The sequence below is a fragment of the Ammodytes marinus genome (assembly GCF_949987685.1).
Source record: "Ammodytes marinus genome assembly, chromosome: 14".
Taxonomy (NCBI): Eukaryota; Metazoa; Chordata; class Actinopteri; order Uranoscopiformes; family Ammodytidae; genus Ammodytes; species Ammodytes marinus.
In genome coordinates, this window is record NC_137218.1 from 22,623,910 (window position 1) to 22,737,654 (window position 113,745).

General features: G+C 41.3%; 9 protein-coding genes across 12 annotated transcripts; 4 read left to right on the forward strand and 5 right to left on the reverse strand.

Moving 5' to 3' along the window:
• Window positions 1–4,589: 4,589 nt before the first annotated feature.
• LOC307261051 (sodium- and chloride-dependent GABA transporter ine) lies at window positions 4,590–13,302 on the forward strand (the record flags this gene model as incomplete). Its single annotated transcript, XM_080041488.1, has 13 exons — window positions 4,590–4,716; window positions 5,818–5,952; window positions 6,064–6,268; window positions 7,682–7,814; window positions 7,922–8,056; window positions 9,689–9,792; window positions 9,904–10,028; window positions 10,755–10,867; window positions 10,988–11,128; window positions 11,203–11,302; window positions 11,818–11,918; window positions 12,921–13,061; window positions 13,150–13,302. The coding sequence occupies 13 exons, from the start codon at window positions 4,590–4,592 to the stop codon at window positions 13,300–13,302; spliced, it is 1,713 nt and encodes a 570-aa protein (XP_079897614.1).
• Window positions 13,303–14,014: 712 nt separating this feature from the next.
• On the reverse strand, window positions 14,015–30,501 carry dhrs11a (dehydrogenase/reductase 11a). The gene is made up of 7 exons (XM_080040717.1): window positions 30,169–30,501; window positions 17,799–18,008; window positions 15,967–16,061; window positions 15,509–15,638; window positions 15,248–15,340; window positions 15,090–15,155; window positions 14,015–14,985 (listed from the first exon to the last, which is right to left on the reverse strand). Exons 1-7 carry the CDS (start codon window positions 30,298–30,300, stop codon window positions 14,944–14,946), a joined length of 768 nt encoding a protein of 255 aa, XP_079896843.1. The 5' UTR covers window positions 30,301–30,501; the 3' UTR covers window positions 14,015–14,943.
• A 404-nt stretch (window positions 30,502–30,905) lies between these two features.
• On the reverse strand, window positions 30,906–37,698 carry ggnbp2 (gametogenetin binding protein 2). Its single transcript, XM_080040487.1, has 14 exons — window positions 37,604–37,698; window positions 36,622–36,743; window positions 35,568–35,648; window positions 35,173–35,426; window positions 34,872–34,970; window positions 34,444–34,557; window positions 34,135–34,344; window positions 33,816–33,990; window positions 33,544–33,726; window positions 32,846–32,978; window positions 32,497–32,622; window positions 32,248–32,396; window positions 31,951–32,160; window positions 30,906–31,626 (listed from the first exon to the last, which is right to left on the reverse strand). Exons 2-14 carry the CDS (start codon window positions 36,712–36,714, stop codon window positions 31,423–31,425), a joined length of 2,031 nt encoding a protein of 676 aa, XP_079896613.1. The 5' UTR covers window positions 36,715–36,743; window positions 37,604–37,698; the 3' UTR covers window positions 30,906–31,422.
• A 709-nt stretch (window positions 37,699–38,407) lies between these two features.
• On the reverse strand, window positions 38,408–42,402 carry pigw (phosphatidylinositol glycan anchor biosynthesis, class W). 3 transcript variants are annotated; one of them, XM_080041286.1, is made up of 3 exons: window positions 42,275–42,402; window positions 42,072–42,118; window positions 38,408–41,353 (listed from the first exon to the last, which is right to left on the reverse strand). In XM_080041286.1, exon 3 carries the CDS (start codon window positions 41,348–41,350, stop codon window positions 39,842–39,844), a length of 1,509 nt encoding a protein of 502 aa, XP_079897412.1. In that variant the 5' UTR covers window positions 41,351–41,353; window positions 42,072–42,118; window positions 42,275–42,402; the 3' UTR covers window positions 38,408–39,841. The 3 variants fall into 3 exon arrangements, with proteins under 3 accessions (XP_079897412.1, XP_079897411.1, XP_079897413.1); XM_080041285.1 differs by lacking the exons at window positions 42,072–42,118; window positions 42,275–42,402 and adding an exon at window positions 41,776–41,898; XM_080041287.1 differs by lacking the exons at window positions 42,072–42,118; window positions 42,275–42,402 and adding an exon at window positions 41,673–41,788.
• Window positions 42,361–59,630, forward strand: myo19 (myosin XIX). The gene is made up of 24 exons (XM_080041284.1): window positions 42,361–42,575; window positions 43,944–44,091; window positions 44,900–45,048; window positions 45,495–45,608; window positions 46,507–46,639; window positions 46,738–46,807; window positions 46,899–47,001; window positions 48,346–48,442; window positions 48,547–48,623; window positions 48,976–49,066; window positions 49,507–49,672; window positions 51,410–51,483; window positions 51,598–51,719; window positions 52,512–52,625; window positions 53,107–53,283; window positions 53,373–53,510; window positions 54,033–54,140; window positions 54,584–54,654; window positions 54,747–54,826; window positions 55,739–55,884; window positions 56,121–56,250; window positions 56,912–56,997; window positions 57,525–57,848; window positions 58,253–59,630. The coding sequence occupies exons 1-24, from the start codon at window positions 42,519–42,521 to the stop codon at window positions 58,364–58,366; spliced, it is 2,889 nt and encodes a 962-aa protein (XP_079897410.1). The 5' UTR covers window positions 42,361–42,518; the 3' UTR covers window positions 58,367–59,630.
• Window positions 59,624–61,606, reverse strand: znhit3 (zinc finger, HIT-type containing 3). The gene is made up of 5 exons (XM_080041288.1): window positions 61,468–61,606; window positions 60,846–60,877; window positions 60,662–60,727; window positions 60,212–60,289; window positions 59,624–60,033 (listed from the first exon to the last, which is right to left on the reverse strand). Exons 1-5 carry the CDS (start codon window positions 61,596–61,598, stop codon window positions 59,870–59,872), a joined length of 471 nt encoding a protein of 156 aa, XP_079897414.1. The 5' UTR covers window positions 61,599–61,606; the 3' UTR covers window positions 59,624–59,869.
• Window positions 61,607–64,387: 2,781 nt separating this feature from the next.
• Window positions 64,388–73,595, forward strand: vkorc1l1 (vitamin K epoxide reductase complex, subunit 1-like 1). Its single transcript, XM_080041666.1, has 3 exons — window positions 64,388–64,600; window positions 67,432–67,541; window positions 69,253–73,595. Exons 1-3 carry the CDS (start codon window positions 64,410–64,412, stop codon window positions 69,477–69,479), a joined length of 528 nt encoding a protein of 175 aa, XP_079897792.1. The 5' UTR covers window positions 64,388–64,409; the 3' UTR covers window positions 69,480–73,595.
• A 1,595-nt stretch (window positions 73,596–75,190) lies between these two features.
• On the reverse strand, window positions 75,191–86,850 carry gusb (glucuronidase, beta). The gene is made up of 12 exons (XM_080040804.1): window positions 86,589–86,850; window positions 85,490–85,675; window positions 85,186–85,367; window positions 84,880–85,022; window positions 84,576–84,763; window positions 83,994–84,137; window positions 83,694–83,872; window positions 82,749–82,895; window positions 80,834–80,918; window positions 77,544–77,720; window positions 76,930–77,065; window positions 75,191–76,080 (listed from the first exon to the last, which is right to left on the reverse strand). Exons 1-12 carry the CDS (start codon window positions 86,793–86,795, stop codon window positions 75,929–75,931), a joined length of 1,926 nt encoding a protein of 641 aa, XP_079896930.1. The 5' UTR covers window positions 86,796–86,850; the 3' UTR covers window positions 75,191–75,928.
• A 1,319-nt stretch (window positions 86,851–88,169) lies between these two features.
• LOC307261249 (uncharacterized protein) lies at window positions 88,170–103,708 on the forward strand. Of its 2 annotated transcripts, XR_013845213.1 has the most exons (4): window positions 88,170–88,595; window positions 99,798–99,927; window positions 100,569–102,589; window positions 102,622–103,708. XR_013845213.1 is itself a non-coding variant. In XM_080041745.1 (3 exons), exons 1-3 carry the CDS (start codon window positions 88,302–88,304, stop codon window positions 102,215–102,217), a joined length of 2,073 nt encoding a protein of 690 aa, XP_079897871.1. In that variant the 5' UTR covers window positions 88,170–88,301; the 3' UTR covers window positions 102,218–103,708. The 2 variants fall into 2 exon arrangements, 1 of the variants encoding a protein (XP_079897871.1); XM_080041745.1 differs by having other exon boundaries at window positions 100,569–103,708.
• The last annotated feature ends 10,037 nt before the right edge of the window (window positions 103,709–113,745 follow it).

A 113,745-nucleotide genomic window follows, 5' to 3' on the forward strand; every position in this document is an offset into this window, starting at 1 on the left:
TATGAAACTCACTTCTTTTCTCCTATTTCTAAATTCTCCATGACAGCAAGCAGCTCTGATTACCCCTAACAAGCCAAAACAGACCAGCACACTGCAGACCAAAGCATTTTATCATTAAGTGAATTTATGGCTATTTAAAAGTAAATTCTACGTATTTAGATTAAATGCAGCAGAGACGTGGCCTGGTGTAGAGGTTGCCATTCATCAACATTGCAATTGCTGTACACATCTAAAGCTAGTGGGAGCCCTGCATGATGACAACCCTTGGACATATCAGTGGGGGTACAATTTAAACTGATGACCCTAGGCCCAATTCAAGGGTGAGGGGCCACAGGGCATATAGATATAATACATAGTTTTCTATATATATCTATGGGTGAGGGTGCTCAAAGCAAAAGTTTGTAATGATCTTTTTAAATATTCTAAATGATTAGGCCCACAGCTCATGTGTGGCTGCTGTCAACTTTGAAAATATCTTTCCCCACTATGACCAAAACGATGCTCACTCAGACAAATCCGTGAGGTGGCACATGATGGTTCTTCTTCTTTGACGTGTCATATTTCCAACTGTTGATGTTATCACAATCAGCATGATATCCTATTCTAGTTCTGGTATGATAGCATTCTTGCTTATACAGTGGGTCGGTCCGAGCCACTTTGGATACATTCCCGTTTACAGAGCCTAGGATGTGTATTAATACCGGATTCTTTTTCCAGTCAAAATCGTGAGGATATATTAACTGATTTTTGAAAACAAGCATTCTCCACAATCTCTGACTCCACCTTTATTTTAATAAAACCTCCTCTCTTCAAAACCAATTTTACCCTTTCAATGGAGTACAGCATTATGTCATTACAGTTACTAAAAAGGGTGCTCTGACTGTCATTAAAATAAGTAAATAAATGTATGTGTGAGTTTTCTGGTGTTTACTTGTATTGCCTACATCAACCATCTTCTTTAAACTCAATCTTTTTTTATCAGATTTCTTATCTTCTTCTTCTTCTTCTTCTTCTTCTTCTTCTTCTTCTTCTTCTTCTTCTTCTTCTTCTTCTTCTTATTATTATTATTATTTGGTATTATGATTTTCAGCAATCAAACAGCTTTACTGGCACTCTCCCAAATACAATGTTAGGGAAACTATTTGGTTAAAAAATGATGAGATCTCTTGTTTGGACTTTTAGATTCAGCTTGCGAAATATAGGGGAGAGTGGCCTAAGTTGTGCCGCTGGGGAAGTTGTGCCACCCCTTGTTTCTAGAAAACCATAGAAGAAATTGGAAATGTGACCACATATTTAAGAAGAGCCATCCATTTAACTCATCCTGTAAAGAAGGGAGAAACATGGAATAAGATATAAGCACATTTAAGCTAAAAAAAAACTGTTTTTTGCCTCTAAAAGTAAAATTTCCATTATCAAGGTTTTTTGATTATTGTGTCTGAACAATTATAGACACGTTTGAAAACATTTGACACATGTTTTAGTGCTTCAGTATGCTACACTTTGTGTCTATATAGTTAGCACGATGTCAGCCCTAAACTGCTGCATCATGCTTATTATCCAAAATTCTGGGGTTGGGGTGATTTGTGCCAGAGGGCCTAGGTGAGTTAAGGCCAGGACACACCAGTCCGACTACCCGAAAATGTAGACTGCCGATTCAGGGTGCTCCAGTCTTCCCGTCGCGTCAGAAAAAGTGCAAAGAACACACCAAAACGACTGCTGACTTTCCGTACGCTCTGCGCTTGCGCAGGACGTAATGTCTCCATAACAGCAGGCGGCGCTAATCTATATTGTGGCCCGAAAAAATACGGAAGCCGGAAATGATGGGACGGCTCTCTAGACCATAAACATAGATAGAAATACGTATTTATATTTATGGACCATAAAGAGCACCATTTTTAGCAGAGAGTGTCGAGCAGTCAACAAGGGTTGATGCATGTGAGTACTCGCTGAACGAAACAAACAAACAAACACATTAAAACGATGGCTAACTGTTGTTAGCTGTTTGTGCTACCCGCCTCACTTCCGGGCTTCACTGATTCGCTAGCCCTCCACAAATCAAATTGCTCCAACTGAAAGACTGCCCGCCGCCGATTGAACATGTTCAATCGGCTCAAAAGAAGCCCGACGACATCTACGACGACCGATTTCACAGCACACACCAAACAGATTTGTGTCCCCGCCCCCTTCCGACTCTACGACGGCGATTATCGGGCCGGTGTGTCCTGGCCTTTATAAGTAAGTAAGTAAGTAAAATGTATTTATAAAAGCACATTTATAACAGTTTGCACTGTCCAAAGTGCTGTACATAGTGTATTCAGTAGGTAAACAATGAAATAACAATAACAAGACATAAAGCCCATACATCCACATATAAACAAAGATAGTAGTGCAGAGGTAAGATAGTTAATGGGGAGGAAAAACCAGGGTGTACAGATGGGTTTTGAGCCTTGATTTAAAGGCAGAAATGTAGGGGGAATCGCATATGCCAGGTGGGAGTTGTTTCTACAAGGGCGGAGCAGCTAGTGCAAAGTACATTTCTGAGAGTTGTGCCATTGGCATGGCTGTTTACGCTGGTCACCAAAAGAAAGTTATTGTCTACAGTAGCTTAGAAGAGACTGACATCTCCATTCCACTTAACGACACCACTGATGAGAGTTCAGATGGCCAGAAAGATGATGATGGTGACTTTGTCATTGTGAGCTTTGCAGGTAAAACCATAAGATCTGCTAGGCCTTGTTTAAGAAAATTGTACTTCAATCTTTGTAAAATATTCACTTTATTTACTTTAAATAAACCTTAAATAAGTGATTGTCTTATGGATTTGTCTTGCATTACAGTTTATGAGATATATATCAATGGCACAATTCACCCCATGGTATTCTCTCCAACGGCACAACTTACACCACACCGGGGGCAAGTTGTGCCACAAGACAACTTTTTTTCCGAAAGCTATATTTCTTCAACAGTTTATTCCAGATCCAAAGTTTTTATTGCCAGGGATGCACAACACCCTGAAATATTTGTACATATTTGAGTTGGAGACTTTACTGTCAAGGCCTCACTTTAAAGTCACTTTGAGTAAAAAGTGGCACAACTTTGGCCACTCTCCCCTACTTGTCCTACAGGACCACAGAGCATTTTCACCCCTGCACAGTTTTTTCCCAGACAAAGCTCCTCTCTCAATGTCTCCCTCACCCAACAGCCCCTAACTCAACTTCTCTCTCTCATGTTTGCCAAACTGTGATGTGCAGCACTACACACTTCTCTATCCTTTGGTTAATATGTATTTTTCCTCTTTCTTTTTTATTTCTATTTTCTCTTATGGAGAATTTTTGTTATGAAAGGGAGGGACATCCCCGGGGGACTCAAAGAGGGAGCATTGAAAAGGAGAGGAGCTACAATGTCTAACTTAGTAGTAACCAAACAAGTGGGATGTGGGTCATCTTCAAGTCAAAGGAACTGTACATCTGGAATGCTTCAAAAAGTGGTGTAGTGGTTAGAGTACCGCCCAATCCACATAGATTTAGTCTTCGTCGCAGCGGACCTGGGTTCGAATCCGGTCACTGAATATAAGTGGCCTCCCTGTTCCCATCTCAACCATCTGACTTCCTATGTATACGTGCCATTCATGTTGTTAGTTGTTTTATATAATGCAGTGTTTTTATTTTGAGGGCGTTCACCTAATAATGTTAATCTTACTGTGAGTGATAAGGGACATTACGAGAAAGTAATAAATATCCAAATGGGAAGTGAGTCCTTAATTGCAGAGACAAGTGCCCACAAATAAAGCTGATAGATAAGAGCCCCTTAAACCTACGGTGTGTTTTTACTTTGCTTTATTGCTCGCTCACATATTATAAGAGCCATTAGCCATATCTCTGCTTATCGTGAAGGTTATGTATGACGGTGTTTGAATGTCATGATGACTCTTTACGTTACATTTGTGTTACAGCACCTCATGTTGCCTTCACTGGGAAGCCTTACATGTCTTGTTGATATAAAGATTTTATAAGTACAGAGGGAAAGAAGTGTTTGTAATATATTAGAATAATCAAAGTGATCATTTATGGTTAGAAGCATGTAAAGTCAATGTCTGTCTTCTCTTTCCAAAGATAATAATAATCATTTCAAACTTATCAAAAGTATTTTGTAATAATTGTGGGGAAAAACATAATCTATTATCATGCAAGATTAAGAAATGATGTCCCTTCCAATACATGTGATATAGTTTGTTTAGTCTAACGTAAAAAAAAAGTATTTTGCCATTCAGTTTGAATTTGTTTATTTTATTTGGCCTTCAACAGTAAGTAATGGTGTCTGTTTTTTTTAAATATACATGTATATTTTTTCAAATACAGACATTTCAAGGTTTTTCAACCCTTGTACATTTTATATACATAATATTATTCAAACCCACAAATGTGTTGATTTTTACGACACATAACGCCTAGGAGTTGCTGTGTGCTTCTGCTAAGCTAATCATTACAGATAATAAAAAGCAAGGTTATATCACCCAGAGTCTTTTAAATTCCGGTCAACCTTTCCAGTTTGGGCCCAGATAAGCGACAGTTGTTACGCGGGGAGCACACATGGAACAGCAGCTCAACAGACCAACATGGAGCAGGCAGATAGAGTTCACTCTGGCGGGCATCGGCTGCGCTGTGGGCCTGGGCAACGTTTGGAGGTTCCCTTATCTCTGCTACAGGAGCGGAGGAGGTGAGAAACACATTTCATCCTCATTAGAATTATAGAACATTGGTCCGCCGGTGTACACATACGCTGGTCCAAAGGTTAACAAACTGTGCTGCTGTAAGTGAGCCCTACTTCAAACACCTTGTTCTGCAATGATATCTGTGTGAATTATTTTTTTTCAATTCTGGAATTCCCTCAGTGTGCATTTGATGTAGGCTACAGTAGGGTTACAAGCTCATGCACTCTACGCTGGTATACAATAATAAATGTGTAACGTTTTATGGGCCGATACTGTAGCTCACGTGATGAGCTATGGCCCTGGATATAGGCTAAGGCAGTGCTTCTCAAATGGTGGGGCGCGCCCCCTGGGGGGCGCCGTGAGTTGTCAGGGGGGGCGCGGGCTGCCTTGATTTCCAACTGACCAAAAACTTTTTTTTTTTTTCTAAGTGCTAGCAAGTGTGATGTGTGCAGTTGTGTATGGTCATATCCGCGCGAAAGGCCGCAATTTGCAGTAAATAAATGTACACGTGTCTCCAAGTGTCTCTGTAGGCTATTTAAAAAGAAATCAAGCAAGTAGAGGCAGCATATATGATAGCGATAACCAATAATTTGAATTATTGTTTATCGCATCACAGAAGGCCTATTGGCCTATAATAATAAAAAAAACACTACCTTAACTATGTTTACAGTTTACATACATTTTTTTAAATGAAATGCAAACCTCAGTGAATCATTTGCTCTTGTTTCTCTGTCCTAAGATTCACACAGACTGAGCAGTCTTGTTTAAATGTTACAAATTGAGCTAATAAACTGCACTTTGAATTGTTTTGCTGCAGAAGGTATCTCAGCTAGTTTTTGTTATCTAATTTGATAATAAGGTGATTATATGCACAATGCTCGTGCCAGAAACTCATACAGTGGTTTTGTACAGATAAATAAATAAATATTAGCAGGTTCTCAATAGTAGGCCTATTTCAATTTAGGGGGGCTAAGGTTGGAAACGCAGGTGCAGGAGGAATTTTGCTTTTAAAGACTGGAAGATGCCATAAAACGATATAGCACAGCTGAAACCTTCTTGGAAGAAACAATGTGTTTGACAGTGGAATTGCCATGGACCCCTGACAGGTGCCTTTCTGGTGCCATACCTGTTCATGTTGGTGGTGTTGGGGATCCCTCTGCTCTACATGGAGCTGATTGTGGGTCAGTACACAAGGAGAGGGCCTGTCCATGCTCTGGCTATTCTCTGCCCGCTGTTAAAAGGTATGCTGGCATGAATGGAACATTTTACATTTTACACTCATTGAAAGACACCCCAAATTGAAACATACACAGTACACACATTAGTCTGACATTTTTTTTTCTGTTGTCAAGGAGTGGGCATGGCATCAGTGGCCATCTCTTTCATCATGTGCATCTACTACAATCTGGTCATCACCTGGGCCCTCTATTACCTGTTCAGCTCCTTCCAGACACCGCTACCATGGCAGAGCTGCAACAACACATGGAACACACCAAACTGCACCAGTCAGGCCACCAATAGCAGCTACACCTCCACAGCAAGCCAGGAGTTCTTCAAGTAGGTTTATTTTTTCCGTTGGGTGGGAGAAACCCACACTAGATAATGATTTGATTGGACACAGGATTACAAAATCCCTGTACTTTGACAAGAGGCTGGGCTGCTGCTTACACAACTCTGACTCGGCTAATTAGGTGTAGCCTATATCACAGGTTAGGAATCACTAATAATGTGATACTCAACTTTAGGTCCAAATGATATCAAACCTTGTCAGAGTCATTTGAGGGATATGAGGAAGTTAAAATGCAGGGTCAGTAATAAGAGTTTAGTAGGAATTTAAGGTAGGAGTTCTAATCTTTAACAGCCGTATTAGATCAAGTGTTTGTATGTAGAAAGAATTGGAGCCTTCTTCTGTGTGTAACAGACTCGGAGAGAAGTATACAGTTGAAACACAGGTTGGTCTTTTGGTTTTGATGTGGAGAGACTTTTTATAAAGAAGATTTCTATTTAAAAATAAAAAAACACACTCACTGTTCAGACAATCAAGTAAAACCTCACATATTCCAACTGGATTACACATTGACAGGAGTTTGTGCTTGCATGTAGCAATTGAATGTGGGTTAAGCCATTGTAAATTTCATGTGCCAAGCAAATGAGTGTTACAAATCAGTGAATTATTTGGTAGTGAATATCACAACTAGAGAATGATTGCTTAGGAAACTCTCATGTCATGTTAAAGGTGGATTCAGTGGTTCTGGAGAATGCTTGTTGTCAAAATCCCTTTTTTTTTTTAAGATAATTTTTTGGCATTTTCAAGCCCCATTAGATAGTACAGAGTTGAAATGGGGAGACAGAGAGAGAGGGGGGATGACCTGCAGTATAGGTCCACGGGTCGGACTCGAACCCGCGACCACTGCAACGAAGCCGGAGCCAATATGGTACGCGCTCTATCCACTACGCCACCGGAGCGCCCGTCAAAATCCCTTTTTGTCAAAATCAGCTAATATCTCCCCACAATCAGCTACCTGTCCGTACTAAAAGGCCCAAAATGGAACCCTGTGGGACACAACATTTAGATGTTTCCATGCCTGCCCATTGTCTATCAGTGCTTAAAGGGATAGTTCAGTATTTTTGAATTTGGGTTGTATGAGATACTTATGCATAGTTAGACTGTTACCTTATGGATATGCTCATGATCAGTGCAGTCGCTTTAAGAAGTGGCAGGGAGACGACGCTGTAGCAGAAGTCCGTCTTGTACCATTGCATGGTGGGCCCCTTTGTTAACATATATCCTTTGTTTACATACCTGTTTACAGAGCCGATGCTGTATATTAACACCATACTTTTTTTAAGCAGGTAGTGGATTGTGAGGAGATATTCATTGATTTTGACAAAAAGTGATTTTGACGACAAGCATGCTCCAGAATCACTGACTCCACCTTTAATTTCTTCTTCTTTGGAATTTCATTTCAGACTTAAGATGCTGGAGCAGACTAGCGGAGTGGAGGAAGCAGGAGAGATCCGGTGGGAGCTTTGCCTTATTCTCCTCCTGGGTTGGACCCTCATTTACTTTTGCATCTTCAAGGGGGTCAAATCAACAGGCAAGGTGAGCGGAACCATAGCAAAAAATAGTGAGACAGACAGATAGATAGATAGATAGATGGATGGACAGACAAGCTAGTAAGAACCTTTGTTTTCATCTGCATTGAACAGGTGGTGTACTTCACGGCACTGTTCCCGTACGTTGTACTGATCGCCCTGCTGATCAACAACGTACAGCTCCCTGGAGCATTAGACGGAATAAAGTTCTTCATCGTGCCGCAGTGGGACAAGCTGCTTTCACTGGAGGTAAGAAAAACAAAACAGAGAAGAGACGAGGAACTGAAAATGGCTTCTGGTTCTTTACGACACAGGAGAGCAGTTAGAGAAGGAAGATAAACTATTTTGTCTAGTATTCCTATATTGGCTTCAGGATTGATTTACAACATATATGTTTTTCAAAAGTATAGGCTACAGGGCCGACGGACTGCGGGGGAAAGTGCGACAGTCACGGGGGGGCCCAAGAAAAAGAAAAAAATATATATATATTTTTTTTTTAAGCTGAATGTGGGGCCCCGATCTTCGAAGGCCCTGAACAATGCCATTCCAAAAAAAGAAATAATTGACTGGCTCATGATAGGCCCCTGACCCTTGCAAGGAGATCAGGGGCCTGCGCATGACTAAGGCATGTGTGCGGGAGAGTAAGCAGGAGCAATCCGACATTGAATTGAGCTGGTGGCGAAAATAAACGCAGCAATGTTTCTATGGGGATATTTAGCTGTACAGATATAAGTGCTGGCAAAGCTAGAACAGTTTAAGACTCCACATCACTGTGGCAACACAACCTATCTATCAGCTCAGAAAGCGCAGAGAAAAGTCTGATAAATACATGAGAGTGATGGCCCCTGCAAGTTTCAGTAAGTTTAAAGAAGTGCCACACTGTTACTGTCTTTGAAATGCATTTAGACATTTTAAGGGGAAAACACATTGTATTTATTATTTCAACTATTGAGTTATTTGTAGAACAGCATGCTAGTGTAGGCCAACAAGATTTATTTTCTGAATTTTCAATGCTGCTTTATTTTTATGTTTTAAATTGGGAAAGACATGTTCCAAAACGACCAATAACCTTTGTATTTAAAAATAAATCAAGCAAGTAGGCTAATAATAACAACCATTAATGAATTATAGGCTATCGCATCACAGTAGGCCTATTGTCCACAATAATCACAGCCCCCCATCCATAAAGGAACTTTAAAAAGTTGAATTTGCACTTGTTGTGCATACACAAGTGTATGGTCTATTATTTGTATTTAGTGTGTCTGCATAGCATTGCACCAAAACAGTAGAAGTTTTCTTTAATTGTGTTTTGTACTGTCCGTAAAATTTTACCTGCACATAGCAAACAAAATTGCACAACTGTAAGGTCAGTGTCTGTTGTATTTTTGTATTCAAATAAACAGTTGTTTATTTCTATAGTGCGCATTGGCATCTTTGAGCAAAATACCCCCAACATTTTCGCCCTATGCGCCGCGCCTCCTGTGACCCTGGCCAGTGACCACCTTGACTAAGACATTTTCTGGGGGAAACACCGGTAAAAGTAATGATTTGGTCATTCCTCAAATAAATGTATTGTGGAGTTGTCTGGCTCAGAGAGCCATGTGTATTGTAAGACCGCCTTTCAGGGGGCCCATCAGGACTTTTTGTATAGGGGCCCAGAATTTGGTGCTATGCCCCTGGCTACAGAAATTAGGAAGGAAATCTCAATCATGTCAATGGTGCTTGTTTTTTTCCTTTAACTTTTTTCCTCAATAGCTTGATTAGAGTAGTATTTTTGTGTTATTTAAAAAAGTTCTGTTTATTTAATTTTTATTAGATTATTCATTATTCTTATTCATATTTATTCCTTGTTTTGGATGAATGTCCCCATCTGTGTTTCAGGTATGGGTGAACGCTGCAGCTCAGATCTTCAACTCCATTGGGATTGGTTTCGGTTCCCTGATGGCCATGTCCAGCTACAACTCCTTCAACAACAACGTTCTCAAGTAATAAGCAGAATCCTCATCCACTCAGTGTTTTTCCCCTGTGACAATACTAATCTCTGGGCGGGAAGGGGAAAAAAAATCATGTTAAAAAACCTCTTCTTCCCCACACAGGGACACCCTGACCATAGCCATCCTCAACTCCCTCACCAGTATCTTGGCAGGTTTTGTCATTTTCTCTGCCCTTGGATACATGTCTTACCTGCAGGGCATTTCTGTCAGCGATCTGGCGGTGGATGGTAAGAAAGCAAAAGCAACTCAAATCTCTAGCCCCAGGGGGATGGGCAATTTCACGCAGTGCAAATTGAATTAGCCCTGTAGGTGCAAAATGCATGCAACAGCTCACCACACACAGATCAACAGATACGAAACACAGTAGATAGGAATAGAAAGAAAAGCACTACTGATCACAAAACAATAGAAAGCTTGGAAATATGTGGAACTGGCAATAGATACATTTAAAAATAACTAGAAATGGGGGCGCCCTTAGCTCACTTGGTAGGGCGTCCCCCCCATGGGCCTCGGCCAGCAGCGGACCCGGGTTCGATTCCAGCCCGCGGTCGTTCTCTGCATGTCACTCCCCTCTCTGCCCCATTTCACCTCTGTCTCTCTGCACTATCAATAAAGCATAAAAATGCCAAAAAAAGATCTTAAAAAAAAAAAAATAGAAATAGAAATACTTAAAAAAAAAGAATGGGAAGGCTATGAGCTTTCAAATCGACCCATTCATTTCACAAACCAATCACATTTTGAGAGATATGTTTCCAACTTTTTCATCTTTTGCTGTCAAGTATCCGCTTATCGTTTGTGCTGATATTGTTGATAATCTCTTCAAATATGACTCTTTCCCTCACAATTTACATTATTTCATGTTGCAGCTTTTCCTTATTTAGTAATTATATTCGTGGTTTTCACTTTTTCAATGAGCAATACCAGTCTGACATTCTATCCCTCTGTGTATGCAGGTCCAGGTCTGGTTTTTATTGTTTACCCACAAGCCTTTTCCAACATGCCAGTGCCTCAGCTCTGGGCTGTGATGTTCTTCTTCATGCTGCTTTGCCTCGGACTGGACAGTGAGGTATTTAATTGGGGAGAACAGGAAAAAAACAATGTATAATTATTTGAACAAATCCCACAGAGCTACAGTATGACATCTTCTTTAATTTCATTTTGTTTTTCTCCTTTTTTTTTATGCCAGTTTGCAATGGTGGAAGTGCTGGTGACCAGTGTCATGGATCAATTCTATCCCAGTGTGATTAAAATTTTCAAGCGGAAGGAGCTGTTTATTCTGGCCATTTGCAGTGTAGCGTTCCTCCTGGGTATTCCCTGTGTCATGCAGGTAAAAGCTATACATTAACATGATGAGTTTCAACCAGTGAGTCTCACTGTACTAAAGAGTGTGTCTCCGTTCAGGTGGGAATCTACATTTTCCAACTGATGGACCATTACACTGCCATAGTGTCCATCATGTTTCTCGCATTCTTTGAGATTATAGCCATCTGCTGGAGTTATGGTGAGAAAAAACTCATTTCTTGTGGACAGTTAATGTAAAAGCACTACCAAAAGCAGACATCTTAAAGCTATAGTGCGTAACATTTTTGTATAAATGAATGTCCATTACATTCCAGCCATTGCCAAATTAGTTGACACAAAGTTGATTAAGCATATCAGCTTCATAGACTCTCTCTGTATTTCTCAGTATGGCAATGTTTGAGAACTTGTGTCACCCCCTGACACTGGCGCAGGAGCTCAAAAAGCGCCCACAAAGTGTTTCAGTTGTGAATTGTACCACAAATAAAACATAAGGACCTAAGAAAATTACTGAAGATCACCAAAGGCTTACGTCATGTAAATGTGCCAACAGTGTTGTTGTAATTTCACACAATTCCTCAGGGGGCGACACAAGTGACGTACTATAGCGTTAACATGTTTCAGGGCTATGTGTATACTGTATATCAGACTTTCATTCTCATTGCTAAGGGCAGTAAAGGTCTCTAAACTCTTACTGAAGTAGCTTTCCGTGTGCAGGAGTAACTCGACTTTCAGACAACCTTGAGGAGATGACTGGGAGAAGACCAAACATCTTCTTCAGGCTGTGTTGGCTCATCATTGGTCCAGTGCTGATCACTGTGAGTCGACATGATTCTGACTGATTATTGTACAAAAAGTTTCCCCGGGTTGAAACAATATACACTCAACAAAAATATAAACGCAACACTTTTGTTTTTGCTCCCATTTTTCACGAGATGGACTTAAAGATCTAAAATTCATTCCAGATACACAATTGTACCATTTCTCTCAAACATTGTTCACAAATCTGTCTAAATGTGTGATAGTGAGCACTTCTGCTTTGCTGAGATAATCCATCCCACCTCACAGGTGTGCCACATCAAGATGCTGATCTGGCATCATGATTAGTGCACAGGTGTGCCTTAGACTGTCCACAATAAAAGGCCACCCTGAAATGTGCAGTTTTGTCTCACAGCAAAATGCCACAGATGCCACAAGCATTGAGGGAGCGTGCAATTGGCATGCTGACAGCAGGAATGTCAACCAGATCTGTTGCTCGTGCATTGAATGTTCATTTCTCCACCATAAGCCGTCTCCAGCAACTTCGCACAGCCATTGAAGAGGAGTGGACCAACATTCCACAGGCCACAATTGACAATCTGATAAACTCTATGCGAAGAAGATGTGTTGCACTGCATGAGGCAAATGGTGGTCACACCAGATACTGACTGGTTCTGAGTCCCCAGACCCCCAATAAAGCAAAAAAATGCACATTTCAGGGTGGCCTTTTATTGTGGACAGTCTAAGGCACACCTGTGCACTAATCATGATGTCAGATCAGCATCTTGATGTGGCACACCTGTGAGGTGGGATGGATTATCTCAGCAAAGCAGAAGTGCTCACTATCACACATTTAGACAGATTTGTGAACAATGTTTGAGAGAAATGGTACAATTGTGTATCTGGAATGAATTTTAGATCTTTAAGTCCATCTCATGAAAAATGGGAGCAAAAACAAAAGTGTTGCGTTTATATTTTTGTTGAGTGTATATATATAAATATATATATATATATATATGTTCTCTTTGCGGCAGGTTATCCTGATTTTCTCCGTGATCCAGTTCAAACCAGCGCGCTATGGGGACTACGTCTTCCCTCCCTGGGCTCAGGGGGTCGGCTGGGTAATCGCCATGGCCTCTATCATCTGGATTCCTTTGGGTGCCATTCACACATTGTGGGTGCTGCCTGGCCCATTCATGCAGGTGACGTACATTTGGTCTTTTTCCTTATTGCATGTGTCTCCATGTCATGTCAAACTGTGTTAATATCATTGGTCCGTTTCCTCTACAGAAAATGAAGCTGTCCATCACACCGTATGCCCTGAAGGAAATCAAGTCAAAAATGCCTTATTATGAGAGGGGAGGAGATGGACTTCCAGACATTGCAGTCATCAGTTCCAACTTCTATCTACCTGAAAAACTCAAAACTCAGACAAACCTCTGATACCTCTGTGCTTTGCACAATGACAATGTTCACCATGCCACTGAGAGCGGCAGATTTTTATATCAGCTCAAGTGAATCACAAATCATTGTTTGCCTTAAGCTTCTAATCGTAAACACACTTCTGGTGAAGAAGTCAAACAGAAGTGTACTACCAGAAATAATTGCACGAGTGTGAAAATGTAATAGATCTGCCATGCAGATCTATTAAATTGGCCATTTTTGTGAGCCTATTTATTAAATTAGATTAGGTTTTGTTGAGCTTCTAACAGCTTTGTTCATTTTTTAAAACTTGATAGGATGTTTTGAAAAGACATCACTTTCAATCTGTTATTGTTGTGTGCATGTTATATGTGACAATACCTCTTTTACGTGTTGCTTTTACTTTGTTAAAGCTTTTGGCTTTTTGCTAGCCTGGAAATCCATACCCTGATATCTTGAACAGCAAATTTAATTTGCCAGCGCCTAGTGGCAGGTCTGGGAATGCCAGGCTAGTTTTTTGCATCATTTCTCTTTAAACCATAAACCACTGTGGACCAACTGATTGCTGCTGACTTGATTAAGTCGAATTCAAGTTCCAGTACGTAGGTCATATCACAGAAAGTGTCATGTCATGTAAGGTGTAATAAAAACCTTGTCACAAAGTCCACCACATGTTTTATTTCAGTCATATGAACATAACACAAACCATGCCTTGCTTCTGAGCAATCCTTTTTATTGATTCATTAAAGGAGAAATTTCCACTGAAAAGGTACACATCTATATGGGTATACATGTGCACAGAGTTAGTTTCTTCCCCTACGTAAGTCGCCAGTTTTTCCTTCTTATGACCTCATCATAAATGAATCCAAAGTGCAGAACAACTGGAATTACACAGGCAAAAAGGTGGATTGTAGAAACCACCATGTGCTTAGCGGAGAATGGCCTCTTTCTATTAGCTTTTTACCATTTCCTGATTCCTTATATGGGTTTAAGAACCTGCATTGTTCCTGACAAGAGTCAAAACAGAACATTGTTTGAGTTAAGGACACAGGATGGAGAGACTGCTAATGGGTTAGTTTCAGTGAGTAGGACATAGTGTTGTCTAGGGTTAGTGAGGATGAGACCACATCTAACTATGATCATGTTAAAATATTTATAAAACAATTCATAAAGAGAGAGAAAAAAAAAAAAAAGCTCATTCTTATAAACAGCAATTACTCTTTCCATTTTAATTTCAAAAAAAGATATGTCATATAACCTACAAAGAAAAAACATGTGCAATCAATGGCATACTCTTCCCTCTGAAGTGATGGTCGTGCAGATGACCACATAGCACAGCAGCTTTTGATGTGTTCCTACTGTAGTTTGGAGTCAGCTCAGCTCAGGTCTGGGCTCAACAATTCACAAAAAAATAAAAAAAATAACAGGTTTCTGCATTCAGTAGTATTTTCGTAGCGGTTGACAATAGTCCACGCCCCAACATTTCCTCGCGCAGCCTCCTTAAGGCTCCAGCTCTCTGCAGATCCAACACAGCTTTAGTTGATTTGTTTTGTTCCCACCCACCCCCCCCCCCCCCTTTTGCCCAGCAGAGGTCGCTAAGGAGTCACCATGGCTGCCGTCTGTCTGTCTGTCTGCTCCTCCCGCAGCTTCCCCGTCTCACTGCTAGCACACCTGCTCCACTGGCCGCATCTGCACATCTCCAATCTGATGACACACAATAGAAGGCAGATCAATACAGAAACCAAACACCAAACAACACTCACATATTTAATGGAATAAAAAGGTAGAGAGAGAAACAAAGAGATAACCTGGACATGAGGAGGGGCTCCGAGGACATATGTGACTGCACTGGCTACGTCTTCTGCTTTCAAACACTGTAAAGTGGGAGGGGGGATTCATTATAAATTCAACAGTATTTTTTGCTGTGAAATACATCGGTTGACTTCAGTTAAATGGGGTTTCTTACTTTAATACTCTCATACACTGCAGCTGCTTTCTCCGGATCACTGTTGTGGTGCCGGAACGCAAACTCAGTCTCCACTATTCCAGGTGATATACACTGCAGGGTGGGAAAAGGCATTGCAAAATGTACAATGTTTAAACACTGATTGATACAGTCAGGACATGCTTTGCCCAAACTCATTTGAACATAGGCATGCTGTATTTTGAATCAATTATGAGGTGTGAGCAAAGGCACTAGCAATTGCAATAGTGCCAACCAACTTACTGTGGCTCTGATGTGGGTGTTTGCTTCTCTGAGTTCTTGCCGTATCCCCTCGGTCAGAGCTGTCACAGCATATTTTGTGGCACAGTAGAAATGCTCATCAGCACTTGGCACCATTCGGTGCCCGCCCATACTGCAACAGGCAGAGAGATGCATGAGCTTAACCATTTTGTAGGTTTATTTGTATGGTTAAATATCATACAGTGTCTCAATTGGCAATAAACATATTCTATTCTATTCTTTTTAATAGATCTAAAAAATTTAACTACATAATTATAATAAATCCAATATTATTATAATGAAAAGGACATAAGTTTAGTATCAGGTCTTCACATTGTTCCAGGTCCAACAGGAACCTTAATGGTTGCAAGATTAAAATCACCTTTAACGAAGTGAGTTATTTTCAGATAAATTCATACATTTGTTCTCAGACTTGAAAGAATGTTATCTACCTAGCTTACCTGTTAATATTGATGATGTGGCCATCGTCCACATTCCTCTCCTTCATTGATTTGTACGCCTCACGGGTGCAAATAGACAAGGCTAAGACATTCACCTGCAGGTGAAAGAGGAGAGAGCCACTTAACCCATGTATTCAACCACTCACATTGTAGAGCAAATGTACACATTACTGACTTTTTAATGACTCATTTTTATTAACTAAAATATGGAGTCAGCAATTCTGGAGAATGCTTGTTGTCAAAACCCTCTTTTTTTCAAAATCAGTGAATATCTCCTAACAATCCGCTACCTGTCTGGACTGAGGGGGTAAAAAAATGCCAGTGTTAATACACAGCCTAGCCTCTGTAAACTGGCATGTTGCTAGTAAGGGTGGACCCCCTTTGTCTACATACCAGTTTACAGAGCCTAGGCTGTGATTAACACCAGATTGTTCTCCAGCTCACACACAGGTAGCGGATCATGAGGAGATATTCACTGATTCTGACAAAAAAATTATTTTGACAACAAGCATTCTCCAGAAGTCCAGAAGTTTATTGCTAAATCCAATTTGAGAAGGCCATATGATGACAATACATCTGTTCTGATGACTGATGGTCAATGGGTCACTGTGTCAAGACCATCAGAACCTGCTGTTCCTGTCCTGCCTGTGGCCTCTAAGCCGCTCCCATAGTGACATTGATAGACGGCAGGTTCAAGCTAACGCTGTAGCAAGATAGGCAGGGCAAGTGACCAAACAAGGTCAGCAGCGTGCAGATTAAACACAGGCTAAAAATACACTGCTGTACACATTCACATGGGCTGCCATGACAACAGATGGACCAGCGTTATGAATGCAGGACTGTGGGGAGACGGTTAACTTTAGAGCAAATGGGGGGGGGGGGGTCTTCAGTGGTCAAGAGCTCCATGAATGAAAAAAGTCCTAACAGGAGAAATAGTGCCGTCTTTCATTAGCGGGCCTCTGCTGTGTCTGCCAGGCCTTCTCCTCAGAACCAATGAAGCAGCCTCTGTGAGGGGAGGGGACGAGTACGTGCATTACGTGTGTGTGTGTGTGTGTGTGTGTGTGTGTGTGTGTGTGTGTGTGTGTGTGTGTGTGTGTGTGTGTAGACCAGTGTTGGGGAGTAGTGAACTACATGTAATGACACTAGTAGTTTAACTACATTTTGAAGTATCTTGTTGGTAGTTCAACTACATTCATATTCGCATAGTTATTCAAGTAGTTCAATTACTTTTTTCCTTTATTTGTGTGAGTAGTTAGCTACTGAAACTACAAACCTATTTGGTCGATTAAAGGAAAGGAATTACATTTTATTTTAACTTGACCATTTCTTATCCAATGTAACCGGTCTCCCATTGATGAGGCCCAGATAATAGAAAAGTCCAGATGGCTTTTTTTTTGCTGGCCTGGGACATTTTTATAAAGTACTTTGAACAATTTCTCCTAGAATTGTATAAGTAAACCAACATAGATTTCTCCCTGGGGTATCTTTGCTGTAGTTCAAATTCTTCCAGTGTGAAGTCATTGGTAGTTGGCATAGTAACACTTTCAAAGTAACTTCCCCAACACTGGTGCAGACCCATGGATCCACATATCGCTGCTTTAACTCTAATTCCATGGACAACACAAGCTCTACAAACACAAGACCTCCATTCACACCCAGCGGCCATTTCAGCTCCTATCCCCTCTGCTTTTCATTGAGAAGAGGGACCATGACCATCAATACAACATCAACATCAATGGGATCATTCTAACCATAACTGTTCTAAGTAAACACTCTCCAGCTCTTGTCAGCCCAGGCTTTAATATATGTGTGTGTGCATAAGATCCACCCACGTCGATCATGTTCCTCCAGCCCTCTGTCTTTCCGCTGAGCAGGGGCTCGTTGTGGGCCAGTCCAGCGTTGTTGATGCACACGTCCACGCCCTTGTGCAGCGTCTTGATCGCCGAAAACATGGACAGGATCTCCTCCTCGTTGGACAGGTCACACTTGTAAGGGATCAGCGTGCCACTGTAGCCTGCACTCTGACATTCGGCTGCCAGCTTCTGAAAAAGCACAATTTGACACAACCGCACAGAATTAGTTAGGATGGGAGAGAATAATGAACAACACTTTTAATTTAAAAAAAAAAAATGTAAGCCCAGAAATTGCCCATATACTTGTCCATAAATGGATTTCCAGGACTGAGACGCTGTTGGGTAAGAGCTAGAAATGATTAACCCACGGCAACGTAATTAAGATAGCGTCCACGGTAAACACACCCTACCCACTCACACACTGGGAAAGCAGCGAGGATGTGCATCCATAAAACCAACACAACCTAAATCAGTGGGACAGATGACCTGGCAGCACCAGTGTGGCTTTAACCACTCCAGTCTCAGTATGGATTCATCCCGATATTAAAATTAAAAAGCATATTAAGCGGAATTTTACATTCTACTAAACAATCTAAATAATGACATCATGAATAACGCATGAAAAGATGAAGCACAGGGCTGTGATTGGATGCTGGACTGAGCAGCCTACAGCCCAACCAGGTCATCTGGCTATGTCCACCACTGTGTGAGCTTTGATACAAACTGACAAGAGATCCCCCTGCCAGGCACAGCTGTACCAGTCACCTGATGTCTGCCTCTGGGTGCCAGTCAGTGTGTGTGTGTGTGTGTGTGTGCGTGCGTGCGTGTGTGTGTGTGTGTGTGTGTGTGTGTTGGGCGGGCCTAGTGGTAGACAGAGATGATGTACTGCACTGTGCGTCACTCGGCTTGCCCAGCGTTAGCGTCTGTGTCGCAAAAAGGATTGAATGTTTAGGAAGTGGAACATGTAGAAAGCCCTAACAGGGAAAATTGACTCAGTCTCTACAGTGCCCTGCAGTAATAATGAGTACATTTGGTGTCGGCATATTATGGTGGGTTGAAAAAATGAACACGAGGTGTTGCATTCGTATATTTCCAGGGCAGCAACAATTGAGTCCCCCCCCCCATCCCCAGGGGTTTAAACCAGAACCTTTTTATTTATTTATTTTACTTTTGGAAATACAGCAGTACCATTTGGAGGGCAAGCACTACTGGTTAGGAATCACTGATCTAAACAATCCACACTAAATCACACTATTGTCCTCAGTCGGACATAGGGTAACAATAAGGGCTTTTTTCTTCTTCAGAATTATGATCACTCAGTAGTTCTCAAGTCACCATGCAAAAATAAACCCATAAAGAGATCTGGTTGGTACAGACATAAACTTTTGCACATGTAACCAGTATCAGAGACAACTTTATTGTCAAGTAGGTTTTAACATTCAAGGTAAATATGGCCTTTGAGGTGTGGCATAACGTTCAAAATAAATGAAAATGTAAGAGAAAGAAGGTACTAGGAGTGAGTAGCCCTTTGGTACATGGATGATGAGTAATACAACTTACCTAACTTACTTACTTTCCACAGCGCGGAGAATATTTTAAAAGATAGTTAAGTACATAGTATAACTCACAATGAGCAATCTTTATTGATGCTTCTAAATCCCTAGAAGAGGAGAGGCAGCATGATCTGATGCTTCACAGGTGCCTCAAATGTCATGACAGCTTACAGCCAATATAGAAATGAAGGAAGCAGCAGCAGAAAGCTGGGGATCATGGTTTGTAGTGGTGTGTGTGGATCAATGTGACTGTGTTGTGAAATTTGTAGTTAAATGACTGACAACTGGTCATAAATCCTTGAGGCGCTCCTTAAGGAAACTAAGTATGCGTGTGAAACCTGCTTTTTTTGTAAATCAGGATGAAATTGGATTGACGGATTCTACTAACTAGACGTGTAATAGTGTGAATGCGGCCTATTTCACGCTGGGGAGTGTGCACATTTTCCTCTAAGCTGTTTAACTGAGATTAATCCAGAGAGATGGCATTCCCCCTTATAGAGCTGTCAAAACGCTAAAAACACTGGAAACGTGTGTCATCTCTAAAACTACAACCAACCAACACTTTTGCTGCGCTGTAGACAGGTGAACCGCTCCTGTGAATTTGTGATGATAACTGCTCTGTTGAGACGACTTTAAAGTTAAGTATCGGAACTGCCTTTCTATAAAAGATCTGCACTTCACAGTGGCCTGAACCCATGTGGGGACAGGCTCTTAAGGCAGGAAGGAGTGGGCAGAGAAGAGGGTCTTCTTTATTCAGTAAGGAGGTTAACGTAAAGGGGAAGCCAGGCCATTCTTTTGTTAGAGGGGAGACTTGGATGTGTTGCTGAGTGTTAAGTGGGAGCAGCAAAGAAAACAGGCTGTGATCATTGTCCAACAACAGGAAGTCCCAGGCTGTGAATCTCTATTTGTGTCTATCTTGAGGAGGGGAGGGGGGGGGGGGGTTGGCATCAGGGTTGGTACTGCCATGGCCAGTACCAACCAACCCTCATACTAGCCACGCCCACAGCAATGGCACTACGCCACACTGTCCCAGGGCCTGAAAGATGCAGCAGCAGCATAGTTGGCAAATGCACTCCACACACAATTCATTCATCCCAATCCAAAAGTGAAACTTGATATCTGCAGGTTAAGTATGTTTGGCGTCACACCTTAAAAGACGGGCCTTCAAAATTTCTAACATATCTCATGACTGACTGGTGCAGCACAGTGCCGTGAAATGAGCCCTGGGGGAACACAGAGTTAAAGTGAAGCTAAAATAGTTTGGGGCTAAGCTGTACTGGAGGTGCACAGGGCACACCCATGTCCACACCCATGTCAATCAAAGTGGCATTCGAATACACAAAAACCTTGACATACTTTGGATTACATTATGTAGTTATTTGTCTCAATGCAGCATTCACCTTTTTAACTACGTGTTCTACCAATTGTATTGATCTATTTTGTTTGTTTTTCATGAGAGGATATTTTACAAAATTCTAAATGTTTTAAATGTGCAATCCTATTTTCATATCACTTACACAAAAGGTACTACTTTAATATATTTCTGTTTTTGGAAGGTTATGGAAAATTGTGCATGCACACAAAGAGCTCCGTTTACCCAAATATAAAACATTGTTTGCTATAACCTAGACAGTCTTGATAAGAACAACACTGAAAGATAAAAATCCTTACAATTCAAGACAAATCATGTTACAACAGGTCATAGCCTTTACACGTACCAGTAATGGGTGTACAGACACCCACGCAGCACTCTCCGACGTGTGTGTGGTGTGCATGCCTACATAGTTACAATCATAACCCTGTAACTCCTGCAGGGCGCTGTTACATAAGGTCTACAATGCAACGAATGTCATTGTCCCACACCATGTACATCACTCATTCACCCACTCATGTGGAACTACTATGAATGAATGTTCCAGCAAAACAACTCACTGGAGAAGGGGAAGGAGATACAAATAATAGAATCAAAAGCACGAGGCAGACAGGCTATAAGTGGTGAGAAAGATCAATAGAGCAGCAGCCATGAGCAGAGAGATCGGGGAAATTACATTTGTCTCAGGTCTCCCAGACAAAATAGGGAACGTGTGAAAGGCTAGGCCATCGTTCCTCCTCTCATTCCCTGAGAAAAAAATTAAATTAAAAATTAAAATAAAAAAATATATAGCTATATATATATATAAATAAATGTCTCATCTAATGCTGCCATAATTCAGCCAGTGACTCCTCCCCTCCTAATACTTTCTGTCCGGTCCCTTAAATACCTGTGAAACGCAAGATAATTTTGCCTGTCATAATGCATTTTCATCCTCATTAAGGAGAATGTTGTCCAGTGATCACAAAATAGTGCAGAAAGAGGGAGGTAGAGAGAGGGGAGGGTGGGTTGGCAGCCAGAACGCGAAACAGAAAAGGAGAGCGAGAAAACCAAACCTAAGCATACTGCATTAAAGCTGATCAAAGTGCAGTATGTTTTGAGATCGCAGGAGAACGGCACAGGACGGAGGGTGCAAGCACAGCTTCAAGGGAGAGAATCCATCCAATAGATGAATCCACATACCACTTATTTAGTGCTAGTATATTGAAAGAGTCATCACTGAATTGGAAGCAACACTCCCCACTAAAGCCGTGAACCAGGACCATAACACTGGCTGCATTCCAATACCCATACTTTCCTGCTATTTAGTATGGTAGAAAAAGATTTAGGATGCTCCAATGCCCCACCTGGACTACCCTACTACATCCAGTCGTGATTTTTAGTGTGGAAATCAGCATGCTTTTTGGGAGATTCTGACCCCCAATCCACTCCGCACTTGAAGTTACGTCACGTCGACAGAGCTTACAAGTTAAAACAACCAGCTATGCGAGGGATATATAAGCAAGAGGCGAGTTCAAGGCGCAATGTTATGATAAAATAAAGGAAAAGTATGTCCCGAATGTATGCCTTCTGCATGGAAACAAACAACATACTTTTTATGGACAGCTTAAGTATGTAGAAAGGGATTGCTATTTGGAATGCAGGGCCTCTTTGGAAATACCAGGAATTTTCACAAGAAGCTACTACTATATGTTATAGATTTCACTTCTGAGAACAAACTAACAGGAAGCTTTCTGAGGAACACATTTAGTAGGAACACTTATATTCTGCTAAACTCTATCATTCATTATCCAGCTGAACTACTATTGTTGGACATAAAAATAGATGCTTTCAAGTTTAGCCTGAGCAAAATCGCAACCCAGTGCGGGGGCAGGCTGTATAATAGGATTGCAGTGGCGTAGATGGGGATGGCAGTGCGATTATCTCCTCTTCACACAGAGACGCTGCCGTCCAAAAGGTCTAAAGGTTGAACAGGGTGGTTTTACAGCACATCCTTCAGGATAGTCTCATCAACACCAAGAGATAAGAACATAATAGTCTCTTTCTTTGTTAGTATCTACACTCATTGACAGACCAAGGCTTTGCCGTGGCCATCAATATCTTAACCCTTTGAGCACCTAGTGTGAATAACTTCAAATCTTAACACAGTGCCTGCCAATGGTTCAATGTGGGTGTCAGTAGAAGAGCATGACAACTGATGTTTGGTATGAGTACCTGCCGTAAAATAGAAAAGGCTTTTATAACCCCGATAGGCAACCAGGTGTTGTGTAACAGACCGGTGCAACCAGTGTGGTGGCATATTTATTAGCTCGAACAAAGAGTAAAAAAGATTAAGAAGCAAGTCTTAATTCTAAATAAGACAGACAATAGTGTGAGGAACCGGATGGCATTTCTGTCAGCCATGCTCCAACACTAATCACTACAGATAGCAGCAGCCTTTACTCGTACATGCACATGGGCATGATGAAACTGGCTCTCCAGTTCTTTTTGTTTGTGGTTGAAACTAGCTGAGGGGTGAAGCTTCCTTCAGGGCGAACCAGCATGCAACACGTGCCTCCTCCATCTCATGTGATGGGCTGCTCCTGCACCTGATGCTGGCCATTGGTGTGACTCAGCCCTCACCACAGGCCCGAGGGCGGCCCTGATGTGAGCTGTGAGCCACATCATTATGCATGCTGAGTTTATGATTACTGAATGCAGAGCAAGCGATGAAAACAGGCAAAGGAGAGTCGCATGAAAACACTGTTGTTGATCGAACGCGTCCAAAGTGGAAAACTTTCAAATTGTGTCTATTCATAAAAGAGCTTAAAGTAGCCATAAAATGTTTCCAAAACCTTACAAACAAACACCCAGCAACCAAAATCCAATTTGGCCACTTTGGAAGCCAAAACTATCTAATTTGGCCTCTGTTCTCGTCAACAACCGCCCCTCTCTCACATATTTAGAAATACTGAACCGGGTGAACTCCAGTTGCCTTTGTGTTGTGGATTCATGCAATCCTTTCACCACAAAGTGCTCTCTTTCTCACTCTGCTCTCTCTCAGCTACAAATGTTAATTCAATATTACAAGTGCTGGCCTGCTGCTGCAGTTGCACTTAAGAGTTTAAATGTCTTCACCCTCCGTCTCACATCAGACCTCCTCGTACAAAAAAACCATACACACTATCTCGCAGAACACTCGACAGGACCGGACAGGACTCGCCCCACCTATGGTAGCAGGAGGCCCGCCGAGGGAAATGTCAGTGCCAGGAAACCTCACACCTTCAGAGATGATAAGCAGAGAGAGGACAGCACGGTGGTGGTGCAGGAGAGTGTGGCTCAAAGGGGTCACTGAGCTGTCCAGACCAATCAGAACGTTGACTGTATTTGAGACCCCAGTGATCCTGTTAAAAAAGCCATTTAAAAAAAAAACAGTCCAACCATATATTATAGATAGTGTTGAGAAGACATTTAAAAAAAATAGTTGTGTTTGTAACCGCATTAAAATAGTAGCAGTAATACTGTGGCTGTATTACAGTAGTACTAACACAGGTCTGAGAAAACCTCTTTGCCAGTAAGCTACGGACAATCAGCAGATTTTAGTTGAGAGGAGGCGTAATAGAATGTGTTAATGTGGATCTTAATATCTGATTCTACCTGCTCTTGAGGGCTCATCAATCCATCAATCTCTTCAAAAGGAAGATTAATAACAATATTTGCTTCCAAAAAAATGTTAAGGTTAAGGGATTAAGGGATTCCAGGTGCTTTAGAGCCATTTTAAGAGTTTTGAATATTGTGAATTCAAATTATTTTGGCCAGGATAATTGTGGCATGACATTTTGGTATCATCCCATGCCTATTCTAAGCTGTAGAGACATCCTGAAATGGTTCTGAGGTTAGCAGTGTTTGTATACTTGCAGACCGTTGCAGAGATGAAACCGACTGATTTCTTATCGGAATGGCTTTCCCTTATTTCATAAATCTGTGTCTACACACCCATATGTCATTGGTATCCTGCAAACAAATCAGGACTGCTGCTTTGGGAAAATTCATATACGAGGGGGTGCCGTAATTAGTTGTCTCTGTGAGTATGTTGCGCTTGGTTCTCTTGGGGGCGGAATCCATGGAAACATGATGCATTATTAGTAAGGCAAAGGTCTTTGTCAGCTCACAGCTCAAGCGGAAAACGTGCAGTCAGTGGAAAAAAAAATAAGCTTTCTGCACAGGTAAGACAAAAACTCGGGAGCAGAGGGAAGCCGAAGGTAACTCGATGAGCTCAGCAGATAATCGGCAATGGAGATAAAACTGCGACTCTTCAGGTGAAGACGGCACTGCTTCGCTATCTTCACACAGCCGATGACACGGCAAAAAAAGCTTAGCCCAATGCTCAAACAGCATGACTGGACTATTCATAGATACTGTAGCTTACACGTATGTAGGCTAAAGTGTTGCAATGCTAGAATGGGTTTGGTAAGTGTTGAGAAACCACCATCTAAAAATCATACTTTTTGCACATCACACATTTCACTACAAAACCATGAGAAGAATCAGAACATGGACTGAAAGAGATGGAAACGGTATGTGAGGCCAAGGGTGTGAGACAATAAGGGTAAAGCTGTCTGACCTGACCCATTTCAATTTCTTTCTGGTTTGAAATCCATTCACTGTGAAATAACAGTGCAGGCACTACCTAAATGAGGTGGGGAGACGGCTCCAGATTTGCAGACGGAGAGACTTTCATTCTGTCACCTCAGCTTTGGAAGCATGACTGAGCACCTTTTGCCTCCTCCAGAATGGGCACCAAATCCAGGCCGGTCAGCCAGGGTCATAAATTAACCTGCTGGCTCGAATGCTAAGGACTTAACGGTTTTAATTTAGAATTCACTTGCTCATATAAAAGATGCTTAGAGTGGTTGAAAAGGTGTAGACTCAGGCCACTGCTTTGTTAAGAGCTGCATGAACAGGCAGCCAATTTAGGAGCCAGTTTGATACAGGCCCAATGGAAAAACAAAACGAAAAAGAGAAAGAAATAGAAAAGAAAGAAAAGGCTTGGCAGCTTTGACAAAGATCAGCAAATGGATAGAGCCAATGTATTTATATGCCATGTTTGTATCTTTCAGAGCCATCAGCGCAGACTGTCCTAGACTGTTTTTTTTTTTTGTAAATCTTTTATGCAAAATCTGTCCCCAAACTCTTGCTCTTTGTGCCAACCAAAGATTTAGCACCAACAAAACCCTTCTATATTAAGTTAACTAAATATATCTGGTCTAAAATTGCAGCAGCCAAAAAGCTTTGAATTTTGACAGATGCTTCTTTGGTGGGTAGCCTCAAAACACCCAGGATATGTCTGTTTCACTTTATCATTTTTAAATGAGTCACAATACTAAAGTGATGTTTTCGTATCTACAAGCAGATGTTCTTCATTTAGCCTTGATTACTAATGTAACTACATGGAGCAAGGATAGAAAAGCAGCACATCTGCCCGCTAACAAGCACATTTGAAATAATATCATTCAGAAACATGCCATATGGATGTGATTATACAGTACAATGTTATTGACCAGTGAATGGGCTTTGGTCAATGTGGATGTATTGTGTTGTTGGATGATGGTGGGATGAAACGCCAGAAGGCTTGGTTTGTTGTTTCTGAATTTGTCCATATATTTCATGTGGGATGGGTCATGTAAATGACAAAAAAAGGAACTATTTATTCATTCATTGATATATGTGCTGTGAATTATTTCAAAACCAGCCCAACAAATTTTTTTCCAATGTTTCTTGTCGGCCTGCATACAGTACAGCCCAACCCATTCTTTCCATTAATAGTTACATGTAGGCGACCAGTGACCTTGATTGATTATGTGACAAACCCCAGAGCTACAGCAGCACTGACCCTAATCTGCTCTACACCAGCCTTGACCTGCAAATAATAGAAAAAATAAAGAAATGCAACTTCTGGTTATTTTATATACAGGGGTATAAGAAAGCACTTAATGACGCTCATACGCATCCAGTTTATGGTAGCTCCAGATTACAATTCAACAAGTTTGATTCATGAAATTTCATTTTTGCTATGGAATAATGGACGCTACTAACTGCCAAATATGGTGAAAGACAACAAATCTAATATCTGCGTTTTAAATGAGGGGTGACATAGTTGTGGTGATTTAGCAAGTGGAGATCATACTCCCATAACCGTGTATTTACTACTGCATCACATTGTGCTAGGCAGGCAGACACAACCCAACATAGGGGCTATGTGGGCATGAGCGCTCTAGTGTTTTAAGAGAAACAGTTTTATTCTGGGATGACTAGGTGTTCTCAGCTTTCTCAGAATCTGATGTGAGCTGAGACTTCAAATCCATCGAATATGGCAGCAATCTCACAAATATGCGTACAGTTTTATGCAATTCCCTAAGAGAATCCTTCCTTTGTTTTATGGCGAACTCACCGCTGAAATCGGACTCTGCAGTGCTCGATTATAATAGGATTGTGCATACATATGGCTCTCAATGGCACACTTTTGGACCGCGTTGTCCTGCGGCCCAGAGGCCACTTTTCAAACCTTTTAGAACCTCAGAAAACACACTGTGTGCACTGAGAAGAGAGGAGATTCATTTTTCTTCTTCCAGCAAAATAAAAGCTTCTTCCATTGGCCGTACACAGGGCAGCTTCACAAGAGTTAATGAGAAGCTGTGTGGCTGCAACTTGGACGTGGCCCCGCTCTGTCGTCCCCATTCCTGCACAGAGCCCATGGTGACCACACGTCTCCTTTCAGCTCGCCGATCCCCCCAAACTGCCTGGCTCTAGTCTCACAGACAACAAAGCAATAGCACAGCCACAACTCTCCACTATGCTTTCCCCCCACATTGTGACATAGAAACCATTAACATCTGAAACATCTTTCACACTTTTTATCCGGTCTACCGCGCGTGAGAATGTTGCCGTCGGAAAATACTGAAGAATAAGAGCTTTTAGTTTCCACAAGTGAAGAAATAAAAACTAGGGAAGTAAAGAACAATTGCTTAGTGATGGACACTTGCGTCCCCCCCCCCCCTCACTTACAGCATTGCCAGGTTTGGCACAACTAGACAAGACCCCGGTTTACAATAGCAGAAAGAGTACAATACTGGCTTTGTCCCCCAACTCACACAGACCACGCTAAAGTCTTGTACAAGTGATGAAATCTTTAATAGAATGAGAGGGATGGAAACCTGTCCCTTACAACCTGATATTGATCTGTAGTTTGGCCAAATATTTACTTTGTTGAATCTGAGCATTGGTTGAACGTGTTGCGACCTACAATCAAAAATAGTAGAGGGCTGGCTCTGCTGTGGTCAGCTCTTTAACGATGACTGACACATTTGTTTAATAAAATCACTGTAAAGATTTGAAATGAAGTGACCTTGTTTCGGTTTTGAACAAGTTGCAGACAGGGGCTGAATCAAGCTGCGGCGGCCGTTAACGATTGACAGCGGGGGCCATGTGACCAGAGTATGAATGGAGAGAGGCCATCTATTGCGCAATTCACACACACACACACACACACACACACACACACACACACACACACTCACTGAATGCATGTAGCTGCATGGGGGTGTGTGTAGTTAGGGTTGGGAGCGTGTGTGTACAAAAAACAAGACCTTACTGAATTATTGATGACTTTATTTTGTTAAAAGTTAAATAAACCGACATTTGAAACTACTTAAAATGTTCGTCAAACTGATGTTCTCGCCAATCTTTACCCACTTAAAATGGTCAAATGTAGCCGCTTCATCTCTTCAGCCAACAGCTCTACCAACATTGTGAAAGAGTTACAAATCACATTAGAATAGTGCTGGCCTATCTACACTATTGGGCGACTAAAAGCTTGAAAAAAGCAATCATAAATATGACAGCTACCATAAAAGGTTACATAGATATAGAGATAGATATATTAGACAGTACAACAACTAAATATTCAAATACGACAGTGTTGTTAACGCATGCTAATCTACAGAATTAACACATTACCGTGGCTGTCTAAAAGGCGGCTAACTGTTGTTGCAGTAGGCCTTCTGCAGTCCAGTTCTGTAAGATAGGACAACTGTGGGGTGAGGAGAGTAGGGAGGCTTAATTATTGGCTGACAAGATAAGAGAGGCGCAGTGCCTTATGGCTTGCAGGAGTGAGCGGGGAGGCGCCAGAATGTGAGTCACACAAGTTGCAACCACTCCATTTAAGTCTAAAATGTTTGCCTCAAATATTATTATTATTTTTTTTTTTTATTAACAGCCATAAACTCACTAGTTTAAGTGAGCATAGATAATTGACATGCAGTTCAAACATAAATCGCCAGCGCCACTAATTACTTCCATAGTCAGGACGAGACCATGACCTTAAACTATGATTCACTCTGGACTTGTCTTTTTACTCTCATAGTGGGTGTGATTTAAAACTCTGTTACTGCTAATTATGAGTCACTGACCTCTATAAAATATGAAATGTATAAAGGGTTATGTTTGTTCTAAACCACATCGTAAATTGATAATGTTGTACAAAGTGTAAGTGGGAGAGTCCATCATTACACCGGTTTGTAATAGCCAACATTAACATGGTTTGGGGTTGTTGTGAATTGACTCTGAATATATTTCAATGCTCATATGGAGGTAGAAAGTTGAGTTCCTTACATTTTTTTTTTAAATTTACACTCTGGATCGTCCAAAGCAATGGTCAGTTGTTAGCAGGTTGCTTAAGTGTCATATGGCAAAACAACATACTAAATCCTGGTCTGCTGCTGCTTCTGACCCTGACCTCTGACCTCAAAGGTCAAGGTGGGCCAAAAATAAAGTGGATTTTCCAGAAAGCATTATTAATAGATATTCCCACAGATAAGATGTGTGTTGGGATATGCAGAGTGCTGATGGCTTAGAGAGCATCACATTTGCCTCATTTGGAGGGTAGGGCAGTGTACCATCACACACTTTCTCAGAGTAGAGTAGAAGACCAGGGTACAATAACATCACTGTAATATTTTTATGGGAAATTAACAATAGCTGGTCTGGATTTAGCTGTGGTTTACACACCTTATGAAAACACTGTTGCTATGCTAAATAACTGTCTTGGATGCACTTTAAGTAAAACATGATACATTTAGTAATATTATAAGATTTAATGAGGCACACTTTCTTAATTGGATGTGGTTACCTAACGTTACCACATGCCTCGACTTGTTCATTTCAACAAACAACGCGTTACCTACATGTTACACACAGTACTGTCCATGTATGTAGCCATTACCGCCGAGGCTAAAGGTTTCTGACTGAAGTTGTAAGGCTAACGTTAGCTAGCAGCAGTTAACGTTAGTTAGCTTAGTTTGTTGCGTATACAGAGCTAGCTTCTCACACAAGCCGGGCGACTTAGTTATATCACAGCTGTTAACAATATTAGATTCAAAGTGCTCACCTCTATTTTGTCGACGGTCCTGGCACAGCCGACGACCCTCATGCCTTGCTGGACCAGTGCCCGGGCTACAGCCGCTCCAATGCCTACCGAGGCTCCGGTCACCAGGGCCACTCTGCCTTTCCACCGCTCCATCTCACCCGCACTGTCTGCACCGGTACTGGACACGAATCAAAGGTGCTGTACCCTACCTCTGTCCGCTCAGTTGGGGCTGTCACTGTCGAGACTGACGGTGTATACTTAGGATATATTCAAAGCAAGGGATGCAGCAGCCTCAGACAGGTTCTCAATCTGTGCACAGCATCCAGGACAGCGGCGGGGGCAGTGTGCCTGAGCTCGGATCCATGCGCTCCTCTGGATGAAATATGAAGAGTCGTGCGTGCCGTGGCGTGTGTAAAATGTTTGTTTCACATCGCCTCCCACATTCTTTTTTTTTTAGCCCTGGGGCCCGAAGTCGCTTATTCCGTGGTTATCTACCGCCGCCTACTGGACAATGTTTAATGTTGCTTGAAAAAGACAGCAGGGATTTTATGCTGTCATGTTATTTATTTCAGATATTCCACTACCAAACGAAACAATAGCATACTACCGAGGTTTTAAAGATTTCTTAAAACAATATGGGAAAACAAATGATTAAAACAGAAACGAATGGCCTTTAAATATAATAATGGTCAGATTTTACCAGATGAATTTCATACATGAACTTATGTAATGCCAAGAAAAACAAAACAACAAAGGTATAATGCATATTAATAAATATTCTTTATTTAGTAAATTTTGCACATTGCATCACACCCAAATCCTTATAACAAATGGATGTTTATTCTCTGTAAAATCTTTATATTTAGAATTTCTGTATACATTTAATGGTACAATCTTTACCACTACACTGACGAGTCACCAAAGAGAAACAATAGAAAAATAAAAACAAAAGAAGACACAAAATAAGACTCCTAGAATTCATCCCCAACGTCACAGCTGATTCCACTGTGCTCTTACAATGACCCTACAGAAGACCAATTACAAATACCTAGGCTTGGTCAAAGAGAACAACTACCGGTGAGAAAGTGGCCAAAATTTGAGATGAAAAAGTGTGTTGTGAAGTGCAAAACAGAGAGAGCAACAGAAATTAAGAATCACATTTACTCTAAAAGATAAATGACTGAACAAGACACCAAATATACTTCAAGAATTCTCTTTTCTGAAGATTTTCGCAGCAGTGGTCACGAGTGTTTTTCCAAGATGTTATTAGTGCAGTTAGTTGACACTGGTGGTGGCAAGCCACTTTCCAAGGACTGGCTGACTCCGCTCAGTGGCACGGCAGTAGTTGGTGAACTTCTCTTTCAGGAGCTGTCGGTATTGGTGGCGGTTGTTGTAGAAGGACTGATTTCTATCTAAAAATGCCTGAATTTCATCTTGTGTCAGACAGTTCTCTTCATCTGAAGTCACTTCTGAATCGTCCTGTAAAAAAACACAAACGGAGTGCAGTAGGTTACATAAGAGAAAGCATCAAACCATTGGGTCAATTCATTCTTAATAAAGAAAAAGTGAAATTTAGTAACAAAGAATAGAAGCTCTCTATTCTAAAGCATGAATTATAGCTCTTTCACAAGGCAGCCATGTTTACGTAGATGTGCCAGTTCCAGGGCCCTGGAATTGTGCCCAGTTAATGACTCATCTGAGCTTTGCTTACTGGCAAAGCTCAGTAGAAAAAGAACTATCAATAATGCTGTTAGTTACAACTGTGCTTGTCTAATGGTCTCCAAAAATACATTTCACACTAACCAGAAGTTCCGCTAGACTTCTGTTTGCCTTAGGAGGGCTCGTCTGAAGCTTCTTTTCATGTCCTGTACACGGTGACCGTAGTGCAATGCTGACAGGCGTATCACCACATAAAGAGGAGAGGATTTCTTTGGTTCGACAAGTGTGTGCTGATGGTGGACTGTGGCCTGCGACTGTGTTCCCAACTGACACACGACCTTCCCCTTTTTGCCCCTGCAGAAAAGGTGCACACACACTTTAATAAATTGTAAACCAGGCTAAAATACAGCATACAGCATGAGTATTCTACAGTCCTCTTACCTGATTGATGCATAAAACCTTGCCCTTCCTTTTCTTCTTTTTACTCTTGCATTGAGCGTTTTCCTCAGAGTGAGTCCAGCAGTCCACACAACTGTCTATTGCATCCTCCTCCTTGTCTTCAGTGCAGTGATGGGCATTTGAGTCATCACCTGCAGAAGGTAAACAAAAGTACACGGTGTGAAAAAAAGACACAAGAAAATGGTTCCTTTTTGTAAATGGTCAGCATGTGAGAGCTACTCAAAACCAGACCTGCTTCGTCATGGTTGCATATTCCCTCGGAGCAGGCGATGTCAGAACCCTCTCGCGATCCAGTCTCACTGCCCTCTAGACTTGAGGAGTAGCCGCAGTCACTACCGGTGCTGTGGGGGGACACATCTGGAGAAACACATCGGATAAAAAAAAGATAATTGTTTTTCCTTTAAAAAGTCTTGTTATTCTAACATGTTAACCTCCATAGATAGGCAGGACTGCAATACTGCTGACCTGATTTGATTTGGTTTACAGTCAATAAGTTTAACAAACAGTTCTGCAGGTCCAGTGGAAGACACTCTGAAAATTCACCTTTACCTTATGCATGCCAAAAATATCAGTATTTTACCTGGTTTGGTGTTGTTTGGGCAGCTACAGGAGGTGCTTCCACTTGCAGCAACTCTCTCATCACATCCGGCCTCCTCCTCCTCATCGTGGCTACCACAGACCTTACAGGGGCCCTCCACAGACTCAAGAGAACCCTGCAACACATCAAATGGACCAGACGTAAATAAAACTAGACAGTCTGCAGGTGAACACAAAAGTGTTAAAGTTGGAGCCAGCTACCTGTCCGTACTGTGTATGTGCTGAAAAAAATTCTAGTGTTAACACACAGCCTAGACATTTTAACAGGTATGTAAACAAGGGCTCCACCGTAATACTATAACTAGTATTATTCAGGCATTGGCCAAGCCTGGGCTCAGCTCTGTCAGGTTCTCATCCACACTCTGGAGACATTGGAGGGCATGTTTGTATACTGCAAGTGTTGTATGCTGATCTCTTATTTTATTTGTTTTTTTTATCTGTATGCATTGGTGTGCTCTTTTGTTGTTATATCTCAACATGCCCATTTACAGAACTTAGGCTGTGTATATTAACAGTGGATTTTTTTCCAGCACAAACACAGTACGGACAGGCAGCAGACCGTGACGAAATATTCTCTGATTTTTTACAACATCCGTTCTCCAGAAACAATGACTCTATCTTTTAACAATGTGTAAGGCAGAGTTTCATGTCAGAGAGCCCTGACTGTTGGTGGAGGGTTACCTCATCCAGGGTTTTCTCCTTGTCCTCTGCCTCCTGTTCAGACATGTCACACTTGTTCTTGCGTCGATTCTTCCGCTTTTGCCTCTTTTTCTCCTGCTTCAGCTCTTTGGCCCTCTCCTCCTCCGACAGCTCCTCCACAAACTGCTCCAGTCGACTGATCCCCTGCATCTTCTCCACTGCCATCTAACGGCACGGGGAAAGAACAATGCATGATCACGTGACCATAATACATTTTGTCATCAGATTTGTCAATTTGAAACAACGTTGTGTACCTCAAAACTTTTGCGTAGTGCGTCGATCCCCAAATGGAACAATATCTGCCAGGTCTGCTCCTCCGCTCGCAGTTTCTGCCAGATCCTGTGCAGCCGCTCGTACAGGTGAATACCCAGACAGGTCAGGACTTCTTCTTGTGCAATGTCGATGGTCTTGGCATGTCTCTCTCTGCGTCTTACGAACAAAAGAAAAAAAATGTCACCACTGAATGTATAAATACACCAAAATGAACATGGCATAATAGAGAAAAGGACTCAAATGAAATTGATTGAATCAATGTTGGCTCTGTAGAATTCACTATTTACACCCTTAACTTACTCATAGCCTCCTGCAAACTCAGGTTCGGCCCGGCCGAGCAGGTGAGCGATGAAGTCAGTCTCGCAGCACACGTGGATGTGGCGTTCGTGGGGGCAGCAGCAGAGTCCCTCATACAAGGCGGCGCAATAGCCCTTCTCTTTAGTGCAGTCCAACTCCCCCACCAGGATGTTGTATGCCCTCAGCACTTTATTCTTACAGTCAGTGCAGAACCTGTGGGAAATAATGTAATATGCAGTTAACCTCCAACACACAACATTTAACAAACAAAAAAACATTAGGAATATAAAGGATATAATGGTCACATATTACCTGTGTTTACGCAAGTATGTCTCCAGCGTCTCTAACAGACAAGTACTGTCGATGAGGACCACCTCATCCCTGCACTCCTGAGACATCAGCTCCCACACGTCCATCCAGCTTCCCCTGCAAGGCAAACACTAAACTGTTACCCACTTATCATCTCTTAATATCCCTTAAACAGACAGATTTCTTTGGGACACTTATTTCTGATGAGTAGCGGAAATAAGCTATACACAAAACCAACAAGCTTTGTAAGCTGATTGGTCAAAATTGTTAACAAAAAGTTCCCTATTTGAGTAATGCCTCATGTTAAATGACAGTGCACTTATCAGACTCTTAAGACAAACATCCTGAATGTTGTTTAGAGAAAACAAACTAAACAAGTGATAGAACAGTTTTATGAGGAAAAGAGATAAAAAAACAAGCATATTACTCACCCCAGAGGTTTAGGTTTATGTGTGTCTAAGGAGTGTAACTGGCAGCGTTTGTTCTTTTTACTCTTTGGAATGGCATCGATCATGTCATTTAACTTTGGCCTGTGAAATAACAAAAAATTATATGTAGCAAAAAGGAAAACTCACTGCTTTATTATAGCAAGAAAAATGAACACCGTATGTCAGTACCTAAGAAAACGCCAAGCCTCAAAAGGACAGATGGAGGATGGTGAGTCAACTAATAAGAACTAATAATTAATTTATTTGAAAAAATGAAAGAAAAACACATTTCTCTGTATCTTACCCATGGACGTAGAGGAGGCCGTAGAGCTTCTTGACGTCTGCTAAACAGGCCTTGGTGACGGAGAGCATGCCCTTGGGTCTGACTGTGAGGGGTTCCAGAGCCGGGTTCCCTGACTCCACTAGATGTGAGAAGAGACGCTCCACACTTCGTCTGCAGCCCACGCATGGCACCAGCTGAGCTAATGCACCGTTCACCTCTCTGGACGTCACCGTCAGGGCCAGATTCAAGTCCTCCTGCTTCAACTTGGAGTGATACTAAAAGTCCAAGGAATTATCTTATGAGTCACATGACCACAGTTCACACTTTCCAGCTCATTTTATGTAAATAGCAATAGGATATAGGCAAAACTTTCCATTTGAACATTTAAATAGGGGGCACTATGTAAAATGACTCACCGCTGCAAATTGTTTCCAATGAGATGTGTTTCTTTCGTGGCTGTCAACATCCATGACGCTATCAGAAAATTCCATCACCATCTGACATCAACAAAAGATAATACAGTTCATGCACCTTGTAGAAATTCTCAGAGGAAAACAATTGTCTAATGCCATAACAATATCTCAGAGTATGTCCCGTGTCCCCTTTTACGCGTATGGCATCAAATCCCCCTTATCAGAGTCAAGATGATCTTTTTGGCTGTTAAAGTAGTCTACATAATAAAAATCATGCAGCTGATTGCAGGGCTTCAGACAAACTTTTTCGTCTAGGTTCGCCTGACCAGCATATATTTTAGCTGCACCCAATTATATGACATTTAATATGACATTATACATTTCAGGTTAACTGGTGCGACCAGTGAAAATATCTAGGCGCACTCCACAGATATTTAGGCGCATGTTCCTTAAAACATGCAAAGTAAACAGACACCTATAACCTGGGTATTTACTATAATAAATCAACCTGCCAGTTTTACTGTATGTTATTGCATCATACTAAGGCTTCAGGGCATTTGTTTACCTTGATAATTCAGAGCGCGCACACACACACACACAAAGCAGTTCCGTATAAGTGGGACAATAAACATTAAGGTATGCATTTGTAGGACTTTTAAATGTCATGTCATAATAATAAAAATACATAATTTTACTTTGTAATTATCAAGATTGCTCCTACATCACGACATGTTCAGATATTAAAAAGTGGTAAACTACTTTTTGACGAGATTGCATCAAATGTGTCATTGTTACAATGCCAAAGGTTACTTATTTGCATAAACCTTTCTTTATTCAGTTCTCAAACTGATTTTGCAACAAGGTTAGCAAAACTGCCAGATGCAAACAGAATCATTGGTAAAAACTATGCCTTTCCACTTCTGAACATTAAATCTGTACGATAGTTGATGTGAAGAATAACTGACCCAAAGATGCTATTGATTAAGTTATCCATTATCCACGACTATGACTATGATATATTCTCCTTGAGCTTGTGTGTACGGGAAAGCTTACTCACCGTGAGGGTATCATCGATGTACAGGGGAATCTGCCTGGCTAGGAACGGGTAGTCCTCTTCCCCTTCCCTGCAAACTGCTACCAGACGAGCCATGTCTCCTTCCAGTTTGGTTGTGGTGGTGCCTGCAGGTTACATTATATTACATTACATTACATTACACACAAAACTGACCACCCCAGACATCAGCCCAGGCTGCAGCAAGCTAATGCTAATAAATCGCAGGTCATTGCGGGCTAACGACACACATCGCCCTGTCAACATAAAACAAATATCTACTACCTGACAATATAACACGGTACCAATTGTCTAACATTTCTTAACGTTGACATTGTCTGATTTAACGTCAATAATACACTGTTGCACTCCCAAACCAGACTTGTCTTGACCCAGATTTCACAAGCTAAGTTAGCAAAATAACCTGATAAACGAGAATTTGAACAGGAAATGGTATGTTTTAGTTTGTAAATTCTATTTTTAACTGCTTTGGCTGAAATACCAAGAGTTGTGAAGACATGTTCATTCACGCTAGCACCTATCTGCTGGGCTTTATAGGTCCATGGACAGGATACAGTAGTAACCCGACGGCTAGCCAGTTATGGTTAGCATTCTGGCTAATTTTATTTGTCAGTACGATTGTAAAATTGAGGAAGCCGGTCAGTGATTTCTATGCGATATATTCTTAAACACTGAACTTTGTAACACCTTAAGTAATAATACATATGTTGCAGTATTTATATAGTGTGTCTACCCCCTGTCGAGGTGAGCAAACTTGGCTGACTTACTAGTAGCAGCGCTGTCCCACAGAGCTAACGTTAGCATGCTTGTACACCGCTAATATAAAGTTAAAGTGGGTGAGTGGCTACTTAGCGTCTGTCACTTTCACCGGCTCATTTTACTGACGTTTAAAAAAATGCAACATTATTGTGTCACCTTCACAAACATAACGCGACATTAGACTTAAACCACTTCTTGTTTTACTTACCCGTCCCTGAAATATCCTCTTAAAAAAAATAAACAAGTGCGACGGTGAGTGAGGCTGCTACGGTGGCGGAATCTTCATTACTGATTTGACCTTTGTCCTCCGCACGCACGAGATGACGTAGTCAAGCGTGTGGCCCACGTGCGGCCGACAGGGGGCGCTTCATGGGTAGGATTTGATGGGGAGGAGATGTCCATTCATAAGTAAAGTTAGTTTGAAATCAATAAAATATACTGTTTGTTCTTTCAGTTTTACAAAAAAAAAAATGTTATGGAGGAAATAAAACTGAGGAGAAAGGAATATATGAAACAACAATCCTCAAACTAATAATCTTCTCCAGGATCATTTTCTTCAGTTTGGCGTTTACTATCTGTACAAAGCTGCAAACATTCTGGGGAGGGCATAATAGTAAGAAGACAAATATTTAACCGAGGCTCGTAGTGGATTCAACTTGGAACTGTTTAGCTGTATACATGTCTGTTGCTGTTTACCTCAGACTGGTGCAGCACTGAAAAGTGTCCCACCAAAAACAAAGAGCAGAAGCCTTTATAATAGGTCCATGGGCAGAACAGTGGGCCATAAGGTTTTACTTCATGGTCTTCATTTTTGATTAGCTCTATCCGTGTATTCATCAATTTTACAGACATATGTTGTATTAGATCTCATCCGTGTAGCTCTTGGTTGAGGGTTCGATGCCTACACTGTATTGTATCGAGTGTTACAGTCGTTGAGATTAGAGCAGAATGCTAAGGATGAGAAACTATCTGAGTAGTAACATGAGCAAAGAAGCAACAAAAGACAAATGACCATTTAATTCAACCTTTATTTATACTCCAGAGATCATTGAGGCTTGACCCTTATTTGCAGTTATATCGAGTTAAAAACAGATTAGGAAAAGACAGTGGATGTGCACACATAAAGATGAACAGTAAAGTAAAAGCTCTATTACTTAAACATTACAGACTATGTTCAATTACTGTATCATTTTAAATGAGGTGTGTTGCTTTTAGGATAAACTCAGACTTTATTTAGTTTTATAAAAGGCATGCATACTTTTGAATATTTGCATAAATAAACGCGTGCAATAGTATTTACAGCAGGGGTGTCAAACATACGGCCCGGATTTGATCAGGCCCGCGACCTGTAGAGCATAAATTTCTGAGTATGTCAAAAAAAAAAGTAAGTCTCTAGCCCATTCCTGTGAGGAGTTATGAATTTTTAAAGAAATAACCGAAATGCTCACTCCTGCCGCTAGGGGGCAGCCTAAATAAAAAAAGCACATTTTAGCAACGTGGGAAATGGTAAATGGCAATCCTGCTTCACCGCTATTAATGTTTCCTCCAGTGCTTTATGGCAAAGTAAAAACCAAAAAAAAAAAAACATTTTTATTTTTAGTACATTTATTTTATTACTTTTTTATAAAAATAAAACTATTTTTATTTTTAGTGCTGAACAATTAATGTACTAGCAAGCGTGGTGTGTCTGCGGCTCTGTGTGCGCAAAACGAGCAGGAGCATGCTAGTGTAGGCCTACAAGATTTATTTCCTAATTTTCAATGCTGCTTTATTTTTATGTTTTAAATTGGGAAAAACGAATTCCAAAACAACCAATAACCTCTGTATTTAAAAATAAATCAAAACAGTAGAAGTTGCACTTTTATTTAATTGTATTTTGTCTGCATGTTTGCACAAAATGTGTCCCTGTACATATAGTAAACAAAATTGGACAACTGTAAGGTCAGTGCCTGTTGTATTTGTGTATTCAAATAAACAGTTGTTTATTTCATTAGTGCACATTGGCATCTTTGAGCAAAATACCCCCAAAATTTTTGCTGCGGCGCTACGCGCCGCACCTCCTATTCCCATGGCCGGCAGCAACCTTTACTAAGACATCTCCTGGGGGGTACAGAGATCCCTTGTGATCCGTGATAATGTAGGTTACAAATGTAGGCTGAGTGATAAAGCATATTACTGAAAAACAAAGTTAGGGATTTGGAGTTATTTTGCCATTATTTTACTAGTCCGGCCCACCTGAGATCAGAGAGGCTGTATGTGGCCCTCGAACCAAAATGAGTTTGACACCCCTGATTTACAGCATTACAGATCGTCTCTTCTTATAACCTTCAATCACCTCAAAGTTTGTATTTGTTCGGCATTGGAATGTGTGTAACTCCAGCCAGCCCCACAGAAAAATCTCCAAAATAACAAAGGAACCTCGTAGGCTCCCGAATTGGCAAAAAGTTTACCAGAATTTGACTGTAATTCCACAAAGATGCAAAACGTATATCACAGTGCTATTCGTGAACATGTACGAAAGCAAAACGCACACTGAAATCAAATCGCTACAACTGAGCGTGTCCACTAAGTAGTTGGTCAATCCTGTCATGAGATTTGCGAGCAAGAAAAACCACAACTGGTTCCTGCTGACAGCTTGGACCAGGCAATGTCGTTCTACTCGACGTGCGTTTTGGTCAGAAGATGAGTCCGATTGTTTCTCACACACATTCCACGATGTAGGAACAGAGTGACAGCCCGACGTCCGTTTGGACCACAGTAAAACCATATCAGCCAGGCCAATGCAGGACATGAAAAACAAGGACTGAGCGGCGGTCCACAGGAAGAAAGATAAATTTGCCATGCTGCGAGACACCGGCTCAAGGAATGTGTGACATATCCACAGGGCAGCATACAGGACCCAGCCTGCCAACAAGAGGTTACGGAGTGCTTTGAGCCACTGTCGAACTTGGGACCTCGGCTTCATCACATAGAGCCCAACCTGAACTCCTGCCATGTAGATCGCTACGTAGCCCGCTATGGAGAAGATGCCCTCTTTGTTAGCATGCAGGAAGTCCTTCTCTCTGTCTTTGTTGTGGATGATGAATTCCTTCAGCCCTGTTGTCTCCAGAACTAGCTGGTACAATCCGCTGATCAGAATGGCAAGGACCCACGACTTACTGGTTGGTATGACGGCCAGAATCAAAGAGGCCACGACCCTGACGATGGCTAGGGTGAAGAAGAAATTCCAGTGGACGCCGTATTCCGCCACGTGCTCCTGGTAGTCGGTCATTTTGAGGCTCACCAGCCTTCCCATACCCAGAGCCAGCAGGGGCCACACGGACAGGAGCTGCTTCTTGAAGTGATTCATCTTGGATCCCGAGATGTTCTTCCCTCGCGCCTCGGGACAGACGAGGGCGTTCGCAAAGACGTACGCTCCCACGCCAAAGTCCATCACCCCCGTGCCGTAGGTCTCCGTTTTAGCATATCGCCTCGGGAAGACGCTGAAGTCCACGGCCAGGATGCTGATGGCTGTTTTCACGTTGACAAACACCCGGAATAGAGTCACAAAGGGGACCTGGTTGGATTGAACGTGACTCTGGAGGAATGTGCTGAAGGTGTTGTGCTGTCGCCGAGCAGCAGAAGAGCGGCCGTTGTTGTTGCTACGATAGATGTAGCACAATATACAAAGTGAGACACAGGTGAGGCCAAAGATGACTTGTTGAAGGACATTGCTAAGGACGGTGCAGGAGAGGACCAGGGGGAGAATCAGAGTGGAGAAGTCCAGGAGCAGGTGAGAGATGAGCGGGCTGGGCAGCAGTGGGAGGAGAGCCCCCCTGGCCTGTTGGCAGAGGATGAGGATCAGGCCTCTGTTGATGAGGCACAGTGGGGCGATGAACGTGCCCAGAGCCACCTCCTGCAGACTGGTCCCATTGAGGTTACTGACAAACGCCTCCTTCAGCTCCCTCTGAGACATGGCCTGCAAAACATTCAAATTCACTTTTTTTAATACATGAAATAAACACCACTGTATAGAGACACATACAGAGAAGAATGCTTAACAGACAGAGTACAATGGGGCAACATTTGGATCACTATAGCAGATCCCTTTGTGACCTTATTATATGGATAGGTATTAGGGAGGCTACCCTCTCTGATTTAGGTGTATAAAATGTGTCACCAGCATCATAATTCAACTCCTGACGAACAGATATCCAGCAATAAGCACTTTCCTTAGTTGGCGTTGGCTTAAGTGAACAAAAGAACATTATAAACTGCATTTGAGGGTTACTTTTTACCTTTCCAGAGAGCAATTAATTCATTATCAGTCACCACTAATCTATACGACGTTTAATAACAATACCAAGGTAGTTAGCAATCTAGTTAGCGGTTGCTACTTACCACGACTTTTTCTTTTCCGCGTGTGAAAAGCGAAGTGACAGAAATACCTGTTTTATAACATACCTACCCTACCCACTATTAACATTTCCCTGCTGCAGCCCCGAGATTCTGCTGTAGATATATCAATAAACACGAGTGGCTTAACACTTGTTTCCGCATTCGGTCTCGTGGCGCATTCATGACAGCTCGGATTTCTGGCAATTCTAACTCGTGTCTTCAGCCGATGGTCTTTGGCTGCTAGCACATTATAGACAGGATTCTGAACCTAAAAAAAATTATCTTATCTTATTTCTTACCTTTGTAGTAGTATCATAAGACGGGGAAAGAGCTCTGATTTCCGTATCTCTTTGGATACAGAAAATAACCTTAATTGTCAATTAAAACAAAAAAGTATTAATGTTAAGTAGGCCTACAGGTAGCATTAAAACATATCCATAACGATCTTATAGTAGGTCCATGATAAGTGGTTCAAAAATAATAGTTTCAGCAGAAAGCCTACCTTTTCCAGCGGCGGACAGCTGGGCACAGGAAACTCCTCCAGGAGGAGGGCGGGAATAACTTTAAGTGTGCGGTTTGTGAGGCAGTGGGACAGGCACGGGGAGTTGACTCGTCCTTGAGGAATTTCTGACAGTATGGGAAAAAAATTGAAGCTCATGGCAGCAGAGCAACACTAACTCAGATTAGTTAGTCTATTCATATTATAGTTCTTTTGGCTGAAGTTTAGGAAGCTAACAGTCAAATCAATGAGTGCCGCCGACCACCGACGTGACGTTGGAGCAACATACAGAAACGGAGGGGGGGTAAGTTAGGACATGGGGAACAAAACCCGTCCACACCTTCTCAACTCATGGTTTTACCGTTTTAATTACTCTAATACTCTTTAATACACTACTAAAATGTGACAGGTAAACTTGTGGTGATTTTATCTACCTGCGCCGGTTCTCACTTGCGATTGGTAGGTTCGTGTTCAAACGGTTCAAACGCGCTGTCAAATGTTTTATGACTCGTACCCATGACCGAATCACCCAAGACGTCTACGCTAGTGTTAGGCCAGGTGAAAATAGTCCCTACATGCGTGACATAAACAATGCTAAAGTTATACATTTGGCTTGCCTTTACGTTATAAACCTGGAAATGTAACATAAATACACACACACAGACTGTTTTTCGGCGAAATTTAAACTTTATTAGCCTTCAGTAGCCTACATCAGATATACTTGGCATACACAAGCTGCTCTGACGTCTTGTATCTATTAGTGGCTGAACTTGTGCCCTATATTGGTGGAGTTGCACGTTTTCCTATACATAACATATAAATGTTACAAATGCAATTAATTGCATGATTTGTTTGGAGTTTTGTTTAAGAAAAGCAAACATGTTCTTTATTATATATATATATATATATATATATATATATATATATATATATATATATATATATATTTGTATTACTACCTACATGAAGCCTATTTATATTATTAGCCACCTACTAACTTCTAAGATCATCAATTAGCATACTGCTATGCATCTTTAGTGTCTAGTGTAGCTTACTGTTTGTGTGCTAGATGTCAAATATACTTTACACTCAGGATTTTATTTCTGTAGCATCTGGTATGGTATTAAATCAGGACTTTAAGACTATTGACATGGTTTAAAATGGCCTCACAGAGTGATGGGATGTTGGCTACCGACCACTGGATTAATTATGTCTGCACAAATGTACTCCAGACCCTTGATGGCAGCCTGGCAAGCCAGGCCCTGTGATCTTAGCATGCAGGACCTTTTGTCAGTCTGAGCAAAGTGATTGTGACTGAAGGAATTACACAAGACATCAAATACATGTAGCAATTGCCCATGTAAAACTATGTACCGTTTTACACCTTTAAAAAAGAGCATGATGTTATTGAAAGTAGCATGTGATGTGAGAAGTAATAATTGATTTACACATGTGTTCTGTATGATGTCGGGCAGCTCTCTAGATTGTGGAACAAAAACAAAACAAATATAAGGTGCATCAAAACATAATCCATCCATGATGTTCAACAATAAGTTATTTTTCAAATGGTCTTTCTTACCACCCATAGGCCTTTTCTTGTCATGTGGTACAGGTGTCAGTCTGTGGGTGCTCACCTCACCTCACCACCTCACACTTTGTCTCCCTCACATAGGTGAAAGGATTGGTCCAGAAAGTCCAGTCTCCTCAACCGTCGCTAGATGATTCACTGGAGGGAGAAGTGAGGGCCTTCCTCACTGATGAAGACCAACTCCACACTTACGATGACCTCACTAAAGTCAACCCAGTCACCCCAACAACAGGTAACAAACAGTGCTCGGGCTTGGTGCTGGTAGCCACATGTTTCAGCCAAGTGGCATTTAAGTAATTTAACATTTTAGGTAGCTTTTATCAGCAGGGTACTCCTTCCACTTAATATGATGGCACACGTCAAGATGTCAGTGAATGTTTGATATGTGGCATAAACATTGTCTCTATTTACAAATACACAGCTGGTGCGTCAGTGTTTTCCAGCCCATTTCACCTTGGATCACAGCATTTGCTGTTTGTCTATTATTCAATCACGTCAAGATAAAATCTGTGGGGGTGAAGAAAAGAAAAAAGAGAGAATGTATGAATGAATGATTGATTGATTGATTGACTGATTGCAGTTTTACCAAATTGCTTCAGTATACAAAATGAAAGGGAACGAGTTTTTCGCCCAAGTTAGCGAACATAGGTCATGCTTTGGCCACAGGTAAATATAAGGTGTAGTATTGTAAAGTGTCTATGTGTTACATTTGTCCTATTGACTCTCCATTGTTTGACTCTCCATTGTTTGTCTTGGCGTAGAAAAGCCAATGGCAAAATGTCATTGGCATTATGTAAGGAAAGGTCATTGATATTTAGTTAGTATTTCAGAATGGTGAGAAAATGTTAACAGTACAGCTTATTAACAGCAGAGGTCAGGGTTACAGCATGGAAGTCCTGTAGGATTTGTTTTTTGTTGTTTTGTCTGGTGCTCTTTTGTTCCGGCCTCTAGTGGTTGTCATCTGTATACTGTACATATTGGCATGCCCTTTGTTTGTTGCCTGCAAATGCCTGATGATATTTACTGTTTTTCTCTGGCAGTGCTGAAATGCCTGCAGGCCAGGTACCGCGTGAAGGTGTTCTATACCCACGCTGGCTGCACCTTGGTGGCTCTTAACCCCTTCCAGCCAGTCCCTGACCTCTACTGTCTGGATGTGATGAGGGAGTACCACTGTGCTCCTCAGCCTCAGGTATTCACACCGTCACAGCTGCTTCTCCATGTGTGAGACTTATGTGTATTCTCTGTATTCTCTGTTCTTTGTTTTCAAAACAACTTTTTGTCAAAATCAGTGAATATCTCCTCATGATCCGCTATTTGTGTCCAGGTGGCCCACTTTAGCTAGCAACATGGCCGTTTACAGAGCCTAGGCTGTGTATAAACTGTTTATTTTTCAGCGCACACACAGTACAGACAGCAGGGAGCAGATTGTGAGGAGGTATTGACTAGTTTTGCGTTCCCCAGAATCTCTCACTACGCCTTTTTTAAATTATACACAAAGGCAGACTTTCACAATCGACCCAACCGGCAGTACAACTGGTCAAGATTATTTTCAAAGTTAAACTCATTGAACTCTGAACGCTCTCTTGTCTCAGGTGTGAGCAGCATCTTAATAAGTCTCTATGTGTTTGTCAACAGGAGTTCAAACCACATATCTTTATAGTGGCGGAGGAAGCCTACAGGAATGTCCAGGGCCAGGTGGAGCCGGTGAACCAGTCGCTGGTGGTCAGCGGGGAGAGCGGAGCAGGAAAGGTAAACCAACAAACGTGTTAAGCCTAAAGAATAGAATAGCTACTACATCAATCAGGGGTTCAAAGTATTGCTTTTTAGCTTACAGTAGAGTGGCACACATTCAGTTTTGCAAGTTGGAGTATTGGCCAGTTTACAGAACAAGGACTAAGTTGGTTAAACATTTGTAAGCTGACTTGTTTTTGTATTTTTTTACATTCTCAATATAATTTTTGTAGTTCAACAAAAAAGTTCAATATTCCTATTTGTTGTTGTTTGCTTAGTACACGGTTGTAAGGGCAGTTTGGATGTGTGCATATGTTAGCACTTCACAGGTTAATGAAATAATGGGCAAACCAGTTAGGTTACAAGAAACAACTACTCTTCTGGCCCATAGAAAGTCATGTGTCTTTCTACCTGTTCAACAGCACGATTGGTTTGTTTTGAAAACACAGAATCTGTGCCAGTTTCAGCTGCTGATATGTGAGAATGTTTTGCATCTCCTCATTGGTCAGACCAAAAAAAGCTATTATTTTCTTCTCTAAAGGCTTATTATGAATTGGTTGGATAATGGAAATTGTAAGAGGCTATTAAGGAAGAGAGCATTAACTCTTCCAAATGGCACCTGGCCACAGAATCTTCAACGAAAACCTAATAACATGGTCAGAGCTTAAAACAATTATTGTATTAATGCTTCTCCAAATATGAGGATTCGCTTCTTTGAACTGAATATCTTTGGGTATTTGTCAACAGGTTAAGAGAAGATTTAAATTGGGGTTTTGGGAACAGTTAATGATAGAGATGAATGGATAAGGAGAATAAGTGTTTAGCCCTAAACGGAGGTGATGTCTGTAACTTTGGCCACAGGATTAGTAGAAAATGATTCTAGTTGATTGGACTTTTTGATTTTCTTTCTTTCTAGACATGGACGTCGCGTTGCCTGATGAAGTACTATGCCACGGTGGCGGCCTCCTCCTCTGTGGTGAAGAGTCAGGACACAGTGGAGAGGATAGAGAGGAGGGTGCTGGACTCCAACCCCATCATGGAAGCTTTTGGTGAGACCAGACCACTGATTGCTACTGTGTCTTTAATATGGGAATAACCTCTGCAGACAGACAGTCATTCAGTCAACCATTTTTTTTCTTCTGTGTAGGCAATGCCTGTACGCTAAGGAACAACAACAGCAGTCGCTTTGGAAAGTACATCCAGCTGCAGCTAGACAGGTACTTTCAGCAGCGAGATATAGCATCAGCTCATGTTCTGAAAGACAATTCCAGTGTGTAAACAGTTCAGCATGTTCTTTCTCACATGAAGGTGCCAGCTGTTGGTGGGAGCGTCTGTGCAAACATACCTTCTAGAGAAGACCAGGGTGGCCTGCCAACCGGACAATGAGAGGAACTTCCACATATTTTACCAGGTAATATCTCCTCCTCACGATCTGCTACCTGTCCTTACAGAGTTTGGCGATTGGAAAACAAAAATCCAGTGTTCATACACAGCCTAGGCTCTGTAAACCGGTACGTAAACGAAGGGGGCATCAATAGCTAGCAACATACCTGGATACAGATCCTAGGCTGTGTAATAACTAGTGGTGGGCCGTTATCGGCGTTAACGTGCTGCGTTAACGCCAGACTCTTATCGGCGATAAAAAAAATATCGCCGTTAATCTCTTATTCCACCTCCTGTTCGGCTCAGGGAGCCAGTCATTTGTACAGTTCAGCTTAGACTCGGCCGTAATGCTGCTGCACACACACACACACACACACACACACACACACACACACACACGCTGCATGTCAGAGACGAGGGGCGAAGCTTCTCTCACACACCCGCCGCTCTCTCTCTCTCCATCACTTGCCCACGACAAAATCGGGTATTGGAACGCAGGGTGGGTGTGTGTGGCCACCGGTCGCCACGTGACTATAAGTTTCCAAGTTTTAAACACTTCTATCTCTTCAACGTCACCGTACCCGAATCCTAAATATCCCCATAGCAGACGCTATATTTCATCGGGGGGAAAACTTTGTTTTGCGCCACAGTTCGACTCGGCCGTAATGCTGCTGCACACACACACACAGACACAGACACAGGCACACACACACGCTGCATGGCAGAGACGAGGGGCGCTACCAAAAAGACGAGAGGAGCGGTTGGAGCAGTTGGAGAGTTTAGAGACACATGCGCGCACATTTATTTACATAAAATCGCAATCGCAGTCACTTGTGCAGTTATGTAAAATGTTTCACTAAGGAAAATGACAGAAAAAGTAACGCACAGTGACTTTGATGAGTAACTTTAATCTGATTACTGGTTTGGAGATAGTAACGCGTTAGATTACTCGTTACTGAAAAAAGAGGTCCGATGCCGGTAACGCGTTACTATGTAACATCTTGTTGAACATTATTTATTTTCATCACCAATTATCATAGTAGAACAGCTTCCTCAAGCAGTTTGTGATGCATGTTGGAAACAGGAGATGAGCCCCTGGTCTGATGCGCCACCTGGCTTGAGAAACACGTTCTCAAAGACTTACTTTGAGTCATTATTTAGGAGCACACACATATTATGAATGAATTCAAATGAGCCATTTTAATCTAGATTAATCTAGATTAATTCCAAAATTAATCTAGATTAATCTAGATTAAAAAAATTAATCTATGCCCACCTCTAGTAATAACACTGGATTTTATGCTCATGTGATGGTTTGGTTTCATACTAAATCACCCAGATGTTAAGGCTGAGATTGTGTTGTTTTTTTCAGATGATGGAAGGGGGCACAGATGAGCAGAGAAAGGAGTGGAAGACGCCACATGGCGAAAGTTTTGCGTGGCTGCCCAATTCAGAAAAAATAGTTGAGGGTGGGTCTTTATTTATTCACGTGTAAATAGGCATTTGTTTTTCTTTTGTACAACTCTCTTTTGTGATTCTGACAAGTCACTGTTCCTTATTTGTTGTTTTCTAGGGGATTGTTTTCAGGAGACTGTGGAGGCGATGGTTCATCTGGGCCTCAATGCAGCACGACAGAGAGAAATATTCAGGGTAATGTATTCCTCATAAACTGCATTTATTATTCAGACTATAATGTAGTTGTAAGAAAATACAAGGACGTTTATATGTGCATTTTAAATGTGTATTAATGTCAGTATTTTTTAAAGCAATTTCACAGGAATAGCTTTAGTTGCCTACATCAATTAACCCTTACATCAGCATACAATTACATTATAGTGTGTTATATGCTGTTGATTGATCATGTATAATCTGCCTATAAATGCTAATGGCGGGGGGGGGTTGTAGTAAAGTATTCATGCATGCAATGCATACTTTTTTAGATAATCTTTCTTTCTCTGCAAGTGTAGCATTACATGTGTTTGTTTGTCTCAACACCTTCCAGATATTAGCTGGCATTCTGCAGCTGGGGAATGTGAATTTCTCCTCTCCCATGGTCGAATTGCAACCGTGTAACCTCGAGGAACAGTCCAAAGGTACTGAATATGATGATGTTAAAAATATTTAATCAATTCTACTCTTCATTATTTAGAAGTCTAAAAGCCTGACATAAATCCTAACTGTGTGACGCTCAAAGGCTTTTACTTTGAAAGATTTATTGCTTTCATGTGTCACGCTGCCGTAGGGAAGGATAAATTCCACACAACGTCACCCCACCGCTCCACAAGAATAACTTATCAACTGACATGAGAGGCTTAGTTCACACAGGCTTCTATTCCTGCCTGTGTTTTTCATTTATATATGTATTCATTAATACAGACAAAAAATACACTTAGCACATACAACCTTTTAATAACAAGACCAAAAAATGACACCATGCTACGTAAAACAAAAATACAAATACACAAATTATAGTCATAGGAAAAAACAGTTAATAGGATCCCTTGAGCACATTAAAAGGCTGCCTATGTTTCAGACTACCTGCAGAGGGCTGCCGAGCTGCTGTGTGTCCCTGCCGAGGAGCTCCAGACGTGTCTCAGTGTGAGGACGTTGAAGGCGGGGAAGCAGAGCGTACACAAGCCCTGTGCCCAGGCAGAGTGCAGCATGAGGAGAGACTGTCTGGCCAAGGTCATCTACGCCCAGTAAGAATCAGGCTTGGATCAACAATATGTCATCATGTGTGTGTGTGTGTGTGTGTGATGGGGGAAAAAGGGCTGTTCACGCATGAGCTCGTCTCTCTGGCCTGCTGTGACTCAGAGACTCGGTCCAGCATGGCACACATTTATTTGCGTTTCCACTCAAATTCAGGAAGGGTACCAAGCTAAGCAAACCTTGCCGCACCTATTTCTGTCACCCTTTCGTTAGGGTAACAAGCAGTCCCATAGAGTCCCCAAAAAGGTGGAGTCACACATTGCAGTCCGTTGATTGGTCGACACAATAGTCATCTTCGTGCGAGATATAATTCGCTGTGTGTTATCGCCTCGGCAAGAGTGAGAGAAAAATGACTGCACGCAGATCTTTTGTTTATTGTTTGGATTTTTTTTCTCTTCAATTAATTTATTGGCAGGTTACACGGTGTCCTGCTGCTATGACGCCAGAGCAGCACTGTTTATAGGGGCTAGTGCAAGTAAAGGCCACGACACACCAGTCCGACACGTTCCGACTACCCAAAAACTGGAATCGCCGTTTCAGGAAGCTCCAGTCTTTCCGTCGCGGCCCAAAAACACACCGAGACGACTGCTTATTTTCCGTACGTCCCGCGCTTGTAATGTCTCCACAACAGCAGGCGGCGCTAATCTGTATTGTGGCCCGAAAAAATACGAATGCCGGAAATGATGGGACAGCTCTCTAGAGCATAAACATAGATAGAAATACGTATTTATATTTATGGACCATAAGAGCACAATTTTTAGCAGAGAGTGTCGAGCATGGTGCCGAGCAGCCAACAAGGGTTGATGCATGTGAGTACTCGCAAAACGAAACGAACAAACACATTAAAACGATGGCTAGCTGTTGTTAGCTGTTTGTGATTATCGGGCTGGTGATTATCGGGCTGGTGTGTCCTGGCCTTTAAAGGCCAGGACACACCAGCCCGATAATCGCCGTCGTCAAAAAAAAAGACGAATCTGTTTGGTGTGTGCCGTGACGTCGGCCGACGTAGAGGTCGTCGGGCTTGTTTTGAGCCTGTCGGCCGCCGATTGAACATGTTCAATCGGCGGCCGACCGTCTTTCATTTGGAGCAATTTGATTGGTGGAGGGCTAGCGAATCAGTGAAGCCCGGAAGTGAGGCGGGTAGCACAAACAGCTAACAACAGCTAGCCATCGTTTTAATGTGTTTGTTCGTTTCGTTTTGAGAGTACTCACATGCATCAACCCTTGTTGACTGCTCGACACCATGCTCGACACTCTCTGCTAAAAATTGTGCTCTTATGGTCCATAAATATAAATACGTATTTCTATCTATGTTTATGCTCTAGAGAGATGTCCAATCATTTCCGGCTTTCGTATTTTTTCGGGCCACAATACAGATTAGCGCCGCCTGCTGTTGTGGAGACATTACGGCCCGCGAGCGTACGGAAAATAAACAGTCGTCTCGGTGTGTTCTTTAGCAGCGACGGCAAGCTGGAGCTTCCTGAAACGGCCGACTCCATTTTTTTTGACGACGGCGATTATCGGGCTGGTGTGTCCTGGCCTTAAGGGTAATGTCTGGGGTCACCATGCTTTACCGTGCCGAACCGAACTGTGCTGCTTAGTGGAAACGAGGCAAAACACTCAAATGTGAACCCATCAGATGCTTTTTCGTGTACAATAACCGTGACAGTGAAGAAGCTATGTCTGGTGTTATTAATGATAGATTTTGTCACTTTTTCTTCCAACAGATTATTTGAATGGCTGGTGACATTCATCAATAACAGCATATGTGCAGACAAATCCACCTGGTGCAACTTCATAGGTAAAAGCGATTGTTGTCTTTCACCCATATAGATTCTGTTTGTAATTTGTGCCTCAATTTCTTGTCATAAGTTGCTCAAATGGTCCTCTCTCTCCTCTGTGTACGGTTCTCCAGGAGTTCTAGATGTGTACGGCTTTGAGTGTTTCCACGTCAATAACCTGGAGCAGCTGTGCATCAACTACGCCAACGAGAAACTGCAGCAGCACTTTGTGGCGCATTATCTCCGAGCTCAGCAGGTATCGGCAGCAGAGTGTCGGCTTTCACTTTCCATGCAGAGGCCTCAGCAGTGTGTTAGAAATAAAAATATACGTGTTCTTTAGCCTTATTTATGAAGAAAAAATGACCATGGAGAAAGGTGTAAAATTCGGGATCTCGGCCTCAGTATTTATTTAAGTAAATTGACAAGGCAGGTTGACAGGACAGAAAGCAAGAAGAAGTCAAAAAAAAGTCCCTTCTCTCTCTACATCAGAGCATTATATTATCTTCTAACATCATGAGAATGTCTACTGATTGGTTGAATCTTGTTGTCAGGCAGATTTCAGAGTCCGTCCCCCTGTTCCCTCCTGGCCGAAACCAGGGATCATGGAAGTCTTCCTCCCCCGGCCTGGAGCAGTTTCTAAGACGTGCTTGGCCAAAAGGCCCTTTGTTCTAACAGATACAGGAATGTACCTTATCTCATGGGAAATCAGCTTCAGTTTTATTGCCCAGCCTCTACCTCCCAGTGTCCGAGCACAAAGATCAGAAGGAGAGAACATCTACCAAAGTCAAATGTGAAGAATATATCAATGGTTCAATTGATTATACAAGAGTAAATGCATATTAATGGGGGGGGGGGCATAATATCATACAAATTAGAGTTATTTTTTCTAACAAAAGCCGTAGTCTCTCTCTGAATGGGGATCTGTTTACTGTGTCTGTTTCCAGGCCTCATATATCCACAAGGCTTCTTCAGTCTTTATAAAAAACTTTGATTTTATGAAAAATGTATCGTATAATTTGATATGTATGCTTGTCTCTGCCTCTCCCAGGAGGAATATGTGTCCGAGGGGCTGCAGTGGTCCTTTGTCAAATACCAAGACAACCAGAGCTGTTTGGATCTGATCGAGGGAAGCCCTATCAGCGTGTTTTCTCTTCTCAATGAGGTATGCCGCTCACCTTTTGGTTTATGATATTATTATTTTTATAGTTACTTACCTACATGACACACAGACCCAAAGGCAAACATCACACACCCCTATATTATTAAAAAGCAAAAGGCTTAATAATAATGCTAATTGGACAAATCCATATTTTTTTTACAATGCCTTGTAGAATGAAGAAAACTCATCACATACTCATACTTTTTTTCTGCAAAGTGTTTGTGTTGTACAACATATTAAAGTGAAAACACTAAAAGTAAGTGAAGATCTGTCTCCAAGGCAGTGGTAAATCAAACATGTCTTCCCAGTAGAGTTGACACTGATACTGTATGTTTATTTTTATTTTTTTTATGTTGAAGCCAATTGTAAATGTTTTTAAAGAAGGGACCCCTTGTTTCAATGCAGAAGGCACTGCAGTCATTTCCCTGGTCAATATGTACTCTTATCTTTTATAAACTAATGTGGATGTTGGATGTGTTTATAGGAGAGCCGTCTTAACCGAGCCTCGGACCCAGGGACCTTAAAGATGCGTTTGGAGAAGGAGCTCTGTGACAACGCTAACATCAGCTGGGACAAGTTCAGCCAGGAGCCACACTTCACTGTGACACACTACGCCGGCAAAGTCCACTACCAGATCCAGGGCATGGTGGAGAAAAACAAGGTGTGTAAGATAAGCTTTAAAATAAGGTTTTCAGAAAGTTGACCACACAGACCCAATTCACTCATCTCCTCCTGTATTTTGTGTCGTAGGACCCGGTGCCACCAGAGCTCGTCGACCTGCTTCAGAAGTCAGACAACCCCTTGCTCCACCAGATCTTCACTGACCAGGAGGCTGAGAACCCAACCTCCAAGGGGCTCAGCAAGGTCACTGTGGTCTCCAAGTTCAAGGTAGGAGCAGACCAAAGCCTTCCTCAGCAGGGTTTAATTAGCTTATCGGGGCCTGTCAAGTGTTGTAGAAATGTGATATATCTATAACCTTGTGAGAAATAAGAAGAACTAAAACTCAACTAAGTTTGAAGTATAAATAATGATAAGTAATAAAAAAGGATAAAACAAATAGAGTCTCAAAAACTGTTCAGTTGTCTGACAACATTCTGATGACAGCCATAATATGTATACAGAGGATTAATCAATGAGTTGATTCACTCAGGAAACAATAATAAAGACCCCTCACAAGGTGGGGACACTAAAGAGGAAACGCATGACGGATCAATATATGGAAAACCGTCACCCGTTCAGCGTTCAGGACTCCACTGTTTTCTCTTATTAATCATTTCAAAAGGCAATGTGTCACAAGACAGTAAACAATGGGGGAACATTCCTTAAGTAGACTGGCAAAAACCCATTCAAAATGATTTTCTCATCACATTGTTTAATTGTGCCACTGATGATTTAAATGTGTGATTGTAGAACTCTCTGGAGAGCCTGATGAGGATCCTCCACACCACCACTCCTCACTACACCCGCTGCATCAAACCCAACCCGGAGTGCAAGCCACTGACCTTCAAAAGGGAGGAGGTAAGATGGTCTACACACACATTTTAAAGGTGGAGTCAACCACTTTGGAGAACGTTTGTCAAAATCCGTGAATATCTCCTCCTCACAATCTCCTACCTGTCTGTACTCTGAAAAAAAAAACTGGTGTTAATACACAGCCTAGGGTATGTATATAAAGGGGGCCCACTGTAACAACATGCCGGTTTACAGAGCCTAGACTGTGTATTAACACCATATTCTACTCAGCTTACACACAGTATAGACAGGTAGACAATCGTTAGGAGATATTCAAGGATTTTGACAAAGTGGTTTTGACAACAAGCGTTCTCCAGAATCGCTGACTTCCTCCTTTAATGCTGTCCTCTTTTACAGCAGTATCACAATGACAACCATGAGAAGCAACACTTGATATTTTAACTCAAGGGAAAGGTTGTAATGTCTTGTTTTCCCTCTCTGCTGTCAAGGTTATCATGCAGTTGGAGGCCTGTGGGATCGTGGAGACCATTCATATTAGTGCTGCTGGCTTTCCAATAAGGTGAAACGGTTTTCCCTTGTGTTAACTCTTAATATGAATGTTTTGCTTCGTTCCTCTTGGATTTTGTCTGACTTGTCGTTTCTGTCGTGCAGGATTCCTTTCTGTGGCTTCATGAAACGTTACGGACTGATTGCAAAATATTCAAACAGCGAGTCTGGGAGTCATCGTGTCTGTAAGGAGTTTGTTGTGGGATCTATTGAAGGTCCATGATGGCATGTTTACTGCGGACCATGAGTGATTGTTATTTCTTCTCTTTAGGTCTGCTGCTATATTCTCCCTTACCTTTACTAGCCCTCTTAGTAAATCTGATCCTCACTTCTCTGAACTCCTTGGGACCTTTTCCGCTTGGTGCAAACAAACAAGGGCTTTCTAACCACATTTTCAACTTCTTGTGAAATTTCCAGGTAAATGCATGCACCTCTGACTTCCAGACCTTTGCATGTTGTAACATGTTTCTCTGCTCCTTCCTGAACATTCTCAAGCCACTGTTCAGCTGCTTCTTAGCCACGCTAGCGGCATGTCTCTATGGAGGACAATGTCTGTCAATCTGCCACTGATCCAAACTGGAATATGTCTTCAAACATCTGATGGATTGCTATGAAATAAAAATACACACAATCATAACCCTGACATTATACATTTGAATAACTTTGGTGTAATTCTACCTTTAGCACCATCAATAAGGGCCAAAATGGTCATTTGTCCAATATTTTGGTTCATGACCAAATCCCTAAAAAACTGAGGGCATCTCATTATTATCGGCTGAAGCCTACTTCATGTTTAGTACATGCTCACATGCAAAAAGTAAGATGGTGAACTTGGCAAGAACTATACCTGCTAAATGTAAGCATTTTTCAAATTGGCATTGTGAGCATGTTAGCATACATGCTTCTAACATGGTTGTAAACTAGACTCTTAGTCTTGATGTATGAATGTTAGAGGAACCTGCTCACTTATGCTGAATGCTGCAAATTGTCACCAGGTTTGAAAGATAAATCGTATTCACAGTAAGCATAGCAGTGTCTGTTGAAACTGTGCTGTTGAAACATTAATTAACATTCATTTTAATTCCTCTCCGTCTTAGATGTGAAACCTGACAGCAACACATTTCTTCGGCCAGAGGTGGAGACGCTCCTCGGTGTCGTTTTAAAACAACACAACCTCCAGAGTGAGAGCGACAGTTCCTGGGTGCACTGTGGAAGGACTAAGGTTTTTCTCACCCAGTCGATGGTCAGTCATATGTACACACAGGCATTCTCACACTTCATTTTAAAGTGCATGTACAACTGAGTACAAAAAAATGCCTGCGATATAATTCTCACACGTTTTACTACACAGTGCCAAGAATTAATTTTTCTTTCTGGTTGTACTGCCCTTATTGGGTGTTTCAGTTGCTTATCAAATCAAATCCATCAAGTAAGGTCTGTGTTCTGTTTGTGAGTGCTGACCTGCCTGTTGTCTTACAGCTAGACTTGCTGGAGGATCAGAGGAAGAAGATTCTGTGTCGCTGTGCCTTCTCCATTCAGTGCTGCTGGCTGCGGTACCAGAGACGCAGACTCCACGCCCGCCAGCAGTCTGCTACTCTTATCCAAGCAGGTAAACTCTTTAAATGCCTGGCCGAGTGCTATCAGTAGAGCTATGACGTGTTCTGGCTCCCTCTCTGTGCCAGTCTGCCGGCTTTAACCTGACCTCCTGAAACAGCAGGAACCATGTTTTTTTTGTACTCCCTTGTGAGTGGGAGAACATACTTGGGTTGGGTAGCATCCAATGTATGATCCCTTTTTAAACCTATGTATACCCGGATACACGGTATTACAGTCAAGTTATACTTATTAATACTTCAACTGTAGCCTTTTGTTTTAGGTCCTGGCCTAACAGTTCTTTATGCAAGATAACATTGAGCTCACTAAGATTAAGTTACCTTTGCCAAATATAAACTTGTTTGTGTTGGCTCTCTTTTCTTTCTACTTTGTGTGTTTCTCATAGCGAGTATGAGTGCGTCTAAATAGCTTTGTCCTTTTTGACGGGTGCTTTATTTGACAACTTAGGCTCCCATCATTTACTGGATTTCTTTCACCAATTTTATAGCATCTTCAAACACAGGCATTCTAGTTGCTGGACACGGACTCACACAGCACATTCTCTCCCTAACGTCCCTAGTATAGACCTTTCTCTCCACAATGTGCAGATTAGAATTAGCAGGATGAACGGCCTGGTTAGACGTTGATGGTTGACGTTGTTTTTCTGCCTCTTTCAGTGGTGCGGTCCTGGCTGGTCAGGAGGCGGGTCCACACATGGAACAGAGCAGCTGCACTCATCCAGAACACTTGGAGGAAGTGGACGGTGAGATTTGGAAAAGAACGTGAATCGAAATATGCCCTGCGTTCCAAATCACATACTCTTTCTTTTTACTACATAACATACTAAAGTACAGAAGAGTTTTAGGGCCACATGAAAGCCAAAAAAAATCAGATAATGAAGTTTTCATTATGTCAAGAAATGTCTAGAATAAAGACGAATACTCCAAAATGCTATTGGAGTTAGTGGGGGCATTTATGTATTTTCAGCATACTACAATTGACGTGCATGTATTGGGACATCCTAAATCTTTTTCTGGCATACTAAATAGTAGGGAAGTATGGGGATTGGAACGCAGGGATTGTCCCAGTTTTGACAAGGAAGGAGAATGCATGGAATAAAAAAAACATTAAACTGTCCATCATGCTAAATCTCACCAGGGACGACGGATGAAAAATGGCCTTCTGGAATGAATTTACATCTATGTTTATTAATGTGCACTGTCCCCTATTAAATATATATAGACGGTTGAATGTACAATATGTAAATGACTGTTTCGTTCGTTGTGGCAGAGCCTATTGAAGTCCTTGGCTGAGGCAGAGCTGGATGATGCAAAGGACCTTGTGGAGGAAGAGGAGTCAGTATTAGACCCTGTTATCAGGGAGAGCGGCTCAGTGCAGCTCTCCAGCCTTCAGGAGCCTGTCTCGGTGCGAGGCTGGCCCATGGGCCTGGCTCTGGCCTGGGCCCCATCCATCACTATGTCCCTGACGGCCACAGGCTTCCAGAAGCTGGTCTCTGTCATGGCCTCCCTCGACCTGCCCTCCAGCAGGGGGGAGTATAAGGTGGAGACCAACCAGTACACGCAGGGGCTCGCCTCCATACGGGCTCAACCAAAGGTCAGCTCACATCCACAGCTTCTGTTCTGTTAAAGTGAAACTATGATTCTCAATTTAAAAAAAAGTTGTTTTATTTCACTGTGTATTTGCCCACAACCAACATTACACCTAAATTTGTTTTGTGACTTCTTCTCTAAAACTTTCAGTCCCTACCGTCTGCCCCCTACATTCCCTCAGGAAATTACGTGAAAAAATATTTTCCAAGCTGAAGCCACGCTGGATTTATTTTCAGGCTGTTGCTTTGCATGTGACATAGTTTAGTTTTGAAAGGATGTACAGTAGGAAAAGACAACCCCAAAAAGAAAAGTTACATAGTACAGCTTTAAGTGTCCTTCAAAGCTTTTCCCATCTGAATCATATTTACGATTGGTCATTTGAGATTCTATTTGTCTTTTTCCTCTCAGGGATCTATAAAGCTTCACTATCAGAGATCTCCGCTCCTCTACTCCGACAGGCAACCAGAGAAGAAGAGCGACGTGACGGGGTTCAACGAGATCCTGCTGGAGAAAACTTTGTAACTTTTGAGTTCTTTGCAAAACACTAAAGACTTAAGACTGATGGACACCGATGAGGGACGATCAGTGAAGCAGCTGCTCTTCCATTATCTGAAACAAACCTGGTTCTTTATACATGTCTAAAGTGATCATTCACACTTTTAAAAATCATGTGTTGTGGCCATCATGCCAGGTTCTCAAAAAAATGCCCATTGTCCTACATGCAGAAAACAATGAATGGGCTGAGAGTTGTGATTATGATCTTTTAAGATGAGTCTTAGTGCCCGTCTGCATAACTGAAATCAAACAGCCAATCTGAGCACTTTTTATGTCCTATTGTTGCCTGAACATCTGTTAAGAATTGGGCATTCTGAAAGTGTTTTCCTTAAAGATCTACACTCAATTCACAAATGTGCTGTTAGTATATGTATTTATTTTTAGGGTGATTATGTTTGAGTTCATTATGGATTCTGATAGACCTGTTTAAAGGTGATAGGACAACACCACACCAGCATTTATTCTGGGTATGATTTATGCTGGGGGTGGAAAAAGTAATTAAGCGAGTATTGCACATGTAAAGCATATATATTGCACATTAAAACCAGGCATCTGTTGGCATTAAGCAACAGACAGGTATGTCATGATCAAGCACACATCACAGATGTGAGACTGGGAAAGGATGAACCCAGGTTTATGCAAATTGCTGCTCTTTGCTTGATAAAGGGTTTTTATAATATGCAAATGTTTGACTGAACCACTTTTTATGGGAGTTTGAATCTGCTGCAAGCATTCAGGAAGGTGCTGCGTAACATACCAAAGCCCTCACACTTGTGTTGTGTGGGAGAACAGAACAAACATTATAGCCATCAGGTTGTTATATTCATCATTGTAATATTCAAAGCATGTTTTTCATAAAATGATTTAACTTAACACTGCCGTTTATCATCGTAGCTTTGATCCAACTTCGACATTCCTAGCAAATCTGTATTTGCTAATAATTCTCTTTTGACCTTTTTCCAGATCGATTCACCGAAATGTGAGTCACTGGGTTTTTATTTGGAAATCTGTATACTTTTTTTTGTCAGTGGTACCAACGGATCAATGAACAACTTGAATAACATTAATGTTTAAATGGCTGTTTAATAAATGTCATTTTTGTAACAGTAAATGTGGAAACTTTCCTTTCATCTCTTACTTTGTCTTCATGTGATCTGCCATTTCGCAGGTTGACTGCACAGTAAAGCCTTGTACTGTGCAGCAGTAAAGTGTTGACTCAGGAAATTATGTTTGAAAACAGCATTTATTTGAACACTATTTACATACTGTCATTTCCCAGGAAGTTAGACCAACAAATTACAGAAACCGCACACTGCTGCGTATTACAAGAAATTTGATAAACTATATTTAAAATAAAAAGGAACCCCCCCCCTCCCCCCTCCTACAAAAATATAATGAAAATGATCTCGAACACTAATTCAGACAAGGTTTTACAAATCATCACCTTCATTGTGATGTTGACGATTTTGCTTAATTTTCTACAATTTTCAAACACCGATCTGAGAACTCGATAAACAGAGGCTCCTGCATGGCGTCCTTCATTGCGTCGTATTTGCTGTCTGCTGTGTCCACGGAGCGTAACAACTGTCTCAGATGGGGGTTGCATAGGAGATCCCTTAGCTCCTTTGACTGACCTGCAGAGGACATGGGAAAACACCAGTTATTACTCACATCTGATTTTGTTTGGTCATTAGCTGAACCAAATATTCGATTGATGAAGGCATATTCAACATGTGATGTTGGCCCCCTGATGTTAAGAAGAACTGAAGGGTTACATATATAGACAAAGGGGTAATGCTTAAATATGAATACCTAACAGCTGGAGCCTCTGCATGGACACTTTGTCTCTGATGTCCTCTTCATGCAGAAGATCCTCAACACCCCACGGCTCTGCAAAGACAATGTAGTTAAAAAAAATGCTTGACGTCACATTAGTCTCATTGCAGAGATAATCTACTGAAAGGGACCATTAAATCCCTATTCTGACAACTTTTAAGGAACAAATACGTCCATAAAGATCTCACATTTATCTTCAGTGTAATCAGGACAATGACGCTTGTTGGCAAGCTCTTGGATATTAAGCATTATAAAATAAGACTAGTATGTTGTAAGTATATTTCTATATACAGTAATCCATCACAATTCTTAACTTCATAATTATGGTAAGGTATATGTTGCCGACATGACCTATTGTGCTTAATTTGATTGGTGCTCTTGTTGGCTGACATTGACGAACTACTGATGAGAGAAACAACATCATACCAGTGGTGAAGGCACCATTAGCTTCAGGCTCAGAAGGGGCAGGCGGCTCAACAGGAAGGCAAGTCTCTATAAACAAAACAAACAAATTAGATGATGGATCAGAGGAATATTTCTTCTCAAGGATTTCAGCTTATCAAAACATACACGAATAAATCACTAAAATACTGAAAATAAACTGATTTACCTTTATGCGTCTTGTAACAGCCAACTGAACAACTGTGAGGGAAAAAAAAACAATTAATAATTGACCGTAATCGAAACAGTATTGTCTGGCAGATTATATCATTATTATTATATCAAATCAGATTGAATTAATGAATAAATTAAACAAGCAACCCATGATTGTTAAGCTATCGCTTGTACAGCAGAAAGTCAAATCGTAAACTTTTTTGACCATCGTGAGTTGCCGTCCCATGTGTTTTTGAGTCCTAAATGAATTTCACGTGTAACTTGAGGACATAATTTAGGTCAGTGGCATGTTCATATGTACAAATATGCTCATAATGTATTCGGTTTAAATGTTTTACTTCCCATGTTTTTAAAACAATGCTACGTCTGTAACGTTATTATGTGGCTTTAGCTTTGGGTATGGGCCAGGGCGGATAACCCATAAATTAGCCCTCCTTTTAGCCTATATGGTAAATCAGGCTACAAACTTGCTAATCTACTAGAGCAACACAATATCTATGTTCTCTGTTCTCAAACTATTGTTTTAAATGTGCTTACATGTTGCTAGTAGGCTAACACAGACAACCACATCTTGAAGTAACTGGAAGTTATGTGTACTGTTATTTAAAATGACTTACTATCTTATTTTGCAGGCTGGACATCTGTATTTCGGTGTCTGTTCGCTGCACACACTGCAAATCTGCATCTTGGCGGGTACAAAAAAATAAATGACTGATAAATTGTTAACTTTCCTAGCAGCTCGGCTCATACATGTGTGAAGACCAGGAAGGAAGTGATGTCAGCTGATTTCCGGTTGAGCAACCTTCAAAATAAAAGCAGTCAAATGTACCAGTTGCATATAGCCTACAATCTTTTTTTTATTTATTATTATTGGCGACCATCTGGTTGAACTGAATTACAGTGTTATCCTTCATTTAGGCCTATGTAACTTTTAAATTCCTGCAATGTACTTTCCTAAACTTCCAGTTGCAGATACATTTTGACTCCATGTCATTGTAAATATGGGACACCCCTCAATGATTGATCTCTTGAATATAAATAAAGAATAAAAATGAACAATATAAAATGCATAAAAAGTCTTTCTCTAGGCTTCGGGCAATGTCCGTGAGAGTGTTTTGGAAAGCATGCTTGCCGCTTGGCCTTTGTGGGTGGATGTGCATTCCACTGCACTTGGATACAAAAAAAGTAAACAGCAAGCCCTTAATCCCCTTTGAGAAAACAATGGACACAGACAGGAGGGAGACATTCACAAAGGAATAGTCGGGTCAAATGATTTAAAAGAAAAATGGGAGAGATAGATTGTACTTTTACAAAAACTACAAAAAACACAAAACAGTGACACAGCATACTTCACAAAACTAAACTAAGTAGACAGTGTTTATTATCAGTTATAAGCAATATGAGCAAAACAATGCACGTTGTTTCATTTCCCATGAGTTTTTTATTGAATCAAATGACAGTACAATATATTATGCATCTATAGAAATAACTACGTTTTATCAAGCACACACACCATACCTATAGGCCTATATCCCAACACTAACTATAAACTTGCACAGCTGTAACTCGAGAGCTGCAGGTCTCGTTACAGGGTGGGAGTGTAAAAAGGAGAGCGGTCTCGTGAGTCGTGACTGTTAATACAGGACGTATTCCCCCTCGTCACAGCTCCATTCACTGGGTCAGGGAAGGCAGAGACACTTGGCCATAGTCAACACCAGAAATCCAACTTCCGTATCTGTGTGGATATCAGAATGAAATGGTCAACAAAAGAAATCATGCTGTGTAACTGGAGGTTATTTTCATGATCTACTCAACTGCAGATTATATTGTAAATTAATAATTGTGTCTACAAAAAGTCAAATAAACTGTCTTAATATGTTTTTTTCCCTCATAGTACATGTTGTTGACGTATTTCCCCTTGCCTGTTTAGTTGTACCAACCTCAAAGCCACAGGCAGTATAATGTACAATTGACCACAACAGGGAGGAATCAGGGAATCTCCACATTTGAGAAGGTCGATGAATGTTTTCATACTATCTTTCCTTTTTTTCTTCTTTAAAAAAAAAATAATGCTGACTTGAATGGCGACAACTTATCCAGTCTTAAAGCATAGGCCTCCAGATATCACAAAACTGTCTGTATCAGTTATTTCACCTGTATGAAAAATGTAATGGAGCCTGGTTGGATTTTATAATGATACAAACAGAATAGGTTCAATTAAATCATGTTTCAAAGTAATGGCTTGATCTAAAAAACATCTAATCCTCAGAGTGACCTACTTAGGTAGAGCCAAACAAACCTGAATTTCTAAGCATTAATTGCAGCTTTACGGACTGTATTCACACACCATGGTTCACACCTATGGGAGTTAACCGCATAACTGGTCTGCAGGATCTTGTTGGTTATGTAGGCCCAATTATTAGCCTACTTTATGACAAAGGCCGATTGTTAAAAAATAAAAAAGATTTTCACCAAAAAGAGGTTCTCGATAAGGCCGACGCTAACCACCATTGTTACCTGTAAACACCGAGGAATGCCATCAACACGACGTGCTCTTGGTTCGCCTGCGTTTCATTTCGCTGTTGTGAAGTTTTTCTGCTATTTTCCTTTCGTGTCCGGCGGGGATATGGCGGTTTGTGTTCATCTCGATCTCCCTCTTGCTTCTCCCTTTTCCGCAGGCATGGCACGAATACTCGAGCAGATTGTAATAGTCATATTGATCGTAAAAGGCCTGCTCGAAAGAAGCGAATCTTTCCATGTCTGTTGCCATTTTCAGTCCGAGTGCAGCAGTTTCCAGCAGAGGAGTCAGGGCGCAAGTAAACAGATGATGTCACTCTGTGTTGATATACAGGGAGTCACGTGATGGCGCGGCTCTGCAACTCAGGAAATATTCACTATAGGCTACATTCAATAAATATTTTGTGCAGGTTATTGGAAATATTGCTAGTTATAGCCTTGCTTGTAATTTCTATAGGATGTATTTTTGTCTTTGCATGTTAATGTCCCATGTTGGATTGAGTCTTTTTTATTTTAATGTTTTTTATTGAACAGGACTAGGCCTATTTGGACAAGTGTGCTGTGTGTGACGATTTAATTTGTTGTAATAACAATGTTACTAACGCACCATTATTTTGTGGGGATGTAAGTTTTGGGGACCTTCAGAGAGACATTTGTTTGAGATATGAATAGTAAACTTAAACTGTTTTAATTGGACATTTTCTCTTACTGGCATGTGCGCAAGCACACGATGTAGGCTACAGTAGCCTACATGTAGGGCTAAACACTCAGCTGTCACTGTTACAATACTGCGCAGTGTTGGAAACCTCAGTATGACCCGAAGATTATTTATTTTCCTATACACTGGGTAGTCACAGTGTGTCCGCATAGAGCTGTGTTCAGTGTTTTTTGTACTTTTAATACAGTCAATGGGTTTGTTCGTTCAGCACAGCGACCCGCCCCTCACGGTGTGTCACGTCCTGACGCTTTTCCACGTCGCAGTTGTGTCTCGCAGGCGAGCTCGCTGCGTATGTATGCGTGTCTCCAGCTAGGCCAGAGAGTGATGGCGGCGCCCGTCCTGAGAGTGTCCACCCCTCGGTGGGAAAGAATAGCTAGGCTTCTGGTTTGCTTGTTAGGCATAGTGTTGTCTATATATGCCTTTCATGTCGAGACGGAAAAGGCTCGGGATCCGAGTTTTAAGGCCATGTGCGACGTCAGCAGCTCCATCAGCTGCTCGAAAGTGTTCAGCTCCAGGTAATTTGAATTCAGCAAAGAGCGCTCAATGAAGATGCTATTGTGGCAACAGGGGACGGGCTGCGCGGGTTAAACTGTCAGACGCTCCAGGTTAACGTCTGCCTGCTGCCCTCTGCCGCTAAGACGAACTGTAAACTATAGGTGCAGGCGAGCTGCGGGGTAATTGTTATTAAAATAACTAGTCTGAAATAAGTAAACTTTTAGCTTATCATTTAAAAAGCACACACTGAGCCATGTAGCTCGGTGAAGCTAACGCCGCTAACCGTTAGCTAACGCAGCCCGTTTGTTAACGTTGTTCTTCCCAGCCGGGTAGCTACCAGCACAGAGCCGCCAGCTGTGTGGAAGTTACTGGTTACTAAAGCGAACTGCTGGCACTGGAATGCTCTTGTGTGTCAAAGGCTAGCACATCTGTAACACCAACTTTAGCTCAGAAGTGGACGGTAGCTGGATCAGCCTAGCGTCATTGGTGTAGGCTATGTGTGTGTGAGTGTTGTTGCTTTATCAAGTCATTCATTGCTCCGAACAAAACTGTGACTGATAATGATTAGCTGGCATAATGTGGATAACTGTGGGTAACTTTTTTTTAACCTGCTAGCTAGCGCTCACGTTAGCTGCAGGTTAGCTGTCATGCTGCTGTCATTATATATAGCTGTCGTGCTAATGTCACCGGCAGCTATCAGTCTGCCCAAGGGGTTAAAATGTACACCCCGGCTACCTAAAGGGACAGTACACACAGAGCTGTTCCAGAGGTCAGTGCATGGGACTGGAACAATGTTGGCCACCTTAAAGATTCAGTGCTGCTCACTGTCACATATTGATACCGGATAAATCAATTGCCACAGTTACACAGATAGGCTACAGATACTGCTACAGTGTTGCTTCAGCTACTTATGTTACAATCAGAGATACATCCCAGGCTGTTTACTCAGTAGAGATTGTCTTGCAAGCAGTCAGCCATATAAGATAACATCCCCTTTATATTCTTAAGACCACTGCTATTGTTGACAACCAATTCTGCCGTTCCAGCTTACCTATTGAATCTCTCTGAATGGGAGTGTTGGCAGGGCCTGAACAAATACTGCCAGCAAAACTGGAATGCAACCTGTTTAGGAGTTCTTGCATATTTGTAGGGTGAGTGAGGTAATTCTTCAAGTATTACAGAGAGTCACGCCTAAAATAAACTGCAAACCATCAGTTTCAGTAGTGTGACTGGTTCTCTATAAAAACAGTGAAGTAATGATGACAGAATGTATTCCCTCTCAATGAAGTATGCTAAAAGTTTCTACTGCAGCCTAAATAATCCTGGTTTCCAGCATGCTGACATATAATGTCGCCAAGGACTTGCCTTACCCTCTATTTGCTTATTGTATTTTGTTATATTGTTAGCTTTTGCATGTTTTCTGCTTGCGTCCTCGAATGCTAATCTGTTATGGATAACGCCTTGGAACACTTGCCAGAATTGCTTCTGTTGTGAAATTTGAGAGCCTCACTGTTTGCTATGTTGTGGGAACAATAATATGTAGGGAAAATGTTCTTTGATAACGTGGTACATGAAATAAGATTGCTGAACAAATTGCACACTAAGACAACTGTCATCTGATTGTTTTTATCTATTAATATGGAAACATACTTTCACTTGGGTTTTAAATTTATATCCACCGCAACTCTGGCTATCATTCCGACATTTTCTGATAGCATTATGTTTAGATATCGACTGTCTCCATTCTCCTGGCCTCCAATGAGACATGAACACATTTTTTATTTTAATATCCACCAAAGCATAATTAAAAGCTTTTACACACATAGAGCTAAAAGACTGTTTGAGTCCATGTGAAAGAGTGTTGCGTTTACTGAACATGTTGAAAATGTATCTTGTTGTGTGTTAGTTCTTGGGGTTTTTCTTTAAAAGAAATCTATCGGCAAATTATGTTGACATTTGCTGTTGATATAATCGCAGCCAACTTAAGACAAATGGCTTTGCAGCAGGGCAGTGTTTTATAAAGTTGAGTTAGTTGACATAATGTGTTGCACAGTTTTACAGGTAGTGGTGTACCGCAGAGCCCTATTAACAGGTGGAACCAGTGGTTGGCCCACAGGAATTGGCTCGTATCTGTCACGCCCACTGAACTGCTCGTGTCATGTCAATGTAATGAAAAAAAAAAAAGTCTTGGACCAACATTTGAATATGTCACATCCAACTGAGAAGGACATTTTACTTTTTTATAGACAATAGTTTTGTCTACAAAACAGTAAAATGTCCTTGTATGGATAAAACAATTGGCCAATTAAAGGTGGAGTCAGTGATTCTGCAGAACTCTTGTTGTCAAATTAACTTTTTGTCAATATCTCCTGACGATCCGCTACCTGTCCATCCATTCTGTGTGTGCTGAAAAGCCTATGCTCCGTAAACTGGTATGTTGCTAGCTACGGCGGCCCCCCCTTTGCTAAGATACCAGTTTACAGAGCCTAGGCTGTGTATTAACGCCAGCTTTCTCCCCCCAGTATACAGGTATCGGATCGTGAGGAGATATTCACTGATTTCAAACCTTAATTCAAATAATCAATTGTTGCAGCACTAGTCCATCAAAAAACAGAATCATTTTCTGTCAGCATAAAATTTGTCGATACTAAAACACAATTTTGCTAAAAAGCTAACCTCACCCAGCCAGTACTGCAGGTTCCTGTTTCCAAGTAAATACATTTTTTATGTTTTAATCTCAGTTGTGATCCATTTCTCTGTTCAGTTTGCCACAGTTTCCCCCTATCTGTCCTCCTGAAATAAAGCTGTTAACTTAATCCACTTATTTGTGGATGTTTTTTGTGCGGTTCAGGTGGGGCCGAGGATTTGGACTCTTGGGCTCCATATTTGGAAATGACAGCGCACTGAACCAACCCAACAGTGTCTACGGGATAGCCTTTTATGCCTTTCAGCTTCTACTAGGTGAGATGCCTTTTTCTCTTTCCCAGTTATCTGTTGCTGTTGCAAACTCAGGTGCAGAACTCCCAGGACATTGCACAAGCAAGTGCTGACTCAACACGCGGCCTTCATGCGTCAGTGGCTGTATTTTTATAAAACTGACTCACACAACAGTGATAGCAATATATTTCAGTTTATATATATTTGTACCGTCAAATATTTTATGAGAAGAAGCTTGCCTGACTGAACTGCAATTGATATATATATATTTTTTTTAACTTCTGCCAGTGACTGTTCAAAGGGACCGTTATCATTTCTCCTTCTGTGTGACTTGTTTCAAATGAGTTTTTCCCCATTTTGGTTACATAAAGGGCCACGTTCTCCTCCCCTCAGTACATTGATGGTGTCGCTGATACAGTCATGCTGCTTTGACATGTTTGCCTGCCGAGTGGCCTGTAGGCCCGCCTGGCCACCTGGTGCTGGCACAGAACAAGAGGTCCTTTTAGCCACAGCAGTTAGCACTCATTTGACGGACACAATAGCGGCCCAGTTTAGCCAAACTGCTACAGCGTGGTCGAGATTTCCATGTTTGAGGCCCAAACCACTCCGTTTCAAAACTTTCTCTTATATTCTCACGGCTTTGACGGTCAATATGTGTGAGAGTTACCGGCGACATAATCTGCATAACCAAAGTTTAAACCTCTGATTATTGCCAGTGGACAGCATGGGAATAGCCTTGAAAAGCAGTTTACCGATAACTTAAATGTTCTCATCCATGTGAAATACATTTGACTGTTTCCCATGATATTCTTTCTTCACGGTAAGAGAATAGGGTCAGGTCATTTTGTGTCACAATGCAGAGATATTATTTGTCACAAAAACCTCATGGAAATGACTAATTCATTTATTTTTCCTTATGGTATATTATCATCATCGCCAAATCCACCTTTTAACGTGTGCATCCATTTAATGTTGCAGCTGTTAAACATGGAGCTAACTGCTTTTTCTATAGAGCTTAGTAGTTCTATTATATTTAGTTTTAATGATCAGAATAAGCCAAACAAACAAAAAGGCAAAGCGTTAGAATATAATTACTCAAGTAAAGAACAATTGTAGGTGTGTAAAACATTGATTGTAATTGAACACTCATTATAATTAATGGAGAACATCCTTTAACGGCTATGTGTGTTTCACAGTGAGCACAGTGAGTCCAATCACACCTTCAGAGTTGTGTGTGCAAATATCAAACTGTTTGGCTTGGCGCTTTTAGCCATGAAGATAGAGCAGGACCCTACTATTGCATTTGAGCTATTGAGCTATCAATATCGGGTTCATATCAAACACATTTCATAATGAAAAGAAAGAGCTGCCTAATGACAAAGTAGATGCGAGTAATTTTGCAGCAAAAGAGAATCCTTGTCTGTTGTTAGGCAGCAGTAGTTACAAACCTATAGAAGTATACCAAACACAGAGGACACTTTGCCTTAGAACTATGACAGCACTTCATGTGACCACAGACCATACTATGACCAGCCTGTTCAGTGCTTGAGCCTTCTGTCATCACGAGGACACTGTTAACTGAAATAGAGAACTGTCTGGGGCTGGGAGCTCTGAGAAAAGAGCAGACTCATCAGGTTGCTTGTGTGTTCCAAGGTTGTCTCTTTTTTTCCCCCCTTCCTATTTTAAACAGTAATTTGCCTAAGCTTTAGTTTTTTTGTTTTGTTTCTCGCCGTAGGAATGACTGTGAGTGCAATGGCCGCCCTTATTCTCATGACGACATCCATCTTGTCGGTGGTGGGCTCGCTCTACCTGGGCTACATCCTCTACTTTGTCCTTAAGGACTTCTGCATCATCTGCGTCACCACATACGCGCTGAACTTCATTCTCTTTACCCTCAACTACAAGCGACTGGTTTACTTGAACGAGGCCTGGAAGCAGACGCTCCAGGCCAAGCAGGACTAAAGCCGTCGGGAGCGCGGCAAGCAAGGAAAAATATGAAAAAGAAACGAAAGAAGAAGGAAAAAAAAAAGAGAAAAGAAACGTGACCTCTGAACATTTGACTTGCCATGGAGACCTTGCTTCCAAACAATGTTTATTCTGCTGTGTGTTTAAAAAAAACAAACAAAAAAAAATGAAGAAATTTAACTTAAATGTTGGGCCTGACATCTCAATGTTGCAAACACGGAAGGATTTGTAAGTGGAAGAGGATTTTCTTTTTAATTTCTTTTTTCCTTGTTTAACATTGTACTCACTTAAAGGAAGGGGCTGGCGGGCTGTGTGTGTGTGTGTGTGTGTGTATGTGTGTGGGGAAACACATCAACCGGAGCAAGCAAGAGGCAGGACGCCACAATACAGAACGATGGAGGACAGCTCTCTTTTGAACAAAAAAAAAAGGATCGCAGAATGGAAGAAAAACAACAGGACATTCAAAGGGGTTTTACTTGAAACGGTTAGAAAGGTCTGCACTAAAACTCGGAACCGAGCAATGGGTCCCAAAATTCGAGAAAAAAAAACACTCATTAGGTTATCGTACAGTTTGCAGATAAAGGTTATATGGCTGGTTGTTGGTAGTGGAGAAGTGGGGTCAAAAAACAATTAACATTATACAGACTTGTTTTTTCTTTCTTCATGTTTACACTTTGTAGTTCGTTTTTAAATTTTGTTTTCTCCATGAGGACCACTAAAAAAATATATATACACGGGACAATGTGAGGTATTGTGTGTAGATGAGTCAGATAGTTTTTTTTTGTTGCAATTCTGTAAATAGCTGCTGAGCAATATTCCAGGCTAGATTGTGATTTTTAGTGTTGACACGGAACCTTTTTAAAGGAAAAACAAAGCAACAACGACATAAACCACCAACCAAACGGGAGTCAATCTGGAACAAAACGAAGCGATCAAGGTCACGGGTTAGGTGGACCAGTTGTTGTGGAGATGTGCTCGGGACATCTTCCAGTCAGTTCAGTGATGTGGTGATTGTTTCCTCTTTAAGCCACCGACACAAGTCTTTTAAAAACGGAACTTTAGGTTCTTCTCACCAAGTTTGCATAAAGGCACCCTCACTTTTAATTTTTTTTTTTTTTTTTTAAGTTATTGTGTGAAAAGCATTCCTTACCACCACTCAAGTGGGATCCATAAAGACTTATGTGCCTAAAGGAGTGTTAAGGTGAATTACTTTTTTTTTTGATGGGGGGGGGGGGTGACGTCTTGTTAACACAATTGTTTTGCTCGTTGTTTTAATGTCACAGGTCCAAGGCTTTATTTTTTTTATGATCACAGTTTTTGTAAATGAAGATACCAGTCAAGTGTTTCTTCCCCAAATGGAGTCATAACATTAGGTAGCGAAAAGGCTGCTACACTGTGATTGTCCGCTCGAGCGTATAGAGTGGCCTGGTGGCAGAAGCATCTCTCTTTATCTTGCTGTTACAGTTTTTAGCTCATCTGGCATTTCTTTGGTTCACTGTCCAGCCAGGTACACACTTGATGTCAATTGAACGGTAGCGGTGATCTCTTCCATAGCTGAGTTACAGTTCATTAGCAATGGGGGGAAGTGAACAAAACTTGAAAGGATGTCGGGGCTGGCAGAAGCCTCGCAAAGGCATTACGATTTCCGTATGTGGAGCTTGTGTCGGGGGGGAGGGAGGGGAAGAAAGAGATCTGGGTCCCTGGTGGTTTTTCTCAGACAAAACAACTGCAAGAAACTTTTTATGAAGTTACTTTAGCTTATCATCTGACATAGCAAAGGGGTTGTACAGCCAGAGAGAGAGAGACACCACAGTGTGCTAGAAACTATATTTCTGAGTACGACCATCTTCTCTTTCCCCATCCGGAAAGCCACCGATTTTCAAGCATCCTACTCGTCAGATGCATGGTACGCTGTGTCCCGGCTTTTAAGCATATGTCGGACAATCTTACACACACGCACACTTACGCTGTCAAGAGATGTACAACAGTCTTAGTAATACCTGTAAACAATGTGATTCATCCGTGGTGTTAAAACCAGCTTGTTAATAGTCTCAATCACTGCTAGTCTCTCCATGCCCCTTAACAGTTTTTTCTTTTTTCTTTCTGGGCTTAGGGTGGTTAAATTATTGACGATAGCAGCTATCAGGAGAGTAATTTTCAGCAATGTGCTTCCTGTGAAGTCATCAGTTGTGTTGAGAAAATGGAAATTGAGATGATGATGCCACCCCCCACCGCCCCTCCCCACTTATTTTCAAGGTGAAATGGTCTATTCATTCCTGTTGTTGTAACCCATTTTACTTCTTATCATATCCACTGTGTAGACTGTTACATCACTGTCTGTTACCGCTTTTTCCAAAGCATAATGTTCGTCTCTAGACAGTTTCCACTCATCATTATGGGATGAACTTTGCTCAATTCTTCTCTGTGAAGACCATGTATCTGGTTCACTGTCAATATTTGTCCTTTGGGTTTGAGTAACAGGTGTATAATGGATGCATGCGACCAACGGATTCTTTTGATTTTGAAGTCTTCAGACCCAATTGACACTGAATCAAATGACATTCTTATATTAATCACTTAGATCGGACATACGACTTCACATAATCGTCAATGTTTCCCCAACACCTTTTAAACAGGCTTTGATGTGTGAAATTGGTGCAGTTCCCCTTTTGAGCAAAATTCAAACTCTTTTTAAACACTATGGTCTGCTTTGGAAGATGTTCCACAGTCATGTTACATTGCCATGGTTGCTAGTAATTTGGCTAAAAGCATGCCAGCACCAGTACAGTCCTTTTTTACAACCCAACTATATGGTCCAGGTCCATCATGTTATGTTTTTTTTTTTTATGTTTGCCTCATTCCTTAGCACTTCATCTATAAGATCTTCCTTATTCAGTATTGCCTTGTACGGGCTTACACCAGGTTCTGATTCATCTCGGCTCACAATGAGATCAACCACAGCACTGTTTTTGTCCTTTGTCCTTTTTCCTGGGAAAGCCTGTGCACTCGCATGTAAGACAAGTCTCCTATGGATTCACTTGCACAAAGTCAATTTATTTTTTCTTATTTTAGAAGGGTCAGACTGACATATTACTTGCCAGTTGTTGTGGCAACAGCTATGGGTCCCGTGGGTGTCGACCATAGAACTGAGTCTACAGTAGGTAGCCTGTTACTACATTCATGATTCCAGTCATATGCAAGCCTATTACACTAGATGTGTGCAGTTACTTTAACAAAAATGGGTGAGCAATTTGGATGTGGAGTCGAAAAAAACAAACTTGTAAATGGATCACCGTGTGGTGTGATGATATAATGTAAAAAAGAAAAGAAAAAAGGTCAAAACAATCGAAAGTGCATTCTCATTAATATTCATTTAGGCCCTGAGGTATAACTGCCATGTTAGTTGCATCACCAATGCCAACAAAAGTGCCTTCTGTTTGATCACTAGGCCTTGAGCCAAAGACGAGCAACAGTAATAGCCTTGTAAAATGAAGAATGGTATCTGTAACGGGCACTTCTGCATGCCTTCCTTAAAATGTAATCTGATTAAATTGGTCATTCCCAGAGATTAGATATATCCAAAAATCGGTGCATAAATCCATTCAGAAAATTGGCAGACAAACGCCCTGTCAAATCGATGGCTGGTTCTTATTCCCTTCCTGAACTCCACTATATAATTACCATCTTTATTTTGTCTAGCTAGACGTTAGCTAGGAGTACACTCTGTTTAAAACTACATGATTGTAATGTTCCTTTTTTCATCATTAATTATGCCCTTTAGCTGTATAGACTGTTAACATTCTGGGTTATTTTAGTTTTAAAAAAATAAAATAAAGTTGAGGGGTCGGAGGGCTAGGAATCCATGTGTCAGCATTAAATGTTTATTCAGTTTCTTTGTGGAGGAAAACTTACTGGGTTTGCTTCTGTATTGCCAAATATGTTTTAAAATGCTGTATTTTCTTACATGGAAAAAGTGTTACATGAATGGTAGGAGGGTGCAAAAAAATAATCTGTTAAAAATCTGGCTTTACTTTAAGGGAAAACTGTGGAAAAGGTTGACATGAGAACATTTTTAATTGTGTCATTGTCATGTGGAAATGATCTACCATTAAAACATTCCCTCTGAAAACGCCCCTGTCACTTGTTATTTGAAGGAATTCAAATGCTGTTAAAACTGATATTAGGGAGGATTTAGCTCAAAGAAATGTTAAAGGTTTCTTACTATAACATTAAAGTATTGGTTGTGTGTGAACCCATCCTTTTTAAGGATGAGTTCCAAAAGCATTTTCAATTTATGGTCTGTTTTCAAATTGATAAAATACCTACAATTCTTAAAGGGGTTACTCCGCAAACCATAAAACTGGGTTACACAAAACTACAGAAGTCCTTACTTTAAGAATCATGTGGGAAAACCACCCAAACAAAGCATTCGATAATTTTGATAATGCAACTTGATAGCGTCTAGACTCTAACCCCTGCTGATGTCATGCGGGTTATTTTTTAATCTGGAAAGTTCCTCCAGAAATAATAATAAATAATAATAATTGATAGGTTTTATATAGCGCTTTATTGCCTAGGCACTCAAAGACGCTTTACAGGGTTCCTGGTTCAATTCGTTCACACACAGTCATACCGGTGGTGGTAAACTACGATAGTAGCCACAGCTGCCCTGGGGCAGACTGACGGAAATCACATCACAGCTGTTGTCCCAGACTTATCAGTACTCCTTGTGATGTGTACAGTGAACCACATGTGACACATAGATTGAGTGACCTTATAAGCTCTTACAAGTCACTTATCAAATGAAACTTGTTTGTTCTTCTTAAAGCAATGTACAATGTCGGTATTTAGGTAGTAATTTAGTTTAATTCCCTAAATCTTGCTTAAATAATTAATCAGTGTTTGTACTTTGAACATACGTTTTTGAGTTTAAAGTAGCTACGAGGAACGTTTTTGTTGGTTCTAACGGCACCATTGGACAAAAGCTGTTGTGTTTTTACGATACCAGCGCCCAAGCCCGTGCCTGGCGGTATGTGCATTTTTGGAAGCGAATGAAAGAAATACTGCAGGATGCACCACAAAAAAACAAAAAACGTTAAACAGTTACTGGCTGCAGATGCAATAAAATGCAACCCAACAGAAACCTTATGTGACATGGGATATTAAACTAAAGAAAAAGTATTGAATATGGATCAGTGATATCTGACACTATCCTTTTAATGTCAATACTAGTGCTGACAGACAGGTGTATTGGATTAGTAATCACCAATTATTGTATTAACAGCAATTACAGTTGGACCCAATCCAAAAAAACAAAACAGAAAAACATTAAGTACTGGGACAATAAGTCTAAAGTAGACCATAACTAGCCATCTAAAAGGGCTGTTGGTTTCACATAGGAAAATGTAAAGATGTTTCTGACTAGAAAGGAATTTCAAGGGGAGTCTGAATCTCCAGTATTCATCAAAACGTAACAACGATCAACCGTGTGATGAGAGTTAAAGATGTCACCATTGTCGATGAACATTTCCATTCAATGTATTGTTTCTTGTGAAGCACTAAGTGCACGTCATTTCCTTATTGTAAGGCACTCAAAGCTGCATATCTTGTGTGAAAGGTGCCTTATATAGTTATTGTTATACCAATTAACCCTTAAGTTAAATATAATAATGTTGGAAGTTGTTTGAAAAAGAGAAAAAAAGTTCACGATTCATGCTTTGCCTTTAATACATTGATTCATATCAAAAGTAATTTTCACATACAAAAATAAAACACTTTCATGATTCATGATTTGACTCAGCATTGTAATAAAAGTAATTTTAACCTTTAAAAATGTTCAAAACAGTCAAATGATTCACACAATGCACCAGGAATAAAAGATGCAATCCAATCAAACCGTTAACACTATTTTATGCCTTTTATATTAGAACGTGTCCTCAAACACACAGAGCAGAGGAATATAGGTCATAATGTGTTAACTCTTCTTTAACAGTGTCTTTGAAATGCAATGTACTTTCTCTGACTGGTTTCCACACTTGAGGAAAGGTCAAGTTTTTCCACCTCTGCCATCTGTAGCAGAATATCCCATAACAACTAAAACAATTGTTAAACCTTCAGTTAAGGTTTATTCTAAGGAAAACGTATCACAATTTTAAAAGGAGTATAAAAATTGAATGGTGCCTTAGACGAGACACTGAGGGCAAAATGTTTTCAGCATAAAAAGTGTCCGATTGCTTGCAAAAACCCTACAGCCCACATAGACAGCATAAATCAATTGGGTTTCATGGTGCTTCGACCTCATGTATACACACTTGAATTGCTTTAAAAAAAACAAGTTTTTCTATGTTTGTTTCGGGGAATCTGTCTCCAGAAACGGACAGTATTTTACCAGCACCTTTCCATAGTGTTAACATGTCCTTGACTGGGTGCCCCGACTAGCGGGTGGGTCAGAGTGAGCAGGGGTACTTGGTCCATGGAGGTAGTCTGCCTGTTTCATTGGCCAGCCTCCAGTACCTCTCCCTCAGGATGAATGCTGCTGCTTTGGGCTGCCTCTGCCTGCTGAACACACCCTTCTTGTTCCCCACCACACGGGTGATCCCTAAAGACACCAGAGAGAGAGAGGAGTATTTAGTCAGGTCGATAAGCACATTATTTGAGATTCTTTGAGTACATTTTTTCTCAATACCAAAAGCGAGAAAATATTGCACCCTTTAGGCCTGTATAAAAATGAGTGAAGCAATATAGGTTTTAACACCCTAAAACTCCGTATTAAGAACATGTTGTTTTTCTGTAATATTTTACAAGATATTCTACTAGTCTACTATTTTCTTCTAGCATGAATCCATTGTAGGAGGGTCTTAACAGGATCTAGAGAGACCGAGCGGTTTCGGTACGGTTCGCATTTATTTACTTGTCCACAGTCAAAGTTAGGAAAGGGTACCAAAATAAGCGAACCGTGCCATACCTATTTGTGTCACCCTTTTGTTTGGTGGTACCGAGGGTATACAGTATGTTTTGGTATAAGACACATCTCTAAACTTGATATCAGAGTCTGTTTAAATCCTGTCGCTATCCATGACTCTTTTGTTAAACATACTGACTACCAACATGACTCGACTTGATGGCATACCTGCACAAATAACAGATTACCAGTCTTGCAGGTGGAGGTGTTGATCACACACGTCATGTTTGCGTCGGACATGAATTCATAGGCTACATCATTCTTACAAAGGGTCCCTCTCATTAGGTGTTCAGTGCAGTGTGAGCAGTGAGCTTATTTTGTTACAGTGTTGTGTGCAAATTAGTCTCTCAAAGCCAGACCATACTACAGCAAGTAGTATGTGCAAATTGGACATTTTGGACTTTTCTAAGTAGATTGACCCCCTGACGTTCTGACACATACACAACAGGATCATTGTATACACAGTGGGGGAAATGACATCATTACCTTGTAAAGTCATGAAGTCGGCAAAGTTCCAGATGAGTTCTCCAATGACGTAATGCTTCCTCTTCTGGTCGAACACGTCGTGGTAGCTCTGCAGGACGGCCTTCTGGTACTCCTCTGTGAACATCACAGGTGGGTCCTGGAGAGGGGAAAGGACAGATTCTTACACCTCTGCATTAAAGTGGCACAATCAGAGTACGTAGATCTACAGGTCCATTTAAAAAAAAATTATATAATAAAGAAATTCTGTGACACTTTCATCTATTCTAGATTCATTACACAAAAAGTGAAATGAATCTAGAATAAACATACTTTCCAGATGGTTGAAATTTCTGTATTATCAATCCTTTTTTTGATTGGTTTTATGTAATATTCATATATTTTGAGATACTGGATTGTATTCCATGAGCTGTAAGCCGCGATCAATCATCCATATTAAAACAAAAGACAGGCCTGACATATTTCACTTTGTGTAATGAATCTAGAATATACTGATGTTTAGCAAAATCAGAAAATCGTTGCAGCTATAGTTTGCAACAGAAATAATAAATATAGATATAATTGCTTGTGTGCTAATGGTCAGGTGATCGGATGCTTATGTGTGTGTGAAACCTTACACTGTGGAGCCCCGGCACTGCGTCGGCCCCATATTCACTCTGGATGATGGGTTTCTGGTACTTCCCGTACCAGTTCTCAAACTGAGTGTTGAGCTGGATGGGGATGACCTCCATGTGGCCAGGGTCATGGTACCAGGAGAAGTAACTGTTTACACAGATAACATCCACAAAGGGCGCCTAGGGACAAGATCAATAGAAAAAACAAGACTTGTAGACATACTATTCAACATGTCCTTGAAGTTTCTGTTGCAACATAATAAATGACAAATAAAAGCTGATTTTATTGCTCCTTTTTGTTAATAGATGTTTTCATAATAAAGCAATGTTGGGCAGTAGTGGCGAAGTGGGTAGGAAGATTGTCGGAGGTTCGATTCCCTGCCTACCCGCCACATGTCGAAGTGTCCCTGGGCAAGACAGTGAACCCCAAATTGCTCCCGATGGTTCAGAGAGCGCCTTGCATGGCAGCTACTGCCATCGGTGTATGAGTGTGTGTATGAATGTGTGAATGTGGTAAGATATGTAAAGCGCTTTGGGGCTGAGAAAATCGGCTAGAAAAGCGCTATATAAGTCAAGTCCATTTACCATTTAGCCCTCAGGTAAACAAAAAGAGTTGAAAAGTGGAATTCAGAGCTACTGTACAAACTAGTGGCTGCAGGTAGTCCGGACAAACTAATCGCCACCTTAAGGCGACAAACTACACCCTGAAAAACACTCCTCACTGCACAGGAATGTAAACAATGTCAGCAATTCAGTTTGCTTTTGGGTAAACAAGAGTTTCAGAATTCCAACAGATATACATCTGAAACTCAGCAGGTCAGTTTAACTTTTACTCCCTTATTTTTTCCTTCCGGAACTTTATCAAATTCACAGAAGGTCATTATGTTGATACAAGAACATTTAAGGAAATGGCATGTTATGACTGATGGCGCCATGTAGCACTATTGTGTATCTTTTCTTTTCTGATAATCTTTTCCTTCATGAGTAACTTTAAATAGTGTGTAGAACTTCTATCTTAAAACACCATCTATGAGAATATTGTTTCTGGTCATCATCCGCCATTAAAGGCCCTGACAACATAAAGTGGAGGAAATAAGTATTTGATCCCTCACTGATTTTGTAAGTTTGCCCACTTACAATGAAATGAACGCTCTATAATTTTAATGCTAGGTTTATTTTAACAGTGATAGACAGAATATCAAAAAGAAAATCACATAAAAAAGATATAAATTATTTTGCATTTCATTGAGTGAAATAAGTATTTGATCCCCTATCAAAACATTGCTTAGTACTTGGTGGAGAAACCCTTGTTGGCAAGTACAGAGGTCAGACCTGTCTTGTAGTTGATGACCAGGTTTGCACACATCTTAAGAGGATATTTGGACCACTCCTCTTTGCAGATCCTCTCCTAATCTTTAAGGTTTCGAGGCTGTCGCTTGAGCTTCAGCTCCCTCCACAGATCTATTGGATTAAGGTCCGGAGACTGGCTAGGCCACTCCATGACCTTAATGTGCTTCTTCTTGAGCCTTTCCTTTGTTGCCTTTGCTGTATTTTTAGGGTCATCGGCGTGCTGGAAGACCCATCCAAGACTCATTTTTACGGACCTGGCTGAGAGAAAGAGGTTGTCACCTAGTATTTCATGGTACATGGCCCCATCCATAGTTCCCTCGACGCAATGAAGTCCACCTGTCCCCTTAGAAGAGAAACACCCCCAAAGCATAATGCTTCAACCTCCATGCTTGACTTTGGGGATGGTGTTCTTGGGGTCATAGTCAGAATTCCTCTTCCTCCAAGCATGGCGAGTCACTATGATACCAAAGAACTTGATTTTGTTCTAATCTGACCATATCACCTTCTCCCAAGCATTCTCTGAGTCGTTCAGGTGTTCATTGGCATACTTCAGACGGTTCTGTACATGTCCCTTTTTGAGCAGGGGGACCTTACGGGCGCTGCAGGATTTCAATCCATTACGGCATAGTGTGTTACCAATGGTTTTCTTGGTGACTGTGGTCCCAGCTGCCTTGGGATCATAAACAATCTATCTGTGTAGATCTGGGCTGATCCCTCACCTTTCTCATGATCATTGATATCCCACAAGGTGAGATCTTGCATGGAGCCCCAAACCGAGGGAGATTGATGCTCATTTTGTGTTTCTTTCATTTTCGAATAATTCCACCAACAGTTGTCTCCTTCTCACCCAGCTTTTCGCCAATGGTCTTGTAGTCTGTTCCGGCCTTGTGCAGGTCTACAATCTTGTCCCTGATGTCCTTAGACAGCTCTTTGGTCTTGCCCATGAGGGAGATGTTGGAGTTCGATTTATTTACTCTGTGGGCAGGTGTATTTTCTACAGGTAACAAGTTGAGACAGGTGTGTTTTATACAGGAAACTAGTTGAGAATACTGTTTGAAAGCACGAGGACTAATCTGTGGGAGCCAGAATTCTTTATAGTTGGTAGGGGATCAAATACTTATTTCACTCAATGAAATGCAAAATAATTTATATCTTTTTTTTTAATGTGATTTTCTGGATTTTCTTTTCTATATTCTGTCTATCACTGTTAAAATAAACCTAGCTTTAAAATGATAGACCGCTCATTTCTTTGTAAGTGGGCAAACTTACAAAATCGGTGAGGGATCAAATACTTATTTCCTCCACTGTACATGTATTTTCTCCAACAACTTAGTACTAGTATGAGTTTTGTAGCCCTACATGGCTTATGTGGGGAAAAGGTGACATCATTCACTTCAGCACTGATTTCTACAGCTACAGAAAAACATGTTGGTCAGCGATTCTGGAGAATACTTGTTGTCAATATCAACCTGTCAAAATCAGAGAATATCTACTCACGAGTCTCTTCCTGTACATACTGTGTCAGCTGAAAAGAAATCCAGTGTTAATACACAGCCTAGGCTCTGTGAACGGGCATGTTGCCTGCTACGGTGGCCCCCTTTGTCTACATACCAGTTTACAGAGCCTATGGCTTTGTACTAACACTGTAATGTCACACACAGTATGATCGGATCGTAGGGAGATATGCACTGATTTTGTACAAGCGTTCTCCATAATTGCTGAGTTCCACCTTTAAGTCACTTGCAAAAATAAAAAAATGCACTAGCACTTCCCTCAATACAAAATTATAACAATAATATAATAATAATAATAATAATAATAATAATAATAATAATAATAATAACGGCTTTGTGGTAAATAATAAATGTAACAATTAATAATATGTGTGCTGTGCAGGTGTTTGTATTGGCATACCGGTGATATTGACGCAAGCAAAAACTCACCCCTTTGTCCCTGGCAAAGTTACTGTCTGTGATAAAAGTGACGGGCCGGGTAGGGTCCAGAGCTTTGGTATGTGATATCAATGTCCTATAAAGACAAACAAAGAAAGGCAGGCACCCGTTTCAGGACTTTAATGATTGTACTGTTATATCATCACCACAAGGTCACAACACACTTCTGTTCATTTTCCACCCTAACTTTAATAAACTGCTTTAGTCAGTTACAACTCCAGTGTGACAAAGCACATGTCTGTGCGTTTGAATTATCATGTGTACACCGTGTTCTCCACACACCTTTGCTTGCTGGGTCCCCAGTTGGGCAGGTTGAGTATGTGTCTGTTCTGTTTGTCTTTCTGAAGCCTTGGAGCTAGAACTGAGCTCTAGCTGTTCAGGGCAGCCCCAAGAAGACTGCTGCTTGCATTCCACATATACTGTAGTGAATGGGATTGGCTGTGGCTGTCAAACTAGCAGTATTTTTCTCCTATAGACAACCATAGAGGCAGTTTAAAGCTTTACATGTTTTAAAGTTTTTAAAAATGCCCCTAAAAGTGGAGGACTACTAAAGGAACTAACGTACGTAGTTTGGATGCAGTAGGCTTACAATGGGGACATACTGTACTTTTTCTTGTTAATTTCATCATACCATAGCGCCTTGAAACTTCCTATTGCTTAAAGTCTCACATTCGCTCGCATGTTGGTTGTTTTCACTCGGAGGCTCTGTCGATGTGACTTAACTTCCAGTGCGCAATGGATTGCAGGTCAGAATCACCAAAAAAGCATGCCGATTTCCACACTAAGAATGTATGTGGATTGGAACGCAGCCCAAGTAATAATTGGCATAATGGGAGGGGATAGTGAATGATCATGCATCCTCAAGGGTCAGTGTGTGTTTGAATGAATATGTTGATCCATTAATTGAATGCTTCACATCTTAACAACATCTAACCAAAAGGACAGAACAAGTAGGGGAGAACGGGGTAAGTAGGCACACTTTTTACTCTAGTGAGAATTGCTCATCACCAAAACATCTGTCAATAGCCATTCCTACATTAAATTGAAGCTTAAGGTGTTGGCTAGAAATGTGTGTCTCTCTTTTTTTCCAACTTATTGTAATGAAGAAGTAATTTACCATCAAAGACACTCTGACACATTGTGACAACCAACCCCATCAAGGGGTCGGTTGTCACACACTATGGGGTTGTTTGTCACAATGTTATCTTAATGGGAAAAATCTTAAAAAGAAGGCAAGGAGGCAGAACCAAATTTGAATGTTTAATTGCATTGTCAAGTTGACAAATAGGCCTACATAACGTTCTGTAGCCTTGGCAGCTGGTCTAGTTTGGGATGCACTGGGTTGTTTTGATTTTGTTGCCCTTTTTTCTTTTGCTTGCTAGCTGCCTTTTCCTGTTCTATTCTTTCCTTCTCTGGGGTGTCAGTGAGGATACAGCTTGACAATTTATTTCGTTATTGGGTTCCTTTTCTGGCTGCAGCCTTGAGATAACATGTGACAACCAACCCCTCAAAAAATTTGACGACCAACCCCAACTTGAATTTCTTGCTAGCATCAAGGCCAACAACCATCTGACAACTAATTAGCTTGCTAACCACAATCTAAACTATAGTTTACCCTTCACACTTTCTGAGGGTAACAAGTGTTTTGTTATAAACCCATTGTGTAAAAGCCTAGAAGAAAAATACTGAGAAGCAAAATATTTTGAATTTGACATGAAAAACACAAAACATCCTCTCACCTGAAATGCAGCTGTCTTCCTCCAAGGAAGTCTATGTATGTGACCTCTGATCCCAATTCTGGACCTTTTTTATATCAACATTTCAGAGCTAGCGTGCTCTGGTGGCGAGATATAACGAATGTGACATCCAACCCATGTGACAAATTACCCCGTTCTCCCCTACTCACTTGAAATAGTATTCAGCGGGGCGCATCTCTGCCGCCGGCTCATTGGCTACTGACCACATGACCACAGAGGGATGGTTCTTGTCCCGACTCACCAGCTCGTCCATGACGTCAAGGTGATGGGCCAGGGAGGCGTTTCCAAAACTGCGGCTACACCGGCAGCACAGCACAAAGGACACAGATTCATTTGTGAGTATTGTACTTTGATAAAATGAAAAAAATTAGAACTCAATATGCTTTAAATGGTCAGATTTCCGAAAATTGGTGCTCACAGTTAATTTTGATATTTGACTTTAAACTGTAAATAATCCCATGATTCTTCTTTTGGCTCTATCCCCCCCCCCCCCCCAACAGATTTAGATCGAAATTCGTTATTGCATGTTTTCTAATGTGATCAGCTTTTTCAATTAAATTCCAACCCCAAAGTCAAATGCTTTTATTTTCAATATGTTGTTGAGAATTTGCCTTTTCTTTATTCCGAAAAGAAATCTGGTAATACACAGCCAATGCTCTGTAAACTGGTATGTAAAACAAAGGTTTTGCAAATAAGGGACCCACCGTAGATGGCAACATGCTCGTTTGCAGAGCCTAGGCTGTGTATTAACACCAAATTTATTTTCAGTACACACACAGTAAGGAAAGGTATCAGATCATGAGAAGATTTTCACTGATATTACAATGACAAAAAGTCTTTCTGACAACAAGCATTCTCCAGAATCGCTGACTCCACCTTTAACTTAGACAAGGTGATGTTTCTTGCAAATATATACTGTATTTTGCTGCTTTACCATAACGACAGTCATAAGGTTTAAGGGACAGTAGCAGTGGACACTACACATACGTCTGCACTCATACAGTAACACAGTCACACTGTTTAGTGTTGACCACTCTGAACCCTTCATCAAACACACAGCCAAAGGTCACAGAGAGGCGAGCAGTGACACTCACATGTCTTTGATGCCCACCCCCGGGCACTCGTCTATCACCACGATGCCATGGCGGTCACACATCTGCAGGATCTCCTCTGCGTACGGGTAATGGCTGGTGCGGAACGAGTTGGCCCCCAACCACTTGAGTAAGTTAAAGTCCTTGACAATCAGGGGCCAGTCCAAGCCCTTACCTCGAATCTACAACATTAGGTGAACAGAAGAAGGTAGGATTGGATTATTAAACTGAAGGCAAAACATGTTCATGCAGAAATGTTTTTTTCTTCTAAGCTCAATGCTCCCCTCTAGTGGCACTACTCACGTCAGAGTCCTCATGTTTATTAACCCCGTGGAAATAGAAGGGCTTGTTGTTGATGAGGAACTGGGTGCTGGTGACGCTGACTGTGCGGATGCCGACTGGTAGAGAATACACATCTTCAGATGTTGACCCGTCCATTAAGCGGACCTACATATTAAAGAGCAGATGTCAGAGCTATATAGAGAGGTATATACGAGGGTTTTTTCTCTCTTTTTTGTATGGCGTTTGATTAGTGTAAAAATGAAAAGAATTGGTGTACATATGGAAACAGGTGTTTATAGCTGCACATATTGATTAAGATGATTATTAGAAATTTAATAAGGGGTGTGAATTAATAAACTATAGCTTCCTCCAGCTCCTTTTCAGACACATACGATGCATTTATAAATGTCTATAGTTTATTGCACTTTAAAAATGTTCTAGTTTTGTTCTTCGGCTGTTGTTTTACACTTGCTTGTATTTTTTGTATTCTGTTTGAACTAAAGGAGAAATGAATGAACAAATAAATATAAAGTCTTGTGGTCATACTCATGTGACCTGCATCTACATTTCAATGTAAAAAGTCCCTTTGACATGTTGCCTTACCTCAATGGAGTAAAGATAACCTGGATTCTCATGCATCAGGTAGGGCCACCACAGCTTGACATCTACCACCTTTAGCACTCCAGATGACTCATTGGAGGAGGCTACACAGTGGCCATCTTTGTCTATCAAAGTCACCTTCATGTTGACTGTGGATGCACCTTGGACTGATACTTTGTATTTCACCAAACCTGAAACATTGGGGAAACAACACTTGTGAACATGCCGCATAAAAGTCTTAAACCAGTTTACTCTTACAAATGCTTTGGTGAAATGGAGTTTATTGTTTTAAGGTGCATTCATTTACCAATGTTGTCTGAGAAGTCAGTAACCACGGTGATGTCATCCACATAGGCCTTAGGAGTAGTGTAGAGCAGCACAGGGCGATGTATGCCAGCGTAGTTGAAGAAATCAAAGTAGATGTTCTGCACAAAAAAACCCTCAGGATACCTGTAGTAAAGTACAATGTCTTCATTATGTGAACACTCACTGACAGGCACACAGTTTACTGTCAGCCAACCAAATGTCACATTGAACTAGCAAAGGGCTACATTCTCCCAGTAAAGAAAATGAATGTATAACATGTAAATGGAAGAGAATCAAAGCTAGTTACTTTGACTGGTCGCTCATGTACTGGATGGTTCCTGGAGGGAGTGTCTGCAGGGTCAGGGTGTTGTTGACAGCTATGGTGACCCTGCAGGGCACGGCTGGGCCCTCACGGATCACACTGCCTATCTCCGCCTCAAAGGGAAGATGGCCGCCTTCGTGCTCTGCCACTTTCACACCGTTCACCCACTACGGGAAGTAAAGACATGGATTCCAAATCAGCCATGTCAACTCATTACTAGAAGGAATACATGTCATATCTTCAAAGTGCAATGATATCATGCAGAAGACTTTTATGTTCACACACTCACCACTATTGAATAATAGTGAGCGCTCCCCACTCTGAGAACCACTCTTGTTCCTTCGTCGGTGAGCCAGCGGGCCGGCACCACCACCTCTCGCTCATACCACACCCAGCCAATGAAATCTCTCAGTGTGGGGTCCTGGGTGATGTCATTGTAGCTGGCAGGGACCGGCATGTCAATCACTGGGCCAGTCTAGGGGTAAATACAGAATTCCGTGTAAAAGCAAAACAATAAAATGTATAATTTGGCCTACTTTACATGCTGGATCTGCAGTACTCTACAGCCACCGGGATAATAGTAATCAACAAGTACAGTATATGATGAGGCCTATGTGGGCTAGTGTTTGGGCCTCAAACTTGTACTTAAGCCCAGTATTAAGTACAGTACCTGATTAAATGTACTTAAGCAAAGTAGGCTATTAAGTTCCTACGTACCTGAGTAAATTATATTAAAAGGTGGAGTCAGCGACTCTGGAGACGAATGTTGTCAAAATCACTATGCAAAATCAGTGAATCATCACCTCATCATCCGCTACCTGTCCGTACTGTACGGTATAAGCCTTCAAGATAAGAAGATTTGATAAAAAGTGATTTTGACAACGAAGATTCTCCAGAATCACTGAATTCCACAGTATTAAAAAGGTAGAGTCAGTGATTCTGGAGAATGCTTGTAGTCAAAATCACTGTACATTGTGTACCCTGGATTTTTCTTTTGGTGTCAATAGTAACACAAAATAGTAGCACATGGCTCTGTAATCTGGTATGTAAACAAAGGGGGGCAACCATAGTTAGCCACATGCCCGTTTACAGAGCCTAGGCTGTTTATTAACACTGGATTGTTTTTAGTGCACACAGTATGGACAAGCAGCAGATCATGAGGAGGAGAAATTCACTGATTTTGACTGAAAGTGAACAAGCGTTCTCCAGAATCACTGACTCCGCCTTTAAGTAGCTTTCCTGAGTAAATGTACGGTAGGCTACTTAAGCACAGTAGCCTTGGCTACGCGAATTACAGTCATGATTACAGTGCCTGTGTAACTGTTTGCTTGGCACCGCTGCAGACAAAGTGCGCAGCTTCACTTTATCAGCTCTGCTATCGTGCTCACCTCTATCAGGCGACTTTTGTACCATGCCCTCTGGAATCCCTGGTTCCTGGTCGGGGACTTGTCCGCCCTGAAGCTCCACAGCCCACTCAGCTCCTTCACCTCTCTGGAGACAGACTCCCGGGGGAAGAGCAGCGGATTGCCCGCATCAAACACGGCCCACAGGCACAGGAGACGGACCAGCCCCCCGAGCCTCTCTGAAACAGCCATACCGAACACACGCTCCGGAGGAAGAACTCTCGGAAAGTAAAGCCGCGGTGCTGGCTTGTTTCTGATTCAGTCACATGATTTAGTCGTTGGTCACGTGACGGCCTATCTGCTTTTTAAAAGTGGTTTTCGGTCTATGTTTTCGGTTACTGTCTCAAATGTATGTAATGTATCGACATTATTCTACTGTTTCGGCCACCAAAAAAGAAAAAAAAATATGAAAGCTTGGCCTTGATAGTGAGGCTATCGCTATAAAGATAATTCGAAATTACGAGACAAAAGTCAATTATGAGATAACAAGTTCTGGTAGTGGAATCAGGAAGGAAAAGGTGCTTATAAAACATATATCAGGCTATTTTGAAGTTGCCTGATAATCAAGATAGAGCAATTCATTAAAGTGCAATTTGTTTCGATTTATTTTTGAAAGTGTTTGAGTAGTGAGACATCATTAAGTTCTGACGGCCTCCACAATCAATCTTTACTGGTGGTTATATCTGAAAAAAGGCTTTATCACAAAAAGCCAATTTGTCCATTTCCATTTGCAGTGGCTTGAGTCGTAAATCAGCATTAGTATTGTAGCTTATTGGGAGATGTTTCTCGTGACATGCCATCACACTTTTAGCCTAGTAACATTTTTAATTTGGAAATAGTTCTATTTACACATATGTGTTAATGTGCTTCCAACAATACTTTTTACATTGATTTGAACGATTTGCATTGATTATTTCTACAAGTAGCCTACGAATACAGTCTACTGTAGTCCAAGAGCACATGTGAACTGTTCACACTCACAGCCACTGGGTGGCGTACTTAGCTCTACATTTACTCAGCTTGCTGTAAGAAAAGTTGCATTTATTGTTTAGGTCTACTGTTCACATCAGTAAACGTTTACCATCATTTCCCAATGGCACATTTCCTGGTCAGTGTGTAGGCTATACCACACTTTGTAAATTAATGATCATAACATGTAGCCTAAGTGGACTGAAGGAACTGGATATATTCATGTAGGCCTAGGTATATAGTGTTCTATTTGCACATATTACCACCATAAAGACACAGAAACCATAAACACATAGTAGTGTTTCCATCTACTGCTTCCATCACTCCTTAATGGCATTCATACTAAACACAATAGATTATCCAAACATAGGCTTTATTATTTTTTTTAAAAACTTTTTTAGTATTTCCTATCTTTTATCTTATTGGGTGTATTCATCTGAATAGGATGACACTTGAGTGGCCTCGGTCGAATGTGGGTGTCTGGCCAAGGCAGAGCCAATAATAAAAGGCTGCGTGCCTTCATAGGCTCCACCAACAGCTGTCCAAATGAGCCTGCAGAGCGCAGCGCCGCTAGAGGAGGGGAATGGGTCAGCGGTGAGTTCAGCAGCTGAAGCCCACAGCAGCCAATGCCTCACTACTGTGGATACCCAGAACACAACAAGAGTGAACCAGTCTTTCAGCGGATTCATTTAACTTCCCTTTTCTGGGAGAAGAACACGGGAGGCTAGGATGGCTTTGCAAGAGCTACCGGGCTCCTTTGGAGTTATGTTCCCGGCGTTCTCTATGCCAATGAAAGCGGAGCGCAGTCGGAATAAGGAGCGGCTGGAGGCCAGCCTGGCCGGCTTGTGTGAGCTGGAGCTGCTAAAACAGAGGCAAGAATGCCGGGTGCTGAGCGCTCTCTGCCTGGGGGACTCTCCCGTTCCAGGGCGCCCTCCTTGGGGAGCTCTGAGGTCGGCACGATGCGCTCTGGACACACTGAAAGGCAATGCGTCGGATGACCACAGCCGCAGCAGGCTCCAAACCGTAAGTTCTGTTTGTCTAAGGAAGGGTCATATACATTGAAGGGGGTCTAATGAATGTCCTGCTGGTTCGCTTACTGTATGTAAAGGGCAGTTTGTAATGCTGTGGCGTGCGCCTTGGGATGCGTCGTTTGGGAAACTTTGCATACACGAAGGGCCCAATGCAGTCTGAGCCTTAATAGTTTTTCTACTGTAGACATAGGTGTGCATCAGTTGTCGATCATTTCTATTATTTAATATTTTATATGTGGACTTTTAGGGATTTGTCACGGCTTTTAAATCTTTTGCTGTTTTTGGAGTCTCCTCTTGGAAACAGGAGTAGCCTGGACCACGCTGTGGTTACTACTGGATTAGATTACCAAGGATCGGGTGTATGGCAAACGAAAAGAAAATACATTAAAACCTGTCATTGACATCACTGGGCAGTTATGAAAATACAAAAGTTAGGAGGGCCCCTAAAGGAACACACATTACCATTTAAGGGAAAACTTTGGGAGCTTCATCCCTGTATCCACTTCATACTCAACACAATGGATTATCCAGACATGTGTATCCCCTGAGTTTGGATAAATCATGTGTTAAATGTTCACTTAAAAAGATGAGCTCATTGGTTTTCCTGAAGGCTGCCTCCTCTCTTTTAAATGTGGTGGAGATTGAGTCCAACCGTGTTGAACTCTTTGAAGTGGATACAAAAATCCAAGGGCTTTCAGATGCACATCTTTTTTATGTTTGGAAGGAAAAAGCACAATGTAACATATTTTATGGTACCCTTATGCTCCAGCCTGGAATATAGAGGAGAGGCCTCAGGATACAACTGTTTTTATTATCCTGCATATGCCAAATATGTATCATTTCATGCCATATTGTTGTTGCCAAATTTGCAATGCAATATGTAATAAATTATTTAATTCAAATTGTAGAACTGAATGACCATGTGCAGTAAAATACATCACAGTTCAAACTTACAAGGCTGGATGCATTTTGGCTACATTTTCAGTTACTAGAATGTTAATGTAAAAAAAGTGTATAGTATTCACTTGGTTGTACAGGCACACGGGGAGGCAAGTAAATCAAGAGTTTGTGTTTCAAATGGTAAAACACTTAGGCAGACAGGAAATTCCCCTTTCGAGTCAAGACCATAACATGTCCTCTTGGAATATGCCCTTGCAATTTTCCTCCTATATGAACTTCTCAGCATATTCTGAAATTAATTAACTTATGTTATAGACAAGCAGCTGCAATTATCCAAGTAGGATACCTCCAGTTCCTCCATAGCAGCCGGTGAGCCTGCCCTGCAGTGCATCAGCACATGTGCAGCAATTAAACTCCAGTGAGTGACTGTGATTGTGAGCAACGAAGGGCTGCCCATGTGAAGCAACTTCGATTTAGTCTGACTCTTTACAAATAAATATTTATTTAAGGCGTCATGATACAGTATGTGACTAGCTCTCTGATTGGCCTTTAGATACTAAAGACATCCAAAAAATAGACAGCAACAGTACTGAGAATCATTGCTAGGAATAACAAGGAGATCTGACTGTGTTATTATTGGTGGAATACCCTTTCATATATACCAATGGTTAATTCCTCCTAAACCATGTCACAAGGTATCTAATTCAGTGGCATTAAGGCCATCTACACACAGCTGCAGGGTTGTAAACAGTGGAGTGATGGATGCTTGATGGCGAACATTCCTATGTGAGGGGCTGAGAACAACACCAGTGTTTGGAAACAACTATAAGCTAAGAGATTTTAACAACGGCATATTTTATTTTGAAAAACTACAAGAAAATCTAATAGGCTTGAGCAAAAAAAAAAAAAGAAGCCACATGATTGACATCTTATCCTCATCAACTTAATATTTGTGTAGAGAAAATGATTTCTAATATAGAATAGTATGTGTTATTATTTTATGCTTCCTAAACTAAGACTTCTCGCTGGTTTCTAAGGCTCTGCAAATTCTCATCCATGACTGCAGATCCTTAATGAGTTTCTTTCTAAGGCCAGATGCTGCTGTAGACCAGTTAATGGGTGTATTTTAAGGTCCTGCTTTGAGGTATTGCTGTTCCTTCTCACCATCTTGTCCCTCTGGGTGTTCTCACCAGTCTGCTGTGGACTTGACTGTCTCCACTAGTTAATCCCTCCATCCTCTCTTGTTCATCCTTTGTTTCTAAAGAAGTTGTCCTAACTACAGGAGTTGATGAATCCCTAACTGTCTTTAATTTCCAAAAGCCTCATACAGTAGGCTACCATCTGTACACTCAGAGCTGCTTTCTGGATACAATCGGCCTTGGGTAATTGGTTCCACTTTGTGATCGTCCAATCATGTTCAATAGAGATCGCCGAGAGACTCAATCATGGGAGACTGTGGGAGGAGTTATGGCACTGCACGCAGCTCTGTCTGGGGGAGCTTTCAAACAGGTGAACCGATAAGCTTTCTGCAAGTAATAGCCTGAAGTTAGTTACGCTAATAAACATTTCTAAAAGTGTGTGAACATGGAAATCTATCCCTCTATTCAAAGTGTGTTAAGGCTTGGTGTGTGAACACAGCGACGTCACAACATGATCGCTTTAACATTATAGGTTATGTTTAATATCACAATTCAAAACATTATATCCACTATTGTGGAAAGAGACATGGTAGAAAAAAAATGGTCGTTGATAAACGGTTTAATTCACTCAAATTACTGGTCAACTCTGCACAGGGGATACATCCAGCTCCCCTAGAAACAACATCTCTAGATGCATGCAGTAGGGTGCAAATGATATAGATACATTTTTAGGACATCTTATGATTGTAAGTTAGTTAAAGGTGCCTAAATAGGCGATCCTATAGTCTTTGGGGGAAAAAACAATTGTTATCCTTCCCTTCAATCGCTGATTAATGATCTAATTGTTAATCAGAACAAGACTAATCTGTCTACTTTATTACTGTCTGTTTACTAACCTCAAAACGACTGACCATTTAGAGACGCTAATTTACATGCCTGAAGACCTTTCCCTTCCCATTATTCCAAAGATCAGAGTGTGGTTCCAATTGTATTAAGTCTTCATCATCATAAGGATAATGCCAAAGGATATTTGGATTATTTTGTCCCTTTGTTGATTTCTCTGCATATAGCTAATGCCTCCTACGGCTCGTCTGAGGCTTTTAATGTGAAACATGACTCAGACCAGTTGAATCATGTAACGTCCAAATGTCTGTATATACTAACTTAGATATTCTTCAGTGAGTTTCTCTAAGCCTGTGTATGTTTGTTATGAGCAATAGAGAAAAACCTTCAGTCTGCAATGTAGGATAAACAGAGTCAGGAATACATGTTTGTGTGTGTATGGAGGGATAGTGTATTTATTCCTTAGCAAGACCTGCTGACAGCCATGTGACGGCTGACAGCAACTGGGGATCCAGCTTGACCTTCACCTTGGTTTCCTTTACATCAAGGGACTAATAAGAGGCATGCTGAAATGTGGATAGGAATGTCTGGTTTGTGTGTGTGCTCTGTAGAGTCAAACAACAACAGTGCCAATCATATCAGAGCATGCAGAACAGTTCATGATCTAGGAGGTCGTACATTCATTATTGCAGGGATTTGATCTCACTGTAGTATAATTGAATGACAGCATCATCTTAAAGGGACTCAATTGAATGTTATGTTGGGATAATGAAGTGGTGATGGAGCCAGGAGTAGTGTACCAGGATTAAGAGTGGAAAGGTTTTTCTCTAAACAGCAAACATGATGAGAAAATTCATGGCTGTCTCCTTAAAGATCAGAACCCAGTTTTCAGTGATTTAATAACTCTTCTATGCCAAAAATGCACTTTTCTGATTGCCAAATGGCATCGTGAATAATCCAATCTTTGTGAATCCGATTCAACTAAGAAAATTCAGAGTCGGGGACAGCCTTAAGAGAAAAATTATCATATACACAGACATTTTTCAACAGCTAGCTACTGTTGATTTGCCTTTAAGCAAGGCACAAATCCACCAACTTCTCCAATGGCCAACAGTGTGGCTTTCCTGGGCCGACTGAATGCGCACATTTGGTTTGATGCTGTGTGTGTTTACAGTGTGTGTGTGTGTGTGTGTGTGTTGTCCTGTCATCAAACATACTGTAAGTTTCCAATGGAGATCGTTGCAGCTGTGTGGCCAACTTGCAACTGAAGCCAAACACAAACATTCTTAACTGTAATGGATGCATTTATGAATGCTTACGTTTCACACCTCGTTTTGTTGGGCAAACATAGTTGCGTGTCTGTTTAGGCTCCCAGTGGGGTACCGACATGGGACTGGGGGGGAGGGGGGCTTCATTAAGCTGACTGGTACCTATAGTGAGGTCGCCAAAACAAAACCTAACACTTGGTTACTTTAAGTCACAGCTGTGCAGCTTCATGTGCGTCAAGGTAAAAAATGCACTCATTAAGACAAGCCACGAAACAAAACAAAAAAGGCCACAGAGCCTATCCTATAAGATTACCACCAAAATGAAGATATCTCTCTAATTAAAAACATTTGCAAGCTTTAAGACAGACCACTCATCCAATACTGTGAGAGGTTTATCTGTTTAAGGTTATACAAAAACTGAAATCATTGGATGTGATTTGCAAACACAATATTTAAGCTACGACAACATGACATCGCTCTCGCTAACAATGGGAACGTTTATTCTCCATGTTTTGACAGTTCAGCTAGTAGACAGCATTGTTTGAATACGATCCACATGCACACAGATCTGCAGATAAACACACCACCACACATTCTAATGTGTCATAAGTGATCATTGAAAAAAACCTCTAAACTTTTTTTTTGGGGGGGGGGAAATTGCTTCTATTTACTTATTTTCACAGTGGGAAGAGAGCAAAGAGAAACACTTGGAAAAACAGATCACTGAAGCCAGACTTACAGACAGCTTGGCGAATGGGTCACCGTGCACCATTAACAGGGGTTAAGCAGCTCTCTTAAATCTCCTGTTTAGACACATTCACAGCTTCTGCTCAGAAAGCATCAAAAGAAAATCACAAAAAGGGTAAGAAACCGTGCCATTATAGACCTATTTTGTATTGGCTAAAACTACTGCACATCCTTCCTGACAAAAACAGCTCATATAATCTTACATTATTGGGGGAATTAAGCTCCTGTGACCATTTAGAGACCCTTATTGAACTATGCCTTTAATCTTGACATTTACAGTAATCAAAGAGTTGTGTGCATGTATGTCTCTCTGTTTTCTGTGTGTGTGTGTGTGTGTGTGTGTGTGTGTGTGTGTGTGTGTGTGTGTGTGTGTGTGTGTGTGTGTGTGTGTGTGTGTGTGTGTGTGTGTGTGTGTGTGTGTGTGTGTGACTGATTGTGTGCATGAGGCAGTATAAGAGAACATGAAAATCCAGTGTTTTTACAGTGAGCAGGGTCATGTTGTGGTTTAAATTAAGACTGAAATCTCTCGAGGGGACTGAAGAAGTGGTGCTCCTTTTTTTCTTTTCTTTATCAGTCTGTCTCTGTTTTTACTCCTTTGAAACATTACTCCTATTAGTCAGTGTTTCCTGTCTCTGTCCCCCCGATATGTTTCTCTTCTCTTCTCTTCCCCTCTCTTTTTCTAAGCCCCTTATACCTTAGAAGGGAAAGCCTTACTTCTGCTTAATCCAGATGTACACACACTGTGGACCAGCAGACTAAACCCTCACAGACTTCAGTCGTCTGTACTGTGACCTGTTAACCGTCATAGTGTCGAGCCTGTAAGGGCGTGAGACTGCAATGCTATGTAAGCTGCATATAGGCCTAAAGACAACATTAACAGATGTAATTTGATTAACTCTAAGGTCTATACTTCTAATTTCGTATCGTGATGTGGTTGTATATTGTTTCTAGTCTAAATGAGCCAAGTAACATTTTATTAAAGGGATAGTTCAGTATTTTTGAACTGGGGTTGTATGAGGTACTTGCTGTATGTATAGTTAGTCTGTTACGTTATGGAGATCAGTGCAGTCACTTTAAGGATTTTGGAAGAGACGTCACAGTACCAGAAGTCAGCCTTGAATTGTTGCAGAGGGGGCCAGAAGAAAAACGTTTTTAACTAATTCCACCTCAAAAGAACTGAACTATCCCTTTAAAGTAATTACACGTTCATTGTTTTAATTATTGTTTTTTTAGTTGGGGGAATTGGAAAAACTATTACATCATGTCTGTACTCCAATGAATTGTGGGTAATTAAATCAGTCAAGTCTGGTGAAGTGTGCAAACAAAGCAGGCTATGGAAGTCTGCAGAAGTCCCCTGGTAGAGTGGATGAATTGTGGGTTTGAACCGGCAATAAACACTCGCTGCCTTCCCTGGAACACGCCTGCAAAGTCTGCAAGAGCAATAAAGTCTGGACATTTGGATACATCCTTTCATCCCTATCTTTGCCTTACCGTCCTTTCCCCTCTTTGTTGTCATGGTGACAGTACTTGCTTTCAGGTATTTCTCTAATATTATTAGTTTTGGAGTATGATATCAAAGGCACTGGGAATGCTTCAAATGTATGCTTCATAACTCCACCGTGAAATGACCTTTTCATTGAAACAGGCTGCTCAAACAGCACTCCCACCCCAATACCCGACCACCCACTAAGCCGCACGCTGCTCGCACAGCCATATCTTTTTTATCTGTGCTCGTGTTTCAAACGCATATGTTTCGATTAACATTTCAAATTTACTGCGGGGGAGAGAACAGTACAGCACATTTCTGAGCCGCACCTTCATTTTCTTGTCCATGTACACAGAAAGTCAGGTTTTATTGAAATTTAGAGAGTCACTATAGCAACATCTCTTTACCCATATATTCCTTATTTGTAACGGCCTGTATAAAGTCTTAATTTCATTATTTTCTTACATCATTATTAAGATTCAGAGAAGAATGCATAATCACGTCATACTGGACAAGGAAAATGACCCATTAAGTTCTCAAGTCTCCAAAATTCACTGTTGACAAATGTAATGTTGTGAAAATAGAGAGCTTGTGTTTGTGGAACCTGTGGCTGATCTTTGTGGATGTGATGAATATTATAAAACTTTCATCACCATCAAATCCTGGCCCACTGTCTTTGTAAAGCAGCTGCTGCACTGCACAGTGCGTTAAAGTGCATGGTGCCTCCTGAAACACTGGGAAGAGATCCGCTTTACTCTATTAAACACAACAGGAGGGCAAATTGCACTCAGCTGCCAAACTTTGTGTGTGTGTGTGTAAGTGCCGGTGTCTAATTAGTGCAAATTCTTTTGTGGATACGGACAGTGCTGAAACAGGGCAGATAACAAGTGCTATATCTATGCATCGTCTATGCATTAGTGAGCGCAATCTATTCTCTGTGGATCTGGCCCAAAAGTCTTTAAGTGTTGTTTATTTCAGGTCAAGGCTGCATATTATTGCAGCTTCAAGCCAAATTGAATATCATTTGTGTCAACCTAACCCCCTCAAAGAAACCAATTCACCTCCTTGTCAAGTATAACTCCATTAAAGTCATGAAGCCAAGTCTAGTCTATACAGAGTGTTTATAAAATCTGTGATGCATTTGAAGCCATGCTTTAGTTTGATCCCTGTAGAACCACTGATGGTCCGACTGTGAGCTTTACAGCTCAAGCCTAATAGAATTGAACTTGTGTGTATTCAAACATGACTGTCCAAGCAAAGACATGAGCATGTGTGTGTGAGCGTGCACTCACATGAGGAGGACAAGCAGCCATTGAGCCAGTGTGGTCTCACATAAGTAGCTGCTTAAACCCGCACACAGACCCCTTTTATATAGTGCATGCCTTACATAAGTCAAGCTCAATTTTGCATATAGACACAGACTAACGGAATCCTATGCATCCTATGTATGTGGTTAAGAGTCTTGTGAAGCACTAAAGCTAGTTTACTGTTTTTTAAAGGATAGATTATTTCCAGATTCATCAGATTCCTATTAGCTCAAAGCTGTTTGGCGAGACAAGGGTGAAGTTATTTTCAGATGCAGATAATCTTTGATTTGATTGTTGGAAGAATGCGGAGCAGAGAGTTGTTCCAAAATGAGCATACTCATGCCACACTCAGCTGCAGATAGATCAGTACAATATGAAAATTAGTCATGCTAATATGTAGCATAGACATGCAATGAATACCACATCACTTACACAAATACAATGGATATGAAAGCACTTACTCGAAAACAATATATAGTAATCTGCTAAATGTAATCAATGTGTTGCTTTTACCAGCAAAATGATATGCCTACCATCAGCAATGACTTCATCAGGGCACCTATAGGCTTGCAATGATCAGATGCACACATGAGGGTGGATACACTCCTTGTGCATGTCATAATTTACAATGCCAATCTGACAGAACTAAACCTGATCCTGACTTTCCCATGGCTTCATCAATCATTTCAATTTACGTTGTGCAAATGTAGCTGCCAAATTTTACTTGCAGTACGATGGGTGCCACAAGATGAAGACTGTTAAACTGAGGGGCTGTATGTGAATCTTGACTCAGTGGATTTACTACACACGGTCATGCAATGGTTTCACAATAAGGGTCCTGTTGTACAATAAAGGGATTCTTTCCACTGAACGCCTGAGAAACTGTCACAGGATGTGTAGGGTTTGAATTGAATGCTTGTGTACTGTGTCTGGCTGCACTGTTTCATCAGTTTTGCTTGGATTTGTTTTGATGATTGTGGTGTTGCTCAATCTCAGCATGTGGCACCCGAGAACTAATTAAATAGCAGATCAACAGTGAAATCCATTAGAAAGGTGGTACAAGCATACCAACACTGAATCTGGTAGTTGTGGTCAGATGTTTAAGTCAGATTACTTCTAACAGTGCTGGTTCTCTCATGATCTGGAATCAGCTTGCATACTACCAACAAGAAAAAAAGGTTGTGTACATGTGTTGATCTAATACTGAAATGACTGCTGACAGCAGCAGTAAAGGAATGGACTGTGATGGCGACTAAATGATTGGCTCACTGAGGTAATGGCAAAATCGAATTGGTTTAACTGAAAGAGTGAACACCATCGGTCAGCTGATTGAGTGGGATCTGGGAACATGCATAGACAGACACAGAGACAAGGAATGGACACGGGCACAGACATGAGACAAAATAATAATGAATAGTACAAATAGAATGATCACAACGCATTATACTGATAATAACAGTGCAAAGCTTAATGTACCTATTTAAATCCCTTTTGGTCAAAATCAGGAAAAGTGGGAAATAGTTAAGCTGCAGCGTTTTGCACTGGCAGCAGGCGCCGCAAAGGAACCATGACCTAGACCGATATACAAAGAATTAGGCTACAATAATCTAGCCTAGATGTATTAAAATAATGAACAATCCTCTCCAGGTATTTAGGTTAGAGATAAGGCTTTACTTTCGCTAGCGCTCTTAGCTGGTGAAATGCAACTTTGACAACAGAGGTTATTTCACATTTAAAAGCATTGTCAAATGTGACACCTATAAGCTTTTAATGGCACAGCGGCTTTTTGAGGCAAGGGGGCCAATAGCATCAATAGAATCAACTACTAGTAGATCCGGATTTCCAAACGCATAAGAGCTCTGTCTTTTTGTCATATTAAACATGTGATAACTCCTACAGTAGAGATCATATGACGGACTTATGCTACCTTACAGTATATGTCACGGAATGAATGATGAATGCTGGAATTTTCTTTAATAGGCTTTTCTTTGAGTTAATGCCTTTGTAGTAAAGTAGTAAAGTATAGTAAGAAATTCCAAGTGCACAAAATGAAATTCAGTTTGCTATACAGATCTACAAATAAAGGGATCAGCCTTTTCCGAGCCATGTGCCGCACAATTTTGCTGGGAAGGGGGTCACAGCCAGAATCGATTTACGGAAAATCTGCTCCAGCAATTCCACGGCTCAAGACCTGGTAACATTAGCCGGGGAATATATATGCCAGGAATGCTGTTGGGAATGGAAGCTGTTTTGTTTTTATCTCCATTCTGCAATATTGAATGCAAATTAGACAAACAATGAAACAGTTCAGACGCTACCAGGCATATTAGTCCGCCCTGCTGGACATCTAGCACCATCTATTACCGCCATAACCATGTAATGTGGGAACAGGCACGAGACAGGAATGTTCAGGGGTGGAGCTGCATGTGTGAAAAGTTAAAATCACAAGTGGTGCCGGGCATGTATTCCTGGTAATTTCCTGGGAACTATGTGTGAAAGGGGCTTATGTCTCTGTTTTCTTTCTTATAGACAGCTTCAAATTATAACATTTTTGTTCCATCCTTTAGCTTACATTTGGGTATATAAGACCGAGTGTGTGTGTCCGGTATGTGTGTGTGTGTGTGTGTGTGTGTGTGTGTGTGTGTGTGTGTGTGTGTGTGTGTGTGTGTGTGTGTGTGTGTGTGTGTGCGTGTGTGTGAGTGTGTGCCTGCATGCATGTGTGTGTGGTACGTGAGAATGGCATGTTATTGTCCCCAATGTTTTGATAGTGAGTGCTTGTGATCATAGCTTGTCTGTGAATGCGAAGGTCGTTGCTCTATGTGATTCTAGTCTACCTCTCAACCTGGAAGGCGAATAAGGAGTTGATACATATGTGCACTGCAAATGAAAGTGTTGTTTGATTTTAGTCACATAACTGTTCTCTTGCGGTCTGGGCTGGATGGGTGGGTGTTATGTTACTTAATCCAAATGAATGGATAGAACAAAAATGTAAAATAAACTCTTCCCACATGTTACTGTCCTTCTCTGTAATTTGATGTCATTGGGTAGTTGTAGGCTGTATTCTTACATTGCAGGGTATCGTAATTATAACTACAACTATTCTCTCAAAAGGCTAAAAATTAGATCAAGGGTCAAATAGGAATAGGAAGAACATTTACAAATTAAATACAATCAAAAACTGGAATAAGGACCAACTTTCCTTGCTGTCGTAGGAGTTAAAAGCTGGTAGATGAGATTGGACTTTACACAGCCATTTACACCTACATTGCAGATGAATAAATGACTATTCACTAGAAGAATGAAATATTGCTTCCCGTCCTTTGAATAATGCTGATGATGTAATACCACTGAACAGAGTTGTGTGGTGTTGAAGCAAGGAATGCATGTGGAAAATGAAGAGTCCTTAAAACACAAACGGGCTTCTATTCTATATGTTTTGGTCATGCTTTTGAGAGAGCATTCCAATCTCTTGACTCTGTCTCTGTCTCTGTCTGTGTATTTCAGAACAGTCTCCAGTGTGCATCCTGGGGCATTAAGGCGTCTTTAGAACAGCAGGTAGCAGAGCTGAAGGTGAACACCGAGGTCCAATCAGAAGATCATTCTACTGATATGGAGGACAGCCTTCTCAGTTCAGGTAAAATCATCAACTGCTCTTCCCAAAGCACAGGCAACTTTTAAGATGGACAAAATGGAAGTGTTTTTAGGCATAGCTCAGTCTGTTTTGTCTGTAGCTGAATCTTATACAAAAATCTTATTTCTTTTGGTAAAAAATGTATTTAAATATAATTCATGCTGGGTGAATGAAGCAATAGTTATTGTGAACTCTTCTTGAACCAAAACATTGCATACCATCTGAGTCACAGTCATTATCAAGAGCATGACATATTTCTGCCTGTTGTTGACACCGAGGTCAGTGTCAAGCAGGCAAATATATTACACTTCCTCAGAGCATAAGCATCCTCTAACATACTTATGTTTATTAAGCCAGCTATGACACAAACCTGTGCACATTGGTATTTGAAGTGTCAAACAGTTCTGTCTTTAAAAAAAACTAGGAACGAATCGCATTGTGATGGCTATACATGACAATATCAAGTGTGATTGTTAACAGTAAACAAATAAAACTTTTTACAGAACAATTTAACATAAATAAAATACAGAGAAATACAATGAGAGTGATATCAGCGCTCAATGTTACCCTTTCACAATTTCTTTTATAAATCCCGCCACAGCTAGATTTATTCTGATAACTTAATTGTTTTCACCCCTCTGCAGTCCCTGGTTCCCGCTCAGCCCCTGATGGGACTGGAGAGACCGAGACAGAAGAAAGATGGTTGTCAGACCCAACAAGACGAGCCATGATTGCTGAAGCTTTGGGCGAAATAAGGGGTGCTGACGCCAGTCAGGAAGATCACCAACAATTCCAAAAGCTAGAGACTTATATATTTGGAATTATCCAACGCAAAGTTTCACCTGCACGCCCCTCGAAGCCCCGGACCAGCCTGACACATGACTCCAGGGCTGTTACTGTAGTGAGGCAGGGTAGTCTGTGCCGCAAGGAGGAGCAACAATCACCAAAGCAAGTTTCTGTTCAGGAGATGTCCACTCTTTCCCAGGGAACAGAAGGAACTGCTCCACAGGTTTGCCACAACCTCGGTCAGGAGCGTAACCTAGGTACAGGGTTTACTGAAGGTGTCCAAACCCCATACCACCACCAACATCTCCAGCAAAGTGTCCAGCATCAACCATGGCTTAATCACAGGCCAAGGCAGGTCTCCATGAATAACGCATCTCGCTCAACCTTGTTGGACTATCCGTCTTTCCGGGTGTTGCAAGGCCAACCAGACTCCAGCAATAGCGAGCCTGATTCGCCCCAAAGTCCTTCCTACCCTTCCACTCCAGCTCCGTCCAAGCCTCACCAACAACCTCTGCCCGAGGAGCAGCAGCTGGTCAATGCAGAATATATTCCTGCCCAGCCTTGCCAAGCTTCCTCCAGAGCTTATGCCCATCACCACTCCAATCCACACAAAGGCTCTGCTGGGATGGCCAAACCCAACCGAAGCACATATTCTCCAGAGAGAGGGCATCATCATCATCATCACCACCACCATCATCAAGAGCAGCAGCCGATAGCATCTCAGATCCAACCCCAAAGATCCCGTGCTGGCCCAAAGAAGTGTCGCTCGAGTGAAGACCGAAGCGGTGCCACCAGGAAGCCAGGGAAGAAGGCTTGTAGATCTCAGTCGGAGAACAGCCTGCAAAGGGTTCCGGAGCGCAAGTACAATACGGTGGAGAGGGACGGCGGAGGAAGTGGAAGCGGCGGAAGGGGAAGTCGCGGTAGCCAATCCAAGAGCAAGAAACAGCAGCAAGGAAGCGGAAGCTATCGGCGCTGGCAGTCCTCCCTTGATCTAAGCCAAGACGAGGGGGAGCAGCCATCAACGCAGGCTCCCGCCGCGCAAGGACCGCCCGCCGCGCAAGGACCGCCCGCTTCGAACCAGAGAGATCATTGTGGAAAGCGCACACGCAAATCTCGGCCCACACATGCATCGTACGCCTACCCAGCCCACCCCCAAACCCACCATCATCAGCACATGGAATACCAGTTAGAGAGGGACCAAGTACCACTGTGTCAGCCGCCTAATGGGGACTACCCTCACCCAGGTCAGGGTGGTGAGTCTGAGTCCAGCATGAGCGAGGCGGACTCTCCAGATTCCAGCTCTTTGTCCAGTGACTCAGATGAGAGCGGTGGTCTGGTTTGGCCCCAACAGTTACCCCCTCAACTTTCAGTCCCATCATCTTCTGCCCCATCTTCTGGAGCTCCTCTGCAGCCCAAGGCTTTTGTCAAGATCAAGGCCTCACACGCCCTCAAGAAGAAGATCCTACGCTTCCGCACCGGTTCATTGAAAGTAATGACCACGGTATAAAGTGGAATACCGACCAAAGTGAAGGAACATTAGCTGCAATGCTTTGGACTATGTGCCCTTGTCTTCCTGTACCAAAGTCAGTGGTGTTACCTTCTGAGCTATCCAGCTGCTTATGTAGACATGATGGGCCATAAACTACAGTGAATATAAAAATCTATGGGTCCATGAAGTATCATCTTGGCAGACTTGAATTGAATTGATTCAATTGTTGTAGAGCTTTATCCATATCAGCCTTACATTTGACCAAAAGTCTCATATGGATTGTTTGTGTCAAAGGGTATTCTAATTTGGCCACAATGTTCTTTAAGTATTTCCACCCGTCCAAATGTACACCCATCTTAAAGAGTACATGGGGCGCCCTTAGCTCAGTTGGTAGGGCGCCCCCCCCGGGCCGGGCCCAGCAGCAGACCCTGGTTCGATTCCCGCCCATGGTCGTTCTCTGCATGTCACTCCCTTCTCTGCCCCATTTCACCTCTGTTTCTACGTACTGTCAATAAAGCATAAAGATGCCAAACATATCTTAAAGAGTACATGCTGACATTTTCTCTGCCGTCACAGTGAACTGTATTTTATTATGATAATTTCCAGCCAGGCGCAGATTACTCCCTATGGACATTGGGCCTTGTGCAAGAACATTTATGGTTTTCAACCTTTATTACTTTTTGTGTGTGGCTTTTTCCTATGAGTGTTCCAAGTCAGTTTCACCAAACTACCTTAACTGCACAAATCATTTGTTTCAACCTGACGATGGCACATGGGAAACCTATTGTTGAAAGTATAGTAGCCTACAATACAGATACAGTATCCTTATTATTGGACCTGTAGTTATTACATTGATACTGAAGTCATACTGTTAATAATAGGAGACTTATTTCTGCAAAGCACAACCAAGAATGTTTGTAGTTTCTACATGTGTTTCGTCATAAACATATAGCGATTAAATATATTGTGCGTGGAAGTTATTTTGTGTGTCAGACATGACAAGAAATGGAACCGCAGTATATAAAATGTTTCTTGTGAGAATTTTTTCCTGGAATTTGTGGTTAAGATATTAAATCTCACTGTAGGAAGACCTGCCTTTCAGAGGGAAAGAAGTCTCTGAATCTCTGATCTTTTACCAGCAAGATACGGCAGTAGCATTAAACTTCTTGAAAAAATTCAGTTGAGAAACAAAATTCTCATTTACAAAACATCCAGGCTATTTATTCTTGAAAAGCTTGGTTTAAAAGGTTAAGTAGCAATAGATTATACTATTATGATGGTACTAGTAATCCCTTGAAGACTATTAAAACGTTCCCTTCCCAAAGAATGTACATAGCCTAACGTTACAGTGTCACTGTAATTGTATTTGACAGTATTATCATTTAAAATGCACTAGTCCCGTTAGCCAATTTTTTGTATGAAATTTGTTTTACAAAATGCAGTGTAACGTATTAAAGTGTTGAAATACCAAAATAATATTCCTTTTTTGTATTATAATAAAACATTACTAAAGCAACCAATGGTTTTGTCAATGGAGGTTTCTGTTCCATGCACCATGCTAGGTCGTACCAAATGGTTAGTCCATGTAAATGTCCTCAGGCAGACCACACACAGTGACACAGGTAAAGAAAACACACAAACACACACACACACACACACACACACACACACACACACACACACACACACACACACACACACACACACGTACGCACACTCACACACACACCAGTCCTTGTGTTAAGTGATGTGAAGTGTTGAGTGATTGATATGGGAGAAAGGGAGAGGGGGAGGTGACAGAGTGAGAAGGGATTAAAGTGGAAGGTTAAGAGGCCAAATGACCGTTGACTTGTTTAACAGTAATGACGTCAATGCTTCTCTCTTAACTGTCACCCCATACTACAGAATGAGAAGTGTGGATTGGGCCGCAGATAAACTTTGTGGTCCTTTGGATGTCATGATACATTTACTACACGGCGCGTTCATGACATCACCAACAACATGATGTCAAACATGACACAAACATGTCGCCTAATTTTGGTGCGTTAACCCACGTTTGAAAAACCTGTGTCTACACCATAATTTTTTTGAGTCTCTCTTTGACCAAATCACCTGTATCATGCCTTGGTCCAACTTGAGGTCTTCCCACATGTTACCTTTACACTCCTTTGTAAATCCTGCATGGCTTGTATTTTCTGTTAAGGGACCCATCTTGAAAATACAATAATCCAAAAATTGTCAGAACCTAGGACATATACCTCCTGAAGCTCAATTACAAGTAATAACTGTCAATGCATTTAGCTACACTGCCAGCGGTGCACAAAGTACTACATTGTGAAAGGATGTCGATTGGCACAGCTGTGAAGCAGCATGGATGTGGGAATCTATCACATTCACAACACTGCTGGTTAGGTTTATTATACTTCAATAAAAAATGTGGTTACATGTGGAGCCCTGCAGTGGTCATACAGGAAAAATATATATCGAGGCCAGACAGTACCTCACTCAACAAAAAGTCCAATACTGTACATGCATGAAGATGGTATAGGCATGTGCATGTGTGCACCAGATATGAGAGCACAAGCAGATTTATATGTTTTGTTACATCAGGTTTCAGTGCCAGCTGCCTCAATTCATTAAAAAGGGAAAATGTGGATGAAGAGATGGGAGAGAAAAGGAGAAGAAGAAAGAAGAGGAGGAACATTTCCATATGAGCCACCAACGCTCCGATGGGAAAGAACAAAACCATCTCACTTCTGCAACATTTAAAGCTCTTTATCGTCCCACAATCCTTCCCAGTATTAGCAACTTTTTGCTCCCAGCTGCGTTCCTTTCACTCTCGTATACCCATCCCTTCCCTCATTCATCCCTCCATCTGTTAGTGGTTAGAAATAAATGCGCTCCCTTCAGGGCCAGGAACCTGTAGTATTTCCTGCTTCGCCAGAGAGCATAGGGGGAGAGAGCTGGGCGAGAGAGTGGAGGAATGGTGTAGGAGGAGATGGAGGGTCGAACAGAGAGGCAGTGAGCCCGAGGAGGAGGAAACGCACACAGAGAAAGAGAAACAGAGAGACGGTGAGGGAGGGAGGGAGGGGGAATACTGGCCGGCCTCGTGCACATACATCTGGCTTTGATTAGCCAGACAGAGAGGAGACAGAGGGGCTTTTATTTTTGGCGCTTTTGGGGGAGACGGAGTGATTGACCTATTTTTTCTCTCCAATCCTCCTTGATTTTCCCCTACTAGGCTACTACCACCCTAAACAATCTCTGGAACCAACTTCTTTTTTCAGACTGCTATCTCTGTAGACCAAGCAGCAGTAAGGCAATCTATCTTCTCCATCATTTTGTATTTTCATATGCTGCTTTTACTCCAAAATAAGCGGGTTGGCAGGTTTTTTAAACCTAATAAAAATATGCGATTTTACCGCTTTCACACTGCAAGCGGACCCGATGAAGTGAAGACAGAGAAAGACAGACAGAGAGAGAGGGAAGAGAGAGAAAAAGAGAGAGAGAGAGAGATCACTTTATTTCATAGTTTTGCTAAGTGATCATCACTGACTTTATTAGGCTGACTACGTCATACCCCCCTGTGCCTCAGACACGTATTTACTCGCGCATCTCACCAATAGGAACGCTTTCATTTTAATCTCTGCAGCTGTCTGCATGGGATCTGCGAGGCTCGGGAGTAAACAATTATGTTTGTCCCCCAAATTATCTCAAAATTACTATAGCAACAAGTTAGCCAGCATCCGTCGGTTACCCAGCAACAGCGAGTGAAGACAGTGATTTGATTTTTAGAAATGACACAGCTACCATTTACCAATTAGCTTGAGAATGACAGTTTCCAAACAATGATGTTACTACAAACCTAATTGTGAGATATTTGAACATAACTTCAATATGTTCATATCTTCAAAACTTTCTTTTAGGATTGAATATACAGTGCCTCACAGTCCCCGTCTTATTAACACAGTAACTGTGGTAGATTTTGTAAGGCATGGAAGCATGTTTTTGTTTAAGCCACCACTGGTACCCACCGCCTCCCCCCTCCCATTGCCATGCTTTGTTAAGACCGCAGCAGTCGAGTCTTATGTTTAATGCTGAACCATCCAAGTATACAAGAGAGAGAGAGAGAGAGAGAGAGAGAGAGAGAGAGAGAGAGAGAGAGAGAGAGAGAGAGAGAGAGAGAGAGAGAGAGAGAGAGAGAGGGCGAGGGCGAGAGAGAGAGAGAGAGTCGAAAAAGAGAAGAAAAAATGAGTGCTGCTCAGTGTCAGCATAGTTTTTTCTCCAATCCCTGGGTAATGTCAACAAACCTTTGACAGCTTCTCACCAGGAGGCACCTCCCCCGAGCTTTAAATCTTACTCAGGTAAATATGAGACAGAAATAAGTTGATGTTGACACTGTCTACAGTAGTATATACTCAGATGTCTGACATGATCTCTCTGCAAGGAAAAATATATCTAATCAGTATCCCTCAGGATTTCTCATTTCAGTTCCACACATCCTCTCTGTCAGGGTTTCTTCATGTGTGTGGGGGCGGTTGGAAATACTGCTGACTATTCATATATAAGCATGCAATTCTGTCGGGAAAAGCAAAGAATGAAGTTTCAAGCAATGTTTAAAACATGCTGACTGTGTTCCCCTATGCCTATCTATCTCTGCAATGTTTGTTCTAATTTCATACATGTTATTCAATGAATGTATGTAAACAGTTTTTGTACAACTCATCATGCATTGAAAATTGTATGCTAGGTCCAGTTTCCTGATGACTGGTGGCGGTTGTAGATTTGATTTTTCCTGGTAAGACAGTCCTTAAAAATAGTCCTAAAACCTGCTTATGGATCAGTGTCCTGCTTTTGCGCTATACATTGTTTTATTTTATTCAGCTATGCACCACATATCTTAACTCAAATATTGACTTTGTACTTTTTGTACCAATTGACACTGCTGTCAGTGATATTATTAATATAAATACTCAAGGTATACTATAAGAAAAAGCACAGAATCTCACACCAACTTTTATTGTATCGTACATGTGCAGTACTTTGAATCAAGAAAAGGTCGTTTTCATTGTTACTCCCAAACATAATACATAGCAAATGTAGGTTTCCAACATAATTATAAATATACTAAAACATCAGATAGGAATATTTTCCTGAAATGGTGATCTGTTAATGTGTTAATGTGACTTGAATATGTACACCATGGGGACTAGACTTCATAGCAGTGGCTTATGTTGCTCTGCTTCCCTCTGGAGCCCAAATGCTATAAACACATGTTCACTGCTGTAATTGAACATATTCTCTTATTTTGAACGATTAATGGCCCCTCTAGTTACCAGGCATGTTCACGACAATAAAACAATTAACATCAAAGTTATCAACAGTCATAGAGCTAATTACAGCCTTTCACTTGATTTGAAACAAGAGGGACCCAATATAAAGTGTGTTGATATATCCATCAGCACTTCAGCAAAGAAAAAAAAAATCAACTAATCACTTTAACATTATGCTATACAAGTCATCAACATCACAACGGTTTTCAATAAAGTGACTTCTCTGAATGGAATTTAATTTTGTTGAAACGAAACAAAAGCAATGTCTTAAATCTTATTCTTGTTAGAATGTGCCAGATGTTATTAAGGCATTTGAGCTTTTTTCCAAAGGTCGATTTCCTTGGATTTTTCTTGATGCTCATTTAATCTCAATCCTACTTAAATGTGGTCTATCAAGACCTCAGAAACCAATAAGACCTTAGTTCAAAACATGGACGATTCATTATCTCCAATCTCATAGCAACGAATCTCGACAACAATTCTCTTTAGAAGGGACGGGTGTCTCCTCCTTTCTGGTGGTCCACCGATGTTCTGTCGAAGGTAATTCATGAAACACAATCTGAGCCCTTATTGATACAGTAACAGTCATCCTGAAGGTGGCTGCTCAAGGCTCTGGTTATGTTCAGTCCACAATAGCAGCAGTTAAAGCTGGAGTATATGATTTCTGATTGGTCAAAGTGAACATGAGCGGTACACTTTGATCAATCAGAGCGAGGCTCCGATTCTAAAAAATAAATAAAAATAAATCCAATTCTGTGTTCTTATTGGCTGTTGGGTCTGTCCATTCACTTTGGCACCGACGTTGTTGGTGTAGAGCGTGTCAGGGAGGGACCATAGGGGAGGGACCAAAGAGAACAAGTGGAGCGGTTGAGGTATTTGGATTCGAATCTCTATCCCAACCGCTATTTTCTCCCCAAATCATATACCCCAGCTTTAATCTAGTTTGAAATAATCTGCGGCTAACATTCCAAAAACAGAAGTGCTGGAATCAGCCTAGTAGTAGCTTTTTGAAATGGTTCTTGTTCAGTGCAAATATTTGTCCATGAGTAAGCACCTTAGCCTTCCCAAACACATTTCTCTTTTATTGGGGTAGTCAGACATGCAGAGGTTAGGCATTATAAAGTTTACACACAGTTCAGGTGACCTGCGCTGGTGTCAGTTCATACTATTTGTCTCCCTCAAGGTGGGTGGGGCGGCAGCCTCAGGGGGGGTGGGGGAAGAAGGCGGGGTCAGCCGAGAGAGAGACAGGAGACTCGGGGACGGTCCAATTGAACACTTTCTGGCGCTGTAGCTGCAACAGTAAAAATGGGTAAGACATCACAGTATTGTGGTACAAAGATAATTGATAATCTGCAAACCCTTTTGAAAATGTAATTCTTTTTACATGCAAAGGTAAAAACTTTTATCAAAATCAGTGAGTATCTCCTCACAATGTGCCACCTGTCCAAACTGTGTGTTTGCTGGTGTTAATACACAGCCTAGGCTCTGTAAACTGGCATGTAAACAAAGGGGGCCACCATAGCTAGCAACAAGGCTGATTATTAAGAATTAATATTTTTCACTGATTTGGATGAAAAGTGACTTTGAGGTGGAATCAGCTATTATGGAGATTGTTTTATGACAAAAAACTTTTTAAAACAGTGAATGTATCCTCACGATCTGCTACCTGTCCGTACTGCGAGTGCGCCATAAAGAAAATCCAGTGGTAATACACAGCTCTGTAAACTTTGTTTACATACACATTGTTAATGTACCAGTTTACAGAGCCTATGCTGTGTATAAACACTAGAAGTGCTCACACAATAAGATTGTGAGGAGATTCTGTATTCGCTGATTTTGACAAAAGTGATTATGACAACAAACATTTTCCAGAATTTAATGCCACTGTGACACAAAATACACAAGCATTAGTCAACAGTTCTCAATATTAGTCCACATAAATCTGTCATTTCAACCCTGTGGTTGAAGTGTGGTGGAGTATGGTAAAACTTCTCACACTGCTTACCGTGCCTCCATCCCTGTGTCCTCCTGCTGCTCTCTGTCCAGAGAGCCCTCTGTGTGGTTAACACCATTGTCCTCCTCCTCCTCTTCCTCCACATTGCTGCTCATTAGGCCTCGTGGAGGCTCCAGGCTGCCCAGCTGACTGTGGTCTGTGGGCTCAACTACTATAGAAGGCAGACGCTCCCTCCTGTATTGAAAGCCCTCAGGATAGGTATCTGAGTCTTCAGGGTTGGGTTCAGGGAAAATCTAGACCAGGAATGAGATTTATATCAGCCTTTATAGATAGCCTGGATTTCAAGTATTATAGTTAAAGGTCACCTTTATGCTAAAGGCACTTTTACACTGTTTATCAACATCAATAGGCTAAGGGTCCTCGGTGTGACTAGAGACTCCCAAAGTATGAGAAATAACAACCCTCATTCACATTCATACACCGATAGCAGGCTAACTATCGACATTCACACGAGGCAAGGTGGGTGAAGTGTCTTGCCCAAGGACACAACAACCATGACACAGGTGGCAGGGCGGGGATCGAACCTCCAACCCTTTGATCATAAGCCGACCCGCTCTACCAACTGACCCATATGATGTCATAAGGGGAGAAGCCACGCACCCGTTAATAACCTAAACTTAAAACTACCTCCCCTTCAGATAAGCAAACCCCCAGATCCCCCTGAATCTAACCTGCAGTAAGATTCAAACCGGCAGTTAGATTCAGGGCCAATCAGAGCAGACTGGGCTATTTGGAAGGTGGGGCTTGAAGAGACATGCTCTTTAACCAAGCGTTTCAGACAGAGGCTGAAAAGATTAATTCATTAATGGCACTGTGAGAAATATAAAGGGGTTTTTGGAGACTACACCATCAAAACACACTTAATAGTAAAAATCTAATTACAATCTTGAACCTGAAAACTAGCATAATATGTGACCTTTAAGTATTACAGAGATTATAAATAAGCATATCTTCACATTTAAGACAGTTATATCATCTAGGGTTTCTTCACATCCTTGTTATATCAGCAGCCTGTGAACAAATCTGAAACTAACAAAGATCTTTTATATCAAAACAGAAAAATAATTCCGTAGAACAGTGATATTTTGCAAACAAAGCCAAATAAATCAATTCACTGCACTACCAACTGTTGAGTCAAGGTGCCAGTTGTACCTGATATGCTCTGCTCCCTCTTCTCTGCTGAGTCGGAATCTCCTCCAACTGAGGCTCCCCTTGATTGATAATGGTGCTCATACTGCAAACACACAAACAAAAGTTTCGGCAATGAAGTGAAGCCGAAAAAAATAATTCCATCTGCTCATCCCTGAAATATAAAACTAGCACCATTTTACCATCACCACACTAATACAAATGAAACAACAGCCAGGGGTCTAGTCAGATCTATGTGAGATGATTCATGAATCAGTGTCTTCCCTAAACCCTTGGTTTGCCACAGCATTTTGAATAAAGGGTCACGGGGCAAAGTTGGATCCAGCTCTGTGGTTTGATATTAGTGCTGATGGGAGTATTTATATCAAAAACTTCATCTGCTATACTGGGCGGCATTGGCAATCGCTCATACAGTTGAAATGGAGAGAAGACAGTGGCCTAATCTGTGTCATGCTGTAGTCTCCTGACATTATTATATACAGTCCTAACAAGATTTTAATGTTAAGCTATCACCTGACCCCAAGCCCGGGCATTTAACCTTTCAGTTAAACAACAATGCAGCTGTACCTATGTAAAGGTCTAATGTGACCTAAGATCACAAAGGTTTATGTCAGGGATTTCCAACTGAGCCCAACTGCGCACGGACCTGTGGATCATGTAGGACTGTATTAGGGCCTACCATATGTTTCACCTGTTCCAATGCAACAATAAGAAAGTTGGCAGTATCAACAAGTCTAGAGATTAGGAAGAAGGGGACAGGGGAAGAGTTTCTGCTGTGTTAATCTGCTGATAATCACTTAATGGCTTTACGGTCTTGAACATCGAGTGACTCCTCAACTGAACTCAGAAGATGAGGGTATTATGCGGGAAAGAAAAGGTCCTGAAGAAGGATTATAGTTACGGAGGAGACATTTAGAGAACATTTGGTTTCATTAGTTGATGTTCATAAAAGTGATTGTCCAGTTGATTTGGCCTATATACGTATACGTTCTTTCAATTGTAAACTATATGTTTCAGCTGTTTATGCATGCTAATGTTAGCACGAAGCATCTGAATAAGAAATCTATATCAATATGGGTAATATGGTAATTTAATTTTTTATGTGGGCCAGTTGCCAATCACCAATACATTATTTCATTGATGAGGGCCTACATGTAATCACTGGGTAATTCAATTCCGCTATACTGTCGTGTGACAACAATAATTCACGTTGGTGTGTCGAAGAACCCTCTTGAAACCATTATCTCGTTACAGATTGGCTGAATTAAACATTGTACTCTGATAACACGGTACACTTCATTTGTCACAGGTATGGCAGTTTGAGCAGGTAGTTATATATCATGTACATTTGTTTTAGCCATTTAAGTATTTGATCATGTACCTTACCTGTAAGAAGCAGGAATACAGCTCATCTTTACTGGGACATTATAGACATAAGACCCCGAGGATCAAAACAAGAAGGTATTCCCAAATGTCTTGTTTGACTAAAAAAAAAAAATGCTCAGAAACTGGACAATTCTTTTTGAAAGTGTGATGTGCTGTCCTTTTCCTGTAGTTACAGGTTCAGCTGCCTTTACTCCCTCCCTTATTCTCCACAGTGTCCCGTTTAGTGACGCAGACAACACTGCACATTCAGACTAATGTGCAAAACCTGCTTCCTTAGCTCACAGGCTTAGTGTCACCTTCAATTACAAGGCTTCCATGTAACCGGTGACTGTGCCAAAACATAGGGCCTCCTACATACATGTTAGCAGGTGAGCTGTCCTATCTGCACATACTGTATTTATCATTTATTTTACATCATGATTAAAGCCAGATGCTTTCCCCTCACATGAGTTCAACTTTGCTTCATTCACCACAGTTGCTAATACCAAGGCTGCTTATGAAACTCATGGAAAAGCTACCTTATCACTATCTAGTTATCTAACAGGGAATAATAGAGGATTATGGGTAGTACATTTCCAATTAAGATTTTAAAGTAAACACTGTCTTTCATTGATACTAAGGAATCCAAGCATAGTTTACAGGAGTGTGTGCCGCATGCAATACCTTTCGGAACGAAACTGGAAGTGAATCAAGATCTGAGTTCTCTATACTGATGCTTAAGTGGATCAGCCTGTAATTGAATTATATGGGGTGTTCCCCTGTTGCTATTTCAGAAGAGTCATTATCTTGTCTCACCAGCAGGAGGTGCTAGCACGTTTGGTGTGTTATGCTGTTGTCTGTATTATAACCATAGATATCTAAACTAACAATTTGAAGGTTGCATGGAATTCAGACAGACAGCAACCCGTGTCATGTCATTGTGTGTTTTTTGTGTGTGGTGGGATTTCACAGGAACCATTAATAAATGTTCTCTACATTTCCTTACTTTGTTTAACAAGTCTTTCAGTTTCCTCAAAAACATCATGTTTACTTTGATAACATTCTCGGGACAGTTAGAAATGAATTATTAACCATGCAATTATGACATTTGTACGGAAACATTGAATTAAATTGACTGTAGATACATTTTTTGTTCATAGTGTACGGTAGATACATCAGGCATATGCAAATTTGAATATGACAACATAAAAAAAAAACACAAATAACATATAGGCCCACTTTAAATTTACATGCTAAAAAAAAAAGGTGGAGTCAGTGATTCTGGAGAATGCATGTTGTCAAAATCACTTTTTGTCAAAATAAGTGAATATCTCCTTATGATCTGCTACCTGCTAATCCAGTGTCAATACACAGCCCAGGCTCTGTAAATGGGTATGTTCCAAGTTAGGGTGGTATCCCTTTGTTTACATACCATTTTACAGAGCCTAGGTTGTGTATTAACACTGGATTGCTTTTTTCATCGCACATATATTACAGACAGGTAGTGGATCATGAGGAGACATTCGCTTTTATTGTCAAAAAAAAGTGATCTTGACAACAATTGCTGACTACACCTTTAAATGTTTCAGGCTGCACTGTGTGGCAGCTGGGGTATTTATAAAGAGAGAAGAGGAAGGAGGCAGTTCACTCTCTTATACTTGACACTGCAGTAAAGGGGGAAAGAG

Coding starts and splice junctions, on each gene's coding strand:
- pigw (XM_080041286.1), bottom strand. CDS start 41,350: ATGTCTCAGAGGGAGCTGAAGGAGGCGTTTGTCAGTAACCTCAATGGG.
- gusb (XM_080040804.1), bottom strand. CDS start 86,795: ATGGCTGTTTCAGAGAGGCTCGGGGGGCTGGTCCGTCTCCTGTGCCTG. Junction 82,896..83,693: donor GGGGTGGGCATCAAAGACAT/GTGAGTGTCACT, acceptor CTGCCGGTGTAG/CCGCAGTTTTGGAAACGCCT. Junction 77,066..77,543: donor CAGTGCCGGGGCTCCACAGT/GTAAGGTTTCAC, acceptor TCCCCTCTCCAG/GACCCACCTGTGATGTTCAC.
- znhit3 (XM_080041288.1), bottom strand. CDS start 61,598: ATGAGCCGAGCTGCTAGGAAAGTTAACAATTTATCAGTCATTTATTTT. Junction 60,878..61,467: donor CCAGCCTGCAAAATAAGATA/GTAAGTCATTTT, acceptor TTTCCCTCACAG/TTGTTCAGTTGGCTGTTACA. Junction 60,034..60,211: donor GCAGAGGCTCCAGCTGTTAG/GTATTCATATTT, acceptor TGTCCTCTGCAG/GTCAGTCAAAGGAGCTAAGG.
- LOC307261249 (XM_080041745.1), top strand. CDS start 88,302: ATGGCTTTGCAAGAGCTACCGGGCTCCTTTGGAGTTATGTTCCCGGCG. Junction 88,596..99,797: donor GCCGCAGCAGGCTCCAAACC/GTAAGTTCTGTT, acceptor TGTGTATTTCAG/AACAGTCTCCAGTGTGCATC. Junction 99,928..100,568: donor GGACAGCCTTCTCAGTTCAG/GTAAAATCATCA, acceptor ACCCCTCTGCAG/TCCCTGGTTCCCGCTCAGCC.
- myo19 (XM_080041284.1), top strand. CDS start 42,519: ATGAGTGCCGCCGACCACCGACGTGACGTTGGAGCAACATACAGAAAC. Junction 46,640..46,737: donor CCCCATCATGGAAGCTTTTG/GTGAGACCAGAC, acceptor TCTTCTGTGTAG/GCAATGCCTGTACGCTAAGG. Junction 57,849..58,252: donor CCATACGGGCTCAACCAAAG/GTCAGCTCACAT, acceptor TTTTCCTCTCAG/GGATCTATAAAGCTTCACTA.
- ggnbp2 (XM_080040487.1), bottom strand. CDS start 36,714: ATGGCTCGTCTGGTAGCAGTTTGCAGGGAAGGGGAAGAGGACTACCCG. Junction 34,345..34,443: donor ACATACTTGCGTAAACACAG/GTAATATGTGAC, acceptor TATTTCCCACAG/GTTCTGCACTGACTGTAAGA. Junction 32,161..32,247: donor AGGTTTTATGCATCAATCAG/GTAAGAGGACTG, acceptor CCTTTTCTGCAG/GGGCAAAAAGGGGAAGGTCG.
- dhrs11a (XM_080040717.1), bottom strand. CDS start 30,300: ATGGAGCGGTGGAAAGGCAGAGTGGCCCTGGTGACCGGAGCCTCGGTA. Junction 15,341..15,508: donor ACACCCACATCAGAGCCACA/GTAAGTTGGTTG, acceptor CCCACCCTGCAG/TGTATATCACCTGGAATAGT. Junction 14,986..15,089: donor GAGCCCCTCCTCATGTCCAG/GTTATCTCTTTG, acceptor GTGTGTCATCAG/ATTGGAGATGTGCAGATGCG.
- vkorc1l1 (XM_080041666.1), top strand. CDS start 64,410: ATGGCGGCGCCCGTCCTGAGAGTGTCCACCCCTCGGTGGGAAAGAATA. Junction 64,601..67,431: donor TCGAAAGTGTTCAGCTCCAG/GTAATTTGAATT, acceptor TGTGCGGTTCAG/GTGGGGCCGAGGATTTGGAC. Junction 67,542..69,252: donor TGCCTTTCAGCTTCTACTAG/GTGAGATGCCTT, acceptor TTCTCGCCGTAG/GAATGACTGTGAGTGCAATG.